At 48.8% G+C, this 143,319-nt stretch overlaps 1 protein-coding gene and 1 pseudogene across 1 annotated transcript; one reads left to right on the top strand and one right to left on the bottom strand.

Annotated features, from left to right (window-relative positions):
- The first annotated feature begins 47,067 nt into the window (after positions 1 to 47,067).
- On the top strand, positions 47,068 to 137,462 carry PGBD5 (piggyBac transposable element derived 5). Its single transcript, XM_057736582.1, has 7 exons — positions 47,068 to 47,401; positions 103,622 to 104,049; positions 109,397 to 109,531; positions 124,822 to 125,002; positions 128,124 to 128,321; positions 134,072 to 134,177; positions 135,558 to 137,462. Exons 1-7 carry the CDS (start codon positions 47,068 to 47,070, stop codon positions 135,751 to 135,753), a joined length of 1,578 nt encoding a protein of 525 aa, XP_057592565.1. The 3' UTR covers positions 135,754 to 137,462.
- LOC130854014 (60S ribosomal protein L7-like) lies at positions 63,810 to 64,637 on the bottom strand (annotated as a pseudogene).
- Positions 137,463 to 143,319: the final 5,857 nt, after the last annotated feature.

Genomic DNA, 143,319 nt, shown 5'->3' with positions numbered 1-143,319 from the left:
TTGGCTTTTCTATTTCTTCCCCCCAAAAAAGCCTGCTGGAATTTTCATAGGTATTTCATTGGAATGATAGATCAATTAAAAGCAAATAAATATTTTAAAATAGTGGGCCTTCTAATCCTGGAATATGATGTAACTCTTCACTTATTTATAGCTTCTTTAATTCCTCTCAACAATGCTTGTAGTTTTTAGGGTAAAACACTTGCACATTTTTATTAGATTTACTCCTAGATATTCGATTTTTAATGCTATTGTAAAGAGTACTGTTTTAATGTTCAATAAAATAAAATCATTTATTACTTCACCTGTGCACTCTTGCATGTGCACTTCCAGGCACACGGAAGCCTTTCTACGTGTCTACATACCTGTCTGCTACTCCTCCTTCCAGGCATCACCCTTTCTGGGAAGCCCCTCTCTTTTCCCAGCCTGAGTGAGTAACCTCATGTCTGTATTGCAATAAAGGTCTGTGTGAGTCTGCCTTAATGCAAAGATCCTGCCATATTTAATTGTTTCTGTTGTTGTTGTTTGTCTGTCTCCTAACTAGGCCTTTAGCTCTTTGACGGGACTGGCTGTGCCTTCAATCTCTGTTCACAATAAATGCTAAATTAAGGAGTCGGCGTGTAGACTCACAAGCCAAACAAGGGCATCGTAAAGTTGCGAGGAGTGTCAGATGTCATCATGTGCAATTCCCTGCGTGAAACTCCACGACATCGCTGCATGTCTGGCGGGCAATGAACCTGGCTAGTTTGGGCCATGACCAGATGTGATGCCCTGGACGCTGCTGTTTGTGTCCATTATCACGAGGCCTTTGAAGAGGCTGCCATTGGAACTGGGGAACATTCTGGTTCCCTGCTTGAGCAGTAAAGGCCTGGAGACAAATCTACTTGGCTAATGTGTTCTTTAGTTTTAGGCACAATTAAAATGCTCTACGTCCTTATCTAGTAAGTATGTTGGATGTTTTAGAATGTTTTATCTTTACATTTGCCAATTAATATATAAGATACACATGATTTTTGGTATCCACACCAATTCTAGGCATCGGATAATTTCATTAAACTAGTATTAGTGGACCAATGTGTGCTAAAAAGCATGCACCATGGGGAGAGGGATCTTGTCTATGTTTATCCCGGCATCTCTAGCACTAGAACCATGCCTGGCACATTACAGGTGCACGATAAATATTTGTTGAGTGAATGGCAGGCACTGAGATTCAGTGATGAACAAAAGCAACATTATTTCTGCCCTCTTGGAGCTGACTTTGGAAGGGAGACAAACACGAATTTAAAAAATACAAATAAATATAACACTGCAACTCTTTCTAAGTATAAATGCTCATGGTTCTAGGAGAATGTATAATGGAGACCTTTGAACTGGTTATAGACATCAGAAAAAGCTTCCCTGAGCAAGTGATTGTTGAGGCAAGATAAGTAGGAATTAACTAGATAAAAAGAGGAAGATGGGACTTCCTAGGTGGCGCAGTGGGTAAGAATCCGCCTGCCAATGCAGGGGACATGGGTTCGATCCCTGCCCCAGGAAGATACCACGTGCCGCGGAGCAACTAAGCCCGTGCGCCACAACTACTGAGCCTGAGCTCTAGAGCCCGTGAGCCACAACTACTGAGCCCATGTGCCGCAACTACTGAAGCCCACGTGCCTAGAGCCTGTGCTCTGCAACAAGAGAGGCCACCGCAACGAGAAGCCTGTGCACCACAATGAAGAGCAGCCCCCGCTCGCTGCAACTAGAGAAAGCCCGTGTGCAGCAACAAAGACTCAACACAGCCAATAAAATAAATGAATAAATAAAATAATAAATAAAAATTAAAAAATAAAATAATGGTGCCTTTTAAAAAAAAAAAAAAAAGAGGAAGATGGTTCCAGACAGGAAGTATAGCATGTGCAAAGTCCCTGTGGCAGGTGAAAGCTTGGCAAATACAAGAAACTAGAAGAAGGCCAGGTTGCTGGGCCTCAAAAATGAAGGCACCCAGCTGGGCAGTACAGCTGGAGAGGATGGTGGGGCCGGACCAGGCAAGGCTTCATCAACCACATCAAGGAACTTGGCTTCATCTTCTGAGCAATGGGAAGTCAGGGAAGGGCTTTTGGAGGAGAGAGACACAATCCGATATTCATTTTTAGAAGATCCTTCAGGCATCAGTTTGGAGCCAGTTGGAGGTTCCCAGAGTGGATGGTGGCTCTAGTTAGAGGACATTGCCATAGTACAGTTCAGAGGTCACTGTAGCTGGTGCTGGGCTGGTAGTGGTGAGATGGAAAGAAGTAGGTGGGTTGTAAATATTGGCTGAAGTTATTACCATTTCTTAGCCATCGATGTGGGTCGTGGGGCAGAGCTATTCAATATGGTTGATTCCTAGATGTCAAGAAAAATCTGAATCTATATGGAATAATTTTCTTACTCATGGGAGGGTCTTATGGATCCTAAGATGCTCAAGCCTCACAACAAGAAAATTTCTGAACAAACTGAGGGAGAGGCCACTCCTCCCATCTCTCCTGATACTATCCCACCACTTGACAATAGGAAGGATGGGTTTAGAAATGTCTTAGTTTAGATCTATCCCTTTGACCTAGGTGGTGATGGCCCTTCTTGGTTTCCTTCATAGCTAGCTTGTTCTCCGCCTGCCTCTTAAACACTGGTGTTTAAAGAGAGGTAGCTTAGCCCACCATCTTCATTCTCCCTGGGCTGTTGTACTCATTTACTTGGTCTCGACCCCTCATCTCCTAAGTGTGACTCCAGCTCTGCCCTCTCCCTGGAGCTTTAGACCGGCACACACAGCTGCCTTCTGGACCTCTCCACCTGCGAGTCCCAAACCACCTCGCATGAAGCCTGGCCCAAACGGCACTTATCACCTGCCCCACCCCAAGACTCTGCTCCTTCTACATTTCTTGCTTTTTTTGTTCAATTTTTATTGGAGTATAGTTGCTGTACAATGTTGTGCTAGTTTCTACTGTACAGCAAAGTGAATCAGCTATACATATACACACATCCCCTCTTTTCTGGATTTCCTTCCCATTTAGGTCACCGCAGAGCCTTGAGTGGAGTTCCCTGTGCTATACAGTAGGTTCTCATTAGTTATATATTTTATACATAGTGTCAACAGTGTATATATGTCAATCCCAATCTCTCAGTTCATCCCACCACCCCCTCTTCCCCCTTAGTGTCCATACCTTTGTTCTCTACATCTGCTTTCTATGTTTCTAGTGTCAATTCTACCTGCTCCCAGAACTCAGAGACCTGGTGCTCACTGGACCTCACTCTGTACATCCTATCAGTTATCAACTCCTGCCAAACAGTCCTCACCCCATATGCACAGCTGCTCAAATTCAGCCCCTGTCATCTCTCACCTGGACGCTGACGCTGACAGTGGTTCTTCTCCAGGTCATCCTGCCTGCAGCCTAGTCCCATTGGTTTCATCTCCATGAAGCTGACACAGAGTATGCCCCTGTGACTGCCTGGATTCAAACTTATTTTTAATAATTTTTATCACATATATAATGACCTCCAAGCCCTGCAGTTTAACATATAAAGGCTTTCACGAATAAACTTTATATTTTAGTTATATTAAACCAATTGTTTGTATATTATACTTGTATATTATACTTATATATTGTAGAATTGTTAAAGGTCCGTTTTTAAGTACAAAATCGTGACTTCATACTAATAGAAAGCGAACACGTGTCAAAGAGTTCATTTTCCTCACTATTTACCTGAGAAAAAATAATTGGTTTCAGCTGATTAAAAGGAAAATCCCAAGAGCAGATACATATAGAGGCAATAAGAATGTTAGCATGAATTTGCTTAATAGACAAAAAAATGGCTTCCTTTGTGGTGGAAAGGAAATCAATTATACTTCCATTGGGAAAAAAATCATTGTCATGTCTGTGGCCAACAGCCCTTTGCATCAATATCCACTAAATTACTTACAGTGTGTGAAATAGCACCCCCAGTTTCCCCTAGTATTAACATCCGACACTAGTGTGGTGCATTTGCTGCACTTCATACCCTAAACCCCTGACAACCACTGATATTTTTACTGTCTCCACAGCTGTGCCTTTTCCAGAACGTCATATAGTTGCAATCATGCAGCGTGGAGCCTTTTCAGATTGGCTTCTGCCACTCAGCAGTATGAACTTGTCTCCTTCATGTCTTTTCAAGGCTTGACAGCTCATTTCTTTTTGTCTTTGAATAACATTCCATTTTAGGGTGTAACACAGTTTGTTCATACATTTGTCTCGAAAGACATCTTGGTTGCTTCCAGTTTTTAACAATGATGGGTAAAGATACTATAAACATTCATGTACAGGTTTTTGTGTGACATAAGTTTTCAAGTCACTTGGGTAAATCGGGAGTTACATGGCTGAATTGTATGGTACAACTATGTTTAGCTTTATAGGAAACTACCAAACTCTTCCAAAGGCAGTACCATTTTGCATTCTCACCAGCAATGCATAAGAGTTGCTCCACATTCCTGCCAGTGCTGTCAATTTTCTGGATTTTTCAGTCCTTCTAATAGGTGTGAAGTAGTATCTTATTGGTTTTTTTTAATTTGCAGTACCCTGATAACAAATGGTGTTGAGAATCATTTCACATGCTTATTTGCCATCTGTATGTCTTCTTTGGTGAGGTGTCTCTTCAGACCTTTTTTTTTCCCCTTTCATAATCAAGATTTTATTGATTGTTTTGAGGATCAGCACACAGACTTTATGGACAATTTGACAGCAATTCTTAATGAACATACCAAACAAATAACAAGCCACATGATTTTAATCCATTTCTAAACAGTTTTCTAGTGACTTTCCAGCTTAAGATTTGCAGACATGTTTTCCCTAAGAAGCTATCAAATAACAGTATCTTCAAGGATTGATAAGCTGTTACATTACAAGTCTCAATTATTCACGTTGTAAGACCGTACATCCTACATACTCACATTTTCCATTTTTCACGTCGCTGTGACAACGTGATTAGGAAAAGTGGACTCCCGTGACCAAATGTGTTAAAACATGCACATAGTCCAAGGGGCGAGGAAGAGTCATGTTCAGGGAGCAGTTTTCTTGAAGAAACAACTCTACTAAAAATGACAATGGAGTAGAAGTAGTTTCAAATGTTCAACATTGAGGCACCATTCCAGATCGCGGTAGCTTTCGCAGTCTGCCAGTGCCCCTGGGGACACCCCAGGCCTCCACTGTTCCCTTCTTCTCATAGAGGAAGTTGTGGATCACTTCCTCTGCATCACTGTTTCTACTGCTCCTGCTGTTGCCTGTAAGTGGGCTCTTGTGTCTGACTCTGAAAGAAGATATGATTGGAAACTTCCCTGGTGGCCCAGTGGTTAAGAATCTGCCTTCTAACGCAGGGGATGCAGGTTCGATCCTTGGTTGGGGAACTAAGATCCCACATGCCACAGGGCAACTATGCCTACATGCCGCAACTACTGAGCCCATGCACCACAATTAGAGAATCTTGCATGCCACATGAAGAGCCCGTGCACCGCAACTAAGACCTGATGAAGCCAAATAGATAGATAAATAAATAAATATTAAAAAAAAAAGAAGACATAATTGGTTCAGTTAGTTCCCATCATCCAAGATGCATCGAGTTGTCCAAGATACCTGACCTTATAGGTTACAGGCCAGCCCACACCTGGCTTTGGGAAAGGCAACCACCACGGTCCACTTACCTGTGACCAGGTGCTGGAGCCACATACATCGGACATGGAGGAGAAGGGTTCCCTGACTCCAAGAAGGGGCACAGTGCTTAAACAGGGTAGTTCGGGATTGGGGGGCAAAATTGGGCATAAAGTTTCTCCCAGTGGCAACCTGTCCCTGTCACCATCCCTGATAACAAACGCCACCCCCTAGGGACTCCTAAACCCTGGGGCAACTAAACCCACGCACTGCAACTAGAGAGAAGCCCGAGCACCACAAGGAAGACCTAGCTCAGCCACAAAAAAAAAAACCTCCCCCCCAAAACACTCACATTTGAAAAGAGGAACCCCTAAAGGAGAAGACCGTCTGAATCTACGTTTCTAGTTTGAGTGCTTGTCCCTGCCTTAAAGACCAAAGCGCATCCCAGTATACATTACTCCAACAGAGCAAAGACATTTAAGCTGTGGTCCTCCCACTCTTTGTCATGATGGTATGTGGACGTGGTAACTTGAGAAGGAACTGTCAGCAGGGTCAAGAGTAAAAGAGGAGTCTATGTAAGGTCTATCCATTATAGGCACGGCACTCCTGCTATTCTGCATCCTACACTCCAATTCTAAAATTCACTTAGCCATGATTTTGTATACACACCTGCTTTATCGCAACCAACATTTGCACAGGCTTTATCTTCCCACGTGTTCAGCCTCATGACCTCATGCGATGTAGGTATCATTACGTAGAGGAGCAAACTGATGAGGAAAAATTAGTCCAAGGTGTCACAAAATTTGAACCACTCTGCTCCGGAAGGGCTCTGGATAAAATGGTGCTGTCGTGGCCTCCTCGAGTTATTTTTAACAGTTGGTATGGATTTTATTTTGGTTTTTTTGATTGGTTTTCTTGAGTGTGTGTGGCTCAGAAATGATCTCTGACAAGTGTGCAACGTGAGCCGTGGTCTGGATGTGAGTATCAAGGCTGAGCTGGATGCAGTCACATCTTTGGTATCTCATTTAAATAGGTCGTGTTTCCCAAAAAGGAGATGCAGCCTTGTCTCTAAAGCAAATGACATTTTCCATGAATTGGAGCTAGTTTTGTGCCTGTAAGAAGCCTTTGGGAATATTCACCAGCTTCTAGTTTCTTGAAGGAGACACTGTCCACGGGATAAACACACCCCCTTCCTTCTTCCACCTGCAGTCGTAAGGAATATCTTTCCATGGGGTCTGAAGCAAGATGCTTACCAAAGGAGAGAAAAAAATTTGATGTCAGTCAAGTTTGTTCTGGATGTGTTTCCCCCTTTTTCTTTCCTAAGCTCCATTTGCGGGCTTGTGCTTCGCAATAAAAATCACAGGGGCAATTGTAATTAAAGTGCATTGACATCTGCATTTCAAATGAACTGTATCCATTTTGGTTCTCGTAATATGGGGGGATGAATCAATCCTGGTCGTCAAGCTGTGAACGGCTACAATACTGAGTCTCAGGAGAGACCATAGCTGTAGGATTCAAAATGCTCTGAGCTATTCTTGGCAGCTAAGGTGTTGTTTTTAGGACTCATTATAAACCTGGATATCATTCTCTTTGGAACATTTTGAAATGGTCCTGAAAAGTTCCTCGTAAAGCCAGAGGAGTTTTATCAGATTTCCTTAACCTTCACACAAGAGCAGTCCACTCTTTCCTCAAGAGAAGTGCTTAGAAAAATGTATCCTTTATCTGTGACAGGTAACATGCCAGGGACGCCGCCATTAGTAATTTATTATACACTGGTAATTCATTGTTCTGACTTTCACCTAAGGCGCCTGTCACGGAGGAGAGGTGGAGTGTGAATGGTTTTCTATGGGCCACTATAGGGTCATCTGTGTTTAGTCCCTGAGTCACCAAAGAGTTTCTGCCAAAACCAAGAGCAAACTTGTGTTTCTGGCACTCAGACAGTTTGGGCACCTTGTCTAACCCTTCTGATTGAAATGACTACATTGCTAAATAAACACTACATTTTTCCTTTAAAATGCATTGATGGATGGAACCAAAGGAAGAAATCCACAGAGACTCAAAACAAAGCAAAATCACAAACCTTAGGAATGAAGCAAGTACAAAGCTAGCTTTCCTCTTGAGGGTTTCTGTTGAAAACTGGACTGGGCTTCTGCTTTGATGAGTACGTAGATGTGAGGCCAGATGAAAATCCTGGCGACCGCTCTTAGTGAAGAATCTGATGCAAAAGACGTGCATGAGAGTGGGACCCCAAAGGCTTGTGTTTATAAGCTTTAGGGTGAACCAGAAATAAACCCTCATGTGCAGAAGGTAAAGCAAGGAAATTTATTTGTCCAGACTCAGAGCTGGGAAAAGAAGGCCCCCCTGGGAATACAAAACTCTAAATAAGATATTATACAAGTTTTCAGACTAAATTCCAATGAGCTCTGTAGCCACTAAAAATCACAAGCAGATAATTTTATTTAAGGTGGTCCCAGGTTGGTAGCACCTTCAGGCTACTGTGGAAACTAAACATAAATCCTCTTTGATGAGCTTCACATCAGCCCAGAACGCAAAGAATTTCCAGAGAAAGGAAATAAGCTGCTCATCGCACACATCAGAAAATCTACAAGAAATATGGTAGTACGTGTGAGAATCAGCAGGATAAAGAAAGAGAAAAAACAAATCCTCGAAGAGAACTTGAAAATACGAGCTAGGAACAACAGATCACACAAAATGACTGTGAAGATTTTTTTTTTAAAGAAGGACAATCAAAATTAAAAAGGAATAAATGAAATGAACAAGCAGATTAGATGTGGCTAAAGAGGAGTTCAGTGAACTTGAAGATAGGTTGAAGGCATTTTCTAGAATGCAGCTTAGAGAGGCAAAGGAAACAAAATGTGAAAGAGGAGATGGGAAACAGAGAGGTAAAATGATAGGGTGTAATGCATCTTAACGGCAAATCAGCATGAGACACAGAGAATTAGGCCATATTTTAAATGATGAAAATTTTTCCAGTATTGTGGAAGGACACCAATTTTCCACTCCAAGGAAACACGTGAATTCTAAAATGGAATGGAAGCAGATGGAAGACCTGTTATACAAGGAAAAATGGTCAACAAAGAAAATGATGAATATGTAGGTAAATCTAATATACGTTTACAATACAAAATAATTTAATAAGATTTGATTTATAGGTAAAGAAACAGTGGTGTATTAAAATTCTGAATAACATGAAATGTAAGTTGGAAGAGTGTTGGTCATTATTAAAGTTTTTGCAAGTCCTTGTATTATCCAAGAGGAGGTTAAAGATGCTGTTTAATTTTAGTCTTTATAAGCTATGCACATGTCTTTTAAGATCTAGGGTAGCTATCATAAGACTAGAAACCATTCTACAAAAATAGAAATGGTAAAAGGCTATTTATTACAGTACTATGTATAAAAGCAAAAGACTGAAAACAACCCACATGTTCACCGGGAGGTGACTGGTTGAATAAACTATGATACATCCATGCAGTGGATTTCTATAAAAAAATATAATTTCCAAACTAGGTAGACAGAAAAAAAAGGAATGTAGGGGTAGAAAGCCCTCCATCAATCCAAAAGAAGGCAAAAAAAAAGGAGGACAATATAACTAGGAAAACACAGACTAATAAAAACACATAAAAGATTATAGTAATGACTCCAAATATAGTATATCAGAAACTATAATAAATGTAAAATAACAAAACTCTAGAGTGAGAAGCAGAGTGTATGAGACTGAGTTAAAAGAATTCTATGCATATGCTGATTACAAGAGGTATACCTAAAACACATGCATCTTAAATGATTGGAAGTTGGTTACTGGAAAAACAGGTATCGAGCAAATCTAAACCCTCCAAAAGCTGACAAATAGATTTTTTAAAAATTACCTTTTACTACAGATTTACTAGTGTTAAAGATGATGAAAATTTCAATGCATAAAAATGCATTTGTAGGAAATTCGTATTTAACTTCAAAATACCTAAATTGGAACCTGACTCACCTGAAAGAACAAATATAAAAATTCATCTTAATGATGGGAGATTTTAATACTTCTCTCTGCAGATAACTGCAGTTGACAAACTGTAATTGATAAATCAAGCAAACCAAATATTAATAAGTATGTAGATAATATATAACATTATACCTCAAAGTTATAGAAAATATATCCTTTTCAAGCACATATGGAATGCCTGCAAAAACTGACCATTTTTCTAGGTTATAAAGCTACCCCCATCAAACTTAGAAGGACCGGCATCAGACATTATGCTAGAGAACATAACAATAGCAACAACAAAAACCTATAGAAAACCATACATTGAGACACTAAAAATAGACCTCTAATGACTCATTGGCCCAAGAAGAATTATAACGGAAGTGAGAAAATATTTAGACATAAAAAATAATGAAAATACTCCATACCAAATCTGTGGGACAGCCAAAATAGTACTCTATTAAGTAAGCATCCAACTTAACTTCAAGAACACAGGAGAATTAATCCAAAGAAAGTAGAAGGAGGGAATAATAAAGTAAACACACCTGCCTTAGAAAGGATCAACAAAACCACAGGTTAGTTCTTTGAAAAGATTAAATGAATAGAAAACATCTCCTGAGATTTATTAAGAAAAAGAGAGGGACTTCCCTGCCGGTCCAGTGGTTAAGACTCTGTGTTTCAGCTGCAGGGGGCATGGGTTCAATCCCTAGTAGGGGAACTAAGATCCCACATGCTGCATGGTGTGGCCAAAAAATTAAAAAATTAAAATAAATAAAATAGCTGAGAGGAAAGAGAAAGAGAGAACAAAGTCCCAAGGGATTTATACTGGGAAAGAAAAGGAGATGCATGGTGCTAGAAAATTAATGGACTGGAAAAATTCCTTTGAAATGCAGTTTATCAAGAAGAAACAGAAAAGATGGTCAAAATGATCAGTATGATTGGATCAGTAGTTTAAAAATATTCTCTCAAAGAAAATACCAATGCCAGTTGGCTTCACCACCAGTTTTACCAAATATTCTGGAAGAAATAATTACTTAACTGCCAGATAATATAAATAGAAAAAGATTCCCCAATTCACTTGCAAGGCATGACGTTAGTACCAAAAACCCGATAAGAGTAATACGAGAAAGTAAAACTGTAGGTCAATCTACTTGTGAGTGTAAATGCAAAAAAACCTCAGCAGAACAAATGAAATTCAACAATATATAAGTAGATGAATAGTCAAGAAGGTCTGATCCTGAGAATAAGAGGTTACTTTAATATTAGGGAAGTGATTTATTAAATTCACCACAATAATAAATTAAGGAACACAAAACCATATGGTTATCTCAATATACAGAAAAACAGTTGGTAAAATTTCATTTCTAATCGTGATAAAATCTCTCAGCAAACCCTAATGAGAAGGGAAGTTCCATAACCTAATGATGAGGGTTTAAAAATGTTGTAACAAACATCATAACTGATGGTAAAATGTTGAAAGCATTTCTTTTAAGATGAAGAACAAAAGTCATTGGCATTCAACACTTCCATGCAACATTTTACTGGATGTGCTAGAATGGGCAACAAGGCAAAAAAGAAGAAAAAGAAAGAAAGAAAGAAAGAAAGAAAGAAAGAAAGAAAGAAAGAAAGAAAGAAAGAAAGAAAGAAAGAAAGAAAGAAAGAAAGAAAGGAAGGAAGAGAAAGGAAGGAAGGAAGAAAGAAAAGATATAGATATGTAAAAGGAGAAGTAAAACTGTCATTATCTGCTGATGATATTATTGTATAAATAGAGAATTTAAAATAAGCCACCAATAAGTTATTTTAATTAATGAGAGAATTTAACAAGCCTGCTAGATAAAACCAATATACAAAATTCCCCAATGAAGGGAAGCAAAATTACATATGCACTTACTCTTTAATAAAGCAGTCCTGTTCCTATTAGTATATCTCAAAGACAGCAAAATGAAAAGAAGTACACACAGGAGTATCCATTGTAGCACTATTTGTGATACCAAAAGAATGGAAATAACCCAGTTGGTCAACAGCAGGAAACTGATTGAATAAATGTATCTACACAACTGAGTTAAAAAAGGAATGAGGTATGCCTTTATACCCTGCTGTGAAATATGTCCCCTTCCCCTGCTAAAAGCAAGGTGAAGAAAAGTGTGTTTATTATGCTACCGTTGGGTAGATATGAGTATATAAATATGTCCCTTTATATTAAGATAAAACATGAAAGGATAAATTAAAACACAAAATAGAATGGTTATTTCTAAAGGGTAGAAAGAAACAGGATGAAAAAGGAAGAGATAAAAGCTACACCTCTCTGAATACAACTTGCTCTGTAGAGTTAATTTTGAAACTATGTAAATGTTTTATGAAACAAAATTACATATTAATCTCTAAAAATCTAGAGCAAAATGAAACAAATATAACTGTGCATTGAGTTGTTGGCATAGTCACATAGAGAAAATTATTCTAATTGACTTTTAAACAGAGTAATTTGATTTTGCATTTGTAAAGAAATATCCTAAGAACTCTATGTAATCACACTGTTAGTAATAATACTGCTATTGGTATTCCGAAACTAAGAGAGATGGGTGAGAGGAAAAACAAGTAAACAATATCAGTGTGGCTAGGAAGTAGGATTTCAGTGTCAAGCACAAAATCAAGTTCACAAACTCAAAATGTACTGAGTGTTTAATCTTTTGAAAATGCACGTCTTAGCTCTGTCCACTGAGAAAGTCTTGAACAATGACCAATCCGCTAGCAATGAGTACCACAAGGACCAGATTGAGGTTCTTAGAATCATTTTCCACTAACAGGAACCAGGGCTCCTTGGAGAAATGTCTGACTCCAGGAGATATACAAGAGGGGACTGTAGCATCTTGTGAGACCAGGCATCAAGGAAGCTGTCAAAGGCTGTTGGAGTTTTATATGATGGACCCAGAAGCTACTTGAAGAGACTCACAGGGTAAGGACAGTTTGAGCATAACTAAAAATAATTATAGCTATGGATTTAAACACTCACATATATTTTAGTCCAGGAGTAATCATGATCAAACAGACAAATAAATAAAGGAGCATATAAAAACCTCTTCATTGGCGGTCTTTGAAGATACTAGGAAACTAACCCGTTATTTTGGAAAGCAGTGAATAAAGGAAAAGAATCAAGAGTTTATATTATCATTTCTGTATGAACTGCTCCTCAAAGCAGCCAAAGACTTGGTGAGAACAAGTTTCCCTTTATCAACTGCCTATAAATGAAAGAATACGAAAACTAGATTATCATACATTTGGAACCCCTCATGATCAGCCGTGAGGATCAGCATCACAGAAAGACAGACAACTGGGTGTTACGTGTCTCGTGATGGAAGTATTTGTGAAGCTATTCCTCCCACACTCCCAAAGAAGCCAGCTTGAATCAGATCAGGCCTTGAGAGCTATCAGTTTACAGGAAACAGGGTGCAAAGCACATAGGGATAGGGCACAGATGCGATTAGCAACATCCAAACGGTGGCAAATCACAAAGGCCAAATGACCTGGTTCTTAACAAATAAAACTGCAAGAAATGGAGGGGGAGGAGAAAAAGAGAGGGTGAGGGAGCAGCAGTCCCCCAGCTTGCTCAGCGCCCCAGATTTCTTCTATCTGTTCCCCTTCCTTGAGAGTGAGGTCTGCTTAGTCGTGGTCAAGAGTTGACAGCAAAACCTCCAGATACTGTATCCGCACCCAGGAAGCAAGAAGGGGAAAGGGCAAAATTCTTGAGAGTCCTTCTTTGGGATGTCCAACAGTGAGTCAAGCACAACTAGGTCTCTTGGAACCTAGGGAGCTGGCTGTTCTTCACTGGGCACATTATCTCGAACAACATCAGGGTTTGGTGAGTTAGGAGGTTGGGGGAGTGGATACTGAACAGCAGGCAGCCCTGGTCTCTGGCACAGATGGATTTGCACACATTGTCCCAGAGACACTGCTTGATCTGATGAGACAGAGAGATGGCTGGGGTCCAGATCACAGCCCGCGGCTTGAAACACAGGACAGTCCTGACTCGTGAGGAAACCTGAGGCCGCGTCCTCATTAGCTCCGAGTTCGAACCAAGGTGGCTAACCAGCCAGTTTACTATGTCATCCCGTACACATTCACAAACTGTATTTCTCTCTTCCCTCAATCCTGACTTTGTTGCCCTAATGCCAGTGAGTATAAGAGATCATCTCTAAAACTATTCAAGTTTAATTTGCTGCATTTTTAGACATTAATATCCACCATAGCCTGTATTTGGAGGCATTTTTTATTTTTTAGGTATGTTATATAAAAAAAGGATCGGACCCTTTTTCCTTTGACTTAAATATTTTCCCTCTACTTTGACAGAATACTGAGGATGCTGTAAAATTATATTATTAATGCCATGGAGTCTTGGAATTTATAGCTATAGCCAGTCAAATATCATATCTATGCCAGGGAATTAAGCCAAAGCTGGGAAAGTGATTTCTTCATGTCTCTCCCTATCTTCCTTTCCTTTTTAAATTGGAGTATAGTTGATTTACAATGTTGTGTTAGTTTCAGATATATAGCAACGTGATTCAGTTATACATATATATTTTTCAGATTCTTTTCCCATTATAGGTTATTAGAAGATATTGAATATAGTTCCCTATGCTGCACAATAGCTCCTTGTTTATCTATTTTATATATGATAGTGTGTTATATGTGAATCCCAAACTCCTAGTTTATCCCCCACCTTTTCCTTTTGGCAACCACAAATCTGTTCTCTATGTCTGTGAGTGTTTCTGTTTTGTAAATAAGTTCATTTGTATTATTTGTAAGATAATACATACAATAAATACAACATTGTATATGTATACAATAATACATACAAAGTGTACAATAGTACATAATTTGTATTATTTGTAAGATTCCACCTTCCCTATCTTCCTCTAGCCATAGGAGGAAAGAGGATTTTTTTTTTTAATTAACACATTTTATTTTTAGAGCATATTATGGTTGGAATTGTATCCCCTAAAAAGATATGTGGAAGTATCCAGGACCTGTGGATGTGACCTTATTTGGAAATAGAGTCTTCGTAGCTAATCAGGTTAAGATGAGCGCATTAGGATGGGCCCTAACCCAATATGACTAGTGTCATTATAAAAGGGGGAAGTTCAGAGCCAGACAGATATTCAGAGAGGGAAGATGATGGGAAAATGGTCATGTGATCGTGGAGGCAGAGACTGGAGTGATGCAGCAGTAAGCCAAGACTACCAAGGACCACTAGCCATCACCAGAAACTGGAAGAGGCAAAGTAGGATCCCACCCAGAGTCTCAGAGGGAACGTGGCCCTGCCAACACCTCCATTTCAGACTTCTAGCCTCCAGAACCATTTCTATAGTTTTAAACCACCCCGTTTGTGGTGCTTGGTTACAGCAGCCCTAAAAAACTAATACAGAGAAATTTTAGGTTTACAGAAAAATTAATCAGAAAGCAGAGGGTTCCCATATATTCTCTCACACACATGCTCCACCACACACAGTTTCACCTGTTATCAACATCTTGTATTGATGTGGTACATTTGTTATAATCGATGAGCCAATGTTGATGCACTATATTTTTTAAATGTTTGGGTTTTTTTAAATTAATTACTTAGTTTATTTATTGGCTGTATTGGGTCTTCATTGCTGCACATGAGCTTTCTCTAGTTGTGGTGAGTGGGGGCTACTCTTCATTGCAGTTGTGTGGGCTCCTCTGTGCGGTGGCTTCTCTTATTGTGGAGCACAGGCTCTAGGTGCGTGGGCTTCAGTAGTGGCGGCACATGGGCTCAATAGCTGTGGCTCAGGGGCTCTAGAGCACAGGCTCAGTAGTCGTGGCACACGGGCTTAGTTGCTCCGAGGCATGTGGAATCTTCCTGGAGCAGGGATCAAACCTGTGTCCCCTGCATTGGCAGGCAGATTCTTAACTGCTGAACCACCTAGGAAGTCCCTGATGCATTATATTTTTAAATATGTATGTATTTATTTATTTGGCTGTGTTGGCTCTTAGTTGTGGCACGGGGGATCTTTCATTGCGGCGTGTAGGTTTCTCTCTAGTTGCGGCGTGTGGGCTCCAGAGCACGTGGGCTTAGTTGCCCCTTTGCATGTGGGATCTTAGTTCCCTGCCCAGGGATGGAAACTGCGTCCCCTGCATTGGAAGGCAGAGGCAGATTCTTAACTACTGGACCAGTAGGGAAGCCCCTGATGCATTATTATTAACTAAAGTCCATAGATTATGTCCAGGTATACTCCTTGTGTAGTATATTTTATAGTTTTTGTGTTATGAGGGCATAAGTCTTCAATTTAATTGGATAAATAGCAAGGAGCATGATTGCTAGATCATATGGTAAGAGCATGTTTCGTTTTGGAAGAAAGTGCCAAACTATATTTTTAATTAATTTATTTATCTATTTGTATTTATTGGCTGTGTTGCATCTTTGTTGCTGTGTGCAGGCCTTCTGTAGTTGCAGAGGGCAGGGGCTACTCTTTGTTGTGGTGCACGGGCTTCTCACTGCAGTGGCTTCTCTTGCTGTGGAGCACGGGCTCTAGGCACTTGGGCTTCAGTAGTTGTGGCACATGGGCTTCGTTGCTCCATGGCTTGTGAGATCTTCCCGGCCCAGGGCTCGAACCTGTGTTCCCTGCATTGGCAGGCGGATTCTTAACCACTGTGCCACCAGGGAAGTCCTGCTAAACTATTTTTGAGAGTGGCTGTACCATTCTGAATTCCTACCAGCAGTGAATGAAAGATTATGTTTGATGCACATCCTTGCCAGTATTTGGTATTGTGGGTGTGTAGCAGTATCTCATTGTCATTGAGATATGACATAAGACGTGGAGCATCTTTTCATGTGCATATTTGCCATCAGTATATCTTCTCTGGTGAGATGTCTGTTCAGATCTTTTGCTTATTTTTAAGTTGGGTTGTTTGTTCTCTTATTGTTGAGTTTGTGTATTTTGGACACCATTCCTTTTTAGATAGGTGTTTTGAAAATATTTTCTCCCAGTAGGTAGCTTGTCTTTCATTTGCTTAACAGTGTCTTTCACAGAGGAGGGGTTTTTAATTTTAATGAAATACAACTTTTTCTTTTACTGTGCTTTTTTATCTAAAAAGCCATTGCCAAGCCCAAGGAAGGTCAACTACATTTTCTCCTGTGTTATCTTTTGTGTTTCATAGTTTAGCATTTTAAATTTAGGTCTCTGATCCATTTTGAGTTCATTTTTGTGAAAAGTACAAGATCTGTGTCTAAATCCATTCATTTCCATGCACATGGGCCATGGTTAAAGCACTGTTAGTTGAAAAGATGATCCTTTCTCCATTGAATTGTCTGTTCTTTTGTCAAAAATCAATTGACTATCCTTTTGTGAATCTGTCTCTGTGCTCTTTACTCCGTTCCATTGATCTATTTGTCTATTCTTTTGCCAATGCTATACTGCCTTGACTACTGTAGCTTATAGTAAGTTGTGAAGTCAATTACTGCCAGCCCTTCAACTTTGTTCTTCCCCTTCAATATTGTATCGGCTCTTCTGGGTCTTTGCCTTTCCACATAAACTTTAAACTTTGGAATTGGTTTGTTGATTTCCACAAAATAACTTGCAGGGATTTTGACTGGGATTGCACTGAGTTTATAGATCAACTTGGCAAGAACAGACACCTTGATACTATTGAGTTTCCCTATCATGTACATGGAGTATGTCCCTTTATTTAGTTATTCTTTGATTCCTTTTATCAGAGCTTTGTAGTTTCCTTCATATAGATCTCGTACATATTTTGTTAGATTTGTGCCTAAGGGTTTTTGTTTTTGTTTTTTTGTGCTAAGAAAAGAGAACTTTTTAACGTATTTTTAAAAGAGAATAAAATTAGAAAGCTTGGCAATTACAGAGAAGTAAAGTAAAAGAAGAACAATTAAGCTGCAATTGAAGGCATAATTCCGATTACAAAATACCAGAAGAATAGAATACAGTATGCTAAAAGGCATTTAAAAAAAACCAAAAGTCTTTCTTTGAAACAAACACGCAGGAAATGAGCTGAGATTTACAAGGAAAGCCCAAGAGCACAGTTCAGGGCTGCAGCTTTCTGCAGCGCAGAGCACACAGGCAGTGGGGCCCTTATCACCTGCCCAACACCATGCCCTAAGGAGGGCCCCAGGCCAGGCAAGCAGGAGATGGAGAGAAGAAAAGGCACAAGCAGGGCCCCACAGACCACAAATCTCTCTTCCACTTGGTCAGAAATCCAAGTCAAGGACCTGAGACATCACCTCTTCGGAGAAAGCACAGTCTCTCAGACAGACTGTGGGGAAATGCCAATCCCTGTCCAAAACTAGACATCTCATCTCACACATGAGGACAGCTAGGACGGGAGACATCCCGTTAGCCAAATGTTGTTTATCAAGTATAACTACCATAAAACTTTCTCTTGGAGGGAAAAGTCTGTGTTGAAAAGCCTCTTGGCGGTAGAGATTGGGTTTCAAAGAACAAGAAAACAAATGAGACAAACTTCTCTGGGGAGAGATGAACAGAGAGTTGGGGTGGAGGGATGCTAAGAGCAGAGGGGAGGAGAGAACTAGAGAGAAAACCACAGCAGCAGACGGAGCAGATGGTATGGCAGCAGAGGGACTAAGCTCTAGAGCGGAATATCCAATTCCATGGGGTTGGGCTATTTCAAGGCTTTTGGGTGCTGGCACTTGAACTGACCCCGTTCTTCATTTCCCATCCCATCGGTTATGTCTGCTAATTGTGTGAAAGGCTTTGTATGAAATCCAAATTTGGGGATGAGGGATGGAATCCAGACACGGAGGCTGAATCCCACTTCTGGGTCAGCCCAGAGAAGAGAAAGACACCATAGGAGGTAAAACGGAAGTGATTTCAAACGGTCCTACAGAAGCAGTGATTCAAAGCCAGCTGTGACCACGAGAATATAAATTTCAGGGAACATACAGACATTTTGGAGAAAATATAGGATATGACGATTAAATGCTCAACTAGGTCACATAAGAAACAAAAAAGGCTCCTTTTTAAAAATGACAACCAACATTAATTGAATGTTTATCATGTCTCAACCTGTGTCAAGCAATCGACAAGCATTATCTCCTTTGACCTTATAATCCTATGAGGATAGCACTCTTATGTTTACTTGCAGGTAAGAAAATTGAGACATAAAGAAAATAATAACTTGCCCTAGGGCATTTTAGGGACAAGCCAGGATTTGAGCCCAGACTGCCTGACTCCAGAACCCAAAGCTCGCCTAGGATGGTTGATAACTTTTTCTGTGTCCACTGGCAAGAATAACTCACAGCTAACTAAGTGGTCTTATGATTCACTGAAACTTTTCCTGTTGAGGTCACTAAACCATCTCCCTGTTGCAAAATCCAGAGCTGACTTCTGAGTCACAAAAGAAGCAGAGCCCAGTTTCTTTTTTTAAAATGGCAATAGTTAATATTAATTGTGCACCAGCCGTATGTTGCTTCACCCTCCTTGGAACTTCATCTTTCTCTACAGCTCTTATCACCATTTGATATTTTGTATTTACCTTGTTTATTGGTTTATTGTGTCTTCCCCAGCTAGCTGTCCCTAACAGCAGAGATTTTTGTTCTATTTATCAGCCCTTGATAAATATTTGTTGAATGAGCCTTAATACTTATCCAAGAATATAACAATTTGGAGATGTGTTGATAGTTTTTTAAAAAGTTAAATAAGCCTCTGCCCTATGATCCAGCAATTCCACCCCTAGAAATTTCCTTAAAAGAAATGAAAATATATACCTCCCCCTCCCCAGAAAAGTGTCCTGTACGAGAAGAGTGTTCCTAACAGCCTTATTCCTAACATTCAAAAACTGGAAACAACCCAAATGTCCATCAACAGGAGAATGGATGAAGAATGATGGTATTTCCCTTAAACAGAACAGTACTCAGCAATGAAAATGAACAAACTACTAATGCAAAAAGCAGTATGTATGAATCTCAAAAGCTTATATTGTGTGAAAGAAGCCAGACACAAGAAAACGATGGAATGTATTATTTCACTTTATGAGACTTTAAAGAACAGGCAAAGCTAGTCTCTGGTAACAAATATCAGAGCAGTGCTCACTGGGGGTGCATGGACACTGACTGGCTGGGGCCAGAGGGAGTTTCCATGGGTTATGCAGGTGTTTATTCTCAACCTGGTTTTGGGGAGCGGTCACAGGCATGGAAACAACTGTGAAAACTTAGCAACTGGATCACTTAGATGCATATGTGCATCTTATGGTATATAGATTACACCTCAATTTTTTTAAGCTTATTTTAAAATTATTAGCCAAAAAGAGTTGAAGAATTGTTCTTTTCTCTCGGGAAGCAGTTGGACCTAGTGAAATTGAATCCCATTTACTGGCTGGAAAACCTCTTAGCCTCTGTTTACTCACATGTAATATAAAGAATATAATGCTTGCCTGACAAAATTTCTGTCAGGAGTAAGTAAGATAAGGTACATAATATGCTTAGCATCCTAATAGCTGGCCCAAAATAAGTGTTCCAAAAATGTGAATTCTCTGTCTTGCTATGAAAAATAAAATACAATTCCTCATCCTGATTGCTTTGGTCCAGCTAATGCAAGATATTGGATATCTTTTATACCCACTGGCAATTTTCTGAACATACCTCTGTTCTTTAGAGATGGAAAACTTCAGTGCATAAGACCACAAGTGCTTTTGACCTTGACACAAAGGAAAACTGGGTCAAATTGAATCGATTTAGATAATGATATGGTTAAAAGTCATTTCTGAAGTCTGTTCCCTAAACTTCAGATCATTTTTTTAAGCAGTGAATGATAGAAGCTGCTCATTGACAAAAGCCTTTGAAAACTGTCATTTTGATTCTCAAAGTAAACGTCTGCTAAAGGTTTGAATTTGGTTGGTGCTATTATTTTACTACCTTAGAAAATGAAAGTAATTTTCAGTTGATTTTGCACTATTGACCTGTGTAAGGATTTCTGTCGCTCTGTAGTGGGAGCTGAGTTTGCTCCAGGGATCCTGTCTGATTGTCACATCTTTGATGTGGCTCCTTTAACTCATTTCCCCAGCGGCATGGCGACACAGCCAGGTTAGTGGGGTGGCAGCCCCACCTCAGGCTGTGAGATCGAGCCCCTTCTCCTGCAGGAACCACAGTGACAGGTCCCCAGATCTGCCTTCTGCCTTCAGGCTTTCCTGGTGGTCTAGCATCATGGGATCTCATTGGAATTAAAGAACAGATATGTGGGACCCTTACTTTCTCTCCAACCCATCAGTGGCACATGGGGTATCTTATGGATTAAGGTGAATATCATGAAGCCTCTGTGGCCTTGAAAAGTTTTCTTTATAAGTATTAGTTTCCTCTTCCATCCAATGGGGGTGGTGATAGGTTGTCCTGAGGATTGAATGAAGAAGTGAGGCTAGCTCCCGGCACATGGCCTTCGGAGCCAGTGCTCAACAAGCAGCAGTTGCTGCTGTGTGCCATTACCCCTATAACCACCTCATACAACCTTGCTCTCTCCTACTGAGAGTCCCCAGGCAGTATTTTCTCCCAGCTTCACTATCACATTGGATGTCTCAGCCAGGCTGTCTCCCAGGGGTTTTTGCCCAGGCACTTCTGAGTCCACTATATCAGGGAATCTTGCCTTTTCTTAGGTCTCATCTCCCTTCAAAAGAGATGGAAACAGGGGTCCAATAGGATATGATGCTTAGAGAATTCTTCTGAAGTCCCGAAAGTTCCTCCTTTCCTCCGATGATTCTCTTTCCTCATATAAACAGCACACACGGAACCACTTTTGACCTATCTGGTGAGCAGAGATGCAGGAACTAATAGGTCAACATCAGTAAAACCTTTGACATCATCTGACAAGAATATTCCAAAATGGTACCTGCAAGGAGCTTCATGGTTTTCTGCTTCTGCACACTGGTTTCTTATTTCTTAAGCAGGATGAGAGCCACAGAATGTCAACCTCATGGCTGGAAGGTCCATAGAGATCAGATGGTCCAGATGGTTGCGAAGCCCTGACCGGGGGCCAAGGACGGTCTTCTAGCAGGGGGTGTGACCCTCTGGAGCTGTACCTAGTTTTTGCTGTGTGCATGTTTTTGGAGAGAGGTCCCCAGTGTTCATAAATCCTCAAGGATTCAGTGTCCAAACCCCCTGATTTTATACATGAAGAAGCTCAGGCCCAAAGAAAACAAGTGGGGTCTTTCCAAACTAATTTTAAAGTAGTTCCATCTAAAGGAGGCCGACAGTTATAAGGAGTTGGGGAACAACTGCCTTATTATTTCTGTATTTTTTATCCATCTTTTGGGCAGGATCTCTCAGAATCTAGCAAATTTACCAAGAATCTCCAAAGCCTCCCTGCTATATGCTATTCTCTGCCGTGGAGAATATGGTCACCAGATTTAGCAAACAACAACAACAAACACACTGGCAACAAAATCACAATAAGAGGAAGCCTGTAGGGGACTTCCCAGGTGGTCCTGTGGTTAAGACTTTGCCTTCCAATGCAGGGGGTGCAGGTTCAATCCCTGGTCGGGGAGCTAAGATCCCACATGCCTTGCAGCCAGAAAACCAAAACATAAAAAACAGAAACAGTAACAGTATTGTAAGAAATTCAATAGAGACTTTAACAATGGTCCACATAAAAAAATAAATCTTAAAAAAAAAAGAGGTAGCCTAGTGAAATTGGAATTTCATATAAACAATGAATAATGTGTTAGTGTAAGTACACCCCATTTCTGAAATCCACGTGTAACTGGGTAACCCTCTGTGGAGATACCAAAGCCAAAGAGGCCGCAGCCCTGACCTGTAGCACATTTAGGAAATGTTCTCCTGTCTACGGCCATACCACCCTGAACGCGCCCGATCTCGTCTGATCTCGGAAGCTAAGCAGGGTCGGGCCTGGTTAGTACTTGGATGGGAGGAAATGTTCTCCTGTAGCTGCTAACTAAGACTAGGGTGGTCTGGGAGCAGAGACCAGGGCCTGCAAACTGGCCTACAAGTCTTCCCCTAAGGGAAGCACATAAATTCACGACCCACAGGTTAAGCAGTGATTTTCTAGGCTAAGGTGGGTGAGGGAAAGCTCTCTAAGCTTCGGAAAACTGAAACTAGGGGGTCAAAAATACAGCCCCCTCATGGCCTAAAAGTAGTAAGAGGGGAAGTGGAGGTTCCCTCTCTCGTGCAGAGGTCACAATATCCAGAGCTGGGGTCACCCAGGACACAAGGCTGGTGTGGGCACCCCGTGACACCTCTCAGGGAATTGGAAGAGAGCTTCCTTCATAGGTAAAAACCTACAATTCCTAAATTAGTTGTTTCTCAGTAACAATAATTATCCAAATAATGTCAACTTACATAGATTTTGTAAATTCAATTCTTGAACATAAAATTATTGAAAATGAAAAACTTAACCACAACTGATTAGAAACTCAAGGTCACCAGACCATAAAATGATTACACTCGATATCTTGTTTTCACGGTGACATTTACTTGTGCCAATACCTTGTTTCCTGGAGAAGTTGTTGCAAGATTTGCCTGCGTTATCTTGTGACATTTAAGGCTGAGTCTTTTAAAATGAGCTTTAATTCTGAGAAACTATATTGGCAGAGTTAAATATATCCTGAAAGCTACAGAAGTACGCAGCAAGGCATCTGATAAGCTGTTGCTGCAAATATATTAAAATATACAAACAGATGCCACTCTAGATTTTAGAAAGTAACCTGAGGCTTTTAGCCCCTCTTTTGTTGCTATGCATCAATATCACATTGTTTATATATGTCCAATCTATTTCTTTCATAAATCACATAGTACAGTACTCCATGATCATTACCATTCTCAAACACACGGCATCTAAATCGCTAAGAAGGTCATGATACTCAGTATTATAAACCTGTCTTGGTTTTTTTTTTTTTTTAAACCTGTCTTTGAAAGATGGTACTGTTATAACAAATACAGAAAAAAGAATTGTTCTTTCAAATTAATTTTGGATGACAGTTGGGATGATCATGGGATTTGGAAGTTAAATGGGTTTCCACTATTCCTTTTCTAATATTTCTTCCATCAATGTAGGGGATCTGTAGGTTGTTTAGTATCAATAATATATATTTTATAGATACTACCTCCTTGAGGTAAAAATTGTATTATATGCAGGTGACATCATACTACATATAGAAAACCCTGAAGACTCCATATAAAAACTACCAGAATGGATAAACGAATTCAGCAAGCTAGCAGGATACAAAATTAACATTCAGAAATTGGTTGCATTTCTTTATACTAACAATGAAATATCAGAAAGGGAAGGTAAAAAAAATCACTCTTAAAATCACATCAAAACAAACAAACTTAAGAATAAACCTGATCAAGGAGGTGAAAACCTCCTTATGCTAAGAACCATAAAACATTGATAAAGGGAACTGAAGATGATTCAGAGAAATAGAAAGATATCTGATGCTCTTGGGTTGGAAGAATTAATATTGTTAAAATGGCCATACTACCCAAAGCCATCTGCAGATTTAATACTATCCCTTTCAAATTGCCTATGACATTTTTCACAGAACTAGAACAAATAATCCTAAAATTTATATGGAACCATAAAAGACCCAGAAATGCCAAAGCAATCATCAGGGTAAAGAACAAAGCTGGAGGCATAACCCTCCCAGACTTCAGACAATACTACAAATCTACAGTCATCAAAACGGTGTGGTACTGACACAAAAATGGACATATGGATCAATAGAACAGAATAGAGAGCTCAGAAATAAACCCACACATCCATGCACAATTAATCTTTGGCAAAGGAGGCAGGAATATACAATGGAGAAAAGATAATCTCTTCAGCATGTGGTGCTGGGAAAGTTGGACAGCTGCATGTAAATCAATGAAGTTAGAACATACCCTCATACCATGCATAAAAATAAACTCAAAATGGCTTAAAGGCTTAAATATAACATAATAGCATAAAACTCCTAGAAGAGAACACAAGCAAAACATTGTATGACATAAATCATACCAATATTTTCTAAGGTCAGTCTCCCGAAGCAATAGAAATAAAAGCAAAAATAAACAAAATGGGACCTAATCAAACTTATAAGCTTTTGCACAACAAAGGAAACCATAAACAAAACAAAAAGACTACATATGGACTTGGAGAAAATATTTGCAAATGATGCAATGACAAGGGCTTAATTTCCAAAATACACAAACAGCTTATACAACTCAATAACAAAAAAAAACAGTCAAAAAATGGATAGAAAACCTAAGTCAACATTTCTCCAAAGAAGACATACAGGTGTCCAACAGGCATGTGAAAACTTGCTCAACATTGCTAATTACTAGAGAAATGCAAATCAAAACTACAATAAGGTATCACCTCACACCAGTCAGAATGGCCATCATCAAAAAGTCTACAAATATTAAATGCTGGAGAGAGTATAGAGAAAAGGGAACTCTCCTACACTGTTGGTGGAAATGTAAATTGGTACAGCCACTATGGAAAACAGTATGGAACTTCCTCAAAAAACTAAAAATAGAGTTGCCATATGATCCAGCAATCCCACTCCTGGGTATATATCTGCACAAAATTATAAAACTATAATTCAAAAAGATGCATGTTCATAGTAGCACTATTTACAATAGCCAAGACATGGAGGCAACCTAAATGTCCATTGACAGATGAATGGATTAAGAAGATGTGGTATAGAACTTCCCTAGTGGCGTAGTGGTCAAGAATCCACCTGCCAGTGCAGGGGACACGGGTTCAAGCCCTGGTCTGGGAAGACCCTACATGCTGCAGAGCAACTAAGCCCATGCACCACGACTACTGAGCCCATGTGCCACAATTACTGAAGCCTGCATGCCTAGAACTGTGCTCTGCAACAAGAGAAGCCACTGCAATGAGCAGCCCTCACCTGCCGCAACTAGAGAAAGGCTGCAGGCAGCCAATAAATAAATCATAATAATGCAGCCAATAAATAAATATAAAAATAAACAAATAAAAAACAAATAAATAAATTTATTTTTAAAAAAGAAGATGTGGTACATATATCCAAGGAAATACTACTCAGCCATCAAAAAGGATGACATAATACCATTTACAGCAACATGGATGGACCTAGAGATTATCACACTAAGTGAAGTAAGTCAGACAGAGAAAGACAAATACTATATGAAATCACTTATATGTGGAATCAAAACTATGACACAAATGAACTTATTTATGAAATAGAAACAGACTCACAGACATAGAAGACAAACTTATAGTTACCAAAGGGGAAAGGGGGTGGGGAGGGATAAATTAGCAGTTTGGGATTACCAGATACATACCACTATATATAAAGTAGATAAACAATAAGGTCCTACCATATAGCACAGGGAACTATATACAATATCTTATAATAAAACATAATGGAAAAAGTATGGAATGGAAATTAAGTGTGTGTATATATATATAATATACATAACCACACATATGTAATGGAAAAAGATAAATGTATATAAGGGTGTGTGTGTGTGTGTCTATACCTGAATCACTTGGCTGTACACCAGAAATTAACACAACATTGTAAGTTAACTATACATCAATAAAAAATAAAATATAAATACTGCCTCTTTGTGGGAAGACATTCTGGAACCTTTTTGAAGCATTGAAAGTGTTGAAGTATGTGGGCCGAGCGATGGGATTCAGAATGTCCTGCTTGAGCAGTGGAGGAGCTGAGGGTGCGGGGCGTGGAGACTAATATCACCCTGTTTGGCCCTGAAGGACGGCTGGTTAGCCAAAGACGGGTAAGATTCCTCAGAGGAGGAACAACCTAAGACAGGCACAGCCGCAGAGGGGCCAACAGGGGTGATGCATAGAGCCTTCCTTAGATCACCGTGTTTGGCCCTGGAGGATGACTGGTTAGCCAGAGACGGGTAAGATTCCTCAAGGGAGGAACAACCTAAGACAGGCACAGTCGCAGAGGGGCCAACACGGGTGGGGCACAGACCCCCAATATCTGAGAGAGGTCTCCTGCCCCCAGGGCTGTTTTGCTCTCCACCCCCAGCTCAAATCCACACCTGCTCAACTCGGACCCAGGAAGTAAACAAAGATAATTGCCTCAGTCATGTGAGGCCTTTGATTGTTTATGAGTGTAACCTGAGAATGTTAGCCCACGAACTCAATAAAAGCAACCTGGGATGAGTCAGCAGGGCTCTTGATCCAAGAGGTCTTGAGCCCCCCGGTCCCACTTTTCTCTTCAGTCTGTGTCTGTGTCTTCTTCATAAGCTTGCGGCACCCGTCACTCACCTCGAGTCGCCGAGCTGGTCTCGGCACCTCTTTGTTTTTCTTCAAAATATTTCTGAATCCCTGCAATGCTTCCAGGATCATTATGCACATGGACTCTTAGTTCCTATAACTCTTTACTAATTATATCCATTTTTCTTCAAACACCATGCCAGATTAGTCCTGAACAAATACATTTAAAAGTTGATTTTTAAAGATTATACTTTTGACTGAAATCCAGAATTTATATCTTTATTGGACATTGAGAATTTCTAAAGCAAAATTATGTACAGCTTCTAATTGACTTTTCACAGCATGAAGGCATCAGCTCAACTTTCTCACCACGTACCCAACAATATTTCAAATTTATATTTGGTAAATGTGCATTTCCTGCTAAGTTGAAAGAATGTGCAGGTGAGATGTTGCAGCCCAAACAGAGTGAAGAGAGCGTTGCTCTGTTGGGGCAGCCTAGCATGGAGCCTCTGACCCACACGGGGTGGGTCGGGGTAGCAGCCCAATGCACCAGGAAAAAAGGGAGTCCCCATGGAGGGAAGCCTGGCTGACCGTCAGAGTCTTAGCAGTCCGAGGAGGGGGCAGCACAGCCCAGAGAACCTGAGCCAGCGTGAGGTGAGGAGGACATCGGGCAGGGGAGATGCAAGATTGGTTGTGAACAGAGGAACTGAGCAAACCATATTAGTATATTAAGGATGATGGGACTCAGGATTCTCACATTTGAAGAAGATAGTTACAGATATGGAATGGGGAAAAGAACTAGAATTAAATCCATGTATTGAATTGGGATTGAAAGAACTGTATGAACCCAAGTTCAAAATATATAGATATATAGAAGTAAATACAGAAGGAAATGTGTTTACGTATGCTCAGAAACACATGTGTATACATACAGGCGTACACAGACATTTACATGCATACATATATGCATCACCGCTCACTAAAATGCTTGGAAGCAATGACATCTCAATAACAATGAGCACACCTAGGGTGCAGATCTTGGCTTCTAAATCACTTTCTCCACTTAAAGGCTCCAGGAGAAGTTCACTGATGGTAGGGCTGGACAGGGAAAGTACAAACCTGGAACACCTTGCTGCACTGAAGTGCTCAAAGAATGATGGGACATGCCAAAAGGACTCTGAAGTCAAGTTGAAGGGCCCCCCACTGGTCAGACTGGGGACAACATGAGAATCAAAATAAACAACGATGGTAACAGATTGCACTCCATTAAACAAATAGGAAAATGTCCATCCACACAAATACAAAAAATAAGTAAGAAATTAAATGCTTGATAAGGAATGGGATATGTACATTATGCTAAAATACCACTCCGCAAAATAACTCTGAATTCCAAAAGGGAAAGATGTAACTTTGCAGTGAAAACTGGCACACTCCACCTGATCAAGCCATCACAAAGAATGACACCAGTAGTGGGGCAAATTCAAATCCCGAGGCACCTCCTAGGACGCAGGGAGGAAAGCACAACATCACTTCTGTTTTATTCCTGCCAAAGACACATAACCTGGATCCGATCTCGAGGAAACATCAGACAAACAAACCCAAACTGAGGAACATTCTAGAACATAACTGGCCTGTAATCTTCAGAAGTGTCAAGGTCCTAGGAAGTGAAGGAATGACCCAGGACTGCTCCAGCCTGAAGGAGACAGAGAATGATACCTACCTGCCTCCTGGCATGGTTATCAGGACATGTGACACAATGCGCCTGGGGTCTGTGGATGAAATGGTAATGCTGTATCCATGCAAATTTCCTGATTTGGGCGTCTGTGTGGTGGCTGTGGGGGAGAATATTCTCATTTGTAGGAAATACATACTGAAGTATTCAGGAGTGATGGTACATCATGATTATCAATGAACTCTCAAATGGTTTAGGGAAAATGTTCCTCCTTATCTGAGTTTTTGTATTGCTTCAAAATAAAAATTAATAATGCACAGAAGAAGGGCTACAGAATGTCCCAGGATATGTTTTAAGCATCTTCCTTTAATCTACTGTGTCTTCTGTGCACATTTGTAGCCTAGATGTATTCCTGGTTCAAATTATTTTTTACTAGATTCAATCTTTGCAAATGTGGTAGTATTTTAACTTAGAATTTACAAAATTTTAAAGTAATATTGAGAGTTCCAGGGGCTGACTTGGCCAGGGGAGGGGTGGAAGAACTGCAAAAACGTGACTTAACCTCACTCATTCTTTAAGACTGATTCTTATGACTCTCCCTTGTGATCTCAATTAACAACTAGGGTGGTGGTTACCTGGGACATCACAGATCACTGAGTAACAAAAGTCTGTTCTGATAATTATCAATGATTGTAAATTCCTAAAGAAACAGTAAATTTTAGGCAAAGGTTGATGCTATAAAACCTATTCATGTAAGACCCCTTCTTGGGTCTCTCCACCCCCTTCTGGTGTCTGTGCCAGAAGCTGCTGTACTCGCCTCTTAATAAAATGTTATTCTGTGGCTTAAATCTGAGAGGCGGCTTGTTATTGATCCCGAGAAGAAATTCTTTTCCTTCGGAGATCACGAATCCACTCCCTAGGCAGATTCTACGGCAACAATATGTAATAAAATTTTAAAGTAATAAGTAAATATAATTTAAAGTAACAATATATATAACAAGTAGGTAATTTATATACCAACAAAATTTCCACATCATTGAAATTAACTGCTATAATACAATTCATGGACCATTTTATAGTAATTTCTAACTTATTTCTATGTAATACTTTGTGGTTTATTAATGATAAATGAATATTAGTTAATAAAAATGATTTGTGTCACAATAAAAATACTTATAGATTTCAACTGGGAACTCAAAATACCATTTTTTTTTATTTTATAAATTTATTTATTTTTGGCTGCATTGGGTCTTTGTTGCTATGCATGGGCTTTCTCTAGTTGCAGTGAGTGGGGGCTACTCTTCATTGTGGTTTGAGGGCTTCTCATTGTGGTGGCTTCTCTTGTTACAGAGCACTGGCTCTAGGTGTGTGGCCTTCAGTAGTTGTGGTGCACAGGCTCAGTAGTTGTAGCACACGGGCTTAGTTTCTCCTCGGCCTGTGGGATCTTCCCGGACCAGAGCTCAAACCCATGTCCCCTGCATTGGCAGGCAGATTCTTTTTTTTTTTTTTTTAAGAACTTTTATTGAGATACAGTTAACATACAATAAACTACATATATTTAGAGTGTACTATTTGGTATCCCAATCTCCCAATTCATTCCCCCCCCAACCCTCCCCACTTTCCCCACTTGGTGTCCATATGTTTGTTCTCTACATCTGTGTCTGTTTTCGCCTTGTAAACCAGTTGATTTGTACCATTTTTCTATATTCCGCATATGTGTGTTAGTATACGATATTTGTTTTTCTCTTTCTGACTCACTTCACTCTGTATGACACTCTCTAGGTCCATCCATGTCTCTACAAATGTCCCAGTTTCATTACTTTTTACAGCCGAGTAATATTCCATTGTATATATATATATATATACCACATCTTTTTTACCCATTCATCTGTTGATGGACATTTAGGTTGCTTCCATGTCCTGGCTATTGTAAATAGTGTTTGGCAGGCAGATTCTTAACCACTGCACCACCAGGGAAGCCTTACCATTCTGTTTTTAGTAAACAAATTCCGAAGATATGAACAACAACAAATCCACTTGTAAAGATTAAATTTAGCCAGTGTCTAATATTAATGGTGTATTATTTTTAATTTTAAGATAGCCACAATCAAATCAGTACATGAGTCAGAAAAGCAGCTCTTTGCTCAGAACAGTTTATTTGAGAAATTGTTTGGGCAAAAAGACCTTTCATTTACCAACTTGTTTTTATTTCATAACCAAGGCAGAACAATCTCCCACTTGGCATTAGTTAATCCATTCTTGAAACTCAAATGTTCTGAACAACAACAGCAAAAAAGTCATCTTTTCCCCATCATTTTCAACGGGAAATTTTATTATACATTGTATGTCAACAGCAAATTGGTAACCAACTTCCTAAGACAACTAAGACACAGTGAAATGCTTCCATGTAAGTAATAAGCACACAAAGGGATATAAATGCTTTAAATACGGCTTCCTAATCACCCTGCGGTGAATATGGTGTTAACCAACACTTGCTCTGTATTCCTGTAGGGTTTGCACGCAATTTTACATTTGCTATATAGCACCGCAAATAACAAACAGAAATAAATGGATCTACTAGAGAAAGTGCTTACGATAAATTAGGGCAATTTCCTGCAATGCAACTCACCAAGTGAGGGAGACACTTGGAGCTGACAAAACTTGAGAAGCTGCTGCTGTAGATGCTCCTGGATCCTGATAAATCTTCAGAGGAGGTGGGTGACACTGCAGAGCCAAAACATTGCCAATGGAGCTCTGCTTATACTGTCAGCATTTATGTGTATAAATTTCTTTGCAGGCTGTTGAAGAGGCACGAGGCCATTTTTAGAGCAGGGCTTTCCATCCTCTGGCCTCATGTTAAGAGCAGGCATAGAGCTGCTCATGGAGTTTTAAACCAGCAGCGTCCAGGGGCTTGGTCTGATGCTCTTGCAGGTCTTTGCCATAGTCTTCCTCAAGTTCAGTGGTCAATAATCCCACAGCAGGAGATTTTTAGGAGCTCCCCGACATCTCTTTCACTATCTCTCCCTTGCCTGCTGCCTCTGCAAGACTTACCGCTTTGCCCGGACATCCCCCACCTCTTTAGAGCCTTTGAAATCAGTCACAAATTGCAGGGTTAATTTCTCCCATTACCACGGACTGTCTGTAGGAAACCTTTTTGCTATGCTTTGTTAATGATAGTGAAGTTTGCGTCTGCAACCTGGACCAGGTTTGGGGATGTTTTCCATACGAACATCAGCAAAAATCTTTGTATTGAAGTACGTATGTTTTGCAAAGGCCAGGACACAGGATATGCCTGTGTATGGATCCTGCTGGAAGGAGGCACTTTATTTCCATCTTTCCGAAAATTGTTGTAACATACTGATTGTAATAAAAAATGAAGACAGTTTTATGCCGTCTACCAAAAAATTGTCATAATAAGCGATACATTGCCCATCTTTGGAGTCAAAGATTAATAATATATATATATTTAAATTTTCAAAATACTAAAGATACCTGTCATGTTAAGGCCCCTCAGTTGCGGGGCCTTGCGGCACACACAACCTGAACATTTTACCTGCAGCCAGCAGTCAGATTCGTCCATCACTTTACTTGGCATCCATTAAAGAGGAGCCTTGCACATAATGCTGACAAGATGGTGGTACAGGGACCTCCCTGAATTTTTCAGGTATCCAGACATCTACCTAACCTACTGCATCCACTCACTGCCTTGCTTACTGGAGACTAAATCCCTTTTGTCGTCTCCCCCAGGGGAGGGGAAATGCTGCTCAGTCCTGAGGGCTCCAGGCCCGTCACAGGGTTTTCCTCTCCAAGGGAAGTTGCTGGGTCAGTTCTGATGCTACATCTCTCTGTTTTCCCTTGTACCCTAGGCCCTCTGGGGGTGATCAGCTCTCTAAAACTGACCTCGTTGTCATGTGCTATGATTCTGCTTCCTCCTCCCAAGAAAGTAATGTGTTTTCCCTAAAGGTTGGTTTGTCAGTTTTGTTTTGTTGGAAGGAGCCCGCAAACATTTACTTTGATACTGGGAACAATAATGGCTAAAAGAATTTTGTGATGATATTGATTTTAAGTGAAATAGGTTTTTAAAGCTTTGCGTTGGCGAGTCAGGGAGGAGACGTGTGGGCCTAGAGCAGCAGCTTCCAGAGCCTGATGGATGCTGCATCACGGATGGGCAGGCCAGGAACGGACTGGCTTTCCTCTTCATTCACCATCAGTATGTTTCTTTAAAAAGCAAGCTCTTTTCCCACTTTCAATATTAATCCTGGGATTTAACAGTAAAAATCAAAGTACCCTACCTCTCTTTTAAAAGGTGTTCTCCAAAGTGAGGTTTGAAAGATAGTCTAGTAGAGAGCAGGAAGAAAATATTAGAAGTTTTATTTGTATTTCATTTTCACGTCATCCTTTTAGATGTTTATATTTTGTATATCATTTATAATTCACATAGTAGTTTAGTGCAGCAGCATAAGTCCCAGCCCCCTATGTCCATTCTGTGAATCATTTGAGCCCCTTTGCCGCCACATCTGCTTCCTGAAATATGCCCTGTGCCGCATCCGGACCTCACCCCTAACTCAGGCAGTCATGGCCGGGGTGTGGGGAAAAGGGTAGCTCCACGGGTTTGCTGTCTTCCATCTGTCCCATCAGCAGCCCCACACACTGAACAGCTAGTGTAGCTCATGTTTGCAAACACAGGCTCTGGAATCAAAGTGAGTGCAGATCCCAGTTGCCCCCTTGGTAGTGACATGATTCAGGGAGAGTCAAATGACTTTTCCTAGGACTTAGCGCGCATCCTTAATCTGGAGATAAGAACAGTGTGACCTTCAGCGGGCTACCGTGAGGATGCTGAGACTGCGGCTCAGGTGGACAGCAGCACCTGGTGCATAGTATTGCTACTACAGTTATTATTGCTCATAATAACAAAACATAATGTGAGATGACTTTAACGCCAAGTCTCTTTGCCTGGATATCCAAGATGAACCTGCTTTAGGATAAATTCTGTTCTACTAGGAAGAAGATTCAGCCAGCTGTCAGTGGGTTTCTTCTGAATCCTTTCTGAATTTTTCAGGATTCTCCCTGGAAAAAAGTTCCCAAGGAGGACAAAGTGGAGAAATGCTCTCTCTTCAAAGGTTGTGGGGGAATAGTTAATTTTGCCAATTACTCGTGCCTTGGACATAGAAGATGCTCAATGAATCCTGCTGTAGATCGAATGTCTCCCCAGAATTCCCATGTTGAAACCTAACACCCAAGGTGACGGTGTTAGGAGGTGGGGCGTTTGGGAGGTGCTTGCATCATGAGGGTGGAGCCTGCCTGAAAAGGATGAGTGCCTTCATAAGAGACCCCAGAGAGATCGCTCACCCCTTCCACCTCGTGAGGTTACAGTGACAAGATGGCCACTATGAACCAGGAAGCAGGCCCTCGGACAGACACGGTGCCTTAATCTTGGACTTCCCAGCCTCCAGAACTGTGAGAAACTGATGCGTGTTGTTTAATCTATGCAATCTATGGTATTTTTGTTATAGCAACCTGAGCTAAGATCAAACTTGTCTCATATATAAAAATAACACAAATAGTAACAATAATTTAAAAAGGCACATTGTGGCCAATGACATATAACTAACGTCATCCCTCCTCTAAGCCAAGAGCTTAATTAGGTTTGGATGGCTGAATAGAGTATGATTAAAAACAAACACCAGCAAGATGTCTAAGCGGTCAATTCCTCTTCCTGTTGATTTTCTGCTAGAACAAAAGAAAAGCCGCAGGTCTCTGCTGCCACTGAAGAGAAAGTGGCCAAATTCCAAATTAGGAAGCTTTGGGGTCTGTTTTGACCACAGATGTGTGGAATCACATGGAAGCTCTACTGTTCATTCCAAAGAATGTTGCACCATGAGGCTACAAATACATCTCCGTCTATCAACTAAGGGGCACAAAATATATGATTTTACTTTTTAAATGTGTAAATTTCTGTTTTAAGTCCAATTTCGCCGGTTGTCATGGGCTCCGCTGTGTCCCCCCAATTTCTTATGTTGAAGCCTTAACCCCCAGGACTTCAGCATGTGACTGCATTTGGAGGCAGGGCCTTTAAAGAGGTGATTAATGTAAAATGGAGTCATTAGGATGGGCCCTAATCCTATATGATAAGAAGATGAGATTAGGATGCAGGTGATACAGTCCAAAGGACAGCCAGCTTGATGACACAGGGAGAGGATGGCCATGGACCAGCCAAAGAGAGCACCTCAGGAGAAATCAATCCTACTGACACCTTGATCTTGGACTTCCAGTCTCCAGAGCTGTGAGAAAATAAACATCTAAGCCACCCAATCTGTGGTACTTTGCCAGTCTGTGGTACTTTGTTACCGCAGCCAGAGCAAACAAACACAGCTGTGTTTCAGAAATGGCCTCTTTCAATTTGAGGATTCCCCCTTTGTACCTAAAGCTTTGCTTCAGTTTGGGGGAGTTTGTGTTATGCTACTGTGTCAGGGCAGGAAGTTCATGACATTTACCCCACTGGACCTTGGAGACACTGCACAGTTGTTGCCAGGGCTGGCTACGTAATTTGCAGGCCCAGTGCAACATGAAAATATTGGGGCCTTTGTTCAAAAGCATGAACAAAGCGTTGTTAAAAGTACTAAAATAGAAAGCTCCTGTCCTTTTTGGTCTCTCCTTGACTTGTCCTGGATGGTGTTTTTTATTTGCTACTTAATGTCATTCTAAATAAATAAAAATTTAATTATTAGCATGAATTTTACCGTTCATCTTTGTACTGGGCAATGTCAGTTTTAAATAATTTGTATGTGGACTCACAGTTCCTATTTCACAGCTTATAGGCGCACGAGTATCTTGTTCTCACCGAAACAGTGTAAATCCTGCACAAGACTAGCTCCACTGTTTTCATTTCACTTGATACACACATCTACTACCAACTCTCCTACCTTCAGCCTACTGATGAGTAAGGAAGAGCTGAGAGGTTCGGGAACAGGGGGTTGCTTTTCTTTCTCCTTCCTTCTATGTCACCGTTTTCAGCTTCAGTGGTTGGTTAAGAGAGAAATAACGAGTGAGAAAGGTGCTTGGTTGTTCGCAAAAGGCCATTGCCTTCTTTCCGTGTTTAAAGCGAACTCCGGTTTGCAGGGAAAGGGTGCGTGGTCACAGACACGAGTGCGTACCTCGTACTCTCTCTGAGTTTCAGTGGACATAGCAAGTCCACTTCAGTGCTGTGCTCACGGGCAGGGCGACCGCTCCATGGTGATGAGGAGGTAAGAAACCGAGGACATACGTGCGCCCAGGCCTCTGGTCACGCACGTGCTCCCTTGTCCCACCCACTTCACTCACAAAACACGAGTTCAAAAATAAAATTACTAAGAACGTCAAGGGACAGCAGAGCATTAAACCTAGCGTGGGACCCTTCCGGGGGTAGGGCCCTCTGGGGGGCGGGCCTTTCTGGGGGTGGGGCCTTTTGGAGGTGGGGCCTTTCTGGGGGCGGGGCCCTTGCAACTACACGTGTTGCCCACCCTGAGGTCCACCCTACATCTCTCGCCATTTTCCCTCCCCAGGGACCTTCAGGCTTTGGAGGCTAGCGTCAAAACTAAAGAAATATGTCCAGGGCTTTATGCTGTGGTGGGCTGGTGTTTTTTCAATAGTAACTGACTCTCTTTACTCGGTATTTTTGCCCCGCCCCCCAATCACCAGGCTTTCCCCTATAAAGCTGGCCTTTCTACTGGGTCAGACCATTTGGTGAATCACTGCAAAAACCTGCCCCTTTTCCATTGCTCTGGAGGGTAGTGCTGCATCTTGAGCTAAATATAAATATACATATTAAATGTATTTATGTGTTAATTAACACATACATATTTATATACTTACGTATATAAATATAAAATACAAATATTATTTAAAATATGATTTGTCCTCTATTTTGGTAAGATGGAATGCATTGCATTCAAGAGATTTTCCTCAACTTCATGATAACAATTCAGCAGTCTTAATTAGTCCTCACGTATCCCCAGATGTTACAATCAAGGTTCAGTGAAGTCCAGTCACTTGCCTCACGTTATAAATTCAGTATGCGGCCTCTTACCTCAGCCTAGCAGCCCACACGGGTGTTTGGGCCGAGTCTCTGGCCAGGGAGACAAAGCCCGAAGATGAAGGGAGGGGAAGTCTTGGTTGGTGTTTCTTCTTAGGCCACAGGGCCCTTAGAAAGAGCCCTGTTGGTCCTGGCTGGGCAGGAGTCTGCGAGCAGAGGCCTCAGCTGCGGAGGGTGCAGGCACTCCTGGGAAATGTTCAGGTTGCCAGGGAGCACTGGCTTCTCCTTCCTGCCAATGTCCTAGGCGCCCTCCACCTGATATTGTCACTTGTCACGTGTCTGCTCACTTGTCACTATTCCCATTATAACAGCATGTTCAGGAAGGGGCCTGAGAAATACGTTCAAACTGCAGAATCACAGCTTGTGGGGTAACACGTCGACCTACCCTGGGAGCTTTTGACTATTGTGAGGGGCCAGGCTGTCTTGGGGAAAATTAACATATTTTAAGAATCAGCAAAATGACTCCAAGAGTCCCATAAGGGCTAGTGGTCGTTACTGGTCCAGAAACATTCGTGGGAGGCCTTCTTACATCCCCCCCATCATTCCTCCTTGTCACCACGTGAACGCTGTTTAGGTTTTCTGAAAGAAACATGGATGACATAGTACGCGCTATGTGACCACCAAAGCTTAATTCATTTCTGAACGACAATTGATATGGATGGTTTGAAGGGTGGATAGTTCCCTGGTCAGAGGAAGGAGCTGAGCACAACATCCGAGGCAGCCCTTCCACCCTGGGTATAACTAATTGAAGTCAGCCGTCACACCTCATGCATGGCCGCTGTGGTTTAGGTACTGCTGCTTGTCCCCACATGGAAGTGGGGTCAGAGCAGGGGACAGTCAAAAAACATAATTCAGCCTGGAACTGGACGGCCCGAGTTCTAATTCTGACTCCATCATAGACTACTCATATGGCTGTGGAAAATCACCTCTCTAAGCATCAGTTTTGTCACCCATAGCTACAATAATTTTACAAGAAATTTTAAGATCTACCCTCTTGGCAACTTTCAAATATACAATACAGTGTTGCTAACTATAGTCACCATGCTGTACATCACATCCCCAGAACTTATTTATTTTATAACTTGAGGTTTGTACCTTTTGATCACCTTCCACCGTCACCTCTTTCATCCATCCCTAATTCCCTGCCTCTGTTCTCTGTATCTATGAATTCAGTTGTTTCTGTTTTTGGTTTTTATGTTTGTTTGTTTTTTGGTGTTTTTTTAGGATTCCTCCTGGGGTATTTGTCTTTCTCTGTCTGACTTATTTCAGTTAGCATGGCACCTTCAGGATCCACCCCTGCTGTTGAAAATGGCAAGATTTCCTTCTTTTTAATGGTTGAATAATATTCTTTTGTATATATTCAATATGTCTTTTCTGATATAATAAAAATTTTTTGTTTGTGACTCAAAGAAACTATGTTGATAATTTATAAGAAAATAGAAACAACATGCTACTTTATTTTTTTTCCTTTGTTGATGTACTGAATTCACTTTTTTTTTTATAACTTTATTTTATTTATTTATTGGCTGCATTGGGTCTTCGTTGCTGCACACGGGCTTTCACTAGTTGCTGCGAGTGGGGGCTACTCTTCATTGCAGTGTGCAGGCTCCTCGTAGTGGCTTCTCTTGTTGTGGAGCATGGGCCCTAGGCGCGTGGGCTTCAATAGTTGTGGCACATGGGCTCCGTAGTTGTGGCTCACGGACTCTAGAGCACAGGCTCAATAGTTGTGGCGCACGGGCTTAGTTGCTCCGTCGCATGTGGACTCTTCCCAGGGCAGGGCTCGAACCCGTGTCCCCTTCTCTCTTCCTCGAAGACTTGGTCACCTCTGACTTGGTCACCTCTGCGGTATCAATGCACCCGCTAGATTAGTGGGTGCTTCTGCAGCCTTTATGAATCATCTCTGATAAAGCCGAAGAAAAGTGATTGCAGTTTTTATGCATTAAATGATAGGCATTGCCTTTGTATTCTTTTCCCAATTCTTCTACAATTTTTTCTATATCATCTTCTAGGAAGTCGGTGCTCCCTAAAGCAACAGCTTCTTTAAATTTAAATGTTTCTCCTAGTTCAGAAGCATTTCCTGGGGAAATTTCAAATATTCCAGAAAAGGGGTAAGGATGGCCACCATAAGCAAATTCTCTGCCATATACCTCAATTCCTGAATGAAAAACTCCAGTTCCAATGGATGAGGTGTATTCGTTCTTCCAGTACATGTCGTACACGTTGAGCACCACCAACTGGTTAGCCCCCATCCTCCTCCCGGCGGCCGCCGCCTCGCCCTCCCGCTGCTCCGTCTCCGCGGGGCCGAGGCCGCTCTCACCCCCGCGGACGCCTCAGGGGGCCGGAGCCGGGCACTAAGCGCACAGCCCGGCCCGCGGCAGCCGGGGCTGGAGCATCGGGAGGCGAGTCATTCCCGGGCGCCGCCGACCTGAATTCACTTTTATAATCAGTATGTGAAACCCATTACATAGATGTACTTCTTGGTACTAACACCAGACTCTGGTCTATTGCCTTTTTTTTTTTTTTTTGGCCTTACCGAGGGCACGTGGGATGCACCCCCCGCAGTGGCAGTGCGAAGTCTTAACCACTGGACCGCCAGGGAAGTCTCCTGGTCTGTTGTCTTTATTGAAAGGCATTGGGTGTTTCCAGCTTGCGACCCTTATGAATACTGGCGCTATGAACATCTCGATGTAGAATCCTTTCCCTTTCTTCTGAGTCAGTTCTTTGAGCTACTTGCTCCAAAGTCAAGTGACCTGGTTGAAAAACAGGAACAGTTGATATACCTCATTTTCTATTGCTCTGTGTCTTACTGCTCTCCTAAAAATCTGAGTCAACTTACAGAGCACATCTGTTTCTCAAATTCTGCCAATAATTTATGTTCTTGTTTTTATGTAAATATTAATAGAAGCCTGTTGTCATTTTAGAGTGTTCTTTGCATTTTTAAGTGCTGCAATGGTTAGAAAATGTGCTACTTTAAATATAGCTGGAGGTGGGGGGAGTCAAGGAAGGGAGGGAATATGGGGATATGTGTATAAAAACAGATGATTGAACCTGGCTGTACACCCAAAAAAATAATAAAATAAAAAAAAAATTAAATATAGCTGAACATCTAAAGAGTGCCTTATTTTGCACTCATAAACTGGAATTGTACATATAAATGTAATAATTAAAGGGTTAACTATTATTTTATTAATAAAAAATGAGAATAATGAGGATACTGACCTCACAGGGTTTGTCCTGAGGATGAAATTAGATACTCCAGGTAAATCACGTTGTTCCTGGCATACAGGAGGCATACATGAGAGTTAATTATCATTTTCATGGACCTCCATTTTTTCGCCTTCTAAAAGAACCAAAAGGTATCTCGGAAAAATATCAATTGCTTCCGATGTTATGGGAAAGTGATATCTGTATTGACCTAGTTAGAATGAAGTGGAAAATCCTTTTTGTTTAAACCTTGCTGAAGATCTTCTAAATTCTGTTAGCTCTTCTGCTTTAGCAATTAGAAGAAACGCTTAAAGTTTTTCTGATAATTGAGTTGCTCACTGTAACCAAGGGCATTATTAATCCCCACATTAATGCTTACATAAGATCACTGCAAATGTAGAGGAGTGATGGGAGGGTGCAGTAAATTCGATGGAAGCCCTGACATGAATGTTTCTTCTTGTGATTGATTCTTTTCTCTTTCTCCTACAATTAGAATGCAGCCTACATCCTACTTAAGTAGGTGATGGTTCAGGTCCGCTAAGTGGTGTTGTAGGGGCCTGGCCTTTCACAGACACCCTCTTAAGAACCATCCTCTGGTCCCTCTCACTGTAAAAAGCCTGAGGGAAAGAGGTGCTTTACCACTGAGTCTACAACCACATATCAGTTCAATAATCCAGACAGAATCTGACCCTGAAACGCCAATTTATATCTTGAGCTGTGTCAGTGTCAGCTGTAGGTTTGTGAATTTAGGAACGTGGAGAAGTTCCCCTCTCCTGCAGGGAGCATCTCTCCCTGTTTCTTAGCATATCTGAGTTAGCTGCTATGAAGTGTTCTATTATCTTGTATTATACACCAACCTCTCACTGCAGTTTCTCCTTTAAAAGCAAATGAGTTTTAGGGACAGTGTTCACATCAGATCTCTTTGTTTGGTAAAAGAACAAGTGCGGGGAGGGTTGGGTGTGCTTAAAGAGGGAAAAACTTCCAATATGTATTTTTTTCTTTACTCTAAATGTCTCATATGTTTACTTGTTGAAAAAAAAATGTACTTCAAACCCTGGGAATAAAAGGTAGGTTGAAACTAATCAGAGTTGCTTGTGATGCTTTACAGGGGTCTAGCTGCCTTCAATTATTTTGTGGAAATATTAATTATCTAAACCACTCAGAAGAGAAAAAAATTCCTGCGATTGAAAAGCCATGTATCTAACCCCTTTTTAATGTCTTGTAATCTTCCCCCAAATTCTCACTTGATAAATTCCAGGTCTATCATTAAAATCACTGTCTTGTGTAGTCAGCCTCAACGCACACACCTGGCAAAATCCCATCTGGGTAAAACCCAACAGTCTATCGACCCCCTTTCTCTCCCTGGCAGCTGAATGTAGTTGGAGAAAAATACAACAATGCTGGCAGGTTTCACATTAAATTTTCGACCACAAATCCAAGTGTATTTCCCTAGTCGACTGAGTCCTCACTCTCCTAGAGAACTATTTCACACTTTCTTTCCTCAAACCCCTCACCCAGAGATCCTCAACTCTGGCCACATCTTTGAATCACCTGGAAGCCTGGAAACCCACTGGTGCCCAGGCCCCACCTCCAGAGAATCTGATTTAATTGTGTAGAACAGGGGGCCTGGATATGAATGTGGTTTTTTTTTTTAAGAACTTTTATTGAGATACATTTAACATACAATAAACTGCATATGTTTAGAGTGTACAATTTGGTATCCCAATCTCCCAATTCATTCTCCCCCAACTCTCCCCGCTTTCCCCACTTGGTGTCCATATGCTTGTTCTCTACATCTGCCTCACTGTCCACTTTAACTCTTCTGTAAAAGCTGTGGACTCTACCTCCAAAATATATTATCAATCTGAGCAGTTCTCATTGCCTCCATCACTCCCACTCTGGTCCAAAATGTCCTTTTCGGACTATTGCAGTGGTATCCTAACTGGTCTTCCGGATTCCATCTTTGCTCTGTTCCTGTTCATTTTCCACTCAGCAGCTAGAGTGCTCCATTTAAAACACAAGTCAGATCTTGTTACTTCTCTGCTTTCAGCTTTCCCATGGCTCCCCATTTCACTCAGAATAAAATCCAGTCCTACAAGATTTAACAGCCAACTTCCTCCTCAATTTCATCTCCTATACCCCTCGCATCAGCCTCCTTAGTGTTCATTGAGCACAGCTAGTGTGCACCCACCTCGGAAGCTTTGCACTTGTCTCCTCTTCCTGAACGCACTGGGCTTGCTCTCTCAAGGGTCTGCCCCAGTGTCTTCTTACCAGAGCAACATCCCCTGACCACACACACACACACACACACCACGATCACCACCACCATCACAATCACCATAATCTTTCTCCCTCTACTTTTCACCCCTTATCAACAACTGACATATTACATATTTATTTGTTTATCTGGTTTTCTTCTCCCCCTCTACGTGAATGTAAGTGCTATAAAAACAGATTTTTTTTTCTGATTTATTCTCAGTGCCTAGAAGAGGGCTTGACCCGTAGTAGGTACTCATACATTTTTGCTGAATTAGCGAATGAATGAATGAATCATTGCAAGCAACCAATGGAAATGTCAGGGCATCTCAGTCCCAGAGAGGGATTTTTTCCCAGTAGTTTCCCGTAGTGTTGCCCTGTATCATTCTTTCTCTGCCTCTTCAGGTTGACTGACTCCTAGATAAATTCTTCATATAAACTCACTTTGAGCAAGGTTAATCCTTAGGTCCCATGTCAGATATGACCCCAAATGTCACACCTTACCACGCACATTTGCCTCCAACCTCCTCCCCCCCCCATGTTGGCCATGGTTCAGCAACTGTGGCTCTTCTTTCCTCTCAGTTCCAGGAGCTTCTTTTCGGCTCTAGCCCCCTCCTTTTGGGTGATGATGGCAATGTGGGGAGAGGCAGCAGCTGCCCCGACTCCATCTCTGCCTCCTCTGTCCATAGTGACCCAGCAACACATCAACTTCCCAAGCCTGACTTGGTCTGTGTAGTCTGGGGCTGGCCAGGCGACTCTCTGGTGCACTTCTGTTCCCTGAAGCAGCTTGGCTGTTTGCAAAATCAAAAATTGTGAAAGTACCAACAGCAAGAAATGCACCTTATTTTATTATTCTAAGATACCCACTTATTTTTTCTCTCTCACATTTCACATCTCAAACATCAGGAATCATCTTATAGTTGGTGGTGAGCAGGGGGGAGTTCCTATGTCTCCTGAGCCTGTGCCAGCCTGGTTACAATTCCAGGGCACATCTGGCTGTCTATTCCCCTCGGTACTTTAGGCTGAGGACCTTTTGATGATCAACTAAAGAAGGAAAATAAAGCTGATTATTGTATGAAAACCTTGGATAAAACAAACAAACAAACAAATACCAGCATTAAGCCATTCAGAACAGAGGGCTGCAACTTGGATGACCTCAGGGCACTTCTATAAGAAGTGTGGTAGAGGCTCTGGGAGGCTCAGAGGAACAGACTGTGGGGAAAACCTGGGCATTGAAAACTCTCAGAGAGTAAATAAGACTAGCGAGATGAAGTTTTACAAAAATGCTAACCAATTATTTTAACATATTTTTATGTGTTCATTAGTGCTACATGACAAAAATCTGTATCTGTATTTAGATTTGATAATCTAAATAATTATTAAAGAGTTTTTTTGATATGTTTAAATTTAAATTATTAGGGAAAAGAAAACATTGTATCATAGTTTAAATGGTAGCATTTTTTCTTTCTTAGTGATACATACAATAGAAGTGTACTATATCATGAAGGGAGGCCTAGACTCAAGGAAATACGGCTATTAGCCCCAGGTATATAGAAGTATGAATCCCTGGTTTAACAAAACCTAAGGAATCTACTACATAAATGAATTGCTTTTGCTACCTGGAGCTCTTTGAAAGACTGTAAACCAAAAGCTCAACATTAAGCCAAAATTACTTAATTATATTACAAATTTATATTGTTTGTAAGATGTTTTCAAATGACTCAAAAGTAAAAGATCTTAGTGTAATGTTGGTTCTGTAATTATCCTCACAAATATGTTACTTATAAAAGTTAAAATGTAAATTAGGAGATTGGGATTGCCATATATACATTACTAATAAGAAAAAAAAATCAAATTGTACACTTTAAATATATGCAGTTTAATGCAAAAGTTCTAAAAAAAATTAATATGTAGAATCATCATGGTAGCATCAAGTAGGAAGTTGCCAGGCCGATGGGAAAGTTTTTTTTGCCTTTTGTTTTCCAATTGTTTTCTTCTGTTTCCTCTCTTCCCTCCAAAGAGAAGCAGCCACTTGTTTTTAAAGGTTGGAATATTTTGGGACTTACCTGGCCGTCTGGTGGTTAAGACTTCACCTTCCAATGCAAGGGGTGCAGGTTCTATCCTTGGTTGGGGAGCTAAGATCCCACATGCCTCATGACCAAAAACCCAAAACATAAAACAGAAGCAATATTGTAACAAATTCAATAAAGACTTTAAAAATGGTCCACATCAAAAAAAAAAAAACTTAAATAAATAAAAAATAAAGGTTGGAATATTTTTACCCTTCTTGGTTTTTACTTTACTGGGTTAAACAAAGTAACATGCTAAACATTGATTTTAAACTGGAATAGTCATCCAAGTTTTATTTGACAAACTTTGTGGTGACAATTTGATTTCCCAGTCTTTTGTGACCATAATAATCCATTATCACATGCTATGTGAGCTACAAGTGCTTTGAGCCTTGGAAGCACAAAGGTCCCACGCTTCCTTGGGATTAGTACCATACAAATGCAAATTAAGGACAGCGGAAGACTGTGTCCATCCTTGTAACTGTCATTGCTCCGGTCTGTGCTTCCTATGGGTAGCAAAGCAATCCATTGTTTTAAAAACACACATGCCTTAGCTTCTGACTTTTTCCTAAAGAAGAGAAGGAATTCTTTCCTATAGAATCCACGTCTCTGGATCCCATTCAATTATTTTATTTATTTATTTATTATTTTTTGGGGGGTACACCAAGTTCAATCAACTGTTTTTATACACATATCCTCATATTCCCTCCCTTCCTTGACTCCCCCCCCTCGAGTCCCCCCCACCCTCCCCACCCCAGTCCTCTAAGGCATCTTCCATCCTCGAGTTGGCCATTCAATTATTTTTAATAGATAACATGAAATCTTACAGGAGTCTTATACAATTTTTTTAAATAAATTTATTTCTCTACTTTTGGGTGCATTGGGTCATCATTGCTGTGTGCAGGCTTCTCATTGCAGTGGCTTCTCTTGCTCTGGAGCACCTGCTATAGGTGTGCAGGCTTCAGTAGTTATGGCATGTGGGCTCAGTAGTTGTGGCACACAGGCTTAGTTGCTCCGTGGCATGTGGGATCTTCTGGGACCAGGGATTGAACCCATAACCACTGCGCCACCTGGGAAGTCCCACACAATTTCTAATTGCAGAATTTGTACTTGAGGTATGAAGTGTTATTTTGCTCCTTGCATCTTCAATCTATGCTTCACACGATACTTTGTGTACATACCCTCTTCGAACTCTTTGGCTGGTTGGCACAGTACATAGACATGCTGGAAATTAATTCTTTTCTGTGGTATAATTCTTCCAAGGAAGTTGGAATGCTTTGCAAACGCTTCTCATTTATCAGTCAGTCCATACAGCAAACAATGTTATGTGAATCCTTTCCTTCTTATCTGTTGCTTTTTGGTGATTATCACGAATTTCTGCCTGTACAGTGGCTCTGGTTTGGGAGGAGGGGACATGGGGGCTGGGAACAGAGGTCGGGAATGGGAACTGCCCGCCCGACAGAACTGTCCTCAGTTGATGGTAGAATGGTCCCCACATCTTCATTCTTTATGCCTGCTAAAATAGCAGCTTGCGTTTCCATTTTGTGTAATTATTTAGTTAATACCCAGTAGGGTTTGTAAGCCTTCACACTGCTGTGGATTTATTTTATTTCAGAGTGATAGTGACTTTATGGCCCAATTACCATCAGTGTGACTTATTGCGCTACTCGTGGGAGGGAGAGGGGAGCAAGAAGACAAGACAGACGGATCCTGTGTACCACCGCGCACAGGATGACCGCCACACACTCCTGCCCAAGCAAGAGGGGCAGTTGGAACCTTTCTGTTCTATGTATCAGAGCACTGAAGCCCGGGTGATTGTGCTATATTTAAACAGACGAATGTGTCAAATGTCTGAGTGAAGGAGATATGGAAATAGTGGTGTTAGAGTAATCAATATTTTGAAGGTAATGAATATTTTGAATTTAAAAGATGTCAAACGTCAAAGACGACGACGAATGACTATCTACCTAACTCCAGATGCTGCCACCCTCACATTACAGGGGTATTGAAGACCGAGTTAGCATCTGACCCCAGAAATGGACCGGTGAGTCTGGCTCCTAATTGGAGCAAGATTCCCGGAAGCCAGACAGCCCTTGTGTGTATAGGAACAAGCGGCGCAGCGCGCCGTGACCCCCGGGGCAGCAGCAGCTCAGAAGCAGCCGGGGAACTGTGACCCTCCGCCTCCCCGGAGCGTTTCCGCAGCGCCTGGTTCAGAACCACCGGGGAGGACAGCTCCCCGGCGCCGGGCTCAGGGCGCGGACTGAGCGCGGAGGGTCCGCTCACTGTCAGTGCGCTCGGGTGGCGGAAGCGCACACTGCGTCCTCCGACAGGCACTTGGTCCCTCCCTCTCCCCCGAGGGGCAGCGAGGGGCCGGCGGGGGCCGTCCCGGGCGGCGCGTCCCTAGAGGCTAAGGGGCCCGCCGGAGCCTCCGTCCGCGCGCCCGCCCCCAGCCCCCAGCCAGCCGCCCCCGCCGCTCGCCCGGCCTCGCCTCGCCTCGCCCGGGTGGGGCGGGAGGGGGCCGTCCCCGGCGCAGGGCCCGCCCAGCCCCTCCCGCCGCGCCCGGGCCCGGCTCCCCATTGGCCGGCAGGCTGGAGGTGCGAGGAGGCGGGGCCCTTCTCCGGCGGCTCGCGCCCGGGAAGGTCGGCCGCGGAGCGCGGGGTGCCGCGGGGAGGGCGCGCGGGGACGCGTCGGGCGCCGAGGAGACGCAGCGGCGGCGCCTGGTCCGGGCCGCGAGCCTTGCCTCCCGCCGCGGCCCGCAGCCGGCGGCGCCCGAGCTCCGAGGCGCTTCCCCCGGGCGCTGGGCCCGAGGCGGCCAAGACGGCGGGCCGGCCGGGCGCGGGGCGGCGGGCGCTGTGCTGCGGGCTGCGCTGGTGGGGGACGGCGGGCCGCGGCGCGGGCCCGGGGCCCGGCGCGTGCGGCTGGGAGGCGCTGTGGGGGGCCGGCGCGCGGGCGGCGGCCGGGGCCATGGCCGAGGGCGGCGGGGGCGCGCGGAGGAGGGCGCCGGCGCTGCTGGAGGCGGCCCGCGCGCGCTACGAGAGCCTGCACATCTCGGACGATGTGTTCGGCGAGTCGGGCCCGGACAGCGGCGGGAACCCTTTCTACAGCACGTCGGCCGCCTCGCGCTCCTCCTCGGCCGCCTCCTCGGACGACGAAGCCGAGCGCCCCGGGCCCGCGCGGGGTCCCGGCGCCCCGACTCCCGGCACCCCAGCCGCGCAGGAGTCGGAGGAGGACGAGGCCGGCGCGGGCTGGAGCTCCACGCTGCGGGACCGCCCGCCCCCGCGCTTCGAGGACACCGGCGGTAAGGCGCGGCCCGGGGGCGGCGGGCGGCCCGGCGGAGGCCCGGGGGCCGGGGCGCGAGGATGCCCGGTGCTCCGCCGGCCGGCCTGCTGGTGGCAGCTGTGCGTGTCAGGAAACACACGAGGCTGCGGCGGCGGGGCTTTGAAGTGCCGGGATCAGAGTGACGGCGTGCGGGGGCTCCGCCGGCTTCCCGGCGGGTGGACGGCGCGAGGCGAGGCCGCGGCCGCACTTGGCCGCTGGCGAGGGCGTGCGGTGGCCGTCCCTCACTTTCTGGGAGTGTCCCCGCGTCCTGTGCCGGAAGCCTGGCACACCTGTGGGGTCGCTCCTGAGGGGTGGGTTAGAGTTAGTCTTAACTAGTTGAGGGGATTCCGAAAACCTGACTGCCTTGGGGCGGGGAGTCGTTTTGTATTGCTGGCCCCAGAGCAAGCCTTCCCCAGGTGCCAGGGATGGGGTCGGTATCCGCCAGAGCTAAGAGCTTCCCTGTGGCGTCTTCCCTGGGTTTTAGTGTTCTCCAGTTAATCTGAGAAACTTTCCGTGTCCGTGCTATTCAGGATCTCTTGTGAAAAACAGGGAACCGTGAAATGTACCAGTTTGGCAGCATTAAGGCGCACGCTTTTGCACCAGAAGGCGCTTCCACGTGTGTCCTGCTTACTGCTGTGGTCATCGCTCAGCCCCTGATACCTGGAGAAGGTCGGAGGAGGGCTGGCAGCTCCGGCTGCTTGAGGTCCTCTTTTGCTGCCTCCCGTGTGGGGAGTTGGTTTTAAAATATCTCCACTTTCCCCGCAGGAGCTCAGCAGCCTCTGCTCTCTCTAGGAGGTGGAGGCCAGCCGTTTGCACTTGTCCTCTGATGCTTTTGTTCCTGGCTCTGCGGCCTTCTGTGGCAGCCCCTGGTTTCTGCAGACTGTTTTCATGGGTGGAATTGCGTGCCACCGGTGCTGTTGATGACCAGGGAGTGGCCGCAGTGGGCATGCTGCGGGGCCTGAGGCGTCTTTCCCTGTGGCTCTCCCTGGTGATTGTGCGGCCAGTCGGGAACACAGCATATAGGAGGACAGGCCCAAGGGACCCCTGGCTGGTGCCTGGACTTGGATCAGGACATCATGCTGCAGCCTGCTGGTAGGGCTGGCCAGACTCTCAGCAGGGAGTGGTCTGCAAACCTCCAGCAGGCAGGCTGCAGCGTGGATGTGGCAAGCTACAGTTGGGTTTCTGGAGTCCAGGTTAGCTGTGCAGTGTTCGGGGTGGGTACATTTCAAAGCGTGTTCTTATTTGGGCTTTGATTAAGAGTTTGGGAGCTTTCGGTCACATCACTCTGTATAATCCTTTTACACCGCCTATGTTTTCCAAAATGTCCTAAAGGCCTTCCAGCCCCAGACAGCTGTTTTTCATATTGGCTCTTAAGAATTTGTACCTACGCAGAGCCCTAGTTTGGCAGGCTTTGTGCCATGAGTGTCTGTCATCCAGTTTTTGATCTTGGAACCCTTGCAATGCATGTCTGCTTGGGAGGATGCCGTGTTCCTCGATATCAGGGGAAAATAGGGAAATTGTGTTAGGTTCAGCCTGGTTATGAGTAAGATTCATGAGTGTGCTGGTTTGAGAAGACTCAACATGCTGAAATAAATTTTAAAGCGATATTATGTTTTTTAGTAACCTATAAATGGGAGGAATTCTGCAGCAGAGCAGTTTAGCCACTGCAGCACTTAAACGGTCATGAAGAGCAATATCATGTGTCAGTTGATGTTAGGTTCAAATTCTGCTTCCTTCAGATGTCCACTGAGTTCACACCTGGACCTGAGAATCACAGTCAAACGCTATAACCAAAGACATCAGTGGTTATTTGATGGTATAGTTATACCTAGTTTTGTTTTCCCTTTTTGTGTAGGAGTGAAGCTCTAAGAATTTTCTTCCTCCTTACACCTCCTTCTCCCTGAGAGAAATTTGGGGTGGCAGTGGAGAGATGAGATTGATGGTTTATTAAACAAGAATTCAGTTTCCCTAAAACAATGAAATGTGATTTATTGGGGGCTGAAAATAGATGCAGAAATATGCTGCTGGTCAGAGAAAATCCTTGTGCCTTAGTGGTGCGGAGAGAGATAAGTGTGCTGAGACGCTTGGGATCTGCACCCTGGCCTCCCTGAGAGCAGAGAGGGTCAGCCTGCAAAATTTACCAAATCTGGTAGCTAAGACGCTCCAGGCGAGTATACTCCCCACCATCAAGGAATGTGGCCTGCATCTCCCTCCATCTTTGTTTCCCAGTTTATTGATGGGTCTCCCTGGGCTTTTGCTGGGAAGGGGACCAAGCCAGAGGGTAGCATTTTGATCTGTAATCAGCCCTCATCAAAGAAAACCCCTAATGGAAATTGCTGTTGCTGTTGGAATCCAACGAGGAAAGCAAAGGATTCTAGACTCATGAAACGGGCTTCCTGCCTGCCTCCTGCTATTAAAAAAACACGTGTACACGTATGTATGGAAATAGGCATGTATGTATGTGACCGTCTTAAGTGTAAATGTGTATTGCTTGTGCTGAGCGTGGTTTCTTCTATGAGAAGGCGATTATGACTGCTGACTGGGAGGCCTCTTGATGACCTGCGACCCTTTTCAGAGAGTCTCTGTGTAGGCGAGAGACACTGGGTACCATTGTGCCTTTAATCTGCATTCAGAGCCACCTTTGGCCTCATCGTCTGGGGGTGGAGGGCACGGAGGACACACAGTAGGGAGACATTTGATGTCCAGGAGAAGGGGGGGGAGGAGGAAGCATTGCTGTGGTTAAGGTTGAGACTTGTAACGGCTCTTCAGGCTATCCTGGTCTTCTCAGCCTCTTCTGTTTTTTTCAGTGTATTTAGCTACCTGGATCTGGCTCTCCAGAAGTACACTTATGGGTGGGGAGGTCCTCTCCCTCACACCCTCTTCCCTTCTCTCTCCTTCCCCCTGGATCCCCTTGGGATGATTTAAATACAAAGACTCTGCTTGCAGGGCTGGCTGATAGGCTTTTAACCCCTGTATGGATGGAGGGTCAGCCTGGGAGCAGAAAGTGGTTACTGGGAGCTCGGGGCCCAGGACCCTCTTCTAACCAAACTTGCAGGGTATCCCCCTAAAATAGCCCCCTCAAGCTGTCAGCCTCGTCTGCCCACAGTGCAAATAACCAACACAGCATGCAAGCTCACTCTTTGGAAACAGCATGAAATTCAGCTGCTTTGGGGGCTCCTGCCCTTTCTGAGCAGTCTTGTGATTCGTTCCCTCTGAGGAGGCAAAGGAACAGGCAGATTCACAGATGCTTGGGGGCTCCTTCTGTTCGGCTTTGTGGGTCCTTTGTCGTGGCAGGCTGGGATCTGAGCTGTTTGCTCTTTCCATGAGAGGTTGGACTTGGGAGTTTTCTTCCCATGTACCATGTCAGCCACGCTCTGTCATCATTCAGTGGGGAGGTACGACCTTGAGAAGCTGGGGAGGAACATATGGCATTGATAATTAACACTGTGACATGTTTTATCTTTAGGGTTTGTTGTTGGTTTATTTGGTTTAGAGCCTTTTTGACTATCACGGAAGAAGTGAAGCATCTTTCTCTTAAAACCAGAATTAAACTGAGACCTTCTATTGTAATGAGATTTATGAGCTAAGATACTGGGCCCCTTTCTCTGGTGTCAGGTAAGCAGCTGCTCCCATCTTTAGTTCTGTGGCTCCAGGAGGAAGTCAGGTCATAGTGAGCTACGAGATGAACCGCGTGCAGAACTACATAATACTCAACCGCGTGCCCGGCCACACAGAGCGTGGAGAAGGGAGCTTCCTGGGAGAGATGTTTTGCTCTTTTCCTAGGAGTCTTTCCCTGTGGTAGGGAAACGAGCTCACGACCAGGATAGTAACCCACAGTTTATAATTTGCTTTTTCATGCTTTATCGCAGTGAATCTTCGCAGGTACTTTGTGTGGGAGAAGTTCTCTTCTCCACTTTACAGAGAAAGACAGATGGGTTTTTTCTGCCAGAGTCTGGGAGTGATGAGATTACCTTGGTTACATGATAACCACCATCTAACTACTCAGACTTGATAATTCAGGAAAGGTAGTGGGTTGTTGGCTGGCTGGCTGGCTTTCTTTCTTTCTTTTCTTTCTTTCCCTTCCTTCCTTCCTTCCTTCCTTCCTTCCTTCCTTCCTTCCTTCCTTCCTTCCTTCCTTCCTTTCTTTCTTTTCTTGTCATCTAGAATTTTTTTCCAGTCAAAAATATTTATTTTCATGTTATTACATGGATTTGCTTTTCACTTTTTTGGAGGCGCATAATGGTTCTGTGAGGCTTAATGCAAGTATGGATTTGTGTAACCAGGCCCACAATCAGGGACTGAAACAGAAGACCTAGGATTTTATCTGGCTGCTAACTGAACCCCTGCTCCCCTGAGCCATTGTAAGGGGAGCTCACAGCTCCTCTGCAGGGAGCAGGGCTTTGAATACACCAGCACCCTGGGAGTTTTGTGAGGTCTGCTACTCAGTTTTACAGTCTAAAACTCACCTTTATTTTTAAAAGCTGTGATTAATAAGAAAAAAAAAATTTTTTCTTATTAACAAGTAATATATGTTCATTTTAGGAAAAAACAAAAAAAAATGATAAAATTTAAAGAAATCCCATAATCTCCCATTACTCAGAGAGAATCACAGTTAACACATTGAGTGTATCCTTCATATATCTTAGGTTACATATTATTGGGTGACCTGCGTTTTAGTTCCAATTAATATATTGTAGACATTTTCCATTTAAATGTTAAAGTGTCATTTTAATGGATCAGTTCCCTGTGGGTGGGCATTGGGTTCACAGCCCCCGCCCTTGTATTTACCTATATTTACTTATATTTATTATGCTGTGATAAATATTCCTGAAGTTAACGTTTGCGTGCACATCTTTAATAGAGTCCTTAGCATCAAATGATCAAAACAGAATTGAATAAGGATTTTGTCCATTTTAACATTTTTGATCTCTCTTGTGAAATAGCCTTTTGGAAATGCAGCTACTTACACTCCACCAGCAGGGTACCAGAAAGTCCATTAGAAAGTCTGGCTTCTGAGACAGCAGACCAATGTGTGATTCCTGCTGATAGCATGGCCCTGAGAGGGTGTTCCCTGTAATAAAGCTTGTTGAGGTGCGACACACACGGCACCTGAGTCACCATGCTCAACATAATGCGTGCAACTGCCCAGGTCAAGATAAAGAGAGTCCTGGGACGTCCCTGGTGGTCCAGTGGGTAAGACTCCACGTTCCCAGTGCAGGGGGCGTGGGTTCAATCCCTGGTTGGGGAACTAGATCCCACATGCCACAACTAAAGATCCCACATGCTGCAACTAAGTCCACATGCTGCAACGAAGATCCTGCATGCCACAACTAAGACTTGGTGCAGCCTAAATATGTAAATAAAAAGATTTAAAAATAAAAACAAGATAGAGTCCCTCCTGTGCCTTCCCAGTCAGTCCCTCCCTGCCCCCGGGGGTAACCATGGTTCTCATTTCCATCACCATCGATTAATTTGGCCTGTTATTTTGATCTGGTTCTTTGGTTCATCATCATATCTGAGATGTATGTAACGGTCTTTTTATTTCACTGTGTAGCATTCTATTGTATAAATACTACAGTTTGTTATCCATTAACCTATCAGTGGACTTTTGGGCTATTTTCAGTTTGGGGCTTTTATGAATAAAACAGCTACCAGTGTTCTTGTGCGTTGTTTTTGATGGACAGACACATAATTTCCCTGGGGCGTATATATCTAGGAGTAGGGTTGCTGGGTCGCAGAGTAGATGCGTCGTGTTTGAGCCGTGGACACCAGGGGCTGGGGGATGCTGTGTTGCGGAGGCTGTCTCGTGCGCTGCAGGCTGCTCAGCAGCGGTCCCGGCCTCTGCCCGCTGGAGGCCAGCAGCACGCCCTCCTCTAGTCGTGACAGACAGACGTATCGCCAGGCACCGCCAAGCGTCCCTTGGGGAGCAGAGTCATCTGCAGTCGAGAACCACTGCTGTAGTCGATACTGCCACATGGTTTTCCAGTTGCTACGCCCACCAGCAGCGTGTGAGGTGTGTCGTGTGTTAATTCAGCAAGTGTATTAAACCCTGCTGGGATAAAACGATAAGTAAGGCATGTCTCCTGGGGTCCAGTAGGAGAGACAACGTGAAGAAAAAGAGAGAAGAGTCTGTGATCAAGGTAAACATGGATTTAGATGGGATTCCAGAGCTGCCTCATCTAATCCAGCTGGGTGGGGGAAGAGGAGGTGCCCCTGACAGAGGGTGGCCCCTGAGCTGCATCTTGAAGAATAAAAATGAATCAGGTGAAGAGGAAGGAAAAAGGCATCTCAAACGAGGGAGCAACGTGGGCAAAGGCTGGGGTGGGGGGTGGAAAGGAGGTATGCCATCTTCCTTTGCAGGCAGTTCCACTCTCCCGGGAGCGGAGCATCCTTCCTTGAGGCCTAAGGGAAGACGTCTTGAAATTTGGTGTTTGTAATTGTTATCATTGCGGGTAACCGCCACTGGAATCTGAACTCCAAGTTCAGGCGTGGATATGGATTTTCCTAGCAAATGCTGGGTCCTGAAGGGAGGGGAATTTGGCAGGTTGGATGAGAAATAAGAGAGGGTGGAGTCCATGGAGAAGCCCTGGGGTCTTTTCTTTAAGGAAGGAAGAGGGAATGTAACAACCAAAGTTAATGTGGGCAAACCTTTATTGCCTCAGGGAAGTATGGGATCAGTAGCAGCTTAGGGGGAGGGGGAGGATGTGGGGCTACAAGAACCATTGGATACCTGAAATATCCTGTCATGGAAAGGCTCCCTCCGCCTAGATTGGTACATGGTATAAAGAACTTTCTTCCCCTTGTGTGTGAATTCCAGGAAGGATTATTACAAAAGTATGACTATCCGGCCATACTTTTTTTGATTTATTAAATGCATACTAAATATTAGGTGTTTAATAAATCAGTTTATTAAAACAATTAGAACCACAAATCCTTTCGCTTCTTATATCATGGGCACTGCTTCCAGCTTTGACGGAGACAACATCACTCATTGTCAGGATGTTGGAACCTTGTCTGCTCGGATTCCCAGCTTCCAGTCCTGTTGATGCACCGCCCCCCGCCTCGAGCGCGCTTCCCACTGGCTGTGGAAGAAGAGTGATCTTTACAAAACCTGAGCTCATCCGCCCACTTCTCTGCTTAAAACCTCGCAGTGGCTTCAACTTCAAGCCAAAGGGAATTCCCGAGTCCTTCGCAGGGCCTCATCGCCTTCCTTTCCCACGTTCCTTTGGGCAGCTGTCCTACAACACTCTCCAGCCACGTGATCTGTCCATCTCAGAGCCTTTATGCCAGACCCTCACCTGCAGTGTTCTTGCTCCTGATACTCGAATAGCAGCCCTTGCTTGTTGGTCGGGTCTTGGTTCAAATGTCACTGCCTCCAAGAATCTAAAATCACCTTCTTTTCTTGGGTCCCTTTCAGCACCCATATAAGCTGATTCCTTTCCAGGGCTGAGACCTTGGATGTCTTGGTCATGGTTGGAACATGGTCATTCCTCAAGTTGTGTTGGATGAGTGAGTGAACACAAAACTAGATGGATGCGGAAGTAGATTTTTTAAATGGGGGTGGATATTGGTGTCAGTAAGGAAATGTTTACAAGGACCTGTGTGTTTTTAGCACCCAAATTGTGGAAGTGTGGATGGGGTGGCCCACAGGGAATGCGTTCCTTCCCAGGAAGGCACTGAAGCAAGTCTGGAATGTGTTTTACAGGGATTTCCATCCTAGATGCTAGACTGAACTCATTGGCCTCTGGGGAACTCTCCAACCCCCGGCCTCTGCAACCTGCCCACTTCTTAATAGCGAGAGGCCTCCACGCCAGGACTCCGTTAGGAATTTGCAGAAGAGTCAGTACCTCGTCCTCCTAGTTGTTTCGCAAATGCCTGTATATCACTTCCTGTGTGCCAGATAGCATCCTGAGCACTTTCTAACCTCTGAGTCCTCATAACAACCCTATGAGGTCAGGACTATTATTTTTTTCCTATTTTTAAGATGAGGAAACTGAGTCACAGAGAGGTTAAGTGACAGAGGGTGGACTGGTCCGTTTGATGAGGGTATAAGTAAGCATCATCCTTAAGCATGAATGTGGAGCATGGTATATGCCATGATCCAATCAACTAATTCAAAATAAGTCCCTTGCAGGGGGCTCTGTGTTGAAGACCATTGCCATTCTCCAAACCTGTTTCACCCGTTGACTCTCATCTCAGGCATTGGCTGCACTTAGTTTCCCAGCCCCCGTGCAGTGAGAGGGGCCGCTGCCTGGGTTCTGCGCAATGGAAGATGAAGCAAAGTGTGGACCCCGTGCTCAGGCCTGGGCCGCATGTTGGAGGTGGTGGGGCCACCAGATGAAAGGACCTTGTGTCTCAATCACCATTTGGAGCAAAGCCACCCATGAATCAGTCATATCCGCCATGGACAACGTTTATGAAGAAATGAGCTTCTCTCTTGTTTGCTCCATCATACATTTGGCAGGGGCATGGGGTGTGGGGGTGGGAGGTAGTTACAGCAGCCAGCAGAGTCCTGTTTGCACAGATGCTGAAGGAAAGAGATGGTTGGGCGACTTCCCTGGCGGCGCGGTGTTTAAGAATCCGCCCGCCAATGCAGGGGACGCGGGTTCGATCCCTGATCCGGGAAGATCCCACATGCCGCAGTGCAACTAAGCCCGTGCACCACAACTACTGAGCCTGCGCTCTAGAGCCCGTGAGCCCCAACTGCTGAAGCCCGGGCACTTAGAGCCCGTGCTCTGCAACAAGAGAAGCCACCTCAGTGAGAAGCCCGTGCACCGCAATGATGAGTAGCCCCGACTCACCATGACTAGAGAAAGCCTGTGTGCAGCAACAAAGACCAACACAGCCAAAAAATAAATAAATAAAAACAAAATTTTTAAAAAAAGATTAAAAAAAAGAAAGAAGAGAAGGTTTGGGGAAACGAATTCAAATCAGTGGGGCTCTTGCTGATCATCTGTACAAGGGTTCATGAGAGGAAACTATGAGAAAAAAAAGCCTAGAGAAAAAGAATGAATTATTTGCATCCTCTCAGTGAAGTTCCCATTGTAACTTTGGAACAGATGAGATGATGCAGGTAAGCAATGTGCAGGGGGTATTCTAGGTGCAGTTGTTAATTGCACGTTTATGTTTTGAAGCAGTAGAGGGTTCAAAAGGGGCGTGGTGGTCAGTTTCTGGCGGGCAGCGAAACTGCCCAGGGCAAAGGGCCTGGGCTCTGCTACACGCGCGCCGTGTGGTCTTGGGCAGGGGGCCCAGTGGAGCCCAGCACTGAGAATCAGTAGAGACATGCGGGTTAGCACGCAGCTGGTGCTTCATTCCAGGTATAGCTGATTTTCATTCCTTTAAACTACTTTTTTCTTATGTGGCCAAAATGGATGTTATGGATATTGTAATACTTAGAAGGTTTTCAAAACTTTTTAGCAGCCAGGAACCTCAGGACAAAACCAGGGAGCTCTCCTTGAAGCTGGAGTGAGAGGCCCCAGAGCCCACCCAGCTGGCCTCCCCCGCTGGGACCCAGGTTGGATGGGGAGAGAGACCCCACAGGCAGGTGACAGACGTCAGTGAGAAGCAGTTGCTGTCTTTGCCTCTGCTGGGCCCCATCCTCTCTGAGATGGTGGGGAGGAAACCAGTAGGTGAATGCAATAATGACGTTTCAGAGCCTCCAGAAAGCTTCCACAGCAAAGGCGATTAAAAATTTAAATACTTTATGGGACTTCCCTGGTGGTCCAGTGGTAAAGAATCTGCCTTCCAAGGCATGGAACATGGGTTTGACCCCTGGTCATGGAACTAAGATTCCACATGCCGTAGGGCAACTAAGCCCACGTGCCACAACTACTGAGCCAGCACACCACAACTAGAGAGCCTGCATGCTGCAAACTACAGAGCCCATGCTCTCTGGAGACTGTGCACTACAACTACAGAGCCCACACACCCTGGAGCCTGCGCACCACAACTAGAGAAGAGAAAACCCACATCACAACTAGGGAGAAGCCTGCGTTCTGCAGCAGAAAGATCCCGCATGCCTCAATGAAGATCCCACGTGCCGAAACTAAGACCCGATGCAGCCAAAAAATAAATTAAAAAATATATTTAATTACTTTAGAGAACCAGAGGGGGAGGAGACCTGTGTTCTCAAGTTTGGGAAACAGTGTTACAAAGAGAATATAAGGGATCAGGATAAAGGATAATTTTCTGGGAAGAAAAAAATAGAAACAGGTGGAATCTTTTCTAGAGTGTTTAGTGAGGGGCTTGCTTATTTGAGCTCCTTCTACGTTTGGGGCAGTGGAGAATCAGTAGCATCCTAAATAAGCTTCCTTGGGACTCCCGCTGAGGTAGTAGGATGTGCCCAGTAAAGATTCTGAGCTTCTGTTGAGTGAGTGGACCTTCACTTCAGAATCCACATTTTAAAAAATGTACACCTTCTTCCTCATCTTCCTTTAATGATGCTTGCTTTCCCTGGGCCTCAGTGTTTGAGGTAAATAAAAATGTTTCAATTGGTTTGCTCTTAATTACTAATATTTCAGCAAAATTTCCAATCTGGTTTCCTTGGCTAGCTGGGAAATTGGACTACACTTATGGCCCCTGAGGGGACATATATTCAGAATTCCAGTGGAATCTGGAAAAGTAACTAATTGGAAATCGGAGATAACTGCACTGAGAAGGCTTTTAAGGTTGAGAGAAGTGAATTTGGGTAAATATCAGCAACTGTAAATTCACACTGTGTATTTATAGACTCATTATCTTCAAGAAGTTTGGCAGAGAAGAAATAGAAAGATTTTGAAAAGATGTAGGTAAGTTCAGGGAGATGGCAGATTCCATGAGGGACGCTGGAGTGGCTGCCAGGGTACAGCCCAGACTCTTGAGGGCGGTGTTTGCGATGCTTTGTTGGGAGGGAGGGGGGACCTGTCCCAGCTCAGCATCCAAAGTGCCACCTCCCGCAGGGCAGCTCCAGGCTTGACACGGAGGCACTGGGTGAAGTACCCTCCCCATTGTCTTCCTGGGCTCCTATGAGCAATTCCCAGTGTCCCTGCTGCCAAAGGACCAACCAAAGCCACGTGCCCCCTGGGGTGTGCCAACATTCTTTCACCCCAGCAGGTTATTGGTAGCAGGGCTGGAAAATGTTTAAGTGCAATTGCCTAGGAAATTAAAGTAAAACAGCCCCCCAAAGAAAAGCTCTTGAGTTCAGACTTCATCTCCTCTTTTGAATACACTTCATTCATGTGGCCTGTGATGGGCCACGTGCTGTGTCAGCAGCTGGGCCGTGAGAAATGGATAAGGAAAGCGTGCAGTCCAGCGCTGAGGACAGGAGGTGCACAGATACTTGTGAGCCGTGTGCTAGGTGCTGTCGTAAGAAGGGCGTCCAGGTGCTGAGGGAGCCGCCAGGACCAGCACTTCTGTAGACTGTAGTAAATGTGACCAGGGCACGGCACCAAGGGATGCCAAGGATGGTTTGCTCAGATCTCTGCTCCTCACCGGCTCTAGAGTGTCTCCCCCAGAGACGGGATCAGGAGCTGGGCGAGCTCCAGTCCCTCCAGATGGAAGTGTCACGACCGTGCCCAAGTTGTGACCTGTAGCCGATTCACATTTCCATTAAGGAGTCCAGCTAAAGGTGATATTGACAACAGAGTATCTTACCCTAAACTTGTTACTGGGAATAAAAAAAGCCAGTGAGTGATTTTCCTGGTGGCACAGTGGTTAAGAATCTGCCTGCCAATGCAGGGGACATGGGTTTGATCCCTGGTCTGGGAAGATCCCACATGCCATGGAGCAACGAAGTCCGTGTGCCACAACTACTGAGCCTGCGCTCTAGAGCCTGTAAGCCTCAACAACTGAGCCCATGTGCTGCAACTACTGAAGCCCACGTGCCTAGAGCCTGTGCTCCTCAACAAGAGAGGCCACCGCAATGAGAAGCCCAAGCACCAAAACGAAAAGTAGCCCCTGCTCGCCACAACTAGAGATGGCCCCGGCACAACAAAGACCCAATACAGCTGCCCCCCCCCCAAAAAAAAGAAAAATAAAAAGCAAGCCAGTGATGGTTAAAAACAAAAAGAAATACTTCTTTTCTTGGTAGTTTTAATACTGTGCAGTCTTTTAAAAATTATATACATGAACTGTCTAATTTTATTTACATGCGTTAATATCATACGTGGTTTTTAACTGCATTCCTGTTTTACCCTTTTTTGTTTGAATTCTCCTCACTGCCTGCCTAAGTGTAGTCCATGTTGACAACTTGTTGCTTGTACACAAACACATTTCTGCATGGACATCATGTGTAGGAGTTTTGGGAATCATTGTTTAACAAATACAGGCTCATTTTATATATCTTTCTGTTACGTTCTTCTCATTCAAGAATACTTCATCAATAACTTCCTTCTGTTCCTAGCTTAATTTTTATAAGGAATGGCTGCCAGACCTTTATCAAATGCCTTTATTTTTATCAAAATGCATTTATTGCTGTGGTCCTATTTTTTATTCACATTTAATTTATTGACCAAGTAGATTTCATTGATTTCCTGGTATTGAGATTCCCTTCCTTTCCGGGACTACATCCAGGTTGGTCTCTTTGATAGACGGCTGAATTCTGTTGTTTGCTAGTATTAGTTCAGAGTTTCTGTAACTAATCCATCATAATGCAGACTTGTTCATTGTTTCCCCCCTCATCTCTCTCAGGTCTGGGTATCAAAATAATGCTCGCCTTTGTAAAATTAATTGGCTTATTATTATTTTTTTAAATAAATTATTTTATTGGCTGTGTTGGGTCTTCATTGCTGCACACAGGCTTTCTCTAGTTGTGGTGAGCAGAGGCTACTCTTCATTGTGGTGCACGGGCTTCTCATTGCGGTGGCCTCTCGTCGCGGAGCAGGGCTCTAGGTGCTTGGGCTTCAGTAGTTGTGGCACGTGGGCCCAGTAGTTGTGGCACACGGGCTTTGTTGCTCCGCGGCATGTGGGATCTTCCTGGGGCAGGGATCAAATCCGTGTCCCCTGCATTGGCAGGCGGATTCTTAACCACTACGCCACCTAGGACGTCCAACTGGCTTATTATTGTTTAATTGCCTGTTGCCATTCAGCAGTAGAATTATGCATTAGATACAACTCAGCTGTGAACCTGTCTGGTCCTGATACTTCTGAATTTTCCACATCTTGAGTCATTTTGATGATTTATGTTTTCCTAGGAAATCATCTCTTCTGGGTTTTCAAATTTGTTAACGTAAAACTTCCATGCAGTTTTGCAAAATGGTTCTTTTGGATTTGCTTTTATAATCTGTACTTGCTTTTCTGTGCTTGTTCTCAGCCCTGGTCTTCTGTGTTTGTACATCCTGCCTCTCCCCGAACCCCTCCTCTCCTTCCCCTCCTTCCTTCACTTCCTCCACCTTTCCTCTCTCCCATCACCCACCTTCTCTCTCTTACCCTTAATTGGGCATGCGAGTTGTTTTTCTATATTATTGGTCTTTTCAAAGAATCAGCTTTGAGGGACTTCCCTGGCAGTTCAGTGGTTAGGATCCCATACTTCCACTGCCAGGGGGCCCAGGTTTGATTCCTGGTTGGGGAACTAAGATCCTGCAAGGTGCAGGATCTTCAAAAAAAAAAAAATTAGCTTTGAGTTTATTTGTCCCTTTGTTTTTTTTAATTTAAAAATTTATCTTTGTTATAACTTCTTTCTTTTGATTTATTGAGCTGTCTTTTAACTGGTTTAGATGAGTACACAGTTTCTTCTTATTTAAAAAAATCTTTAGTATTGAAGGCATTTGACACTAAAATCTTCTTAGAGAATAAATTCTGGTGTATTCTGTAAGTTTTGGTATTGTTTTAGCTTCCATTGCTTTAAAGATTTTTTTCCAGTCCTCCTTTTGATTTTTTCTTTGATCTAAGAGATATTTCTTAATTTCTAGGCAAAGATGTTTTGTTACCTGATTATTTAATTTTACTTTTATTTGGTTATGATAAAAGAACTGTCCTTTAAATCTTTAACTGAAAGCTTTGTAAAGCTTTTCTTTGTTGCCAAATAGCGAATTAATCTTTGCAAATGTGGCATACATAGGTAAGAAAAAAATGTGTGTTTTTTATTTGAGCAAAGGAAGGGTGTCTGTCTGTTTCTCTATCGTCTGTGTTTTTTTTTCTCTGTAGTAGATATTCCCATTTGAAGAACTAACTTTTTACCATGTGCTTGCATCTTTAAGAATCTTTAGCTGCCGTGTTGTTTGGTGCATGCGTACTTATACCTTTTATATCTTCCTACTAAACTGTTCCTTTAATAATGTCCTTCTTCATCTTGCGTAGTACCTTTAACTTTAGATCCAACTTGTTTGCTATTAATTTTACCTTTCCTACGCTCTCCTCCTTTGCATTGCCTGGCATCTCCTTGCCTGGTGTATTCTTTCCAATCCCTATTTGCCTGTGTTTCATGAACAGCGTATAGATGGATATATATTTTTGACACAACATGATAGACTCTTTATTTGGAGAAATCAGTCTGTATACACTTATTTTTTTCCATTGTATTTAGTTTTTAAAAAAAATTTTTTTAAGATTTTTTTTTTGATGTGGACCATTTTTAAAGGCTTTATTGAATTTCTTACAATACTGCTTCTGTTTTTAATGTTTTGGTTTTTTTGGCTGCAAGGCATGTGGGATCTTAGCTCCATGACCAGGGATCGAACCCACACCCCCTGCATTGGAAGGCAAAGTCTTAACCACTGGACCACCAGGGAAGTCCCTGTACACATTTAAAATGATGACAAACAAGCATGATTTTATTCTTTCCATATTATTCAATTCACATTTTTTTCTTTCTCTTTTCCCTGTTTTTGGTGTTTTGATCAAGTTGTTTTTTCTTTTTTCATGCAATAAATATGGACGTTCTTTCCATTTGGAGGATAAGAGCTTTATTGAGATATAATTCACATGCCATACAATTTACCCATTTTAGGTGTACAGTTTAGTGGCTTTTAATATTTTCCTAATTTGTGTAAACAGTCAATTTTAGAACATCTTCATCATCCTCAAAAGAAACCTTTAGCCATCAAGCCTGGCCTTAGGCATCCGCTAATTTACTTTCTGTCTCTATAGATTTGCCTATCCTGGAAATTTCATACAAATGAAATCATACAGTATGTGGTGATTTGTGACTGGTTTCTTTCAATTAGCATAATGGTTCCAAGGTTCATCCGCGTTGTTGCATTTATCAAAACTTCATTCCTTTTAAAGGCTGAATAGTATTCCATTGAGTTGATATGTATACCACATTTTGTTTATTCAGCAGTTGATGAACATTTAGGTTGTTTTCTCTTTTTTGCTGTTATGAATAAAGCCAAGACCTTCATGTACAGGTTTTAGCATGGACATAGTTTTCGCTTTTCTTGGGTGTGTAGCTAGGAGTGGAATTGCTGGCTCGTATGGTAACTCTCTGTTAAACTTTCTGAGGAACTGACAAAACGTTTTACCAAGTGGGTGCCCACTGGCAATGGTTTCAATTTCTCCACCTCCTCATCAACACTTGTTTTCTGGTTTGTTTGTTTTTTTTTAGATTTTTTTTTTTATATGGACCATTTTTAAAGTCTTTATTGAATTTGTTACAGTATTGCTTCTGTTTTATGTTTTGGTTTTTTGGCTGCAAGCATGTGGGATCCTAGCTCCCCGACCAGGGATGGAACCCGCACCCCCCTGCATTGGAAGGCGAGGTCTTCACCACTGGACCGCCAAGGAAGTCCCCAAAACCAAGGGTTTTTTGCTTTTTTTGATAGGAGCCATGCTGATGAGTAGGAGGTGGTATCTCACTGTGGTTTTGATTTGCATTTCCCTCATGATGGATGATGCTGAGCCTCTTTTCATGTGTTTATTGGCCGTCCATGTATTTGTGTATTGGAGAAGTGTTTGTTCACGTTTTTTGCCTGAGGCAGGACTGAAGCCAACTGTAGAATGAACTTCTAGGATAAAGATACAGTCTGACGTTTTGTTTTTTTAAAAAAGCGTTTATGTTTCATGAAACATTTTAGGTGTAAAAATTCAAGAGCTTGAGAGCACAGTACAGGACTAGTAATTTCTCATGCTGTCAGTGGCTTTCCTGTACCTGCAGTCGCTCCACTGCATGCTTGGGAACACTTGTGTTCACTTCCTGTTGGGCTAGCGGAGGGGCAAGGTGTGCGTGTCTCCCAACACAGGGACTTGTGACAGTGACGGTGCACCTTCTTCTCTCATAGTAGCTCTTTTTTTTTTTTTTTAATTTTATCAAAATGTCTTTTATTGCTCCATTTTTGGTTAACTTGTCCACCACTTAAATATTAGGTAAATAAGTTAAAAATACAGGAGATGAAGGGATGTCTGGAGAGCAGTTATCCTCATGTTCCACTCAAGTTTATCCTTAGGACACATTAACATTATGTCTCCTTTTTTTTTTTTTTTTTTCCAGTTTGAAAGCAGTCGCTGTTTATTAACTGACCAGATTACAAAAATAATCATGGTAGACACCTTAGTTCATTCTTCTAATAAGCCTGTTGATCTGGTCTTCCCTGTTGCCAGCATCTCCACCTTCTACAAAATGAGTGGTCTTTTTCTTCATTCCCCCGCGTGGAGAAGACAATTTGAAGGGCCACAGGAAGTTGTTTGCTTCTTTGAAACGTTTTCCAACAGTATAGATCTTATGAATAAGATCCTCTATGCAGATAATGCCATATTTGCCAAGAGATAGAGCAATCAACGCGTTATCTATCAGGGCAATTCGCTTCTTGTTAATTTTGCCATAACCAGGCTTGTAGATTAATTCATTTACTGACTTCAGGTTTGGGTACCCGCATGCAATGTATGGTTCCACGATTCTCAGCATGTTAATTGAAGCCTTGTTGAGCTTCACAAAGGTGCTATTGAAGATCTGACGGAGTTGAAGAAGCTGCAGCACCTTTCGAACCTTTGGGCTCACACCATTAATACCTCTGATCCTGATGACAAAAGCCAATTTGGGTTCCGCAGGTACATAGACGTTACCAGCTTTTCTTGCCATCCTAGCCATTTGGATTTCAGATCTGTAGATCTGCCTGTATTCTTTGTGATAGTGCCTAACTTTTTCATAGATAAGCTTCCTCCTTGCCTTTCGAAGCATCTTTTAAGCAGACTTCTTTCTCAGGCGCTTGATCTTAAGCTCTGCGAAATTCTTTCGCTTTTTCTTAAGGGTTTCTGGCACAGCAGGAACCTTCTTTTTCTTTTCTTCTACACCCTCCATGGTTCCAGCTGGGAAAGAGCTTTTGTTTTTTAAGTAGCTCTTGAAGGTAAAGACTTACCTTCTTTTCACCTCCTAGACTTGAGGACTTGGTCAGTCTGTGAGGTAATGCAATGGTCACTGACAAAATCCCATCAACTAAACCTGGTTTACTGCTTACAGGTATTCTCTGAGTATTTTTTAGGAATAAACTTCAGATGTCACCTCACTTGTAATTTTTTCTCCTAATATTTCTGACTGCAGTTGCAACTTCCTGCAGTCACTTGAAGAGAAACTGGGAATGTGGCAGTGAAACAGTGTGTTTTTCTTTCATGACAGTGAAATCATTGCTTAATTTCTGTCTGGACCTCAGATTTTGGTATGCGAGCCTGGATATGAGCATAGATTTTGGCATCTTCCTGAGGAGACGGTTCGTATCACGTAAGGAACACTTGCACTCTTGTGACATGTCAGCATGGTGACCCAGGATTCTGCAGGCCAGCCAGAAAGGCAGGATGGGGGGACTCCCTCATCACTGTAGGCTTTCGGCATTCAAAGGCCTCTGCATGTGTTTGCAACATTCATGTGTCTGCTGTGCAACGTGAAGAGGGAGCACCTTCATTCAGGGGAAAAACATTTTCAGTATCACATTTTCCAGGAGGAACTTCATAACCAGGATTCATAGTTTAGGTGGTTCAACAGTTCTTCACCTTCTAACTACTGAAAATGGTAGTTACCCCACGGTAATCATTTCAACAGGCACTTTGAGTGTAGCATTAGTTTCCGTAGACTTGAGACTATAAGAAATTGTCTTCTTAAAGGGCATGCTTGTAAGGTTGTTTTAAAACTTGACTAATGGAAATGAAATTTTTCTGTAACACTTTCTTTTCTTCATACTCTTTTATTTTTCATAGATTGAAAGTGATTTATTGTGGATGTTGCCATAAATGATTGCAGAATTTTTTTCTGTTCTTGAATCTTTAAGCTGGCAGAGTTGACGTCCTTCTAATTTTAATTCATCTCCATTAGGTGAAGAATGCACAAATAGGACTTTTTCTTGAAATACTCATAGCCCGAATGAAATTGAATTATAAAATTACATTAAATTCTTAGGGGCTGTTTGCTTTAGTCTCATGAAAGCTAATACATGAAATCATTCTCCTGAGATTATAATTATGATATAACCTAAACTATTTTTCTGCCTTCTCTTATTACTTAAATTTTATGACTATCAGTTCTAAAGGATAAATATTTTTTCTAAAATTATCTGGACTACGTACTTGTAATTGTATTAACTGTCATTCTGTTTCTTGATTTAAGTATTTGAAAGCTCTTAATCTTATTACTTTTGTTTGTAAAATTGTCAGCTATTCCCATCTTTAATTATTGCAACATTTTGCTCATACTAATAATTATACATTTATACTTTAGCGTATAGAATTTCATCATAGAAAGCTCATAAGTTTATATTTTCAGCCTGAGTTACATCTAGAATGCTTGATTGTAGTGAAAGCGAATACTCAGATATTAATAACAAACCTGAATTGCATGTCCTATGCGTGTGCCTGAGATGGTTCTACTGCTTAGGCGTGACGGGAATCTATATAGCTAAATGACATTGATCGCCCGTTACTTCAGATTTGTCAGAAATGACATTGAGGCAGGCATCAGCCTTCAGCCTTGCCAAGGCCAAGACCTCGGCTCATTAGTCATCAGTTTTCTCTGCTTTTTGCTTCATGGAGCCTTGGTTCTGGTCCATTTGTTGTTAGAGCTTTTCCTTCCTTGTGTTTCTCTACTGTGGTGCGTGGTGCCTGGTAGAGTATACTCTGAATTCTCGTCTTCAAAGATGTTTTCCTTTATCTTTATGCCTGGGGAGCCCTTTTCAAGTCCCGTGGTGCTCAGACGTCATCTCACCATCCAGGCTGCTCTGACGTTGTTCACGGCCAGTCTGTGTCCATCTCCGTGTTCTGTTTCCTTTTTAGGTACGAGTTCATTCTGCCCGAAGAATAGTGTCTCTCTCTCTCTTTTTTTCTTTATCCTTAGATTCAGCCTTACTAGCATATGGCTCTTGTCTTATCCCTTATGTCCAGAGCTGGGTGCCCTGTACTGCCTGTCCTTCATCTGTCCTTTTCTCTCTCTCTGTCTCAGGATGTAGCTTGAAAGTCTCATAACTTGTCCCTTATGCTTTTCATTTCTTCATACTTGTGCTCTCTGCTTTATTTCTTGGACTTGATCTCCGGAGTCAGTGATTCAAGAATCATCTGTGACCACCTTCTCCTTCTCTTTGTCTGAAGAGTTGTTTAGTTGGAAAGTCATGTTTTACAGTTACAGGAAATCTTCCCCCCGCGGCCTTGTGTGGTGCTGTTGCCTCTCTTTGAGTGCTATTATTACTAGTTTAATTAAAATTCAAGTGGTCATCTCTATCTTCCAGCGGCTCTCTCTTCCTGGGTGAGTGTTTCTTCTGAGCCATTGTACTCCCTGTGCTGTGACACCCGCAGAAGGGGAGCTAGCTTTCCCTGTGAGCTCCTGGGCCTGGATGGTAGAGAGAAGGCAGCCCCCACCACGTCCACAGCTGACACCTTGTGGGACCTCCTGCTTGTTCTCTCAGGCTCGGGGTAGGAAGCATTGCCTCTTTTCCAGCTGTTCCTCTACCTCTGGAGCCTGAGAATCTAGACGAGCACACAGGTGAGGCTGGCCTTCCTCCTGGTGCACAGGTGTCCTCAGGCCTCCTGCAGCTGGGGCTCTAGGGCGCTCCCTCCAGCTTGAGGCCGAAAAAGCCCGCAGTCCTCTCCACCAGGAGCCTGTGGGTCTCAGTGCAGGAGAAGCAGGGTGGGGACGGGGAAGGGCAGTACCGGAATCACCATCTTCTTTCAAAGAGAAACATGAAAAACTTTATCTCAAGGAGAAGAATAAAGATTTATTGGGTAGCATTTAAATTATTTTGTTGCACTCTTGGGTAAGTATTGTTATCCCCAAGTTACAAATGAAACAGGCTTTGCGAGATTAAGGGATTTATCCCATAAGCAATAGTGCTGGAAGCAGGGGTCTGACTCAGCTACTTGGTCCTTTCCTGGATGCTTTGGAGGAAATAGTGGAGAGGTGGGTGGCTTTCCAATGAGATTCGTGTTCAGGGCTTAAATTCCTCAAACTTTCTAACAAGGACTTGGTCTGGCAGTTGCTTAGATGAAGACAAGAAGCCCTTAAGGGCAGGAGTCTCCCTGAAGAACCTTATTCTGGAACACCAGATTCATGAGCATGTGAGCAGTGGCTTGAAATGGCCTTTGGCAGGAGGGATGTACGTTCAGCTGAGCTAAATATTACACAGTTGAGACGTATTAAATGTTGTTCTTGCTATCATAAAAGGCTTTTAGTTTTGGACTTTTAGGATCACTTAAAATTATGTTGACCTATTTATTTTCCATGCTTTCTATGTGGAGATTAAAAGACCAGCTCCTCAGAGCCAGGAGGAGGTGGCCCTGGTTTTCTAGTCTTGGCTCGGTCGGGTTTCATGACCTTCAGCCAGCCCATGTGTCAGCATCGGCCAAATAGCTTCTCAGATGCCTCGGCAGTTTCTGGCTTCATGTTGGGTGAAGTTTGAGAGTGTAAAGAACTTTTGAGTCCAAATTCCCAAGTCTGCTTTGAGTCCTGCCAGATTTTTGAATTCTCAAACTACCCAGCCTCCGGTAATGCACTTGGCAAAGTAACTTAACATGAGCCTCAGTTTTCTAATCTGTAAAATGGGGACATAGTAGATCCTCACAGCCCTATAGGAAGGGATAACCTGTTTGTGAAGTGTCTGTGTCTGACCCTTAGCAAATTCTCTGACAGTGTTAGCCCCTCCCCCCCTCTGTCTGTCCCCTGAACCCTTCCCAGGCCTTTCTTAAGGTTGAAGATGAGAAACGTTAGACCACATGGGCCGCTCCTGTGGACCCCCAGGCTCACTCCCTTTGGGCGACCACTCAGGTTTGCCCGTGGATGTCGGTTTCATTTAGAATCAGTTCACCTGCACTGCTGCTCGTGAGACGTGTGGTTGTAGAATATGTTTAGGAATGAAAAAATTTCTTTTTTTCAGGAAAGACTGGCAACTCTGAGAATCCAAAGGTTTTGGCTGGACCCAAAAGCAGACACCCCCACCTCCATCACCATCCCTCCTGGAAGGGGCTCCATGGCTGGGGTCCTCCTCTCTCACACTGTAAGGCAGTTCCGGCCCTTGGCCACCCTTCCCCAGCCCCCATTGTGTCATGCTCCCGTCCAGGTTGCCTCTCCCACCTTGTCTGGGGTCTGTAGGCGTTAGTGCCATTTGCTGCCTGGGCTCCGCCAGGCGTGCAGTATGGCCAGGCGCCTGTGGCCTCTAGTTCAGGAGACGCCCAAGCAGAAGAAATCCTAAATCCGAAGATGAGGAAGCGAGCAACCTGGTTATTTACTAATGCCAGCGTGTTTTCAGTGCTTCTTTAACCCTCCAGAGGTCAGGGGAGAGTGAAAACTTCATGCCCTTCTTGTCTTTCTGGGTCCGGCTGCCATGTCCACGTGCAGCAGGAAAATACCTCGTGCCGGATCCCAGCACCCTGGGCAGCTCTCTGGCCTGACTGTGGCAGGCCCTCAGCTCCGACGAGCCCCGCCCAGCACCACGGCCCCTCTCTGCCCCTGAACATGGCCTGTGAAGGGTCTGTTGCTCGCCCTCCTTTCCCCAGGCAGCAGGCACTGCGGTCCTCCCCGTGACCGGTCAGGAATTCCCCGTGAGATGAGCCACCTCGAGGCCAGCAGGCACTCACTGAGCTCCTACTGCGTGCTGAGGACGGGCTCGTTCACATACCCTGAGGGCCGGGAGCCCGGCCACGTCTAGTGGGCGTTGTCTGTACCCCACAGTGGGGGAGCGGTGGAGCTGAGACGTGCCCCCACAGCCGGGGGTGGCCTGTCACCCGGGAGCCAAAGCCAGCATCCGTTCCTCACACCGCACAGCCTCCCTGAAGGTGGACGTGGCCCATTCCTGCCCGGCGGTCTGCATGGGGCCGTCCCGGCTGGTAAATGTTAGGTATCAGGTGGGAGGGACAGAGTGAGTGCTGCAGGGGACAGTGGTGCTTCCCCGGGTGACTGCAGACAACACACATGTCACTCAGGTGATGATGGAGTCACCTGCGCTTTCGTGTCTGGTCAGAATCCCAACCCTGTCACTTGGTAAGCAAGTGACCCCTTGGAGGCAGGTTTCTCACGTATGGAGTGGAGGCCCCTCGGCCTGCCTGACGTGCATGGGCTCCACACGTGTACAGCGTTTGTAAAGCCCTTCCGTGGTGCCTGCGTGTACGAGGTACCCAGGAAGTGTTGGCTCTCTCCCTGCTCCTGGTCTCCTGTGTCCATGCGGTGGACAGTGGAGTAAACAAGTGTTTATTGAGCACATTTCTGTTTCTAGGCTCTTGGGATTCATCAGTGAACAAGACAGATTCCTGCCTGCGTGAGGTATACATTCTTGAGGGGGAAACAGAGAGTGAGCAATAATCAGGGCAAAACAGATGGCGTCTTAGAATGGAAGCATTAGGAAAGAAACAGTGGACAGGATTAGGGATCTCGGGCGTGCTGGAGCAGGGGACAGCGGGCCACTGCACGGTTCAGTAGGGTGACAAGGGAGGCCCCGTTGAGAAGGTGAGATTTGAGCAAAGGTGAGGGAGGTGGATATCCTTCCCACCCAGGCAGGGGAGCGTCTGGGGTAAGGCCCAAGGTGGAAGCATGCCTGGAGGGGAAGGAGGCTGAGTTACTGAGAGTGGAGGGGTGGGGCGGGGGGGTGGGGGGGAGGGACGGTGGTGGATCGCAGAGGGTCTTACTGGCCATCATAGGACATGGCTTATCTGTGAGTGAGATGGGGAGCCTGTTTTTAGCAAAGAGTAGCCTGGCCCAGCATGACTTTTAAAGAGATGCTCAGGGACAGGTATAGAACCTGGCCATGTGGTAACCTGACAGGAGGGGGTGGAGGAGTGGAGGCCGTGAGGTGTTCAGATTCTGGATGTGTCTTGACACCAGAACCGGCCATGTGCCCTGATGGATTGAATGATCTGACCTTGGGGACTGAGCTTTGGAGGAATCGCCAGCTGTGTTGACAGAAGAAAGGTGCGTCATTTTCCCAAAAACTTGACTTGACGCCTGATGAAGCTGCCGTGAGCAGGATCTCCTGACATCCTTCAGTCACGTCACCCTATGTCCTGCTTGTCCTGGTTAATATCCTTGTTCCTGGTGATGGTGGTGGTGGTGTTGGTAACAGCTATCTGAGAACCAGAATGCAAAGCCTGGTGTATGTTGGCTGTTATGGCTGAGTTCCTGGTGTCAAGGAGGAAGGCTTAACCACTTTTTCCTGTAAGATGAGCATATGCTAGTATCACCGAACCAATGGGAGGGGCTCTGGAAGAGGGGCCAAGGTTAGCTCTGCTGTGGACCCCCCTGAGAAGACCTGGGCATCCCTGGGCAGGACTTCCTGCTGAGTAGTTGGCTCCTGAGAAGATGCCAAGTGGGCGTCAGCAAAGCTGGGAGGGCTGTTCTTTGGGAGCAGTGTTCCCAGATAGAACACAGGGTACCAATTCAACTTGAATTGCACATAAACAGTGAATAATGTTTTAGTGTAAGTTTGCCCCAAACATGGGGCATACTTGTATGAAAACATTACTGTTGTTTATCTGAAATTCAAAGTGAACTAGGCATCCTGTATTTAAATTTACTGAGTCTGGCTAGCCTCTCTTGGTGTGTCCTTGCTAATTAATTGGTGAGCTGCCCCTTCGTAACCTGTGGGGGTTGCTGAGTAGCAGACCTGACTTCGGAAGAGCCTTTTAATTTTGTGGGGAGAAGGTTCTGTGTGTTCTTTCCCCATCGTCTGAGCAGAGAATCAGGCCTCATCCCGAGCTCTCATCAGAGCACTGTGCAGCCCGCCCTTCCTCTTCTATCTCTCCCACATGACTTGTGCCAGAGGACTCCCTGCTGGGTTTTAAGTCCTCCTGGATGAGGCAGTGCTGAGGACTGAGGCCAGAGGTCTTCAGCCCTGGGAAACCCAGGACTGGGAGCCGTGGGAGTGGAGCTGGGTGCCAGGGCCGCAGAGGCCTTGGGCTGGCTCTGCCCTCTGAGGGCTGGTGGTCTGTTCTGCTGGGGAGACCTCTGCTTCCAGTCCTGTCCTGAGCACCTGCTCTGCTAGGTACCACCTCCCTCTCTTATGAGCTGATTTTGTCCCCTCCCCACATGTGTATGTTGAAGTCCTGGTACCTCAGAATGTGACTGTGTTCAGAGATATGGCCTTTAAAGGTGATTTCATTAAAGTGAGGTCATGGGGTTGGGCCCTAGTCCAGTGTGGCTGGTGCGTATAGGAAGAGATCAGGACATATACACGCAGAGGGAGGCTACATGGGGACACAGGAAGATGGCCACCACAAGTCAAGGAGAGAGGCCTCAGGAGAAACCACCCCTGCAGACACCTTGACCTTGGACTTCTAGCTTCTAGAACTGAGAGACAGTAAATTCCTGTTGTGTAGGGCTCCCAGGCTGTGGTGCTTTGTTTTGTTAGTTCCAGCAGATGACTAGAGCATTGGCAAGGAGACGTGAAAGGCAGATGAGAAAGCAAGGCAGGGAGGCTGGGCTCCCGGGGTTGAGATGAGGCATCTCATCTGTGTCCACCCAGCCCTCTGCCAGCTGGGACTGTGCCAGGGGCCTGTGGGAGTCCCCAGGACCAGATGTGCCCTTTCGGGCGTGAAGGTGACCTGTGGGAGGCAAAGGACTCCCTCTCCAGGGCAGCCCTGGCCAGGGGAGGGCGTTTGGGCAGTGATGGTTCCTGACCCGGAGGTGGACCACTGCCCCCAGGACCAGCTCTCCATCTTCACGTGCTCACAGCCTTAGAGCTTGGATCCTCCTCGGCAGTGTCTTGTGGTTTAGCTCTGCAGAAGGCAGGTCACAGAAGGAAAATATCATCCAGCTCCGAAGCTATGAGACTGTCGCTCTTCCTTGAGGACCCCTGAACTTCTTTACATGTCTTAGTTGTCACTTACTCTATAACACATAATGGAAGAGTCACAGCCTGACCGAGTTTTGCATGTGCACCTACCCATGTGTTCTGGGGGAGGTTTTGAAAGAATATTATCCTAGAGCTATTTTTATGGCAGTGACATCTCTGGGTAATTAAAATTATTTTTATGTCATTGTTCTTAGGAATGAGTTTGGTAAATATTCTTTAATCCCCTCTGTTGCTTGGATTAGTTTGCCATTTAAAGATGCATCTTCTTTCGTAAAAATGTCACCTCCAGTGTCAAAAACTAAGAATTTGAAGCCTGGATTAATTTGAGAGAGTAAGAGCAGCACTTGATTCTGGATTATTGGTTTTGTTGTGCCTCAGAACTTCACGTTGTAAATTTTTAACTTTTTCTATGTAGATGCAGTCGGGGAGTTTTAGCTTTAGATTCCACAGTTAGGGGAACAGTATCCTGAACTTTAATCGGACAAGTTAGCCTGTGAGGTTAGCAGAGCACGTGGCAAATCAGGGCCGCTTGAAAGCTGGGCTTCCCCTCCCTCCTTACAGTTTCCCTGAGCTGGGCTGGTGGCGGGAGGATTTCAACCACAGTGGCCAGGTTGAAGGTTTCAGGTGAGCACACGGGGGTGGGTGGGTGGGGAGCTGTAGATCTCCGTGGAGTGTCTGTTCCCGGAACTGGGCCACAAAGAGCTGAAGATTTGGCCTAAACAAAATGGAACTCTGTCTTTGTGTGCCTCTCAGCTGTCATCTTAGGAAAGACGCCAAGGTGTGACTCCGAACCTCTGTGGCCCACCGGTGCGTGAGGTTTCAAGGCACCCTTCTGATTTTAAAACTTGAGTGATCGGTTTACCTAGTACCTCGTTAGTGTTTACGCTAATCCTGTGGTCCTCGCACAGCCCCACGGGTAGGCTCTCTCCTGGTTTAAAGGATGGAGGCTCACAGCGGTCCATGGGTGGGTCGGGTACACCCAGCAGCTTCCTGTGATGCCCCTCAGGTACGCTGACCTCAGCATCCATGGGGCTTCCTGGAGTAGTGTGTGTGGAGGTAAGCAATCCAAGAGGGACGGGGCGAGCGTGGGGAGTATCTGTGCTTCTGAGGGTGTCCTGTGAAGGCGCTGCAGCACCCACTGCAGAGACAGGCCTGCAGGTGGCTAGGACAGAGAGCCCCATGGTGGGTGGGAGCTCAGGGAGCGGGGAGGAGTGAGGAGAATAGAGGTGCTTGGGGAGGGGAGGGCTGAGGGGGAGGGGCAAGGGGGCAGAAGAGGAGGTGGGGAGGGAACAGAGGAAGGGAGCATCTTCCCCTCCCGGCGCTCAGAAACACTGCCCTGATTGCAGCAGGAGGGCAGGCTCAGGCCTGGGCCCTGTGCAGGTCTGAAGGGAAACCACACCGGGGCCAGTGACGGTGATGGGCGATGGGCAGGGTCACCACGTGCGCTGCCTGGTTCGCAGATGGCACCTGACCTTCGTGCTTTGGGAATGATCCTGACCAAGGGGTGGGGGCTCTGGGGAGATAAAAAGGTAATGGCATGTTTTGTTGAAAACCCAGTTGAAGGACGTGGGCTGGTTCTTTTGGGAGCCCTAGGTAGGATTTGGATAAGAGACGTCAGGAATCATAGAGGATCTACAGCTCAGCTGGGGAGACTGAATGAGTGAGAGAGAAAGGAGGGCTAGGAGCCTGGGGCGGCGCCGGGGTGGGACCCCACAGCCGGGGGCAGCAAAGCCTTTCAAAGCCACCTGGGTTTCTAAGCAGAGCAGGCTGGGTGGGACCCTAACGGGTGGCCCCTCTTTTCTGATCTCTGTCCCCAGCCGGTGGCGGATGCTGGGAGCAGACAGTCAGCTCCCCAGGACCAGACCCTTGTGTCCCGTGAGAACCCCAAGAGCTGCCTCCTCCTCTGTCGCGTTGCCCTCCGGGGCTCCTTGAGTGAAAGTGACAGAGCTCTGGGTGCTTTTTAACTGACTTTAGAGGGGGAAAGAGCTGCCTGGACTTAAACAACACTTGAAGCTTTAAGTTGAAACAGGCTCAGATGGCAGTCTGTCATCAGAGCCCTCGGCCTCATCGGCTGAGCTGCTCCCACCTAGTGGGGCAGACTGCGGGGTAATCCCAGCCCAAGGCCGGGGTGCGGGCAGAGGTGGACACGGGCATCCCGAGAGGCTCAGGGCTTCCTCTCTGGGGCTGATCCCTGGTGACACCTGGCTCCCCCACACCTCTCAGTGCCACGCCTGTGTAATGGGGGCCAGGAAGTGCTGAGGCCACCTGGAGCGGGTGCCCAAGACCAAGTCCAAGGTTTATATTCTCTCCTTTCTGAGTCCTCTTCTCTTTACATCTTGTTGCCGTCAGCAGACATAACAGTAGAGTTTTCTAGTGATGCCTCGAGCCCTTTGATGGGAGACCCTGGTGGATGTAAATGGCCTTTGCCTTCTCTCTGCTCGAGCTTTCAGGACCTTTCAGGGGCGTGGAGGGGAAGCAGGGTGCAGATGCAGGAATGCTTTAATGCTGATGCAGATACAGATCTTCTCTGTCCGAAATAGTCATCCATTGATTGACCCTAGCTGGGGCCCCACCACGCATTCCCGGGTGCGGAGCTAGTGTAAAATGCACCCGACTTGGGTACAATAAGGGGAGAGGAGCTGTTGCTTGTGTGCTGGGCTGGAGTCTGGTGTTCAGTGTTCATTATATTAGAGAAAGGTGGAAACCCCTTGCTTGGGGAGGTTCACCTTTGGGTGCAGAGCCTGGTCCGGTTGCACAGCTCCCTGCAGGGCAGTGTGTGGGTGCACCCGAATCATCCAGAAGACCATCCAGGGTGGCAGGAAGCAGGGTCTGTTGCTTACACCGGGGACTCCGAAGTGCCAGCCTTCAAATCACTGTTGGTTGATGGGGAGGTAACAGTTGGTCCACAGTGAAAAGAAAATGAATCAGGACCCTGAGGTCATAGTCTCATAAGGTAATGTGTCATTGATTGAGATTTCATCCTTTCTCCTTTGTTTTTTAATGTTAAAGTGGTTGAGGTTTTTTTTTTTTTTTTCATTTTTTAGGGGGTAGGGAGCTTATGGCAAAATAAACTTTGGGACCCTATGAGTACCCTTCTGTTTTTCAGATTGTTACTGATGTGTGTGAAATTGAAAAGCCTGTGAGCAGGGACACCTTTAGCAGTCCCCTTCCTCCCCCTGATCAAAAGGGTCCTCAGCTGTCCCAGAATCAGGACCAAATGGCTCACCTGCTTACTTGGCCAGCGCCTGCCTCCTGGCCCCCCTTCTGAGGCCTGGGGGGTGGGGGGCAGCTGTTCCTATGGACTCAGCACCACGGGAGCTCACCCAGGCCCTTTAAAAGAAAAAATTCAAAGCAGGTCAGATTTTCATTTGGGCTTGAGATCTGGGGATGAAGCTTCACAGTCCTGGGAAGCATCAGTCCTGCCTTTTCCTGTGAAAAGTTCATTTCATCGCCTGCTCCTTTCTAACCACATCATTAAAGGAGCGAATGCCCAGCAGGACCCCTGTGTCTGGCTCCCTGCAGCCCCTTCCCCAGGGCAGGCTCGGGCTGCCGCGGAGCCCGGAAGAAAGGCCTGCCTTTCGTGGCTTCGTTTTTGTCTAATGGTGTGATAAGAATCAGCGCCAGGCATTTGGGGCCGCTTAATAATTGTAAAGCCCGTTCTATTTATTGGCTATTAGAAATGGTGAGGATGAGGTTTGTTTCTCTTGGAAATAGCACATTCTTTTAATTGCACCAAAAATACTGCAGGAGCTGTATTTTATGGATGACGAAATGGTGTTCTTTGTCCTCACAGCATCACACAGTTCGGTCCTGGACACCGTTCTGGTACAAGGAGAAAAGCACGTTGTGACTTAGCCCATCAGGTGTGGACGGGGAGGGATTACATTCGTGTAGCGTGTTACACTTTTCTCTGATACCAGTGTCATATGTGAGTTACCCCACAGTATGTACCATTTTATAATGGTTCCATCTAAGACGTTCTCTATCTGTAGGACCTCTGTTGCATCCCTGTGGGGAAGGAGCGAGCAAACATATTTTTTCCTGGGGAGAAAATGAGGGGGCAAAATTGGAAAATTGCTCAACTGTAGTACCAGATGCAGTTTCTGAATCTTTCCTAAATGTTTTGATGACTAAGTACGATAGTGAGTCAGGACCCCGTCTTGGACCCTCACTTTAAGCTGTGGTAATGAACCCCCTTCTGTTTTGTTCCAGATGTCGCCTGTCAGCAACTTTGACAGGCTGGCAGCAGCCCCCCACCCCCAGTCACACACATGCTCAGACAAACTCCATCCTTGGCGACGTGCCCCCTGCGTTCCTGATGGACTGAGCCCAGTCACCGACCCGTCAGTGTGAAACGGGGGTGGAGAGATGGGCACTGAGCCCTGCTAACTGGCCCCGACAAGTGGGCCCCTGGGTGACCCTGAGCCATGGAGCAGGCCCGGCTCCCTGAGCGCAGGGAGGGTGGCCTCATGGGAACACGCCCGTGATTCTGATGCTGGGCCCGCGCTGGGTGGGACACCCAGCCTTAGAGTAGGTTTGCCCTCCTCTTGTCAAAGGCCAGCAGCAGAGACAGCCAGCAATACCACTCGCTAATAAATGTGGGTCCGTGTAGTTTGCTGCAGAGAGAGAAAGAGAGATGGGGGCTGGGGGGGGGGGGTGAGGGCGGGGGAAGGGGGTGGAATAGGGAGAGAGAGAGAGACGGTGACCGAGATGCTCTGTCCCTGATGGGTCTGGACATCTCCCAGTCCAGAGCTGGCAGTGGTTTGGTGTCCTAAACCCGCCTTAGAACCACCCAGCAGAAGCCCAGACCCCGTGCTAAGCCCTCCCGGTCCCCTTTATTTAGAAGGGGGAGGATTATTGTGGGCTGGGTCGGCAGCTGAAAGCAGCAGTGGCCCCCGTGGTGGCTGGAGCCTGGGGCGTTCCGTTATTTTTTGGTGCGGACGCCCCCTCTGCGTGTCCCACCTTGTCTGCTCCCGGAGCCTTGTTTGTGTTCAGTTGGGAATCTCGCAGCCTGGCAGTCACTGTGAACTCCAGGGCTGGGCTTTGCTTTCTGCCCCACCACTCCCCTGGACCCCCAGTGTTTGTCTTTATAAAAGAGATGGGCGGATGCCCTCCTGCCCTAGGCAGGCTCCGTTTGGGACAGGGTCGTGTTCTCAGGTTCTGTCCCAAAGGATGACAGACAGGGTCCCGTTCTCCATATCACGTCACCTGGGAATTCTAAGTAGTTTGAGTCGAGCGGACCAATTGACACCAGGCCACACTTTATGTGTTTTAGCTAAACATCTTTTAACTGGATTTTTCAGTCCTCTTTCTGTATTGCGGAGTCATTAAAACCTTTTTCTGGGCTGGAGCATTTCCACAGCCCTGCTGAAGGCGCTGTGTCTGCAGTGCCCAAGGAAGGAAAAGGCCCCGCCTGCCTGCCTGCCGGGATGCCAGACACCTGAGCTCACAGTTCCTTAGGTGGGGTGTGGGGAGTCCTTGGAACCCTTCATATTTTATGGAAAGTTTTACATGTAAGTGTGCATGTATATATTTATGAGGAGAAATTTCATCACTCTTGTAGAATCTCCAGGGGATTTGCACTGCGGCAGAAAGCTTACCTGAAGCCCTGGAAATGTGGAGCTTTTGGTACCGACGTGTGGGGAGGATGCCCGGCTGGAGGGCCAGGCCCACGTGGCTGCGCTCCCCGCGGCTGGGCCCACGCCCCGGGCCCATACACTCCCAGTCTCCCCTGATGGTGGGGCTGAACGGGAACCCTGGCCTGAGGCCAGCCTGCTCCATCTCTTTCTGTCTCCAGCCGGGGCCCCTCCTTTCCCACTTGGGGACCTGACTCACTAAAGCCCGGGGTGGCAGCAGCTCCTGCCTGCCATTCCCGGAGTGGACAGGGTTGCCACCCTGCACATAGGCAGCCCCAGGACTGTGTTTAAAGAAAAGTCAGCAGGTCTGGGTGTTGTAAATGACTTCGACGTTCTCTGTTTTTGAGGACCTGCTCTTGACTGTGTGTCTGATTCCTGAGGCACCTGCTGAGGGGTCTGGTGACATGTGGGGACATGGTTGTCTGTCTTTTCATGTTTGCCTGTGGCCCGTCTTCTTCCATCTCACAGACTCCCTGGGAAACACCTGCCACCCCCAGAGAACACAGTGCAAATTGCATTCCCCGAACTTGAGAACTGCAGCTCAGTCACCTAAACTCTCAAACCTGAGTCACCCCTCTTCTGAGTAGAATTGGGGAAATATTCGGTCATGTGCCATCATTTTTAGGCCTCAGATTAGAAGTGATTCATGGGGCAGAGAACCCTGCCTCCTGCCTGCTCCCTAATCCACAGCCTGGCGCCTCACGGGCGGGGCATCACCCGGGGAGTTGGTTGAAATGAGGGTCCAGCCCCCAGATCCCCAACCCAGCAGCGCAGCAGGTGCCCCGAGGTTTCCAGCACATTCAAGTTTGACGGCCGTTGTTCGCACATTTCTGTGTTCAGTGAAGCGAATATATCTGAGGAACAGGAGAAATTTGGGGAAATAGGCACGGTCCTAAATTTCTCTTGGTGCCGCTTTGAGAAAAGAGAACGATAAGCTAAATGGAGAGTCTCTTGGCTGTTCCTTTTAAGGCTGGGGGTGAGTGAAACTGTCACGTTGTGAGATGGCTGCAATTCGTGTTGCGGCCCAGGTCCCACACGACCTCTGCCTCTTACGAGCATTTCGTCCCCCTCCTCCTTTCTCCTGTTAAAAGACATTTAAAAAAAAATTATTTATTTAGTGGCTGCATCGGGTCTTCGTTGCAGTGCGTGGGCTTTCTCTAGTTGTGGTGAGTGGGGGCCACTCTTCGTTGCGGGCTTCTCCGTGTGATGGCCTCTCTTGTTGAGGAGCACGGGCTTTAGGTGCATGGGCTTCAGTAGTTGTGGCACTTGGGCTCAGTAGTTGTGGTGCAGGGGCTTAGTTGCTCCGCGGCATGTGGGATCTTCCTGGGGCAGGGATCAAATCCATGTCCTCTGCCTTGGCTGGTGGATTCTTAACCACTGCGCCACCAGGGAAGTCCCTAAAAGACATTGAAGAAAGATCTGGTAGAATCTTCATGTCTAGGTGTTACTGCTAATGATCTGTTTCTCTTCCTGAGTGTTTTGAAATATTTTAAATGTTATCAATACACGAGGGTCTTGACCCAAAGCCGTAGAGTCCTAGTGATGGAATTTCAAGGTTTTCCGCAAGTGGAAGGTTTTTCGTAGTAATAATGTAAAGAGAAGAGCTGTGAGTGCCAGGCCCAGAGTTTACCCTCTGTGACTACTTGTAGTGGATTGAACAGGCCGAGCTGGAGATGGCCAGCTGTTGGGATCTTGGCATCCCAGACCTCATGGAGTTGGCTCATTCATTTGCTGCCTTGAGGGTCACACGGTGACCAGCTGTGCAGGTTTGCATGAGACCGAGGGGTTTCCTGGGACATGGGACTTTCAGTGCTAAAACTAGGACAATCCTGAGCAAACTGGACAGTTGGTGGCCCAAGGAGGTGAGTCTGTTACGAAAGCACATGCAAGGTATTAAGGGCTCTTTAAATGCCAGATGCTGTAACTGTTTCACTGTAAGGATGCTGACCCTCTATTTAAACTTTCTCCCATTGGAGTTTGGTGGGAAGCTGCCTGGCCGGTGGTCCTGTCTCATCTCACCATCTCTTGAGAGACCCACATACGTGAGTTTGAGGGCAGCACAGAGCCAGCACCTGGGACCGGTGGGCCTTTGAAGGGGCTGAGCTCTATGGGTGTTTGAGAAGTCACTGCTCAGAGCCTGGCAGCGTGCGTGCGTCTGGCCATCAGCTGGCTTTACCTGGCTTTTCCCTCCATTTCCGGCTTCCCAGATGAAACAGGTTCCTGTGGGAAGCACCGTGTGTGCTTTGTGCCTTGGGGACAAAAGACTGTGTGGGCTGCCAGGGTGAGCAGTGGTGAGAGCGGGAACCCAGGCGTGAGGACAGCAAGGTGATGATGGCAGATGCGGCTCAGGAACGAGCAGCGGTGCTGGTGGAACTTGGAGAAACGGTGGCATCCTTGTCCATTCCAGGCAAAAATACCTTTGTGTCTAGTCAAGCTATTGAAAAGCTTCTTGACTTTAAAAGAAACCAGTTTGCTGTGTGGACAGGAAGATTCCTGATTTTGGGGGGTAATACTTTTTGGAAAGAGGATCTGGGAAATGCAAATGACAGTTGGAGAAACATGGATCATACAATCACTTAGTTTGAGATTATATTGGATATCATGTTAACAAGAGCAAGACACCAAAGTAGTCAAAAGAGGGAACGTGTGTTAGACTTTCGATGTTTTGACTGAATCGTCTGGTGAGATATAGGTTTCACAAGCGGTGTGCAAGGTGGGGAGGGAGAGGGGCTCTGAGGGATGTGTGTTTTGGAAACTAGGCACAGTGCAGTGAGATTATGTGCACAGACTGGAGAGGGAAGAGCCCAGGTGCAAACCCACCCTCTGGCATGTAGGCCTGGGGACCTTGGGCCAAGTACAAACCCGCCTCCTAGTTCTTCCCATCTGCTGAGCACCCACCGTGTGCCGGGCACTCTGCTCCACAATTGCCATATGTGCTCTCAATGCAGCTTCACAAATATGGCAGGTGGTTTTATTATCCACATTTTACAAATAAAGAAATGGAAAGCGAGAGGCTAGACGTGACTCTTGCAAGGTTACACAGGATCTTAGGGCAGGATCTCAGGTCTGCTGGACTCTCCCATTATGCCACGGTGCCGCTTTACCTCAGTTTCCTCATCTGTAAAATGGGCATTCTTGTGATCATAGGAAATAGTGTTTCCCATCCTAACACAAGTCTCTGTACCCGGAGGTGCTTCCCCATCTTCCTTCCTCCTTTTAGCGCTGAACCATTGCTGTAAAGAGCTGTTTCCAAAAATAGCAGTGCTGGTCCAGAGCCTGCTGACTTTCTAGGCCTCGTGGCTTACTCACTCTTCCCTACTCTGGTTAAAGGGCTATTGTTGAGTAAACATGTTTTGAGTCACTGAACTTAACTTTGCCCTTTGCAAAGGTGGCAGTTAAGATTGCTGCCTTTTATTTTGCCCGTCAGCCTAGCGTGCTGAATGACAGAAGCCTGCTTTCTTTCTTTTTTTCTCATGTGTTTGAAGTTTTAGTCTCCCACACGTGGTATTTCAGGATTTGGGTGTAGATTCTCCCATAGCTCACTCCGTCCTCTTGTTTGCTGAATCACAGTGTCTCCTGGCTGTGCAGCCTTGACTTGGAATTGAGAGACAGATGCTGGGTAATTACAAGGTTTCCTTCCTACAGCAGGGGCTTGGCAAGTAATCGCCTTGTTTTTTGAGGGAGAATTTTGAGCAGTATTTTAAAGAGCCAGACCCACAGCTTTTACGTGGCAGAAAAAATGAAATGAATCCTTCAAATACTTCTACCTTGCTTCCTGATGTGAAACGGATTTTGGAAAAGAAAGCTTGACTTCCCTTGAAGTGATGGCAGGATGAGAAAGGCTGGAGATGGTCCAGGCCGTCGCCGATGGGCACCGTGTGCCAAGTCACAGCCGACTTCTGCCCCCACCCCTTTCAGAGTGCACAAGGCGGACTGGGTTATTGTAGGGAAGGTTAGAAAATACAAATAAGCAAAAAGAAAAATGCCCAACATTCCCACATTTTGGTAAATAGCTTTCCAGATACCTGGATGTGTGTGGGGCGTGTGTGTGTTTAAAGATGAGCTTATACGGTATTTTTTGCAGCCTGATTTCCTTCCATTTAACATCATATGGTAAAGAAGTGTTTTTTCAGTAAATATACGTCTACATCCTCACTCCTGAAAGTGTGGTCCGTGGAGCGGCAGCCTCTGCATCTCCTGGGAGCTTGTTGGAAATGCAGATTCTCAGCAGAAGCAGCATTTTCACAAGATCCTCAGTGATTTTTTTTTAATGCGCTTTAGAGTTAAAGGTATACTGAACTACCTTATTTTATTTGTTTTTAGGTTTTTACTATATTTTATTTTTTAGTTGGATTATAATTGTTTTACAGTGTGGTGTTAGTTTCTGCTGTACAACACAGTGAATCTGCTGTGTGTATACATATATCCCCTCCCTGTTGAGCCTCCCTCCCACCCCCCTCACGAACTACCTAATTGTAAATGGCTGCCTAATGTTCCATGTTATAACTGTGCTATAATTTAAATAACTAGTCTCTTAGTCTCTGAACGTTGTAGGGTTTGTATAGATTTTCCCTTTTATCATCAGTGCTTTGGTGAGCATCCTTATACCAAATGCCTTCGTCTCCCTGTCTGATTACCCACCTGGGATGCACTCATGGAAGAGAAGCCCCCTCCTCCAGATCTTTAATGAAAGATGCCAAATTTCACTCCCATCAGAAGTGTGAGTGCCCGTTTCCCCATACTGCTTCTGGCAGTTATCCTTTTTAAAAAGATCTTTGATAGTTTGATAATAATAAATGTTGCCTCATCACCAGTGCTTAATTTATCTGATTCCTCGTGTGGTTAAACATGGATTCATTTACTTATCGGCCTTTTGTTTTATGTCCATTGTTCAGTCCTTCGTGCGTTTTCCTTTGAGGTGATTGTCATTTTTCTTCTTCATCTGGTAAGAACTCATTATATGTTTAGATATTATCTCTCTGAAATATGTTACAAATGTAGTTCCAGTTTCTCACATGGTGTTTTCTCCCGTTATTGGATAACGTTCCAAATGCAGGAGGGGAGTTTTGGAGAGGAAGCCTGAGTTGGGAGAATGTTCAGCATCACTAAGAGGCTTTCCTCCTTAAACTCACATACAAATTGTTGCCCTACAAGAAATGAGTTCAAGGGTGTGACTGAACAACTAACTGTAAGTCAAGATCATCTGTCCCTGCTACCTCAGGGACCCAGAAGAACCTCGCCAAACTTTGGAAACATGCATTTACCATTTTCTTCTATTTTTTGATGCTGAATTTTTTTAGAGCATGGAGCTGGAAGAACTTTTAATTTTTAAATAAAACTTGTAGTTTAGCAGACAGTTAGCATATATATATATGTGTGTGTGTGTGTGTATGTAGAGGGTCCTTTATATAAAATTTTAAAAATTTCTAAATGGAGAGGAGTAGAGACATGGACAAAAAAAGAGACATTCATATTTTGAATGACCTTACTTGTAACCTCATTTCCAGGATTCATTATCTCTGAGCCAATAATAAATTGGCCTCACTGAGAGTACCTTTCTCTCATGACCCTGATTTAGTTACTTAGTAAGGAGCTGGTATGATTTGGATTCAGAATTAAAATAAAGGACAAAACAGGCAGAATACAGGATGGCCCAGGATGGCCCGGGGACTTGGAGAGATCACTGCCTCCCCACCCCCCAGCCTGGGGTGCCTGAGGGGCTGTGCGCACAGCCCAGGCCGAGGCTGTGTCTGAGGTCAGGAAGGCGCCCTCTGCCGGGTCTCCCCTGCGCTGCATTTCCGCCTGTGTAGGGACACGTGGGGGCTGTGAATGGGGGGCTTCCAGCACCTTCTTGTGCGACCAGAGGTGACTGTGCACCGAAACATACAGGGCTGAGGAGCTTCCCGGTGACAGGCTCGCAGGACGCACTGGGCAGGGCTGAGAATCCAGAGGAAGAAGGGTTTTGTTTTTTTTTTTTTGAAGGTGAAGACGACATGAAAAGTTCCTTGGACGGTTTGTGACCTGTCCTTTGTAGACAGTGCGGGCCAGGGCATTTCACGTAGGGGCGTGGTGTGGGGAGGGTCACGACAACCGAAGGGTGACAGCAGAGAGGGAGGAGAAGGAGCGGCCGTGGCCTCAGCCTGAGGGGCTGCGCGGGGGCCTGGGGGAGCCGTCGTTCAGGGTGTGGAGCCGCAGGGCCTGCCTGGGGAGGGGCAGGGTTGGACGGAGGGCTGAGGACGCCTGGACGACCTGTGGATGGGGTGCCGCCCACGCGGGTGGGGGGAGGGAGGAGCCGGGGAGGAGCAGGTTGGGTCTGAGGTGCAGGCGGAGGCGCACCTGGGGGTGTCAGCTTCCAGCGCGGGCGGAGCTGGCGTGAGCGTCGGAACCCGTGGGGCGTGGGCTGCGATGGATGGAGATGCCCCCGCTGGTCCTCCGGCTGCTTGGTGGTCGGGGGCCTTCCCATCTCGTGCGGATGTCACAGCGGGACCTTGGGCGATCGCTGTCTCCTCCTTGGGTTGACCCTCATGTCTTCATCCGTAAGGGAGAATGACATCGGCCCCAGTCTCAGGATGACTTGAGGAGGTGGGACACACGTGGGCCTCGTTCCACATGGACATCGTGGTCTTGGCCCGTTGGGAAGGGTGGTTGTGCCGAGATCTGGCGGCTGCACGGAAGCCAGGTGCTCAGGGCGGGTGGCAGCCCGGGTGGAGCCTTACAGGGACATTTGTCCCCCCAGGGTTTGTGTAGAGCAGGCAGGGAGCCAGGGGGGTTGTTCAAAGGGAGGTTAACCGAGAAGGAGGCTGGAAGCTTCCCTGGTGGTCCAGTGGTTAAGAATCCGCCTTCCAATGCAGGGGATGGGGGTCCGAGCCCTGGCTGGGGGAGCTGAGATCCCACATGCCTCGGGGCAGCAAAGCCCATGCGCCGCAGCTACTGAGCACGAGCCACAGCTGGAGAGAGAAGCCTGCGCAGGGTAACACAGAGCCCCTGCGCCACAGCTAGACCCCACACAGCCAAATAAATAGATAAATATTTTAAAAAGAGAAGTAGCACATTCCTCCAGAGAACCACACACCATTAGGAGATTCCCTGGCCCTCCTGACTGCAGGCGGGACCTCCGTGCCACTTCCTGGACTCTGAAGCATGCTTTGGGGTCGTAGGTGAGCCAACGTGAACCAACCACGTGGCTCCAGGTGGCTGGGAGGGTTTTGAATGTTGAGAGAAAGGGGATGGCAGGTGTGACCATGGGAGGTGGGGATGGCCATTTCACCCTGTTTTACCCCCTTTGCACTCAGCATCAACTGACAGCAAATCTCATTAGTGAAAGAACCACCTGTTGACCCTTTCTGACAATCCCTGCACGGGAGATGATGTGATTCCTTAGTGCTGTATCAGACCCTGTCCCTACGGAGAGGCGGTGAAAGTGGGAGGCAGTCGGATACCATTTCCCATGTGGTGGTTTAAAATCATAACCAGAGACCCACGTGCCCGAACAGTTCCCCCAAAATAACTTGTGCTGCTCTAGATCCCCAAAGTGAAAGTGTTTGTTACCCTGGGATGTGCTCTCCTAATGAGCTCCTGGCCTTGGACTTGGGATGAACAGCCAGAATGAGACCATGACGAGGAGTCTGCAGGTTTTATTTTTAGGCTCTGGATGTCGCATCCCTCCTCCTCAGACTCCGATCAGGCCAAGGGTGCATCCTCATTTGGCCTTTCGGAAAGAGCCTTGAGTCTCATCACCACGTCCGTGTTGAGAGGCACATGCCCGGTGTCAGCGTTTGGCAGGCGGCATTAATAGCAGTAGCTGGTGCTGTTTCCAGTTTTAGTGTGTACCAGCTGCTGCACTGTGCTTTCTGTGCCGTGTTTAATTTTATCCTCGTGGTTACTCGTGGAGGCAGATACTCTAATCATCCCCATTTTACAGACGGGGAAACCAAGGCTCTGCAGCGTTATGTACCCTGCCCGAGGCTCTGTCTCATGGTCAGGTCTGCCTGACTGCAGCCCCCGTGCTCTGTCCGTGCAGAGCATTCTTGGAGACTTTGCAGGGCCAGGAGCAGCAGTTGGTCAGCTTGGTGCTCAACTAGGGTCTGTAGTAGAGAGATCCACTCCCAGCGGAGCTGCCCCAGCGAGGCCCTTATGTCTCTGGGGACCAGGTCATCCTCCTCGTGTTGCTGGCGTCATCAGCATCACAGCTGCTTCTCGTCAGTGCCTGGCACCATTGGCGGCAGCATCTCACACCAGCTGCCTTTGCTTCTTCCTGCCTCCACTTCCGCAGTCCCCACTCGCCTCTCCGACTCCACAAGCCCAGCAGCCCACAGCTTTAGCATCAAGCCTCAGTCATCTGCAGGACCTTCGTCCCTCTCTGCTGTGGGAGATAAGCTCCACCTTCTTTATCTCAAGGAATTTGCTTCATGGAGCTCCAAGCCCAGCACCTTGTACCTGTGCACGTAGGCTCTCCTCCTGCTGCAGGGGGCTGTGTGCACCTGTGGTTAGGAAGGCGTTGGCCTGGCCTGGGAGGACTGACCTCAGACCAAAGGCAGGGCCGCTCCCTGCCTCGCTTCTAAGATCTCCCTGGGAGAAGGATCCTCTCTGTATGAGCAGGCCTTTCTGTACTGGCTGCTGTTCGTGGAGCATGTGGGCTGCACCAGGCACGGTGCTCAGCACTGTTCAGATACTGTCTGACAGTCCTGTGAGGGAGAGGGGCTGGCCCCTTCTTCCAGCAGGAACAGGAGCAGTGACATTAGGGCCTGCTTCTTTGTTTTCTGGGGGATAAGTGCGTTCTTGAGATCTAATTTACTTACCATACAATTCACCCATTTCAAGTGTACAGTTCAGTGGGTTTTAGGATAGTCTCAGATCTGTGCAACCATCATCACAGTCAGTTTTACAATATTTTCATCATCTCAAGAAGAAGCACCTTATCCATTAGCTGTCACTCGCCTACCCCTACATACTCCTCACCCCCACACCCCTAGGAGCCAATAATCAACATCCTGCCTCTGTAGATTTCGTAGGGCCTGTTTCTTGGCTGTGGACAACAATTGAGGGGTTTTTTTGTTTGTGGGGGGAGGTTTTGGCTGCATTGCGTCTTCATTGCTGCACACGGGCTTTCTTTATTTGCAGCGAGTGGGGGCTACTCTTCACTGCATTGTGTAGGCTTCTCATTGCTGTGGCTTCTCTCATTGTGGAGCACAGGCTCTAGGTGCGTGGGCTTCAGCAGTTATGGCATGCAAGCTTTAAAGCACAGGCTCAGTAGTTGTGGTGCACGGGCTTAGTTGCTCCACGGCATGTGGGATCTTCCTGGACCAGGGCTCAAACCTGTGTCCCCTGCACTGGCAGGTGGATTCTGCGCCACCAGGGAAGCCCCCAAAATTGTGTTTAAAACAATTGTTTTAAAGCGCCAGAAAGAACCTTAGATGATCTTAGTCCAGCCCCTTTATTCTGCAGATGAATATTGGCCTGGCATCTGGTTGCTCGTGGGTAGTGAAGCCGACCCAAGGCCCATCCACCTCCATGGTACTGGCGTTCTCCCCTGGTGCCCACCCCAGCCAGCAGGCAGGCCGCAGGTCCTGGCCCTGCAGTGTGTGCTGAAAGTGGTCCTTGGAGTTAGAATAAGAATTCTGAATAACGGTAACATGAACGGACCATTGAATGATGACAGCGACAGCCCTGGGGCAGCTCTGCAGAGCGCAGGGACCGCCAGAGGGGAAACCAGGGCCCGGGCCCTCAGTTTGCCTCCTTGTAAATAGAGCTGCTGGTTTGGATGGTCGTTATATTTTCTGTAGTCATCCAGGACCTCAGAGTGTAAGAATTGGCCAGTGGATGGAGCAGGTGGGGCAGGCGGAGTCCAGGAAGGTGAGGCCTCTCATAGACAGGCAGGCTCCAGGTTTGATGGGGAGTGGGGAGCTGCCTGCTTCCTGGGTGGCTTGGGATTCTCGCCTTAGCGAGGTGTGCTCATGAAACTACCCAAAGCTTCTCCTCTGCAAAGTGTTCCTTTGGAACTGTGCCTCCTTAGAAAGGAAGCAGTCTGCACGGTCCAGCTTGGATACCCCACGGCACTGTGCCCACGCCCTGCTTTCCGTGGATTCCATGTCCCATGAAGAGGCTGTGGCTTGGCAGTGAACATGGTGGTAGCAACAGCAAGAGTAGGGATGACCCCTTAGTCCCTGAGTGCATCCTGATATGTCCTAACTCATGTAATCCTCACAACAGCTCAACAAGGTAGGTGGCCTGAGGTACACAGAGAAGGCATCCCATTCAAGGTCACACAGTTAACAAGGGGCAGATTCACACCCAGGCTGCTGGTGCCAGAAGCTGCACTCTCGACCCCCAGTGGTCGTGGCAGGATGGGCGGATGAAAAAAAATCTCGTGTAGAAGCGCCCATGACAGCTTCTGACATTGGTGCATGTTTGGGGAAAGGGAAGAGAGACACTCTGTCTTGCTTAGGTCTGCTCACATCGTCCTGGATATTTTGCTATTTCATTGTGAGGTTTTTTGTCTATATTTTTTAAAAAAAAAATAGACAAACAGGAAGGGAAAGCTTGGATGAAAACTCAGAGTCCAGCCTGACCATCCATCTCTCTCACATGTAAGGGATTGGGAGGATGGAGAATTCTCTCCTTGGTGCATCTGCGGCATCCAGCGTGGAAATGTCAACCTGGCAAGCTGCTTTCTGAGTTTGGGAGCAGCTCACAGCTGATTGGAAGAGGAGAGTGTGTGGTGGGGGAGCTTCCCCACCTCTCCCCTGGTTGGGACACCCCGCCCCTGCTGGGACTCTTGCTTGCGTTTTGCCAACATCTGCTCAGGCTGCTTTTTCTTCCCCAAGTCTTGACAGACAATACCCTTGGTTACAAAGGAGAGTGTTTATAACCAATGGAAAGCAGGAGCAAGTATTCAACTACTGTGTTAAGCTTTGCAGGATTCTTATATTTTCTCCAGCCTCATTAAAAATTTATCCCCTGAGGTCTGGGCTGCATTCAGTCTCCTAAGTTGGGTGTTTTGGCTTGTCTGCTTTCTTATTTCTTCTCAGAAACTTAGGTCAGGGGAGATGGAATCCCAAAAAAGAAAAAAGGGCTGGAAACCTTTGGAAACCTCTGAAGAGCTCTCACCCCAGGGCCCTGTGCTCTTCACTGCTTGGTAGGGATGTTGTAAGGCAGTGAGCTGGGGTGTGGAGGCCCCAGGTTCTAGAAGAGGGGCCTGGAGATAGGCTGTGATGCACAGAATATCATTAGAAAGGATTCTAGAAATCCCCTAATCCCACACTAGTTTTACAAATGAAACCAAACCTTTGCCTTGAAAAGAAGGTTAGAAGGACATCAGGACCTCAAGTGCCCATTCTTTAAAACACCATTTGCTGTTCTTTTTCTACTTTTAAAGGCCATATATTTAATTATATCCATTAGTTCCAGAAATCATATTCAGAAAAGTATTAAAAATGGAAATCGCTTGCAACGGTGGCCCTGCCCCTGGCCACCTGCACCCACAACGGGCACTGCTCAGGAGTCAGCACCACCCTCCCCCAGCCCCAGACAGCGCCTCAGAATCCTCCCTAACCTGTGTCCAGGCAGCTGCTAGCTACGGGAATTGACCCGAGAGCCAAAGCCTGGTGGCCGTCTCTGGACAGGGATTGACACCTATTCTGGAGAGGAGGGTGAGGTCCTGTTCCATTCGCTCCTGGGGAGGCGAGTGCCTGTGCTGGGTGTTGGGTGGCCCCTGCACAGATGGGTTTTGGAAACACCCTGGGTGATACGTGTGTAGGTATCCAAGCAAGACCCAAGTCTACAAATCTTAGCCCCACTCTGTGTCATTCTCCATACCTCCATACTCTGTTCTCACTCTGCCGCTGGAGTGTTGTAGGAAGTTGAAGCCTTTGATAGTCACTGAAGCCTTTATTAAAATGAAACCTCGGGACTTCCTAGGTGGCGCAGTGGTAGAGAATCCACCTGCCAAGGCAGGAGACATGGGTTCGAGCCCTGCTCTGGGAAGATTCCACATGCCACGGAGCAACTAAGCCCGTGCGCCATAAAAAAAAAAAAAAATGAAACCTCCCTTGGGAAGGGTCGTACCTGGAGGTACTATCCACGGGAACTTCAGCTCTCTGTCAAGATCCTGGCAGTGCTGCAGAGCTGGAGTCATAAGGGATAGACAGGTGGGGGATGTGTATCATGGAGAGAGGCTGGGCCAGCAGGAGGCGGCAGGAGGCCCAAGGCCACCTGCTGCAGGGCCCTGAAGCATCCTCGCCTGGCACTCAGTTACCAACAGTGAGTCCCCAGAAGGGACTCAGACATCATATATGCTGATCAGCTTGTGTCCACCATGTGAGTCCGCTGTTATCAGCAGGAGTGAGTGGGGTACTGACTTCATCTCCATTTAGCCAACGGAGTCTGTTGCAGAGAGCATCTCTCTAAGGAAGATGTGACATAATTAGAGTCTCTATAGAAGGAGGACAGCCTTTCTGCATCTACTCCAATTTGAAGGGCTTCCGTTGGAAAGGTGCATTCTGTGTTCTTAGCACGTACGTGGGGTGAGCTCTTTATCAAATAAGAGGACAGTAGGGGGATGGTAGTGGGGAAGACATGTATGGCATTTGCTAGGTGCGGTTTATAGTGTTCCGGGTCTCCTAATAGCTTTCACGTTTGATTATTCACTCTGGTTTTTTGTCTTTATGCATGAAGATGAGGAATAGTTGTCTATTGCTTCGCAAATTGACCTTTCTAGTGTGGAGTCACCTGTAACAGCAAGGAAATGTAAACAACGCAGTAGCTCCAAAACTGCTATGTAAATGTGGTTAGGGTGCCGTCTCACCTGGGGGGTGCGACGTGCCGGAGGGTGCGCGGAGCTGAGAGCGCCCTGCTCTTCCTGGGCTCCCAGCATTAGAAGTGCAGCTGCCTGTGTGCTGTGTGCTTCTCCTGCCTGGAAGACCCGCCCCTCTGTGAGGAGACGCTTAGGTGATAGAGGTCCCTCACCTTGGCTGGGGAGGGCTGCTCTGCAGTGGGACCTTTTACTGCCTCCCATCCCCCCCAGTCAGTGTCCTCGTGCTCAGTGCCCAGGGAGCCGGTGCACAGCCTTGATAGGCACTTGGGCTGCTGTGGTGGGTGGCGTGCTTCTGTGATAGGACAGCAGCATGGGGTCAGGAAGCAACTTGGGCTCATACTCAGGCTCTGACCTTCAACAGTTGGTCCAAGGTCTGCATCTCTCCTTCCTCATCCGTAAAACTTCCTTAGAAATGTGGTGGTTACATACATGAGCCTCTAGGGCAGCTCAGGGCATGTCACCAGCTCTAAATGAAGGTTAGTGTCCCCTCCCCATACGGGACACCTCAAATTTAGGTACATTGTGGAATTAAAGGATGTACCTCAGAGGCTCTCCTCTTGAAGGAATAATGTGACTATTTTCCAGCTTGAACAGACACGTGCTCTTGGGCACGAGACAACTTGCTCTGGGTTTCTCTTCTCAGGTTCTTTGAAGGTGGGCCTAGCTGGCGGTCACCTTTGCGCCTTCTGTTCCTCAAAGAGTATTTCTTAAATATCCCTGAATCATTTAGGATTCAGGCCTCACCTGGTTGTCCTTCCAGTGGCCAGAGGCGGAGTCCATGGCAGCAAGTGGGCCTTCCAAGCGGGGTGGCCCATGATGCCAGGCGATTACGTTTCTAGGGCAGGTCTCATCCCAGGTATCCTGCCCATGCCTGCATTTTTGTAAGAATTTCATCCTGAAACGTCATGATTTATAGCTGAGGAAAAAATAACATTGCCACGAGATGGGCGACAAGAATGGCATTTGTGTTGGAAAACAAACTGCAGTTTAAAAAAGCAGACACCTGTCGGAGCTCGTGCTGCTGTGGATAGCGGGGCACTGGTGCCCCGAGGTGGGTTTGCTTAGGTGATCATGGAGGGGGAGGGCTCCCAGTGAAGGGGGAGGCCTCGGGCCCGGGTCGGGGCCCCACCCAGACCCAGAAGGGGAAAGGGAGTCCAGGTGACACAGCCTTCACCGAGGGCTGCCCCCGGGCCACCGCTGGTGGTCCCGCCAACACAGGCCGTCAAGGGGCGGCTCTGGGCACACGCACACACGCTCGTAGCCTCTGAGCCTCGCTGCCACGGAGACCGCCCCATCCTTACACATAGAAGCATCAGGGCCACACACACGTCTTTGTTAGGTAAAATAAACGTGACTGATTTCTGCTTACTGATAAATAAATAAATATACCTCTCAGCAGCCTTTGTGGAGCGGGGCTCTGGGGTGTGGCCTGAGAGGAGAAAGGCTACCAGGAGGCCGGAGTCACCCCAGCTCACTCACTGTGACAGTGACCTTCTCTGGTCCTTGTTTCCTCGTGGGAAAGTGAGGCGGATGTGCCATCTGTCCTGGAGGCCACGGAGTGACCCGTGGGACAGGGTCAGCCTCTGCCCTCGGGGTCCCCCGGGGTCCCCGTCCACCCTCCACGTCTGTGCCTGCAGTGCCCTGCCCGCCCCCACTGCTGGCCCCCCAGCCTCCACGCCGAGAGGAGGGCACCCAGGCCTGTGCTGCTCTCACACGCCCAGGCTTTTTCTCCCACCACCTGGGGTCTGGTTCTCCGTCCCAGATCCCCTTTTCTCATCTCTTCCTCCTCTCGTCCTGTTTCCGTCTCCCGTCAGGGTGTGGGCGGTTGTGCGGGGAATTAGAGGGAGCTTGTTGGCATCCAGGGGCGTAGTGGCTTCTTGTGCTTTCGTTTGTCCTGAGGCAGAGCTGACACCGTCTGTCTGTAGGGTGCCATGGGGTCCCGGGGTAGTAGAAACTACAGAAATACACCCCTGTGCTTTTGCTGCTCCCCACACTGCCACGGGCCCCCCGCCCCCCCAGGCCCCAGCACACACAGACGCGCAGAGTACATCCCGAGGGGCTGATGCTGGAGAAGGAGGACGGTGTGGGAGTCCGCAGACCTGGGCTGTGCGGCCTCAAGTGGCTGGCAAGTCTGTAAAAGGAGGTAATGGGTTGCACCGGGTTTAATGGATGAAGCCAGGGGAGTCTGTGTGTGTGTGCGCACTTGTGCACGCGGTAGGGTACCTAAGAATCAGGGTGGGGGGCTGTCACCCATGTCCTGACAGGTCCCCCTGGGGAGGGAGCCCAGTGCCACCCACCTGCCCATCACTGCGTGCGTGGACCAGGGCTGGGGCGGGGAGCCCGGGAGCCGGCAGCGCCTGGATTGCAGGGCCAGCAGTGCCCCCCGCCGGCCCCTGCCCACAGACCCATTGTCGTTTTCATCATGGATCCAACAACCGTCATGTGCACACACACACATGACATTGCTGCTCAGGCCAGGCTGGGCCCTGGAGCGGAAGTCCAGGTCTGACCTTCCGAGGCCCACCGTCTGCGGGCAGGTTGCCGTGTGACCTTTAGTTTCGCCATGGGATTGGCAAGGGCCAGACCGTTTGCTTTGGGGCCTCGCAGGGCCTCTGGCTTCTCCGCAGACTCATCCGCTCTGGCCTGTGGCCGAGGTGCTTCAGGGGCCGGGACCGGCCTGTGCCTCTTGCTTCTGGTTTGGTTGCATCTTTACCCTCTCAGTATGTTTTCAGTGCCAAGACAGGATTCCCGAAGCAGCACATTTTCTGTGCCCAGTCCAGTGTGTGTGTGTGTCTGTAAGTATGTGTTTAGTCTCATATGTGGGTGAGCACAAAGATCTACGTCTAGGGTCCTGAGGAATGTGAGGCCTGGGCAGAGTGGGTCCCTCACCTCTTCAAACACACACACACGCACACACACACGTGTGCTTGGAAGGGGCCCCTGGCTCCAGCACCTGCCCCCCGTTGGGTTCCCTAACCCTAACCTAACCCTCGATGCTTTTGACTTTCTCTGTTTACTGCCCTCAAATCCTGAAGAGCCATTTCCTTTTTTATTCCCGCATTCATTCATCACTCACCCAACGAGATATCTGCTGAGTACCTCCTGTGGGCCAGACAGTGTTCTAGTCGGTGAAGATGCAACAAGGAACAGAACAGACAAAGATCCCTGCCCGTGGACCCTACACACACCCCTTCTGTTAACCTCTCCCCCCGGGAATCCCCATAAGTGACAAAATCACCCTGACTTCCCCAACAATGTCCTCACGACATCCACGATTTCCTGTTTGTACATCAGCAGCTAGACCCCTGGCCATGCTCCTCCAGGTCCCCGCCGCCCCCTCTGGCTTTCAGAGAGGGGCCGTTTCACCTCAGCAGCACCCGGTTCTTTCTAAAAATGTACTTCAGCCGAGAGAAAACCTCCCAATCCCGCGTGTGTGTCACTGGTCCGCTTTCAGCTTTTCTCTCCTTCCTCCTGCCTCGGCCCCGCCTCACAGCTATCCTCACGGTCAGAACGTCATCACATACGTGGAGGGTCACAAGGAACCGCAAAGCTAGAAGCACCCTCCCCCTGGGGAGTCTGTGCCCCTGTGTGCGGGGACGGCGGGGCAGAGGGGCGAGGCTCTCCAGCTCCTTCTTTCCCCAGCTCGGGTGACCTTGAGCGAGTTCTTCCCGTGAGCCCAAGTTTCCACTGCTGTGAACTGGGTGTCCCAGCACCTCCCTGGTTGGCTGTTGGGAGGGTGCGTCTGGGCCAGTCACACGCCCGTTGTGGTACTTGATTCCAAGAAGACCCTCCACCAGCACGTGAGGATTTTCTGTCCTGTCAGGGGCACACTTCTTGAAGCCTAGGATGGCGACATGCTTTTCACTCCTCCTCCCCTGGCGCCTGACGGCTCGGTCCCTTCCTGTCGCCTTTCATGGCGGAAGGACTGGGATAGTCCGGGGTGGGGGTGCCGTGCGACCTGGAACTGGCCAGGGCTAGCGGCAAGTTCGGGACCTCAGTGGTCTCAGCCGCGGCCTCGTGGACAGGAGGAGATAGGTCTGGGGAAAGAGCCTAAGGAGGAAGCAGTGTCCCAGGTGGGTGGAACTCGGGCACGGACCTGGTGCGATTGGGGATGGAGAGCCTCAGTGGCTGTGGCGGCAGCAGGGAAAAGCTCGGAAGTGATGGGGGAAATTGACGCAGCATCTCGGCGGCCCACCCTCCTGGCCGCTCTGCATGAACTGGGGCTGGAGGCGGGCGGGCCTTGGACGGCTGCTCACCGCCATGTCGCTTCCCCGTCAGGTTCTGCCCACCTGGGGAAAACACTTCTGTCCTTTCTGTACTCAAGCAGAACTTTAAAAATACAGCCTCGTGTGAAAATAGATACAGTGTCTAAATGAAATACAAAGTGTGGTCGCCAAGGCTGCTGTTTTGTCACAGCCATCTGGTACGTGGGCTCCGGGCAGAGGGACAGGAGCCGGCGATGCGGGTTCACGGATGCCGTCTGCAGGTGATGAGGCACTTTTACTGGGTATCGGGCGTGTGCGAGACACTTTAGTCTGCTGACATACGTCGTCCCACGTCATCCTCACCCCAACCCTGAATCTCACACTGTTGTTATCTTCCCTTTACCGACATGGAGACCACAGCTCAGAGTGCTGTAGGCTGAACGTGCGTGCGCCCCAAATTCATATGTTAAAACCTAACCCACCGTATGATGGTGTTAGGAGGGGGGGCTTTGGGAGGCGCTTAGGTCATGAGGGTGGAGCCCCCTCGATGGGATGCATGTTTTATAAAAAAGACCCAGAGAGCTCCTTGGTCCCTTCCCCCATGTGGGAACACAGCGAGGAGACAGCCCCCTGTGAACCAGAAGGCGGCCCTCACCTCGCCAGACACCGAATCTGCCTGCCCTTGATCTGACCCTGCACTTCTGGCCTCCAGAACTGTGAGAAGTAAATTTCTGTTGTTGGAGCCGCCCAGCCTGTGGTATTCTGCTGTAGCAGCTCAAACAGACCGAGACAGAGAGGTTAAGGAATGTGCCCAAGGTCACATGCCTGGCGACTCATGGAGTTGAGCCCTGTCCAGGGCCTCAACATTGCTGGACAGCAGCTATTTCAGGATCATGATAGGAGACTTTTATATGATTATTTACATTCCTCAAAATAACTCACATCATCCTCTTATTGTTTTGTTAGTCTTGGAAGGGAGATGATGCATGTTACCGATGAAAACCTGAGACCCAGAGAAACAAGCAGCTTCCCGGAGGTTCAGGCAGACAGAGAACCTGGAGCAGGATGGCTCTCCCACCCCAGCCCCAGCTGCACGCAACTCCATCTCATCCTGCCCTCACACCTCCCTCCTCAGCACTAAGCAAAAGGGAAAGCTGTGGCTTTGGTGGGAAAGTATCTTAGCGGGATGAGCCTGGTCCAGGGTGGGGTGTGGAGGTGGGTCGGGAATGAGCCTGGTTGGGGGGTGGGGCGGGGGGACCCCGGTTCAGGGTTGGGTGGGGAGCCTGGTCTAGGCTTTCTCAGTAGCGTGGACTGCACTGGTGAAGGCCACGGCACACTAGGCATGGCAGGACTCACAGACTCACAGATGGTCACAGAATAGCCTTGTCACCTCCTGGCCTTTGGGCTACTGCCAGCGAGGGAGTTGCAGTTACAGTGACATCTGCCACTCATCTGAGTGACATCGGCGTCTGCTCTGCGGCATCCCTGTGCCGGGCACACCGTTAACTACCTTTCCTGGGTTGTCATCGCCTTGCTACGCACATTGAGAACCAGATCTGGTGGGAGGAGTATGAGTTGCTTGTTCTGTCTGTACAAACACGCCTGACCTGATGTCTTCTCACTGACAGAATCCAAAGAATAGTTTGTGCACCTGAGCTCGACTGTAGAAGACCGCTGCTGCAGACGGAGACGTCATGGGGGTGGGGGTCCCCAGGCCCAGGGGAGCAGCAGTGAGGGCACCCCGGGGAGCGGGCACTGCTGTCCTTTCTTCCCCAGCGGCTGTCTTATCTCCGTGCATGTGGAGAAGGTCACGGCCACCTGTGCCCTGTAGAGCGCTCCCAGGAGACCCTTCAGAGCCAGGTTGACTGCAGGTGGTGGAGGCACTCGAGTTGGCTGTCACACATAGACCTTGTGTTTTGTGTGAGATAGGCTGTTTCTTACACGTGTGTATGTGCCTTGTATGGTGAATGTTTCTGGAGGTGACACGTTTTTTGGGCTCGGGTGCATGTCACCGCTTCTCTGTGTACCAGTGCTTTGTCACGTGACACCTGGTCGACGTTCTGGAGTCAGCGTCTCTCTTAGCCCGCGAATTATCCTGTGGTCTGTTCCCTGCGAACAGCATCAGCTCGGGTGCCTGATTCTGAAGCTGTTTTGTTTGTGTTGTCAGCTTCTCTGCCAACCACTGTGCTGCATTAGCTCAAGAAAAAACACACACACCCGCACACACGCACGCACACACACACGCACAGGCGTGCACAGAGTTTACTGTTACGTCTCTCTAATAAGGAAGCCGCACAGCGAATACGTTATGACACTGATGCTGTCCTTGGGGTTTTCTGGCCAGGTTTCTGCAGGGTTTCTAACGGCTGGGGAGGATGGCTAGTGCGTGACGTTCTTCTGTTGGAAGACAGCATTTAGGGGACGAGCGCTGCTCTGAGCTCATTTCTGTATGCTGCTAATAAGCATTGCAGATCAGGCCTAAACAGAAGGGGCAGACTTGACTTGGTGCTGCCCACAGCTGCCCAGTGATGTAGGGCGGGGTATTTCTCCCCGTCCCCTCCCCGCCCCCGGCTACACATCCAGGGATGTCGGGAACACAGCCGGGACTCGCACCCAAGGCTCCTACCCCTGCCTGGAGACTCCTTGATCCGGCTGCGAATTGCATTCGTTACCCATCATTTATCTATGAGCAAAAGTTACCCAGGGGAAGAGGCTTTAGGGCTCTTGCGTGGCCACCTGGCTGCATTTTGCAGTGGAGGCATGGACCTCAGGTGTTTGTCAGGTAGCTGTCTTGTCCTGCATGTCAGCCACCGGGGGAAGGATAGAACGATGCGAGAGACAGGATGATTACTTCTGCCGAAGATGAAGAGCAGCTGCACTGGCAGTGAGAACAATGGGTTCACCTGTTTTCTGTGTCACCTATTTATGGACTGTTATGCCTTAAGTTTTTTCGATGTCTCAAATGAGAGGAATATTTTTGTGATGATTCAGGACGTTCCTGTTATGTTTTTATACCTGTTTGATTTGGCCTGGAGATAAGTTATTTTGTTATCTTTAAACTGTTAATTCAGAATATTGTGTTCCTCTTGTATGTCGCAAAACTGCTGACTGTTGGTACCCAGAAGTACCAATGTATGCAAAATGCCAATCTCATCTCAAAATGAACGCTTCAGTCTCTAAAAGCGTGTGCTTTCGAAAGCACACAAAGCCAGCTTTTTCTCCCAGACTGGGTGAAGGGGGGGGTCCCTGGTGCAGTGGGTGGAGGGGAGGGAACAGCTGGAGCGGCTCCCTCGAGACCAGGACCCACGTCCTGGAGGGCCTCAGGGCGGACTGGCCAGGACAGGCTATCGTCTGACTTCCACTCACTGTAGGGTGGTTCTTAACTCCAATTTGATTGGTAAGGAAACGGAGGCACAGAGAGGTTATGTGCCCTGCCTAAGGTCACACAGCCAGCAGCCGTGGACAGAGAGGGGGCAAAGGCATCAGAAGACGCAGAAGGGCCAGGAGGAGCTCTGCCGTGGTTTCCCTCCGTTCAGAAAGGGAGGGAAAGAGGACTTTAAACCCACCAGGATCCCAGGCCCACTCACCCGAGCTGGCCACCTGGCAGGTGTCTGTGATGCACTGCCCCCACATCCTGTCCATGACCAAGTGTCTCCCACCCAGGGCTCAGCTGGCCAGCGCAGCTTGGTGTCCTCAGGGAGGTGCGGCCAGGGCTGTGCCAGCCCCACCCCGCCCGGCCCGCCCACTCAGACCTCCTCTTATACACCGAAGCTCCTGGCTAACCTGACTCTCCACCAGGCATCAGCACGGGGGCTGTTGTCCCGACAGCAGACCCTGCCCAGGGGCCTCAGCGCCGATACTCCTCCTCCTTGGTGGGCGTGGCTCCTTCCTCCCCACCACTCACTCTCCATCCACCATCAGCAGGGATGTGTTGAACATGCCATGTACTGGGCTCCTAGGATGCAGGCTCACACGACGGTCTTGACCTCTGGGGTTGGGACCGCAGAGGCAGACCACAGCAACGGCACGTCCCGAAGGAAACCACCGTAGGCTGACAGACACAAGGAGGAAGACCCAGCGGGGGCCGGGACTGAGAAGCCCAGCGCTGGGCTGCTTGCAGCTGGGCGGGCAGGAAAGCCTACAGGAGGGGACACTCGGTGAACGTGGAGGCCGGGAGGGCGTCGTCCCCGCGGACAGGTCTGCGTGGACCCAGGCCCTGCGGTGGAAAGAGATGCCAGGGCCCAGGCCTGACACCAGCTCCGCCTGCCGGCTGTGAGCCTGCCCAGCGTGGAGAGTGGCCAGGATGGGTCTGGGGGTGGGGGGTGCAGGGCCCTGAACCCTGAGCGCTTGGTGAGGAATGTGGATTTGCTGTAAGTGCAGTGGAAAATCATGGGGGTGTTTTCATTAAGCAGGGGAGTATTGTGATCTGTGTTTTTTTTTTTTTTTCTTTAATTATTTATTTATTTGTTTGTTATATTGGCTGTGTTGGGTCTTTTTTGCTGTGCGCGGGCTTTCTTTTTCTAGTTGCGGTGGGTGGGGGCTACTCTTCTTTGTGGTGCGCGGGCTCCTCTTCTTTGTGGTGCGCGGGCTCCTCATTGCCGTGGTTTCTCTTGTTGCAGAGCACGGGCTCTAGGCACATGGGCTTCAGTAGTTGCAGCACATGGGCTCAATAGTTGTGGCTCACAGGCTCTAAAGCACAGCCTCAATAGTTGTGGTGCATGGGCTTAGTTGCTCCACGGCATGTGGGATCTTCCTGGAGCAGGGATCGAACCCGTGTCCCCTGCATTGGCAGGTGGATTCTCAGCCACTGCGCCATCTAGGAAATCCTGTGACCTGGTTTGTTTTTAAAATAATTTCCCTGTTGCTGTCAGTTATTTGGGGAGGGGGGCTGCCCTTGGGGGAGGCTGTTTTAATCGTCCAGGCCAGAGGTGGTGGCCGCGTGAGTGGGGGAGCTGCAGGGGCTGGTTGGTGGCACGGTGTGGAGGTGGGAGTGGCAGGACATGCTGCGGGGGCGGGTGTGGACGGCAGGAGACGACGGACCCACGGTGCCTCAGGTTTCTGGTTGAGGTAACTGGGGGGCAGTGGGGAGGAGCAGAGGGGAGGGGACAGTGGGGAACCTGGGGTTTCAGTCCAGACACATTTAGTTTAAGGTATCAACCTTTGTGCCAATCCTGGTACACATGGAGGTGATCAGTGGATGTGGCTGCTGTTGGATGGAGGCCACCGGCCCCTGGGCTCAGGCCACCCCCATGGCCCTGCTCACCTGTAGTCCTTGCCTGTGATCAGCACACCTGCAGGGGAACCAGGTGAGGAGCCGGCACAGGGACAGGCCGTGGCCACCCCTCTCGCTCCATTGGTCCCCTGCCGGGTCTCAGTGACTTCAGGAGCGGCACCAGACCTCCCCCACTGTGCGTGCAGCGAGGGACCCCCTGAAGTGTGGTCCACCATGCTTACGGTGCTGCACAGGCCCAGCTCCCGTGCCAGCCCAGGTCCTGTGCCCCTCGACGCTTCACGGGGCCTTTGCACAAGATGTTCTCTCTGCCCGAGATGCCCTGTAACATCCCCACTCCCACCCCATGGGGCTGATGCCTTTCCACCCGTAAAGCCCATCTCACGTGGCCCCTTCAGGGAGCCTCCCGGTCCCTGTCCCCAGGATCTGGATTCAGGGTCCCCTCGTGGGCACGGCCTGCCCCAGCCTGACGTCACCGGGTCCCCCTCTGTTGCCTGCTCCACCACATCGAGGACTTCTGGGGAGAGAATACCGGCCGTACTCCTTCTGTTCCCAGGGTCACCACGACATGGTTCATTGAATGGTGGCTCCCTGCCACCCTCGAGTGACAGTCCCCTTTCCAAACAGAGCATCTGCTTTTCTAGTCACTGCTGAGAAGAGGGGTCGGTTTCCTTGTGTGGGGTGGGCTGGGGAGTCTCTCTGGGGGATGGAGCGTTACTGAGCGACTGTCAGTGCCCTTGGGTCTGCGGGCCTGCCGTCACATCCTGGGTGTGATCCCCTGGAGGCCAAGGGGACCAGGTGGGTGGTGATGATGGGGCCTTGAAGGAGAGGCATGGTGACACGATGGGTGGGTGGGAGTGAGGAGGGAGGGGAGGGAGAGGATTGTGGGGGTTATTTAGCTGGATGCCAGGTTAAGCCTGGGCAGATGCCCCCTTTTCCTCCCCCAGGGCCTCCCTGCCCCCAGCCCCAGCCCCAGTTCTGTGCTGCCTTTACATGTTTTGCAGCCCGGGGTCTGCTTTCCCTTCACAGTTGCTTCCGGCTGTGCTGTCTGACCCTCCTTTGCCCACCGCGGAGGCGGAGGGAGGCCGTGTGGTGTGAAGACCACGCACCTGGCTTGAGTTGTGTGTCGCTGTGTGCGGACAGCTACGACCCTTCTGGTCAGATGCGACACTCGTGAGGGTGGTGGGGGTGCCGTTCACGGCTACAGCAGGCAGTGGGCACACTCAGACTGGCCCTGGGCCCGGTAGGAGGAAGGTCACCCCACTCTAAGGCGCTTAGAGGTGGGCGACCTTGGGCGTGTCCTCGCACTTCTGAGCTCCTGTTTCCTCACCTGCAGGATAGGATGATGCTTCACAGGACTTGAGGGTCACATGGGTTAATACCTGGAAAAGCTCTTAATACGTGAATCAAAAGTGAGGGAGTCTTACCTTGCCTGGGGATCTGTGCACCTCCAGGGCCCAATTATTAAAGGGCCGCAGATCGAGTTGGTGACAGGGATGGACTCTCCTGAAGAGCGTGCTCCCCTCCCTCCATCCTTGCCTCCCGGGCTTAGGGCCAGTCCAGCACTTCCCACGCGAGGAATCACAACTAGTGGAAGAGGCCGTGGAGGCTGCTTGTAAATCAGCTTAAACAGATAAGAGGGTATCAGTGACTTCCCGGTTTCTTCATTAAGCAGTTGGCCAAGCCCGAGTGTGCTCGTGTGAATTCATTTTGAGATGGCCTGGGAGGCAAAATGACTTTACACACAACTTTTGGAAGAGAAAATTTTATTCTGCTTACTCAGCATGATGTAGCAATTAAAACGCTGGTTTCCCTCCTTTTTGAGAGCTACCCCTGAATAATTCATGGCTTCACCCGCCAGAGGTTGCAAGCTTCGCTGAAATGAAATGATTTCAGTCAGGGCGGCCTTATCGCCAGGCAGGGCCGGCGCCCGTGGCACCAGGACCACCTGGAGCTCTTCCGAGAAGTGACTGGCGAAAGAGAGTACGGGGGCCACTTTGCTCTCTGGGCCTTGGTTTCTTCTTCTGTAAAGGGGGAGCAGTCGGAGCATTCCAGAGCCCTCAGCCCATCATCGGTGGGTTTCTGTGGATAGTGGCTCAGGAAAGGCCACCCAGGTGGTGGCTCCGTGAGGCCAGGCGCTGTGCTAGGTGCAGCCCCTGTGTACCCCATGCCTCCCGCCCCACACGACAGCCTGGCAAAGCAGCGGCTCCTGAGCCCATCTTACAGGCGGGAGAGGTGAAGAAATCCATCCTAGACCGTGCAGTTCGTGAGAAGTCAGTTTGGGGTTTCACCTCCCAAATCCGCCCATCTAAGTTGGAGACCTGGGATGTCTCGTGTACCCTGTCAGTCTTCATTTTGCTGTAGAAAAGTTGTTTTTCAGAGACGCCTAAATCAGCGGTAAGGGAAGGTTGGGGGTGGGATGGGAGTGGGGTTAAAGTTCTAAAGAATACGCACAGCTTTTATTAGAAATCACTATATGGATACAATAGAAGCAAAGTTTGTCTCCAAGTCTCTACATACTGAAAGCCATGTCTCTTAAGGATGTGTGTGTGTGTGTGTGTGTTTCCAAAAAGCTGTCCCTGCATTTGTAAACAGCTCTGAGGTTTGACTGCATTGGTGAGATTATCTACACAAGCTCCTTCGGATTTATTTACTAATAAATTTAGAGTCACCACGTAAAGAGTGCCTAATACATTGCTATCTCATCTGAAGGGAATCTTTCGGGCCCCAAGGGGTAAAAAGCATTCTTGTTTCCAAAGTCACCTTGACTTCCAGGGAAGCGAGAGCCAGAACGCCACGCCAAGCTCCCATGTTCAGAATTCGGTGTGTTTCTAGGTCTCTACCCTCCTCTCCTGTATGGCTTTCTCTTCCCATGGGCATTTCTGGATCTGCCAGATCCGTGAGGCAGGGCGTGTGCAGCGTGCAGCGGGGATACGGGGCACAGGAGACATGGGTGGGGTGTCTTGTCTGGGGGACGAAGGGGCACGGGGAACACGGGCGGGGTGTCCCGTCCGGGGGTGGGGAGGGCGGGACGGCTTCGGCGTGGGTGTTTGGGCTCCTCCCGGGAGGGAGTCGGGAGGGGAGGTGGCGCTCTGGTGCAGGCCCAGCGAGCGGATGCGGTGGCTGTAGCAGTGGCGCTTGGCCTGCCCGTCCAGGTCCCACGCGGAAGATGCCGCCCAGCGCCAGCGCCATGGACTTCTTCCAGCTCTTTGTCCCTGACAACGTCCTCAAGAACATGGTGGTGCAGACCAACCTGTACGCCAAGAAGTTCCAGGAGCGGTTCGGGAGCGACGGGGCCTGGGTGGACGTGACGCTGGCGGAGATGAAGGCGTTCCTGGGCTACGTGATCTCCACCAGCACCTCCCACTGCGAGTCGGTCCTCAGCATCTGGAGTGGCGGCTTCTACAGCAACCGCAGCCTCGCCCTGGTCATGAGCCAGGCCCGCTTCGAGAAGATCCTCAAGTACTTCCACGTCGTGGCCTTCCGCTCCAGCCAGACCACGCACGGCCTCTACAAGGTCCAGCCCTTCCTGGACTCCCTGCAGAATGGCTTCGACTGCGCCTTCAGGCCTTCCCAAACCCAGGTGAGGCTGCCAGCCAGGGCCGGGCCTTTGGGGGCGGGGGGTGGGGGTGGGGGGGAGCTGTGGTGACCTTGGCGTCCTCCCATCCTGCCTTGACCCCGAGGCCACTTCCGGGGTATCCCTGCTGGTCCCCCAGGCCACCAGGCCATCCAGTCCGCATCCGATCAGAGGGAGGTGATGGAAGAACAGCTCCAAACCACATTCAGCGTTTTGCTCTGAGATGCACTTTGCTTCTTTTTCCCTCATCCTCCTTCTCCGTTAAGTATACTTTCTTTCCGAGCTATGGTTTGCTCCGGGTAATGTTAATTTTTTGTATCTTCTGAGTACCTGCTCATCTGCTGGTGGTGAGAGGGGGGCGAGAGGCCTTCTAAAGGGTGAAGGGAAGGAGCCTGGGTTGCAGCCGTCCTCCGGCCGTCGGCGTGGCTCGGGTGCTGGGGTCCCCGGCACACGTGGAGAGCCGGGCGCCTTTGGACCGGCGTTGACAGAGCCCCACCCTGACCATTGCGGCCCCTCACCATCCTTACTTCCCAAATGGAGGCTGTGTTTGCTCTCTGCTCCCGAGCCCCGGCCTTCTGGTCGGCTGTAGCAATCGCGTTTGGCTGTGGTGAGACAGTTTCAGAATCGTCCTCAAAATTGCTTGACTGATCTGGAAGCTGAGGGGGTGGCTCTTCCTAGAAATTTCTCTAACCAAAACATCAGGAAGTTCTTGGCCCTCTGGAGCCCAGTTCCCTTTGACCTGTTCCGTATGGGGATAAAGTCTTACTTCTCTTATATTTGTACATGTAAGACTCACCCACCCACCTGCTTTTCCTTGTGCTTTTCCTTAAGGGCCTGCATAACGAGCCTCAAGTTCTTTATGCTCTTCTCTTGGAGATCCTCTCCTAATTCCCTCTCTTACCTTCTCCGCACAGCTGGAAAGCACGGGGTTTCCGTGGGGAAGACAAGACCCTGTGTGGGGTCTATAGTCTCTGAGCTGTTCTCCTGCCTCTGCTCTGCTGTCCTGTGAGTGTGCCGGCTCACGAAGGCCTCCAGGTGTCTGCAGTGCACCTTCTGACCCTGGGAGGCGTTCCTCCTCTCTGCCTTTGCAGGTTTCCCGTCTCCAGGGCCCCGTGTGATTCCCAGTTTCCCGAATCCCTCCACTGTTTACAGGGCAACGAATGCCATTTTGTCTTGTCACTCACCTTTCTTCCTACCAGGACGTGGGGTCTCTGGGGACACAAGCCCTGCCTTATCACAGGCCCTGCGGGACCAAGTACAAGGCTGGGCGTAGTTTTTTTTTGTTTGTTTCACTGAATATTTGTTTGGTTGAAAATGAGCGAAACCAGAGACACATTGGCTGGTACGCCAGGGGAAGAACAGCATTCTGACTATCCTTGGCGTCAGACGTTTGAAGAGCTGCTGGAGAGGGCCGTGGGCTCATAAGCCTAAGTGTCTTTCAGCAGTCAACCAACAAGCTCCTTGGATGACATATTTGACCGCCGGAAGATAAGGTTGTCGAGCGTCCTTCCAGCCCCTAGATGAGCTGCGCCCATGATGACACCCGTGTTTGCTGCGTGCCTGCTGTGTGCCGGCCCCATGCTGTCGGGTCCTTCTGGACCTGCAGCGTCAGACACCTGAGACCTACATCCCAGGCGATCACCATGCCTGCGTGTGTGTCCCCGGGGTCTGTTTAGCCAGTGGGCACGCTTCAGCACCCACGAGCAGATCCTGAGCTGTGTGGGCTCACCCTTTCCAGGCCGCAGACGTATGTGCCCTGGGGCTGGGGGGCAGGTATCCAGGGTAGCAGCTCTACCCTCCTGCGTTGTAGGGCTCAGGTGGGCCCGAGGGGAGACCCTGGGGGGACGGTCACGTTGTTCTTGCTGGCCACCTCTTTTCTTTGCGTCCAGTTGATGAGACGGAGAAAAGAGGGGCTGCCATGAGGTTTAGTTTGGGGAAGGGCTCTCTGGTCCTGTTGGGGGTTCTCTTTCCCCCTTTGCTTTTTCTTTTTTTTAATTTTACTTGTATTTAATTTCTATTTTTACCTTTGTCTTTGCAAATGTATGCGCTCTTGTTGCTTCCATTTCCCATCCCGTGCTCTATGTGTTGGTCAGAATCCCAGCAGGAGAGAAATGCTATATTCTAGAAGGGCGGTTGCAGAGAGTTGGACGCGGGGACTGTGGACAGTCGGGATTTTGGGGGATCCCCAGTGGGGCAAACACCCGGGCGGGCGACAGCCGGCAGCTGCCGTGCGTCTGTGCTGCGAAGGAGGCCTGGGCCTGGAGCAGCGGCGGCGGCAGCCTGGGGCACCCCCCCGCCCGCGCGGGGAGGCAGGCCGGGCTCCCACCTCTTGTTCACCTCCCCCGCGTGGCCACGCAAGCCAGGCGCGGGGGGCAGGGCCCCGGCGGGGCCGTTTGGGAGAGGTTGGCCTCCAGGCCACAGTGCGGGGTAGGAAGGTGGAAGGGGGGTCGGGGGTGGGCGGCAAACAACACCCAGCACAGTCCACCCACCAGACAGGACGTCGAGGCAGAGGGGATGTCCGCGTCCCTGGGGTCAGCTTTCCAGGGGACGGGTGATCACCTGGAACCTCCTCTTCCTCCCGACTCCGGGCCCCGCCGAGCCAGCTCTGCGTCAGGAGGGTCAGCCAAAGGAGATGAGGCCAGAAGGTGCAGCGTGCGGTGGGTTGGAGCGCGCGGGCCTGCCTGTGGGCTGGGGTTCCTGCGCGCCGTCGCGCCCCTCGCCCCGCAGACCAGCCGCCTGACCCGTGCGCGCTGGGCAGGACTGGCCCCTGGTGGAGAAGGACCTCCACGCGGGGGCTCACACTCCTGCTGGCCTCCAGGCTCCTGCCGTTATCCTCCTCTCAGAGGCCTGTCTGCCTCTTAGAAAAGGGAAGGGGTTCCTGTCCTGACCCTTGATTGGAAAAGCTGGAAGCCCTCAGGGGTTTCTGGCTTTCCAGCCTCTCCTTCTCTGGAAGCCCTTGTTGGTTCTGGAACATCCCATTCAAGGAGAAGGTGTGTTTTCAAGTTGCAGTCCTCCACCCTGAGGCCTCAGGGGTGCGTTGCCGGGTCTTCCCTCTGCCTGTGGATGGAGACCAGCGGGGACAGTCCCCGTTCTATTCCCACCAGATGTGCAGACGACTCCACGCCAGGCTCCCGGGGGTGGCTCTGCATCCTGGCCGGACACGCCCCCCCCCCCCCCCCCCCAGCACACAGGCACCCTCACAGGCATCCCCTGCCCTGCAGTCTCTGGGGCCTTTTTATTCCAGCAGATGTGACCCTTTGGGGTGAGTTTAGTCTCCAGTAACCCTAGCAGCGGGGTGTGCCCACACACGCACGTTTATATACAGATGCTAAATAGGGAGACGGTACATCTCCTGACCTTGGGGACAGAATAGTTAGAGGAGGATTTGGGGAGGGATTGAGAACGTCGGTACAGAGCTGCCTTGTCTCCCCTGCATAACCACTGACCCCACCGCCTGAGCTCGTCAGACACAGGAGGGACTCGGGACACACAGCCGTCTGCATCCTGGCGGAGGAGGAGGCGGTTTTCAGAGCTCTGGAGAGTGCCCGGCCCCGAGCTGCCCTCAGCTGTGACCTGTTCCACGTTCCTGTAATGCGGATAGGAAAGAGGAGATGCCACGGAAGGCCGGCAGTTCCTGCTGGCTCTTTTGCTTTGGTGAAGCATGTGGTTAAATATAAATTTGAATGGATTGTGTGATACGTGCAGGTGGAGTAGGGGACGTTGGCTTTCTGAAGAGCAGAGAGAGGGCTGCATCTTCCCCCAACCCTGCTCCACCCCACCCCACCCCACGTGTGGGACGTGGCCGTCCTGCTAGAGTGCCTCCAAACGGGCTTTGAATGTTTGATGAGCTGCACGGCGCCAGGCTTGAGGTCAGCTTCCTCAGCCTCCTCTTCATGAGCTCAAGGCAGGGGAGACCGGGCTTAACGCCCTCTGCTTCCAACAACAGGAAACTGAAGGGGCACATCTCAGACCCAACACTGCAGGGCAGTTATTTCTTAAGTGGAATTCAAGATAACATAAACAGAAGAGTGAAAGGACACTGTCCACGTCACACTTGGTCAGTGTTATCCCCCGTTCTGCCCTCGTCAGGCCACGTTCTGACATCACCTGGGAGCTTGTTGGGAATGCAGAAAGTCAAGCCCTGCCCCAAACGTACCGAAACAGAACCCGTATTTCATAAGATGCCCAGGTGACTAGTTTGTGTGTTCAAGTTGAAAAGCCCTGATGGGGAGCGGGCGTTGGCACACCCTTGCTGTCAGTGCCAGGCATTAGACTTTGGGGGCCGTGTGGTCTGCGTTGGACCTTGCAGCCCCAAAGCAGCCACTGACAGTACGTCCATGAGGGGCATGGCGGGTTTGGGAGAACCTGATTTACAGTGGGAGGTGGGCCGGCCCCTGGTCTGGAGTGTTGTGAAGAGTTCTTGGAATCATGATATCTCTGATATTCTTCATTTCAGTGAACCACACACGTACATATCAATCTGTAAGTAAACTTGAAATTGGATTGGAAGGGAAGTGTAGCCGGTTCCTAAAATAAACCCCGAAGTCCCCCCAGAAGCGTTAGCTTGAAGAAACAAAACTTGGAGCACCCTGAAACCTGTTTTCATTGTGCCATTTCTTTTTACTTCATTGTCTTGTCACTGAAAAAGTCCTGTCACCGTGCCATCAAGAAGTGGAAATAGGTGACGTACGTTTAAAAATTGCCTGGGGAGTCCCACGTCAGAGAGGACACGATGACCCAGACGCGAGCCAGAGGCTGGGTTGTAGCGACGAGGGAACTGGGTCATTTCAGGAACGATTTTTAAAAAGAGAATGTTTGGCCTGGGAAAAAGCAGGTCATGGGCCAGCCTGAGAGCTGTCCGGAAAACCTAAAGAAATCATGTCTTTGTTTCCCACAGAGCAGAAGTCAGATTAGTAGGTTTAGGTTAGATGTAGTTCAGCTTTGAGTCAGTGAGTTGTTGGAGCCTCCATCAGTGGAAAGGTCTTCTTGAAAGGAAGTGGGTGCCCCCACCCGGCATTCAGCTGGAAGTCAGGACCCCTGCTGGAGGGCCCTCTCCCAAGTGAGAGTTTGGACTGAGGACCTTAGGCCAACAGTAATAACTATCGTGCTGATTTCCATTTACTAAATACCTGCTAAATGCTTTGCATACAGTGTCTTACTTAATCCTGCCCAGAACACAGCTATAGACAGACGAATAAGGAGACGCAAGGAGACTCAGGATCAGAGAGGTAAAGTAACTTAGTCAAGGTCACACAGCTGGTCAAAACCAGAGACTAGATTTGAGCCCAAACCCGAAGACCTCCTGAGCTCACGCTGCCTTCCATGAGAATCTCTGCTCTTTCTTTCCTGGCAGGTGCTACATGAACCCCTGATTGATGAGGACCCTGTGTTCATTGCCACGTGCACGGAGCGGGAGCTGCGGAAGAGGAAAAAGCGGAAATTCAGCCTCTGGGTCCGGCAGTGCTCTTCCACCGGCTTCATCATCCAGGTGAGCCCTGGGCCGGCCCCAGAGGTCAAGGGAGGGTTTGGTAACCGGGGAACTTGCTCACTTACCTTCTCGCCGCGCCTCCCCAGATGCTGCAGCTGAGGCTGGGCTGCGCTGCTCTCCTCCTTACTGGGACGTGGGGGTAGCTGGCACTGTCCCCTGCACGTTCGTCCTGTCCACTCTGGCCCCGTAAACACTGATCAGGGCTCAGGTCCTCGCACTGTCAGCCAGAGGCTTCAGCAGAACCGCGGGCACAGAGGTGGCTGCCATGGCTCTTGTGAGCGCGCTGTGTGACATCCCAGAAAGACCCCCCAAACCCCGCCGGATCTCTGTCCTGAGGACCCATTCTTCACAGGCCACCAGCGGCATCAGGAGCTCGGCCCTCTGAGCCAGGCTTGCTGCCTGCTCCCTGGCTCTCTGCTCCGCTCCAGGCAGACGCGGGCACACATTTTGGAAGAGGTGGCCAAGCCCTGCCATGGGAACCGTGTCAGACACTGAGCTGCAGGAGCAGGCAAGGTGCAGAGCGTGCGGAAGGAGAGGCGGGGCTGGAAAAGCGGACCCTGGCTGGGCTGGTTCCTCCCGCCGCTGTGTCTGTGTCACTCAGGCACCTCACTGCCCTGCCTGACTGCAGCCCCAGGCCCCAGGTGCAGGGGGTTGGCACAGCTCCTCCCTCGAGCCAGGGACGGATTCATGGGAAGGGTCAGGTGAGCATCTCCTCACCACATCTGCTCGAGCCACAGTGAGGAATGTGTGTGTCTGCAAGCAGCAGCCCACCCTGCCCCACGGGCCTGGGGCTTCAGGGTGGGCTGGGCCCAGGGTGTCCAGCTGGGCTCTCGCACAGGTTTCAAGCTGTTGCCAGACAGACCCACCCCAGCGCAGGAAACACTCGGGATGTGTAACCTGAGCCCTCCGTCCCTGCACAGCTCCTGCCATCTCTGCAGTGTCCTTTGCCGGTTTCAGTCTACATGACATTCAGTCACTCTTTGAATAAATACTTAGTGAGTGCTGTTGCCTGCAGCGTCGTGCCAGGTACCGGGGTATGAAGTCATGGCGCTGCCTTCGCAGGGGTCTGCCTGGGTGGCTTTTGCAGGAATGTTCGCATGTGGGTTCTGTATACATCTGGCACCACTTCCTTTTTACTGTAAACTTGATGAGTAGCTAGGGGTCACGACCATTACCTGCAAAACCAGAGGTCTGTGTGTGTGTGTGCATGTGTGTGTGTGCACACGGGTGCGCGCAGATTCCTCCTAGTTTCTATGAAATCTGTAAAATCCCCGTGTATCAAATGAAATGTTCAGATTGGTGCCTTGATGTTTCCTTTTATTTCTAAAACTCTGTGGTCCTAGGAGGCTTTGTGCAGCTTGAGGGTTTGAATTTAGAAGCCGGAATTGAAGCTGGCAGTTCCCGGTCCCAAGCAGTCTGGCCTCCACCATGGCCTGGGTGGCTGGAAGCCCCGTGCGCACAGGTGCTGAAGGAGTACCTACCCTTGGTTGCAGGCTGTCCCATGGCAGGTAGAGCGAGGACTGTCTTGGCCTCCCCAGTTTGTTGGTCCACATGCAGGTGCCTGTGGTGGCAGCAAAGCAGGGAAGGGCACCTCTGTCTGAGAAGGACCCACACGGCCCGGGGACGGTTGTCTTTTTAGCATCCTGGCCCTTGTCTTGGGTCCCGAGATCCTAATCCTGGTTAGGCAGCGACGCAGGCAGATCCAGCCGTGGGGTGAGGGGTGGGGGTGCCTCTCTCTCCCGAGTTCTCACGCCTGCATCTCCTCTGTTCTCACACCAGCCGCAAGGTACAGGGGGCCGTGGTGTTCACCTCCACTTCCCAGACGAGACGGCTCTGTGCCGCTTCTGTCCAGGGACCCCTCCTCGGTCCTGAGGGCCAGCTCTGCTACCTCCCGTGTGGACTAAGCCAGCTCCCAAGTCGTCCTGGGTGTTAGTGTCCTTACTATCTTTAGAGCGAAGGGCTGGGGTGCCTTTATCAGTGAGGCCCCTTCTACCGCAAGTTTCTGTGATTCTTCTCTTTTTTAATGTCTCATGTGGGGTGGTGTACACAAGCACATTTTCTTCTTTTTAGTTTGTCAGATAAATTCTTCTTCTAAATGACTTGCCACTGGAGCATCCCCGTTGCTGAGCCTAGAGAGACTGTGGCCAGCCTGCTGCCTGAATGGCCCTATCCCCCCGCTGTCCTCTCGCTGGTAGCAGGTCTGAGGCTGGCCGATGGGAGGCTGGCAGACATGGCGCATGAAGGGATTGGCAAGGGCGTGAGTTGGTTCTCCTCTGGCCTCTCTGCCCTGACCATGAGCGGGTGTCCAGGCTGGATCACTGAGTCCTGAAACCAGGAGCTAATAAAAGTTATTGTGTGTGCCCCTGAGCCTTTGTGGTTGTTCGTTACATGGTAACAGAATTGCTCCAGGGCCTGCCAGTTAGGGTCTGCAAAGCTGACCAGGTAACTTTCTTCCCCTTACCCTGTCGTGGACTCAGCTGATACCTGGAAGGGACGGTGGACTTACAGGTGTGCTTCCAGGAGAGACCAAGGCCTGGCTTCAGCTTTATAGTGTCATTCGGCCAAGACCGTAAGGTTCGCTGACTGCATTGCATGCTTCCAAGGTAGGGCCGGGGTGGGGATTAACTCCACTTGAAAGATTCTAGATCACGGGTTAAGTGAGAAAAAACATTCCAGACTGGTTAGTGATTTCTTTTAGATGACCTTAACATTTAGATCAGTAGACTTTGAGTAAAGCAGACTGCCCTCCACTGTGTGGGTGGGCCTCATCTGATCAGTTGAAGGCCTGAATAGAAAAAACCTGACTGAAAGGAGAGGAGATTCTGCCAGTAGATGGCCTCTGGATGTGAACTACAGCTCTTCCCTGGGTCTCCAGCCTGCCAGGCTGTCCTGCAAACTTTGGACTTAACAAACCTCCATTATCACACTATCAATTTCTTGAAATAAACATCTCTATCTCTTGATAGATGGATAGATAGATAGGTAGGTAGGTAGGTAGATAGATAGATAGATAGATAGATAGATAGATAGATAGAACTCTCTATCTCTATCTTCATCCTGTTGGTTCCACTGCAGAGGGATTTCCACCAGCCACCTGGCCTCACAGTCTGTGTGTGTCCCGGGCTCCCTGGATTCTGAACTTCTGGAGGGCAGGCACCACGGCTTCTTCAGCCTTGCCCCTCCAGAGCCTAAGGGGCTTGCCAACTTCTTTTTTTTTCCCTTCTGATGTCAAAGACATCTCTATTATCAAGGAGTTTACAAAATAGATGGGAAAACAAGACCTCTACGAAGGAAAACCTAAGTACAGGTTGTTTTCTAACCACACTGTATGGAATTAGTGTTGTGCTGGGCACTGAAGACCCAGAGGTGAATGGAGCCCTCATGGCCTCTTTCATAGGAGAGACAGAAGTATGAAAAATATACATGAGTAATGTATATAATGGAATACTCAGCCATAAAAAAGAATGAAATAATGCCATTTGCAGCAGAATGGATGGACCTAGAGATGTTTATACTAAGTGAAGTAAGTCAGACAGAGAAAGACAAATATCATGTGTTATCACTAATCTGTGGAATCTAAAGTATGACACAAATGACCTTATCTATGAAACAAAAACAGACTCACAGACGTAGAGAACAGACTTGTGGTTGCCAAGGGAGGCAGCGGAGGGGAGGATGGACTGGGAGTTTGGGGTTAGCAGATGCAAACTATTATATACAGGATGATTACACAACAAGGTCCTCCTGTACAGCACAGGGAACTGTATTCAATATCCTGGGATAAACCATCATGGAAAAGAATATGAAAAAGAATGTATATGTATGTATAACTGAGTCACTTTGCTGTACAGCAGAAATTAACACAACACTGTAAATCAGCTATACTTTGATAAGAAGTAAGTTAAAAAATATTCCTAAGTACATTGTGACTGGTGCAATCCTGGAGGAGTGCGTGGAATGTCATGTGGCTATAGGAGGGCACCTGTGGGGCGAAGAAAGGCTCCCGATGTGCCCGAAAGGGGAAGGTGGACCATCAGTGCAGGGATTGAAGGGACAGGTGGGAGCCAGTGTCACTCAGCGCAGGCCAACCCTGAGCACAGCCACTGAGCGGAATGCAACCTTGACAAGTGTCTTGCCTCCTTAATTTACACCTTGGAAAACCGAAGAGATTGAGTCATTTACGCCAAATCTCAAGGCTGCTAGGTGGGTGCAGGAAAGTGAGCCACAGGGCTGGCCGGCCCCCTGCTCTGCGGTCTCTGCTCCCAGGACCCCCTCAGGGAGGGAGGAGGAGACATCCAGTGACCCAGCTCAGGGCCAGTGCCTGCGAATGCAGTATCTTCTTCTAAACATGGACTGGTGTCTTTGATAGCCATGGAGAGTATTTCTGTGACTCGCCTTTGAAGTGCCCATTTCAGGAGAATCAGACGATGCACGGTGTGTTTCTGTCCTTGGTGGACAGTCCTCACAGCTGATGGAGGCCCTTTGTCCTCTGAGGCGCCCACACCCTGGAGTACTCACCGTGGACCCCTGGGGGATCTCTAGGCTTTGTGACTCCAGTTTTGACAGCAGTGGACCAAGCAGGCGGGGAATCGTTTGTGACGTGAGGCTCTGACCATCCGGAGGCACACTTGCTCCATAGGTACAAAGCACTCTGTGCTCTGAGACCACGGCTGGCGCCTTTTTGCAAAACCACTGCCATTTCCAGATCAGAGGCATGTGGTGCGCTGGAGAGAATGTTCTTGTTGTGTCACAGGCCTGCCGAGAGCTGCCCCGGCTCCAGCAGGCATTCCAGACTGTGCCACTTGGGAGCCGAGGTCCCTGCCTGTGCCCTCATCCATGGCTCCTGGTGCACTGAGGGGTGAAAGGAGAGGTTTGTGCAGAAGAAGGCACGTCCAGTTTCAGGGGAAGCCATATCACCAGGCGACTGGGGGCCCTTAGTCCGCAATGCTGAGGTCACTCAGCTGGGAAGCCTTGTGACCCTTCCATGGGCACAAAAGGCTTGTGCTGTCTCTGTATGGACTGTTCTGTCTCTACAATGTCAAAAAGATTGAGAATACAGTGGGGAAAACTGGCCCGCGATTTAGTTAATGTTGCGTTGACCTACGGTGAGTATGGGGAGCCCTGAGACTCTTTGGGGAAAAGAGAAGAGTCTACTAATTAAAAAACAAAAACAACACAAAGAACTGGTGTGGTCTAAAGGGCCAATTTCTCCCGTTCGAATGTGTCGAACTAGGCCGCCTGCCTCCGCAGTGTGAGTCCCAGGGTCCCCAAGAGGGAGGTGCGGGTGGGAGGGCACTGGGCAGAGGTGGGCGCAGAGCAGAGGCCCCATTTGGAAGATTTAATTAAGGGCTGGTGCTCCACCTGCAGAGGATGGCCCGACTGTCTCAAGAGGGCTGGGCGTGGGTGCCGAGCAGAGCCGTTCTAGATGGCGAGCGTGGTCTCGCTCAGTGAGTGCACCCATGCCAGAGGAGCCGGAAGGCAAATGGAGACCCCAGGCCAGAGGACCCTACGCCTGCCCCCGTGCATATCACCAGGTGTGTCCAGGGGACCCTGGGAGCATCTGTGAGGGGGCCCACACCCCCTGCGGCTGGACCCGCTGCCCTGGAAGCCTTCTCCTTCCTTCAGTCTAATCCGTGGATTGTGAACTGCTTCCTGCGGTTCAGAAAAGGAAGGTCTGCATCCACGAAGTGCTTGCCGCGAGCCAGGTTCCATGCTTAAGCAACTCTACATGCATTGCTCATTTTCACAGCCACCTTGGGAGGTAGGAGTGTTACTGCCCTTATTTCATGGTGAGAAAACCAAGGCCCAGAGAGATTTGCTACCTCATCCAAAGTCTCAGCCTAAAGGGGCAGACCTGGGGTTCAGCCCAGGCTTTCCAACCCCGGAGCCCACCCTTTGGACCACTAGGCTATGATCTCTCCCCAGGGAGAAAACTTTTCTCCCTTTAGACAAAAACCAAGTCTCTGTTTCTTATCCGACTTGGTTGTTGTGTGATTGATGTTCTAGCATCAGTTGTCACTGATCTCCCTTATTTTGAGGCACACTTTTCATGTTGAAAGAATTCAAGGAATTTGCACTGAAGTTTTTTTTTCTTATTTGACTTTTAATTTTTTTATGTACTAGTAAATAGCTTCTGACCTAAAACTAACTGGATTAGCTTGAAAAATGAGGCTCAGACTGGACTTAATTAACTAGGGTGAATTTTGCTTGTGGAGTCAAAAACTAGGCAGGATATTTACCCATCTGTTTAATTGTGCCCTGGCCGGGATGCTAGTGTCGGTCCTGTCCAGGTTGGATGTGGCTGTGTCCCAGGATGGAATTGGCTGGGGCACAGGACATCTGTCACAGACCTGAGTGTCCTCGAGCAGGTGGGTGAGCACTAATCCCTTCCTCGCTCTGTCGAGTGGGTTTGTTTGCCCAGCCATTCTTACCACGTAGGGAAGCAGAGGCGACAATAAAGAGTGTATTAAGTGCCGTGTGAGTGAACCAGGCGCTGACTGGATGAGATTAAAGCCTGGCCCTCTCCCCAAGGAAATGCACTCGTGTGAGGGGTGCAGGGAGCCCACCTGCTCCTCCACTCCATTGTTGTTGTTTGATTGAAGTGTAGTTGATTTACAATGTTATGTTACCTTCAGGTGTACAGCGAAGTGGTTCAGTTATATATATATATTCTTTTTCATATTCTTTTCCATTATGGTTTATTACAAGATAGTGAATAGAGTTCCCTGTGCTATGCAGTAGGTCCTTTTTGTTCATCGAGTCCTAACCACCGGACTGCCAGGGAATTCCCTATGGTGTATTTTTAAAACTCAGGGTCTAAACAAGGTTTAAACAATGCAAATTGGTTTGTCTTTTTTTTTTTTTTTTTTAGTCTCTCTCTCTTTTTTTTTTTTTTGGCTCTTTTTTGGAATATAATTGCTTTACACTCTTGTACCAGTGTTTGAGGTACACCAGAGTCAATCAGCTGTATTTATACACATATTCCCATATCCCCTCCCTCCCACGACTACCCCCATCCTCCCCGTCCTGGCCCTCTAAGGCTCTCTCTCTCTCTTTTTAAGTTCTTTTTTTAATGTTTAGCATATTCACAGAATTGTGCAAACATTACCATAATGAATTTTAGAACTTTTTCATTACTCCAAAAAGAAACTTCATACCCTTTAACAGCTGTTCTTCATTTTCTGTTCCCTCAGCCCCAGGCAACCACTAATCTACTTTCTCTCTGGATTTGCCTGTTCTGGACATTTCATATGTGTATGTTAATCCTAAACTCCTAATTTATCCCTCCCTCGCCTTCCCTTTTGGTAACCATAAGTTTGTCTTCTATGTCTGTGAGTCTGTTTCTCTTTTGTAAATAAGTTCATTTGCATCAGTTTTAGATTCCACATATAAGTGATATCATATGGTATTTGTCTTTGTCTGACTTACTTCACTTCATATGATCATCTTTAGGTCCACTCATGTTGCTGCAAATGGCATCATTTCATTCCTTTTTATGGCTGAGTAGTATCCCATGGTATATATGGACCACATCTTCTTTATCCATCCACCTGTCGATGGACGTTTAGGTTGTTTCCATGTCTTGGCTATTATGAATAGGGCTGCTGTGAACATTGGGTTGCATGTTCCTTTTCGAATTAGAGTTTTCCCTGCAATCCATCATTTTGAAAGACAGACTCACTGATTATTTGAGCTTCGGGATAAAACAAAGCAAGGTTCTTGTAAGGGTCTGTAGTGCCGAAGGTGCTGTAGAAGACAGGACAGAGAAGAGTCTCAGTGCACAAGCCCTTCCTGGCCATGGTTGTGGTGAGAGGGGACGTGAGAACACACTGATCGTGAAAACCATCAGTAGAATGATGTCATGGAGACTTCACTGGAAAACCGGACTGGTGAGCCAAGGATGGCGTAAGGCAGCCCATCCAGTAGAACGTTCCGTGGTGATACAGGAATGTCCTGTATCCCTGGGCTCCACCACGGCAGCCACATGTGACTGCCGAGTACTTGGCCAGTGTGACTGAGGAATTGAATTTTTCATTGTACTTCATTTCAGTTAATTTAAAACAGTCACATGTGTGTAGAGGCTGCAGCACAGACATGGAGCTTTGCCATAAAAAAATCACCTCTGTGTACACGATGTGCACGTAAAGACAGTGGCCTTGTGAGGTACAGAGGGTGTGATTATCCTTACGAATGGGGAAACCAAGGCTCAGAGCAAAGTAACTTGTCCCCAAACACACAGCCAATAATTGGCAGAGCCCATGCCCATCGAATCCAGTCTTGTGCCCTCACCGTCTCTGGGTGGTGGACTCTGTTCCTCTCGTGGTGAATGAGTAGCCTTTAAACTTGATAGCTCTCACATGTGGCCATCCCTCCCCCCCCATCATGAGTGACAGCCCCACCCATCTCCATGCGCTCATTCTGCATAGTTTCCATCAGTGCAGACCCTGTACTCTTGTGCGGGTGCCCCACCGCTAGGATTACAACCTCCACCTGCTCCGTGCACCGCTAATGAATAAAAGGTTCCGGCAAAGGGTCACAGTCCCTAACGAGTGACTTCCCCGTCCCCAGATATGCCCTCCACCAGCAGTGGAGAAGCCCGATCCTCTCCTGTTCTGCAAGAGAAGTAGGGCCAGTGGTCAAGACCAGCAAAGCCCAGTGACAGCTTAGCGGAAGCGTCAGCTGGTGCGTCTCTATGACCCTTGAGTCCATCCATGATGGCAGCTGTCACCAGTGTTCTTTTCGGGGGTGGGGTGGGGAGGCAATGAACTAGGTCCCACCTCTTGAGGTCTTGGGGCATTTCAGAAGTAGGGCTAAGGTAGAGAGTCCCGTGGTGCAGCCATCTCGCAAGGTGTTACCACTGTAATCCGTTTCCTAAGAGTCTTTCTGTTATGATATCAATAAAAAATACACAGCATTAGTAATAACATCCTGGGGCAAAATGTGATGTCATGTATCAGTAAATTTTCTCCCCTCTTTCTAAATCTGTATATGGAAAAGTTAATAAATCATAGGAGCAAGAAAAACTCTTTCTTAGGAAAAATGAAAAGTTTGGCAACTGAAAGATACATTTTTCTGCCCTGAAGACACTTGTCAAACAAGCTTGTAGCTCAGATAGTAAAAGTCTCTAGCACAAATTCCATTTTACGAAGGGTTGCAAGCTCCCCCTCGCCTCTATCCACTGGAGGAGCTGTTCTAATGTAATGGTGCTCTCCGCGTGTGTGGATGGAGAGAGGGAGCTTTTTGAAAAGCCAGCGAGGCAGCAATTACACATTTAAGTGGGGGGTGTTTCCTTGGCCCCCAGTGCAGTGTATGGGTGTATGTGGGTGCTCAGTGATGCTACCTCTCTCAGGGTACTGATGGGATTCTTTAAGGCAGGCTTTCAAATCTGCACCAATCTGCTGGCTGTCTTCAGCTGGTGGTTGGGATAAGATACCATGGAAGGTTACGATTTTTTTTTGTAGAGTTATAAGTGCATTCATCCAACTCAGGGGTACAGGTTCACATCTTAGACCAGCTAAAGTCATTCAGTCAAAGCAAACCCAGAGCAGTGGGTGCTGGACCAAGCTGACTCAGTGGCACTGGTCGGGCAGGTGGAGTCCTCGTGTGGCCTTTTGACCAGCCAGTTAACGGTTCATTGGAAGCCATGCTTGTCAGCTGGGACTTTTGAGGTTACTATTTTTATTACTTATTTAAATGTAGGTCCTTTCTTTTAAGATTTTTTGTTGTGGGCTATTTTTAACGTCTTTACTGAATTTTTTATAGTATTGCTTACAATTGGTTTTTTGGCCAGGAGGCGTGTGGGATCTTAGCTCCCTGACCAGGGATCGAGCCCACACCCCTGCACTGGAAGGCGGAGTCTTCACTACTGGACCACCAAGGAAGTCCCAGTGTAGATCCTGTTTTATATTCACTTTAAAGATAAACTCACATTACCTTCTAGTACTGAGTGCCAGAATTCGAGACCCTCCTTGGACTCACATTGATGCCACTTTTCAGCCTCAGTCCTCTTCCACAGTTCCTGATAGGAACAGGGAGATGTCTGACCTCACCTCTCCCCTTCTCATGGAGCAGCTGTGTCTACTCCTTGGGAAGAGACTGGCTGGAATCTGGGGAAACGCCACGTTCTGACCTGCCCGCGTGGACAAATGAAGCTAAGGCATCTGAGATGGTCCTGTGACACCACCAGACGTCATGGCTTTTGGAGAAATGTGTTATCCCAGGGGAGCAAGAGGCTGTCGTCATCTCCAGGCGTGGTGTTAACGCAGTGCATATTAACAAGCGCTACCTGAGATCGGGGCTGTCTCCGGAACAGATACGAGTTCCACGTGGGCCTACACGTGGGTAACTCTGATGGGGGAGTTCTTCTATAATTATATTTAGTTCGTCTTTTTTGATTAAATTGGATTGTGTGTTTAGCGTCAGAAACATAGAAGTCTCAAAATAGCTATAATTCCAATATATCAAAATAACCATTTAAGGATATAGTCAACATATTTGCACACGCGCATGCACACACACACACACACACACACACACACACACACACACACACACAGAAAGACTGTAGCAAGGCAGCGTCCCCAGCAGTGGTGAATGCTCCCAGACTCTCACCCGTGTGAGGGGTGTGGGTAGGGCGGTGTCACTGCTGGTCTACGTACATTGTGCATTGAAATGAGTCTATTTCCCAGGGAATAAAGTTGACACCATCACCCCTCTGCTGGTTTTAATAATGAGATGGGGGAGTGTTCCCTTCATCAGCAGTAGTATTTGGGTCCATCAGGTCCGTAGGCACGCGGCTGTTGAAGCGCCATGCCCCCTTGGGTGACAGGCGGAATCGACGATGCCCAGATTCCTGCCCCCGTGTAAGTGCTCCCAGCTCTTCACTCAAACGCGGATCTGGGTGTTGCTGAGGACGGAATTTGATTTTGTGGATTTAATCATGGTCCTAAATCCACTGATTTTAAAAAGGAAGTAATCCCAGGTGGACCTGACCTAACGAGGTGAGCCTTTGAAAGGAACAGGGCTCTTCTTGGCAAAGAGCTTGGAAGCACAGGAGGGATTCGACCCGAGAGAGCCTCCACTGCATGGAGGGGCCCTGAAGGAGGAGGGCAGTGGCCTCTCGGAACTGACAGCCCCCCTGCTCGTGCCAGCGGGGGACAGGGGTGCACACAGCCAGCAACACGGATTATCCGATTCCGGCCCGGCGGTACCCTGAGCAGAACCTCGCCCGTGCCCTGCAGAGCCGGGGTGTGAGCGGGTGTTGTGCGAGCCACCAGGCTTGTGACTCGTTACCCAGCGATAAAAAAAGTAGCAAGTGCACAGTGTGTCTACACTTGAGTGTGGATATCTGTCCAGAAACATCTCACAGGTTGTGTGAGAGGACAGCTGTGTGTGTGAAGGTAGAAATCATCTGTTAGAGCAGAGTTTAAATAATGTGTAGTTAGAATTTCTGTTCCAGTTCTGCCTCAAGCTCCGTGACCTTGGAGGAGTCACCAGAGTCCTCTGGGTGTCCCCTGCCCCCCAGTCACTGCTTTCCAGCCGGGCCGTTGGACCTTGCTGATCCCTCCCTCCCTGTCCTGGGCATGGTTTCCCTGCTGTCCTCTTCCCCTCCATGTCTCTCTGTGAGCCCCTCCTCCACGGCCAGGCCCCGAATGCCGGCGGCAACCCCAGGGGCCTGGCTCAGCCTCTGTCATCCCCACATGCCGACTCTTCCCCTGTATCCTTCTCCCTGACAGTCTCCGGTTTACATCTTCCTCTGTGTGTGGCGTCTACCTGGTTGGCCCTCAGCCTGAGAGTCAGCACGACCACACCTGGACTCTTGCATCCCGCCCGCACGCCTCCTGCCTCAGCCACCACTTTCCAGCCTTCATCTGTTCCTCGCTCCCCTCACTGCCCGGGGCCGACGGCTCCATCAGCATATGGGATCAGTGCTGAGGGCCAAACACTTTAGGGGCCTATGACAATGTTTCTGTGTCTCTTAAAATCAGAAGGAAAAAAGAATAGACTTGTAAGTTGAAGAAGGTGCTTCAACATGTATTTCTCTTTATGCGAATGCAGTTGTAAGATATAATTTTAAATACTTCTTCATAGAGGAAGAGCCCCATGTAAGCCAAAGGATCCTTGAAAGTCACAGTGCCGTCCTGACCCTGCCTTGTTTGCAGAGCAGTGGCGTTTGCCCTGACGGTGGCACGTGTCCCCTTGTCTGTGGTCCGGGCAGTAGGGGCGGTACTTTGTGACCCGACCTCCGTGGGTGTCTCGCAGCTCTGGGTGCTGGGAAGGGCTGCAGATCGCTGCTAACTTGGAGCTGGTACCTCGACCCTTTGCTGCCCTGACGGTGAGTCTGAGCAGGATGGCCCTCCCTTGCCTTTAGTTCCTTCTGATGTATCTTGGTACATGTGGTGAGCAGACCTGGCCAGTCCCTCGGGGACATGTGAGGGATCCGCTGTCCCCTGGCCAGGCACTCTGGTTCCCTTCCCAGCATTGTCCCAACGTGGACTGTGGCAGGTCTGCACAGCCCCTGCGTGCCACGCCTTCCCCACCCGCCAACCCCGAGGACATCCACGCTTCCAAAGAGAGCAGAGGAGGGCTGGGGGTGGGGAGGAGCACCTGTCTGTACAGCTGAGTCTGGTCTGGAAGTCAGAGGGGTGACGGTTTGAAGGCATCTCGTATCTGGGAGCCTGAATACCCCACCTTCCAAAACACTGACTTTATGCTGGAAACAAGTTTATAAGGCTCTGGCTCACCCAGTCCCTCAGCTGGGAAAGCTGTTGGTGAGAAAGATGTGATTCTCTCCAGGTTATTATTAGATCCAGGAGAGAAGCACTGTTCTCTGAATTTGGACCCTGGCACCCTTTGCTGTTAGGACTTAAGCAGGGCAAGGTTATTCTGCTGGTGTTGGTCTCCCTGTGATGGCCACGCTTAGCCCTGCTCGCTCCAGGCCTCATGCTCTCGTGAATCAAGGGCTGCAGTTCATCGGCTGGGGTGGGGGCGGGCGGTTGTCTTGTGTGCCGCTGTGTCGAGGCATCTGAATTTGGCATCTGTGTGGTTCTGAACCATCTTCTGACACTGACATACACCCCCTGCCTCTGAAGCTCCGGCCTCTCGAGCGGCCATCAGCCTGTCCTGGAGCCTCTCTGAGGCCACCTGTTCCATGTGTGGCCAGCTCTGAGTGTTAGCAAGGCCTCTGAGGCTCGCAGATCTGTTTTCTGTGTATATAGATCCATCTCGGTTCTACCTTGGAATCATCATTCCACGACACAGGTCTCTAGCCGAAGAAGAGTTCTTAGAGTCCTTCCTCTGTGCTCCTCTCTGTGGTTCTTTGTTATGGCAGCTTTAGCAAACTAATAGGCTGACCACCACCCTTCTCTTTACACCCTGGAGAGTGTGATGTCCTGGAGAACCGATGATGGTGTGACCAGGGAAGAATGAGACGGTCACCACCCTGGTTTTTAATGCAAGTCAAGATCACTTAGGCCAGTCGTGGTATCTGAGGGCTGCCTTTGGCCATCTCCAAGGGGTTAGTGTTTGTTTTCCAAAAGTATTCTTGCTGAGTCACTTTTCTTGCATCCTGTACTAGATGCGGTTTAATGTTGTGAACTTGGTTGCAGGATTTTGCATTTAATCCTATGAAATGATGCCTGCCTCTGGTAGAATATGCCTGGGGCTGCCCATCTCTCAGGGGGTACTTTGGAAACTGTGTGGGGTGTTATCAGGGTTGGGGCTGAGAGGTTCCAGCAGCGCACCTACCGTTCCCTGGTGAGAGTCCTGGGTGTGTGTGGACGATTTCCTTTTGAGGGACATATGGGACAAAAGTGACTGTCCTAAGATAGGTTTGGGGATGCAGTGCCCAGCATGGTTATGCCAGGAGTCCAGGCAGGATACCTGGGAGGGGGTGTGGGTCAGAGCTGGCCTTGGGTGCAGAAACCCATGGCGGTGGCCACAGGATTGGGCTTTGCTGAAGGAGAGAAGGCAGGTTCTGAGAAAATGTCCTTCCTCTGCCACAGCCGCACGTGACACGTGGCCGAGACGACTGGCTTCTCTGTCTCCGTGTTTTACCCTCTATCAGAGAGGTTCCTTCTGGAACTGAGATGGTAAAGGCATAAAGGCCCCAAAATGAAGTGTTGGGGTCCTGCCGCGCGATCCCACCGTTGCCCGCCAGGCAACGTCCCTGGGGACGTCTCGGGTGCGTGTTCAGGACAGAATTAGCCCTCGAGGATGAGCTGCTTTTAGAGTCAGACCTACACCACCTGCTCTCCATCTGCCTCAGGAACACCAGTCACTGTGTTTTGCGAGGGACCTTCCACAGCCCTTTCCCCGAGGGCAGTCCCATGGCCCTGCCACCCTCCCTGTGCTCCATCCCGGTGGTTCTCGGCCTGCAGGGACAGGCCTGCACTCAGCGGTTCTGTGCCTCAGAGGACAGTCAGGGTGAGCTTTGCTGCCCATCAGCGTGGTCCCTGGGCAGTGTGACAGGCCCGGTGGGCACCGTGAGCTGGTGAACCACTGCCAGCAAGGGTGCCCAGAACGTTCCATGAGAAGAGCTCTTCTCCCTAAAGGAGGACAGGAATAGCCACGTGATAATTCTTTGTGGCTCCGTCAGCCATAGGGAGGACCACGCACTTCCTGACTCCGTTCCACTTCCTGCGTCTGCCTCTTAGATGATGTCCCTGGAAGATGTTCATGGAGAGAGTTTAAAATTATTGTGTACTAATTCCAGCACATCCTCTTTGCTGGTCCTGGGAATCAGGTGAGTGTTAAATCCCTGATCCCGTCTCTTCCTCTGCAGTACGGAGTGAACACTACCCCTTCTGCCCACATGGTTGTTACTGTAAAGAGTAAGGGGTTAATTGTGGACGTACTTTGTGAATTAAAAAGCGGTATTCAAACGGGAAGTGCACAGATACATTTCTCCCTTACAGGTGAAGTAGCCTTTACGTCTGTTTACCGTGACCGTGACTCCTGTGCTTCAGGACGGGGGGATGTGTTTGCATTTGATCTCAGCTGCCAGCTTCATTACTTGTAACTGTTTGACCTTTTCCTTCTCTACCTTGACATTTCCAAACCGCAGTGTCTTGGACTGTGGCGCCAGGCTGCAGGGCAGCCTTGGGAGTGACCGGCCTCTGTGCGCCTTGGAGGTGCTGGGGCCGGTGGGGTCTGTGGAACCGGTGGCCCGAGGAGGGATGCCTTTCCCACACGTGCCCAGCCCCGGTGACATCAGCTTGTGCTTCCAGAATGGTTGGGCTCCCACCTGACCCTGCTGTGAGCTCCCTGACCCCTGTGTGTTTCTGATGCAGATTTACGTCCACCTGAAGGAAGGCGGGGGCCCCGACGGGCTGGACGCACTGAAGAACAAGCCGCAGCTGCACGGCATGGTGGCCCGGAGCCTGTGCCGGACCGCGGCCGGGAAGAACTACATCATCTTCACGGGGCCCAGTATCACCAGCCTGACCCTGTTTGAGGAGTTTGAAAAGCAGGGTTTGTCGCGTGGGGAGCGGGTCTGCATGTGCCGCCCCCCCCCCCCAAGAAGTGGTGGGCGAGGCTGGGGGTGCAGGCGTGTGGTGGGCCGCCCAGAGCCCAGGATGCCGGGCGGGGAGGCCCTCTCCTGGGGGAGCAGCTCACGCCAGCCTGCTGCCTGCCGCACTCTGCTAGGCACCGGGGGTCTCAGGCGCGTGGCCTGGGGGACAGGTCAGTACAGGTCTCCGGGGCGCATCTCCTTGTGTCCTTTGTGGTTAGGCCGAGGCCATCCCGGGAGTTTTCCTAGTGTTTTCGTCCATTCGGGCGGCTGTAACAGAGTACCAGAGAGGGGGTGGCTTCTAGGCAACAGGAATGCACTGCTCACGGTTCTGGAGGCTGGACGTCCGAGATCAGGTGCCAGCGTGGTCCGGTGAGGTTGCAGACGGCTGCCTGTGTCCTCACGTGGCGGAAGGGGCGAGGGAGCTCTGTGGGCCCGCCTTTATAAGAGCACTCATCCCATTCACGAGGGCTCCACCCTCATGACCTAAGCACCTCCCAGAGGCCCACCTCCAAATACCATTGCCTCAGGCATTCCGTTTTCAACATAGGAATTTGGGTGGGCGGGGGCACAAATATTAAATCCGCAGCACCAAGGCACAGCTCCTGCGAAAGCTGTTAGAAGTCTGAACTCTCCACCCCCTGCCCCAGTCGGTAATGCGGCCCCTTCCCGTTGGGCATTGAATTACAGGCGGCAGTACCATGGGCCTCAGAAAGGTGTTAGTTCCCCTCAGTGCTAAGATGCCTGGTTCATTTGTTGCAAAAATGGGGCACGCCTTCACGGCTCTGGCAGAAATGGGGCTATAGAAACAGACCTGGGCTGAGTCAGGAAGCCCCATGGCAGGTTGCATCTGCCTTCACTTCATCCTACGTTGGGGATTTATATCCAGTCTCCTCGGGAGAAATAAACCGCACCCCCAGCCCCTCCAGACACTGGAATTGCAGACCTGTTGTTTAGCAACAGATCTGATGTCTGACCTTAAAACCACGCCCTCTCAAGTAGTGGGGAGCCCACAGCTTCCGACCTGTGGCCTCAGCCTGGACCCTGTGCTCCCGCCGGCCTGGGCTACGTTTTAGTCATCTGAAAGGCTGGTCCCAACAGGGTTCAGGGTTTAATTATTGAGAGAATTCAGTGTGGAGAGATCAGACTATGTGAAGAGGGGCCGCTGAAGTCAAGTTGAAGAAAAGCGGTCCTGATGCACGTTGGGTCCCCATGTCAGAGCGTGTGGTGAGAGCCAGGGCTGCCGTGCCCACTGGCCTGCCTGTGCAGCAGTCACGTGCATGGAGCCCCCGGTGTTCCCAGAACTTCCCCGACAGCGTTCATGTGCCCTGCAGGCCTGCTCCCTGCCCCACGCCATGTGTATCCCCATAACCTGGACCGAGCGTCATGGGGTGTAGTTGGGACCCGCTTGTAGCACGTGGGCTGGTGGGGCTGGTGGGGTGAGAGCGAGGGCTCCAGAGGCTTCCCTGAGAGCTGGTCTGCCGGCCTGTGTTCAGGGAGGAAGGGGGCCCTCCCCAGCAGGGAATTAGGGCAGGATGGAGGAGAGTCTTCTAGTGGGAAGAAGAAGACGTGGAATTTGAGTTTTCCCGAGAGCAGGGGAAGATTTCATCGCCTGTTTGCTAGACGCATCGGAGGCTGTGAGCCGTGCCACACGACCTCCTGGGCTTCCCCTCTGATGACTGACACGCGGGGAGGTGGTCTCCACGTCGCCCGTGGACGGCTGCCCCCACCCCCAGGGCTCTGGCTGCCTTGTCTGGCCTGCTGCCCCAGGGGGTTCTAACGGGCAGGGCAGCCGGGGTTGAAGACGGAGTCACAGCAGAGAGTCTGGCTGGCCCTCCTGGGCGCACAGAGACTGCTTTGTAAAATAACAGCCAGGAACGGTATTCGCCTAAGAATCGCTGTTTTCATAAATAAACTTGTGTCCTCCTCTTCCCCTGTTAGGAGGATGCAGCTGCTCTTCGGGTGGCTGTGTTCGCCGAGCCCGGTGGGCGATTTAAAACATTATCCTCGTTCATCTAATCTCTTCTCTGTGTTGAAGACAGATTCTTCTTTTTAAATCTCCAGACCAGTGGAGTCTGGGTAGTTGGATCTGTAGAGGTGGGAGCCAGGGGGGAGCCCTCCTCTTTTTGGCAGCAAGACTGGGCAGCCACCCCCCGCAGGTCTTACCCCACACCCACTGCGGCTCCTGGGGCGGCAGGAGGACGGGAAGTCATCAGCCGTCCTTCCAGCATGGGGTGGAGGGTGCAGTGGTGAGGGAAGCGTAGGCCTGGGATGTGTGCCTGTAGTGTCGGTGAGCTCAGGAGAGGGCAGGCTGCTCCCAGGTCTTTAGTCAGAGTGCCACTTCACGTCCCCTCCGGGCATGGGGAGGAGTGGGCTTCCCCACAGCTGGAGGTGGGTAGTGCACGGACAGGGAGGGCTGGGAAAGACCTTGAGCCTCAGTGGAATTTAGAGAAGCCTCCTTGTCCCTGTTGGTCTCTGCTCGCAGGGCCTTCTGCCCCATGGGACATCCTGGGCGATGGAGGCCCCGCTCAAGCGCCTACCCCAGGCAGCTCCGCCACCCACGGGGCCTGCGCCTACGGCACAGCAGGGCCCTACATAGCGCCTGTCGTGCGATGACTCCCCCCCTCTGCCTTTCACTTGGCTGCACGCAGGTGGGGCTGCCCGGGTGCCCTGCAGGCGGCAAGGCTTGGTGAGAGGGGCAGGGTGACTAGCTCAGTGGGGCTTAAACAGCAGACAGACCTGTGCTAATGATGCCCGTCTCTGCCCACCCAGCCGGGAGCCTGCAGTTCCCGTGCATCATATGAGCTCAGAAGTTTCTAGAAACAGACGGGAGCATGAGTCCAGGGGCTCAGGCCTGTGCTGGCAGGTAGCGAGCCCTCTGGCCGTGAGAACTGCTGCTGTTACTGCCGATGCCCTGCTTGCACCCTGTGATCCTAGATACGTACAGAAGTGGGGGGTGGGCAGCACATCTGGGATGGAAGCCCCCAGACTTCACCGTCTCTTCTAGAGGGGTCCTGGGGGGCGAGCCTGGGGCTGGGTGGGGGGGGGAGCCGCCCTGAGGCCGTGCGGTTCGTGTGCCCGCAGGGATCTACTGCTGCGGCCTGCTCAGCTCCAGGAAGAGTGACTGCACCGGCCTGCCGCCGTCCATGCTGAGCAGCCCGGCCACGCCGCCCGCCCGGGGCCAGCACAGCATCCGGATGAAGGGGAGCATGTCCCTGATCTGCTGGTACAACAAGGGGCACTTCCGCTTCCTGACCAACGCCTACTCGCCCGTGCAGCAAGGTGGGCACGGTGGACGCCGGGGCGGGGGTGTGGGGGAGCCGGGGGCCCCCGTCAGCCGTGAGCTCCAGAGTCGGACTGACCCCTGCCCCTCTTTGCTCTGGGCCACCGGGTGGCGGTTGCTGCCTCTCACGCGGAGGCGAGCGCTTCCTGGGCCCACAGGCTGTCAACTTGCCCGGGACTCGCCAGCCGTTAAGAGACGCCGTGAGGCCGGCATTTGCAGGTCCCCCAGGTTGTATGTGGTGTGATCATTGGCTCCGTGATCACGTCATCATTTGGGATTCTGTGAAAAATCTGTTCTGATGGAGGGGGAAAACGTCAACCATTCTCATCTTTTCAGTGTCTTCCTTAGAAGTTCATCACTTGCTTGGGTTTTTGGGGGGTTCAGTTTATATCATCATTGATTTTCCTTGGGATTTAAAATCCATTCATAACAAGGGGATTCGTTTAGCAAGCAGTCTATATTTAAGGTAACGTACAGCCTAAACATGAGTAAACAGCAGAAAAGGAAATTGCAGTGACAAAGGGACCCTTTTCAACAGTATTTACAGTCATGTAGCATATTTGAAAAGTCCCTTGTGTTCCTTTACATTAAGACATCTTTCCTCTTCTGTATTAGAGGAACACTGCCAAGGAGCTCGGGATGGGTGGGGTGTGGTGTGGTGTGTGTGTATTGCTGTGCGTGTGTGTATGTGTGGTGTGTGTGTATTTAGTGTCTCCTGTTCATTTATTCCCATCCCTTGCGGTACATTTCAGTGGAGATTACAATTGAGGGGCTCAAGCATGTGGGTGTCGTTACCCCACTAGGTGTAGGGAGTGGGGAAAGCCACTCCCCTCGAGTGCTATGTCAAGGGCACTTAGAGGGGAGGCTTGGAATTGACCTTGTCAGCTGAAGGCCAGTCTGAATTGGACTTCTGCCCTCTCACTCTTGGGGCTCAGGGTGGGGCCAGAGCTTCTCTAGGAGCAGGTGTGGGTTTAGGGCATGGGAGTTGCTTCCCACCAAGTTATTTTAAGTGATAGCCTCAAAGCAGGATGTCACGCTTGTCTGAGCTTGGTGAAATGAGGTAGCAGAGAAAAGACTGCATTTGGGGAGGTTAGGGAGAAGCGTGCAATAGGGTTGAAGATGACCAGCCTGAAAACCCCGATATCAAGGATTGGGACCCTTAAATCAGACACCAAGGGAAGGATGCAAGAGGCTGTTGACGGGGGAAGACGAGAAAATTGGGGGGGGGGGTTGATTTTTAAATATGCTGAAAGTAGTGTTTGTGTTCAATTCAGTGATAGTTCCTTTTCTAAAGTGTGTACTCTATTATACATCATAAAGTCCCAATCCTAGACACCCTTAAAAATCCCAAGGAGTGTGTCCGCAGCCTGGCCACAAACTGACCCCCACCTCCAGGCCCCTGGGCTCCCTTCCCCCAGGCCTGTGGACACGGTGAGCCCAGCAGGTGAGAGGAGACCCTGGGTGCGGCCCTGGGGGCTTACAGAACGGAGGCTGTGTGGCCGTTCGCCCCCCACTGGGAATCCTTTTCCTGGTCCGCATCCTAGGGCCTCGTTTCTTAATGAAGGGAGATGCTTTTCCTTTCAGTGTACTTCAAAGGCGTGATTTTTAAAAACCACCTAGTATTCCATCCTTAGATGCACCATAACTTTCTTATCTCGCCCCCTATTAATGGTCATTTTTCCTAATATGAATAATGATATAGTGAAGATCTTCGTACGTAAATCTTCAGGTACATCTTTGATCACTTCCTCAAAATAAATCTAAAAGTTGAACTGCTGGGCCAGAGGGTCTGAACGTTTTTAAGGCTCTTGATGCTGTGTTGCCAAAAGGCTGTACTTCTTACCATTGCGGTGGGTTACCAGGGGACCGAGATCCCGCCTGCTTTATCAACACTATTTTTTTTCTTTCCCAAATTTGTCAATATGATGGCTGAAAATGCTACGAAATTTTAAATAGAAATTGCCGTGACTGTTGGCGAGGTTGAACATCTCTTCATATGTTTATTAGCTAATTTTCAATGATTTCTTCTCTTTTTTGCATGTGAAGTATTTGTCTTATGAACTTGAAAGCATTCATTCAACATAGCAAATTTCATGCCTATAGCAGGTATTTTTCTGCATTTGTTTTCCTTTCGTTTGTATTCATGGCCAGTATTTTTACCATAAAAAGGGTTTTCATTTCTGCATAGGCACAGCTGTCAATCATGTTACTTGCTCTCATGCCTGAAAGCCCCTACTCGGTCCCAAGGCCAGGTCAGTATAGTTCATTTGATGGTTTTATAGTGTGATTTTGTAATCTTTGCAGTCATCCTCTTGGGATTTATTTTGGTATGTGGCATCAGTTGGGCTGCTACTATTTTTTTAAATTAAGTGGCAAAGGTTGCTTGACCAAACAGCCCCCCACCTCTGTACCTGAACCATTTATCAAAAAATTCTTTTCTTCCCTACTTATTTTATTTTATTTTTAAAAGAGAATTACTTTATTTTTTAAATAAATTTATCACAGACAACTTTTATTGTTGATACACATACAAGAATCAGGCTTATTGAACATGAGTTAATTCTACGTGCAATTCTACTCAGTCTGTATAGAACAGTTTACAAGGCATTTGAAATTTATTTTCTTTTTCTTTTGGCTGCGTTGGGGTCTTCGTTGCTGTTCCCAGGCTTTTTCTAGTTGTGGCAACTGGAGACTACTCTTCATTGCGGTGTGCAAGCTTCTCATTGTGGTGGCTTCTCTTATTGTGGAGCACGGGCTCTAGGCACGCGGGCTGCAGTAGTTGTGGCACATGGGCTTAGTTGCTCTGTGGTATGTGGGATCTTCCCAGAGCAGGAACCAAACCCATGTCTTCTACACTGGCATGTGGATTCTTAACCACTGCACCACCAGGGATGTCCCTACCTGTATGATTTTTGAATGCCTCATTTATCACATATTAAGATCATTGGCTGTTTTTCTCAATATCCCTACTTATTTTAAATGTCACCCAGATGACCAAGCCTCCTATATTCTAAAGACTGCTTCTCAGCTTTATGCTGTCTTCCACTGTGACCATACATGCTCTTCTAAATGATGGGCAGAATTTCGAAGTTTAGAAAACATGTAACTAGTTATGAACACTTGTAAGGATTGATTTATTATTCTTTACTCTGGATTCTAAGGGAATCCGGATGTAAATGAGCCCTCTTTCAGAGTGTGCACATATGCAGGCTTTTTAAGTTACATGCTGTCACTTATCCAGGGACATCCGCATCGAGAACTACATCCTTTTGTTTTTCTTCCAAAATCCACTTGGAGTCTACCATCTCCCTCTTTGCCCACTTAGGGTTCAGACTCCATGAGGCTGATGCAAGTGTGGAAGGTCTACATGGGTCTGTGAATCAGGTCTTCAGATGTACAGAAGGACACATTCATTCAGACTTACAGAAGAACTCAGAGAATGTCAGCTCAGCCAGAAAAAGCCTGGGGGAGGCAGGTGACAGATCTCCCTGGAACATGAAGACACATGGTTCTCCCATAGGCCCATGTGGACCTACAGTGTCACAGAGGTAGACACGTAGCATGTAGCTGTGCACAGAGGGTCACACACAGCTGTAAACGTACAGGGTGCCCCAGGGGGAACACAGCCTTCCTGGTTATGACGTCAGCAGAGACAATAAATATCACATAACCTCTTGTCAATATTTCCAATGTCTAAAGCTTCACTTCTCAGACAAGGATATTACAGGACAGCCGTCTTACCCTTTCCAGCTGGAATAGTATCTGAAATCCAAATATCACCAGGGAGGAGGGTGGACTGGTTTATGAACTTGGGGAAATGCTCAAAGAGACTGTTACACACCTGGATTTTGAAGCCGCTCTCCTGAGATTTCCAGCTGCAATCCTCATGTTAAGTTAATACGTGTGAAGGGATGGGAAGGAAACAGGGAAAGCTGCCTCGCACGGCTGGGTGTGCTGGGATGGTGGAGGCCCTGGCTGTGCTGAAGGCAGCCTCCGGAGCTGCAGGCGGGGAGCCCCAGGGCCTCGGCCAGACCACGCCCTGGTCGTCCATCCTCGCTTGGAGAGTGGGCCCAACCCGCTGGGATCCCTGGTGACTCAGAGTGAGTCATCCTCCACTTCTGGGAAAAGAACGGAGGGGATTTTGTTTCATCATGGGATGGTCTGACCTGCTCATACCCACGTGGACTCCGGGGAGTCCTGCAGGGGCCTCCTTAGTCCCAGAGGAGGTTGTAGTTGAAAGTCCAGCAAATTAAAATGGAGCTGGAGGTGGGAAACCTGCCAAGGCTGTGCGCCTGGGCCGGGATGTGAAACTGGGGTGCTTGCCCTCTTGGACATAAGCTAGGGTGGGACCGTGAGCTAAGGCACCAGGACAGGTCCTCTCAGGAGGCGTGTTGCAGAGAGACAGCCCTCCTTGGAGGCGGAGAGGCCAGTCTTGGAGGACGCGTGTGCGGCTGTGTCCCCCGGCAATAGAATGTCTCTCTGAGTGGAGAGAGGATCCCTAAGGAGAGAGGATCCCTAAGCAAGCAGGGCCCAGGACACTCTGGCCAGGAGGAGGCCTGGTGCTAAAGCTTTGGAGGCTTTAGGAAGCATGTTGCTGGGTCCTGCCCCGGTGTCCCCAGACCACACCTCTGGGGGTGGGGCCTGGCTTCTCAGTCTCACAAGATCCCCAGGTACTTCTGCAGTGCGAAAAATCAGTATTTGGGGAGCGGGATGTGGGAGACCAAAAAAAAAGATCCTGGCTTGGGGCTCAGTCTCAGCAGATGAGCCTGTGTGACTCTCGTCTTCTGCTTTCCCTTAGTGGGGGCCGTTTTTACTTCAACTGTGCCCATTTAAGTAATGTTAGACATTCACAGCCCTTTGAACTAATCCCTTAAAACAATGGCACTGCTCTCCTAATCACATCATGCTTTGGGGGGAGGCTGCTCAGAGGAAACCCTATGTGATCCCGACCACCCTTGAACGTGCATCCTTCCCAGTCCCCCATGTCACCCCTGGGGGCACAGTGGACATCCCCCCTGGCAGGGCAGGTCTTGGAAAACAGGTTGTTGGGCAGCAGGCTGAAGAGGGCCGACGGATCTCTTTTTGTTTCTCACACCCGGTGGGTGGGACGTGTGAATCTTGCTGTGACTTTGGCAGTGGCCCTGGGACACGGTTACGTTTGTATTTAGGAGGAAAGGGCATTTGAGGGCCTGTGAGAGAGTGAGTTGCAGGAGCAGCGGGGTGTAAAGGGTTCTGTCCACGGGGGGAGCATGGGGGAGCCCGGGGTCGGGGCAGCTGCTGGTTCTTCTGAGCCTCTAGTCCCACGCTCTGCCTTGATGGAGGCGGCAGACCGGCAGAAAGGACCCGCGGCTCCCTGACCTCGGTGGCCACCTGCTCCCAGTCGCGCTCAGACTGTGGCGGAAGGATTGGAGCCCGGTGGAGGGTGGGGTGGGGGGCGCGAGCCCTGAGCCCCGCTTCCTCTCTCAAGGCCCCATCGGGTGCAGCAGCCCCTCTCCACGTATGGCCGCCTCTGTGCCGTCACCACCCGTGGTCCCTGCTGTGGCCCGTGCCGTGGCCGGGTGTCCTGCACTCACCCGACTTCGGTGTTTTCCTCGGCTCCCCCGACGCTGCAGTGACAGGTGTCAGTGGTGGTGTTTCTCCATCTCCTCCCCTGCCGTCCGTTTGACAAGCAGGCAGGGTGCAGAGGGGCACGTTTTGCAGGGGGCTGTGCAGGGCGGCTCAGTGCGGACGTCCGGTCTGCTCCCCGCAGGAGTCATCATCAAGCGGAGGAGCGGGGGGATCCCCTGCCCCCTGGCCGTGGAGGCCTTTGCCGCGCACCTCAGCTACATCTGCAAGTACGACGACAAGTACAGCAAGTAAGTGAGTGGGCGCCCCGGCCGCGGGAGCAGAGGGGCTGCCGGGTGGTCAGTTTCCCCGCTTTCACAGTCGACAGATGAAGACCCTGAGAGAGAAAATCCTGAGCCCGCAGCCCGGCCTCCCCCCGGGCTCCGGCCACGCAGCCCCCTCCTCCAGTACTCAGCCTCCTGCACCGCCACGCTCTCCGGCCCCCTCCCCCGCCCCAGACCCCACCCCCTCTGTGTCCCTCCAGCCGAGCCGCTCCTCCCCCCCCCCCCCGCAGACCGCCTGGCCGGTGTGTGTTCCAGCACTGCCTGCTTAGTTATCTCGCGTGCAGGTGCGGGCTTAGGTGTGGTGTCATCGTAAGTGCACACACGGTGTGGGCCGCGCGCCTGGCGCGTGGGCGTGGCCGTGTACCCACCCTAGCGCTGTCTCCAGGGGGCTGTTGGGTCCACCATAGGCGCGGAAGGGATGGTTGTCATTGAACCTCGATCTGACTGTTGCATGACCAGGCTTGAGCCTCACGCCTGAAACAGGGTCGGACGAACCCGAAAGGTGGAGGGCGTTTTCTCAGCCCTCCCTGGGGGTCATCGACCTCTCCCGCACTGCTGCTTGGGGGGGAGGGCGACCCAAGGACCTGGGTCTCCTGGAAAAGCCCGGGTGTGAGAGGGAGCCGCGCTCCCCAGGGAGCCACTGGGCGCTCTCGGTGGGGCCCGCGGCGTGCCCGTGCCTCGCCGGGCCGTGCCCGGGGACTCTGCACCGTTGGGCGGGCCCCGCGGGCCGCCCTGGGCGGGCGCTTCGGTGCTGCCGAGCCCGCTGACCCTCCAGTACTTGGCGCGCAGGGTGCAGAGACGCACCTGCAGACGGAGGACGCGGCACGGGGGTGGTCCTGAGTTGGGGGTCTGTGGGGGGCGCACCATCCGCAGTCTCGGGGGCAGAGGAGGCTTCCCTGGGGCGATGTCTGTCCCCGTGTGAAGGAAGGTGGGGGTGGGGAAGAGGCGTGCGCGGGGCTGAGGGCAGACGCGGGCGGAGGAGGCAGGACGCGCCGCAGGGGAGCGGGGCCCGCGGTGAGCAGGGAAGCCCCGGCGCCCTGTTCCCTCCAGGGCTCCGGGCCGCACCGCAGAGGCCTGGCCTCTGGATCCAGTGTGCCCTGCGGTGACCCACCTCCTCCCCCTGATCCTTTGAGAGGGAGGGTTTTCATCTTTCAGTGAAGAGGGTGAGACCGAGCCTCAGAGCTGCCCCCCACCCCGCCGCCCCATGCCCCCCCCCACAGCCTGATTCCCGCCCCCGCGTCCCCTGCGGCGCCTCGCGGACCCGAGGAGGCCTTCGGGGGATCTCCCTCCTGCACTGGGTCCCCCGGCACCGTCGGAGTCAGCCTCTCTTACCCTCTGTCCTCTCAGGTATTTCATTTCTCATAAACCAAACAAGACCTGGCAGCAGGTGTTCTGGTTTGGCATCAGCATCGCCATCAATAACGCCTACATCCTGTACAAGATGTCGGATGCCTACCACGTGAAGAGGTACAGCCGGGCCCAGTTCGGAGAGAGACTTGTGCGAGAGCTGCTGGGCCTGGAGGACACCTCTCCGAGCCTCTGATGCCGAGGGCACGGCCTGGGTTAGGTAAGGACCAGGTCCAGGGAGGGGAGGGGGAGCCTGACGTCCCACCTGCGGGCCAGAGACCCGGAAACGCCCTGCACTGTGGCTGCGGCCCGGGAGGGGTGCTCGGGGCCTCTGGAGGGACCAGGACGGGCCTGGTCGGAGGACGGCGCCATCCCGCTTTCCACGCAAGGACGATCATGGCCTCCCTCCGGAGCGTGGCCACTGCCTCGGAGCGAGCACCGGCAGGTGTGGCCCCGCGTCAGACCCTCCGGGCCACCAGCGTGGGGCATGGCACTCTCCCCGCGGGAGAGCCCGCTCAGCACAGAGGACGTGGGAGGGCTGCTGCCACCGGGGGCGCCAGGGACGGGCTGAGATAAGCCGGTTTGCGTTCTGCTTGGTGAAGATGGAAAGACACCTGTCTGTGACTGCAGGTGATGGGAAGCGAGCCGGGTGGGCCCTGCGCGGCTGGGACTGCTCAGGTGTGTGTGGGAGCCCCAAGAGTTTTCGAGCGTTTGCCTCAGACGGGCAGCTTAAAACAGGGCTCGTAGAAGAAGAAACACAACCAGGCACCATTAAGAGGCAGTGACAGTGTGGGGAGTGGGGCACTCTGATGCGTACACAAGATGTCCCTGCCCGTCCCTGTGTGGCTGGTGGACGGGGAGAAAGGGAGAATGGTGACAGAATGGCAGTGAAGTGTGATGCTGGTTTTTATTTTTAAATATATCTTCAGTTTATTTTCTTACTGTTGCTTAAGATCTTCTGTAAAAGGAAATGTCCCTCTTCTTTTCTGCCCTCTCCATCTCACCCTCCCACCCCACCCTGTCGTGGCTCCTTGCATGATCACGGGCCTAGGCCTGGGCCAGAAAGGGCACCCCGCGTCCATCAGACCCTGGGGGCCTGCGGGCCTTGAGCTTTGCACAAACATCATCATTGGCAGAATTACTTGTTTTGGAAAATACATAGCATGGTTGAGACAACAGAATGTCTCTGTGGATGACCACTTGCTAACTCCCTCGTGTGGTCACCAGACAGTGTCAGCCAGCCTCACGGCACCCCTTGAAATGGTGTGGTGGGCATTGGCAAACCCACCAGCTGTACCAGCTGGGCTGGGCGTGATTCCTGTGGGCCAGGGACCTGCTCACCACCAGCCTGAAGGCCTACGTGACGAGCCCGGCTGTCAGCAAGGGCTTTGCTCACTTCCCGGAACACCTGGGGCTTTTCTGAACCAAGGTCCACGGATCTCCCTGGGAGACCTCGGCCAGGGTGGTCGGCTGGTCTGGCTGTCCCCACGACAAGACACAAGTAATTTCTGGAGTTCCATGATCCCCCTTCAACCCAGTTTATGTCGCCCCCTTATTTTTACAGATAAACCTCCTCTACTCAGGCTTTGGGACACTCTTCCTTGTTGTCGCTCAGTTAATTAAAAGTGTTGCCGGCGGCATGTTCCCAACTCACATCATGTCTGTGCCCGGGTTCACGACGGTCACCTCGCCCTGTGGTTTTAATTCGATGCCACGGATTGTAGGCTAAATTTTAAATTGTGTTTCAAAACACCTTTGCCGTGTCCTTTAATTGGATTGAAAGCACTTTTACCACATGGAGAAATCTATTTTTAATTTGTGATGCTTTTCTACAAGGTCCACTATTTCTGAGTTTAATGCGTTTCCAACACTTAGGGAGACTCTAATGAAAGCTGATGAATTTTCTTTTCTGTCCAAATAAGTAAAAGAAAAAAAAAATAAAAGTCTATTTAGATGTTGACTCTTTGTTAATACGTGAGTTTGTTTAAAAGGTCAGGGATAAAAATCGGGCTATTCTTTAAAGTCTCGATTTCTTGTATAATCCAGTGTATATGATCTTGACTGTTCAGGTGTCATGAACCAATGAGCAGTTAGAAGAGAAATCCAGCTAAGGGTGGCCTATAGAAACGTATAAGGATGCCTAGTTCTATGAGTGTTTAGTCGTATTGTAGGTGTCTCTGCCACCTTCCCAGCCTGGTGGTCCGTCCTCTCCTAGGCTGTGTGTCGTTCTGATTCAACACGAGAGGCGCGGCTGTGACCAGTCGTGGGTGACTTCACATTACTAAGTAATTACAGAGTAATTACACCCTCTGAGTGCTCTGAGCTTAAGCCGGTGGCCACCTGGTTTCTGCTAAATGACTGAGAGGGTGGCAGTGCAGCTGGGTCTCTAGTGGAGGCTGCGGCGACCGCACCAGCTCTCAGGATGAGAGCAGTTTCTCTTCTCTTTCCAGGAGGAGGACAAAGTGATAGGAAGCACTGATTAGGAAAACCTACAGGGACCCGGACCTCGCCCACAGATGGGAGGTGGAGTGACTGGTTAAAACTCACACCAGGCTCCGTACCTCCCTGGGTGTGAGGGCTGGCAGGTCCACAGTGGACTGGCTCACTGAGAAGCTGGCCATTACCCGTGACCGGGAAGGGGCCCGGTGCAAGGTTCTCAGGGGAGGGGCCCCCAGCACAGCCCTGGCAGAGGCTGGGAGGCGTGTGGCCCCGCTGCATCCCGTGGCCACCAGGACCCCTGTCCACGCAGGTCCTGCTGCTATAGCACACCAATCCTGGAGGGAGGTCTTTGCTATGGGGTCTAGAAAGGAAGGACGGACAGTGAGTTCCCAACCCGGTTCAAAACAAAGCATCAGCAGAGCTTCTAAGCTTCTCCAAAGAACATCTGTTAGACTGAATACAAGTTAACCTGTTTGACTTGACACAATTTGTGATGTGGTCACAGGACCTCAGCTGTCTTTGGAGGTAGGTCGGGTAATTCTTAGGAGAATGTAACTTGGATGAATTTCTGTTTCTATTTGGTGCCCTCTTTCTCAGGGTCTGCATTTCATGTGCATTGTCTTTCCCCCCCACACTCTGCTTCCCCAAGAGCCTCAGTTTTGAACAGTATCTTACTTTGGTCACTGGAACGTTGCAAGTATTTCAGAACTCAGGTGAGTGACGTAGGAAAATCTTGGTATCTGATTCATTCTAGGTAAAGATAACCCAGTTTATTGACTACATTAGACAAAGCCTGGCCACCAGAATCGAATTAACTCTGCAGCCGTGGCCACGGCGATACGATTGAAAAGCCCAGGTGGGGCAGGGAGGTCCTGGGTCACAGAGTGTGGCCGGGCACCGCCATCACCCTTGGGGACCCCGCCCCAGCATCCTCGGCGAGGGGTCCCGCAGCCTCAGGGGCCCTGACGAGGGAAGTCCCATCACCAGTGAGTGATGCCCCCTCCCGCCTGCAGTTAAGGAAAAAGCATCCCCTGCACAGCAGGCCCTGGAGGTTGAGAACAACTGCGCGGCAGGCTGACGGGAGGGAGAAAGGGTGTGCCGTCCACCTCGAGGCCATCATGGGCGGACAGCTGGGGCCATTTCCGTGCAGCCCAGAGAGCTCCCTGTGCTCCAGCTCTTCTCCCCCCAGGCTCCCTGCTCCCTTCTCCCATCACCATCCCCAGTTTGCAGGTGGGCGTTGGTCCGCTTGCCCAGGTGAGCCAGCAGACCTGGCGCCAAGGCCAGGTTCTAACAATTTGCTCCCCAGATGCACCGCAAGGCTTGGCAACTTTAGCGCCCATTTATGTAATGCCTTTATAGGGTGTCTTCTCCTGTCTAGGTCTTTACAGAAAGGGACCCAGCCTCTCTTCTGACCTCAAATACTGCACACGATCAAGGTGCACACCCTTCCTGCGTTGTTCTCACTCAGGTGTGTTCCTTTCTTGCCCTGGGCCAAGGTGGGTGTTTTTGGCTGAAGGCCTGACTCAGCCCACCTTGACCTGGCATGAGCTGTGGTCTGGGGGGTGTCGGGCCAGAGAACGGCCCTAGGCTGCAGCCGGCCCTGGGCTGGGCCCCCGGCCGCTCCTCACCAGGCAGCACAAGGTGGGGGGTGAGGGAGAGAGCCGGCCTGGAGCCTCCCCCCAGGCGCCCCAGGTGCCTGCCGTCCTGTGGGTCATGGGCTGGGTTGGGGGGGTCTCCAGAAGGTCGTAATCCCCCCTCCTCAGGGGCCACCCACTGGCCAGCTTGTGTCTGGTTCTGTCCACACGTTGGGTAAAAGCTCGTCAACCATCTTGGGTGCAGAAAGCTAAGGGTACCAAAGGAAAGGGACCCCCCCCAAAGATCACAGCACAGTTCCCAGGATGTGCCCCCAGCCCTGCCCAGGGGCTGCACAGCCCCCTCTGGAACAGAGCGCTGTGGAAGGGCCCCTACATGTCTGTAGCCTTGTCTGTTCCCCCAGACACCTTCTATCTTGATTAGGAAGAGAGCTGGGACACCTCCCCACGCCCGCACTTTGGATTCCATCAGCTAAGCTTTTACTCCACCTGGCTTCCCTGAGTGTCTCCTCTTTGAAAGTATTTCTAAACCTCCTTTCTGGGTGCGTCATTCTTTTCCATTAAGAAATAAAAGAGAGGGCTTCCTAGGTGGCGCAGTGGTTGAGAATCCGCCTGCCAATGCAGGGGACACGGGTTCGATCCCTGCTCCAGGAAGATCCCACATGCCACGGAGCACCTAAGCCTGTGCGCCACAACTGTTGCGCCTGCGCTTTAGAGCCCGTGAGCCACAACTGTTGAGCCCACGTGCTGCAACTACTGAAGCCCACGCGCCTAGAGCCTGTGCTCCGCAACAAGAGAAGCCACGGCAATGAGGAGCCCGTGCACCGCAACGATGAGTAGCCCCTGCTCACCGCAACTAAAAAGAACCCGCGCACAGCAAAAAAGACCCAACACAGCCAATAAAATAAATTTATTTTAAAAAAAAAGTAAAAAGTATTGGTACCACGTGGCACTTGGAGCCGTTGCTCTAATATGTGAGCAGGACGTGAGGGTGTGTCACGTGCACTGGGCCTGTGTCCCCACCCCGCACACCCAGTCCACGCCCCGTTTCTCCACCGTCCAGGCCTTCCCAGCCGTGACCCCTGTGGGAGACGCCCTGGCAGCTTCCCGCGCAGGTGCAGGCTCCGCCGCGGGGGTGAAGTACATTCCTGCGCCAGCGCCCAGCCACAACTGGGTCTCCTCAAAGGAGAGGTGCCGCGAGACACTTGGTTGTACCTTCTCTTCTTCATCAGCTACTGTGTAAACCGATGAAGGGCTTTTTTCCTAAGTCACTTGGAGGTGAGCTTTCGTGTCCATATTTGGAGATGGAGGCTGAGGAGGAGGAGAGGGCTCATGACGTCTCTGGAGACCTGCAGGGGGGCAGGAGGTGATGGGGGTGGGTGCTGGGCTCGCATTCATGTGTGAGAGCCCAGGTGTCCCTCAGGTGGGGGCATCCTGTGGCCGAGGACAAAAGGGGACCCCCGAGCACACCTGAGACGCTGCTTCTCCCACGAGGAGACCACCTGGGGAGAGCACCTCCCTTTTGGATCTCTCTCTTGAATCTTTCATTCATTCTCTTGTGCATTCCTCCGACAAGCCTGTATCAAAGCCGACCTCTAATCAAAAGTAACAGTGAGTAAGGAGTGTCCACTTCCTGCCCAGGCCCACTTGTTGGCTCTGCCTGGTGATTTCATTTAATCCTCAGGACTGCCTGTGAGCTGGGACCATCAGTGCAGTAAGTTCCCTACATACGAACGAGTTCAGTTTCTAGAGCACGTTCGTAAGTCCAGTTTGTTCTTAAGTCCAACAAAGTTAGCCTCGGTACCCAACTAACACAATTGGCTTTATAGTACTGTGCTGTAATAGGCTTATAATACTTTTCACATAAATAATATGTACATAAAAAACAAGCAAAAAATGAAACATTTTTAACCTCACAGTACAGTACCTTGAAAAGTACAGTAGTGCTGCACAACAGCTGGCATACCAGGGGCTGGCACGCACGTCCACATCTTTGAAAGTTCGCAACCTGAAGGTTCACACGTAGGGGACTTACTGTATCCCTGCATCTTGAGTGGGGAAGGTGATGCCTCGCGGCCATGGGGGCTCCAGGGGGCGGAGGCGCTGGCTGGACCTCAGCCCCTCCCACCATTGCCCACCGTGGGCGGCTCACTGTCCGGCAGGGGCAGTGCCAAGAGCCGGGCACAACTAGCAAACTGCACGGTCTGTGCCTTGAGGGCACTGGGGTGCAAGTACGTGGGGCTCAACGGAGGCTGAGATGCACCCAAAGGAAAAGTTTCCGGGAGGGGCGAGTCCCCCGTGTGGTAGAGGCGGCTGTTGGCATAGCTGCTGGGGGCACAGCACAACCCCTCTGAAATGTGGGGTGCTTCCTCTCGGCAGGCAGCAGACACACCTGCTTACACAGCCCCAGAGAGACGGGATCTGAGCATCTCTGAAGGCTGGACCCAGACTGCTTCTGACCAGGACTTGCCAGTTTATATACCTGTCTTTGGAAAGCATGGCACCATATGAAGCAATAAAGCAAAAAATGGTCTTAGCTACTCAAGAGGTCATCACCAAGCACAAAGAAAGCTTCTCGTCTCATGAACACGCATGTGCAGTTATGAGTATTTCTTCCTTTCATTCCCCCAGCGACGTGCACCTGGTTCTGTTTTCTCTGAGGAAGTGCAGTGCCCACCTCTTTCCCCCACCGTCCTCCACTAAGGAGGGGCCGCAGCTTAGGCCAAGGTAGTGGTGGAAAAAATGATTAATTGGGCAGGTGAGATTTTAGCTTTTTTAATTAGCTCTTTCCCTAGACTTAGCTGTTTTAAAAAGAATGCATCTAGCTTCACAGTTGGGAGCTTCTTCCCTGTGACTAGAACACAAAAGGAAGGAGGAGATGGGGTTTCTGTGATTTCAGTAGGTTAAAAAGATGGACTCAGAACAGTTGTATACACTTAAATCAGGGGTAAATTTAAGACCTGGAGTTGCAGGATTGTGGGATTTTTGATTGAGGCATTTTGGGGGTAACTTTCATCCATTTCAACATAAAGGCATAGTATGATGTGACTCAAAGTTTTGTCCCCTTATCACTACTTAGTACTAGAAGTATAGTGTCCAAAGTGGGACGGACACTCGGCCAGCTCCAGTACCACTCAAGCCACGTGTTCAGTCCTGGCCCCTCCCTACAGCAGGAGACATGGACCAGTCAGGGGTCCAGGAGGCAAGGACAGTTGGGTCTACATCGAAACCAAATGCTAGGAGGGGCCGTTGGGAAACCCAGGTGATGAGTGTGGTGCAGCACTGACTGCGGAGGGGGGTGGTGGGCACGGCAGTGGTCTCTGGCCCTCCTAATCTCCCTTTGGATACAGTGCACATCAGCCTTCAGCTCAGTGGGGAAGCGATTTCCAGCACTTAGAGCTGCCCAGCATGGGCACAGGATGCCTCCGAAAGCAGGGGACACACCGCCTATTGCTAAACATCCCCCACCAGGGACAGCGTTCTCCGTGGGCAGGAGGCGGGACTGGGCAGGACACCCCTGCTGGCAGCTCTGATCTTGACTAAGGAGGAGCAGAAAGTGGCCAGGAAGCAAGGCCGTGGCCCCGGGCCCCTGGCAGATGCTACCTGGGATGAAGGCACCACCCATCTCTAGAGGATGACCTCACCCTCCGGGCTGCTCAGCCCCTTCCTCTTCCTCGCTGAGGTTCCCACTTACCTGGAGTTCGTGCGTGACAGGGACATTTCTGTCAAAG

Source organism: Hippopotamus amphibius, chromosome 5 (assembly GCF_030028045.1).
Source record: "Hippopotamus amphibius kiboko isolate mHipAmp2 chromosome 5, mHipAmp2.hap2, whole genome shotgun sequence".
In the NCBI taxonomy this organism is placed as follows: domain Eukaryota; kingdom Metazoa; phylum Chordata; class Mammalia; order Artiodactyla; family Hippopotamidae; genus Hippopotamus; species Hippopotamus amphibius.
Note: the sequence above shows the minus strand (reverse complement) of the source record. Positions and strands in the feature narration are given on the sequence as shown.

Excerpts from the sequence above, each read along its gene's own strand:
- PGBD5 (XM_057736582.1), top strand. The coding sequence starts at position 47,068 with ATGGCCGAGGGCGGCGGGGGCGCGCGGAGGAGGGCGCCGGCGCTGCTG. Across the intron at positions 47,402-103,621 it reads GCGCTTCGAGGACACCGGCG|GTCCCACGCGGAAGATGCCG; the intron begins GTAAGGCGCGGC and ends CTGCCCGTCCAG. Across the intron at positions 134,178-135,557 it reads TACGACGACAAGTACAGCAA|GTATTTCATTTCTCATAAAC; the intron begins GTAAGTGAGTGG and ends CTGTCCTCTCAG.